We start from the raw sequence: 143020 nt of genomic DNA, 5'->3' as shown, positions 1-143020 counted from the left end.
TCTTCCACTGTTGCCTCTTTACAATTCAGTCTCCAAAGACCAAAGAGAGGAATCTTTTAAAATATAAATTTTATCCTGTAACTAATTGGCTTAAAACCCTTTAATAACATTTCACATTAGTTAGGAAGAAAATTAAACTCTTGTGAGTGATGTCACCAGAAATGGAGGAGCAGGGAAAGCCAGGGGTCTATCCTTCCACTAATGCAATGATTAAGCTGGCAAAAACTGTCAAAATCAACTTTTTTGAACTCTAAAATCTAATAAAAACTTTGAACAACCAGGATGGTGCTTGATGAAGAAAGAGTTTTAGTAAGATAGTGTTATGACATTTTTACCTACCTGCTTACCATCCTCCAATCAACAACTCAGTGACAACCAAGGAATGGCCAGCTTACTGGTGCCAAAGTGGGAAATGCAGAACTTGTTCTCAAAGAGTCGTGGTTTTGTGTTTTGACCTGCCTGATTGCTCACTAATGGATCAGCTAAGGGACTTGCCTTTGTTTTGCCATCCCCTGTCTCCAAACTCTCAGGACTGGAGTCTCCACTTGGGCAGCAATTTTTCCCCAATTAAAAAAAATTGTAGTAAAATATACATAACATAAGATATGCCATCTTAACCATTTTTAAGTGTACAGTTCAGTGGTATTAAGCACATTCATATTTTGGGGGCCATCACCATCCATCTCCAGAACTCTTTTCACCTTGCAAAACTGAAGCTCTATAAACAATAATTCCCCATTCCTCCCTCCAACCAACCCCTGGCAACCACCATTCTACTTTATATTTCTATGAATTTGATGACTCTAAGTACCTCATATAAGTGGAATAACACAGTATTTGCCTTTTTGTGACTGGCTTATTTCATTTAGCATAATGTCCTCAAGCTTCATCCATGTTCTGACATACATCAGAATTCCCTTCCTTTTTTAAGGCTGAATAATATTCCATTGTATGTGTATACCACATAATGCTTATGCATTCTTCCATCAATGGACATTTGCATCACTTCTACCTTTTAGCTATTGTGAATAAGGCTGCTATGAACATGAGTGTACAAATATCTCTTCAAGGCACAGCTTTAAATTTGGGGGTTATATTCCCAGAAGAAGAATTGCTGAATCATATGGTAATTCATTTCTAACTTTCTGAGGAACCAACAAACGGTTTTCCACAGTGGCTGTACCATTTTACATTCCCATCAACAGGGTACTAGTGTTCCAGTTTCTCCACTTCCTTGCCAAAACTTTTTTTTTTCTTTTTAAAAATATTTGTCAACTGGTGTAAGGTGGCATCTCATTGTGGTTTTTATCTTGAGTGGCAATTTAAAAAACATTTAAAAGCATATAGCAGCTGCAGCTACTTGAGGCAAGGTTGGGAAGAAGGTACAAGTTGGGGGGGGGCATAAGAACCTTGAAAGCTCCTACATATATTGAGGGATCTAGAAGACCATGCATGCTCAGGAATCAACACATGCTCAGAAAAGACTACAGAGACCCTAAGTTGTCACCTTTGGCTGATCTTTAGCCTCTGTGCAAAGGGGAAATAAAGACTAAGGCAGAGTTGTAAATGCCCTGGCTAAGCATTGAAGGAGTGCCTCAACTTAGAGTAAATCTACAAAGACCAAGACACTATTTTTATTTGCTTTGTTTTGCTTTTTTTGTTTCAGATATTTAAGAAAATCACTAAGCTAACAGAACAGAGACTTCAGTGACCACACACAACAAAGAACACAGTCATTATAAAAATAGCTTAGAAAATCACTAAGTAAACAACTAACACACAACAAATAACAACAAACTATGGGGAGGGAGGAGAATTTGTTCTTCAGGGCTGTAATGTTATACTTTTCAAAATATCCAGTTTTCCACAAAAATTATGAGATATGCAAAGAAACAAGAAAGTGTGGTCCACAGGAAAAAAAAAATAATGCAAACTTCCCCTGAGGAAGCCCAGAAATTGGACTTAGTAGTCAAAGACTTTAAAATACCAGTCTTAAATATGCTCAAAAAGCTAAGGAAAACCATGCACAAAGAAACAAAGGAAATAAGTAGAAAAATGTCTCACCAAATAGAGAATATCAATAAAGAGAAATTATAAAGAGAAACCAAACAAATTCTGGAGCTGAAAAGTACAATCACTAAAGGGGTTCAACAACACATATGAGCGGGCAGAAGAAAGATTCAGTAATCTTTAAGACATAATGGTTGAGGGACTTCCCTGGTGGTGTAATGGTTAAGAATCCTCCTGACAATGCAGGGGACATGGGTTCAATCCTTGGTCCGGGAAGATCCCACATGCCACGGAGCAACTAAGCTCATGTGCCACAACTACTGAGCCTGCACTCTAGAGCCCATGAGTCACAACTACTGAGCCCGCACACCACAACTACCGAAGCCCACGCACCCTAGAGCCTGTGTGCCACAACTACTAAGCCCACGTGCCGCAACTACTAAAGACCGCGCACCCTAGGGCCCATGTGCCGCAATTACTGAGCCCACGTGCTGCAACTACTGAAGCCCGTGTGCCTAGAGCCCATGTTCTGCAACAAGAGGAGACACTGCAATGAGAAACCTGTGCACCACAACGAAGAGTAGACCCAACTCACCGCAACTAGAGAAAGCCCATGTGCAGCAACAAAGACCCAATGCAGCAAAAAAAAAAAAAAGACATAATGGTTGAAAATATATAGTCTGAGGTACAGAAAGAATGGAGGAAAATGAACAGAGGTAGAAAAGTCTAGGTAGAAAAAAGGTCCTCTACCAAAAGGGAAGGATCTATTTTCAAATTTTGCCCTTGAGACTTGTAGTTAGAACTAAGCAGAATTATAACCACAACTCAATGCCAACCTAGCTCAGTTCCTAACTGGTTTGAGATGATTAGCTTCTTACTCATTTTCCTGACAAAGAAAAGAACTTACCCTCTCTGGGAGGAAAAAAACATTGGCAAAAGACTCTATGGTCACTTTAGGCACAATGTTGAGCATACAAAAAATTATGAGGCATACAAAGAAACAGGAAAATGTGACCCATATCAAGAGGAAGAACAGTCAATAGAAGTAGACCCACTGGTAATCCAGATGTTGGATACACTCATACATGCTACAGCATGGTTGTACCTCAAAACATTATGCTCAGTGAAAGAAGCCTGACACAAAAGGTCACATAGTGTTTGATTATACATACGTGAAGTACCCAGAATAGATAATACATAGAGACAGAAAGCATATTGTTGGTTGCTAGGGTCTAGGAGAAGGGGGGAATGGAGAGAGACTAATTCATGGGGTTTTATTTGGGGGTGATGAAAAAGTTTTGAAACTAAAGATAGTGGTCTCACAACATTGTGAGTGTACTAAATGCCACTGAACTATACACCTTAAAATTATTAATTTTATGTTTGTGTATATCATGTCAATTAAAATAATTCCTTGAATGGGTTTACTAGCACAGCAGTCCCCAACCTTTTTGGCACCAGGGACTGGTTTTGTGGAAGACAAATTTTCCATGGCCTGGGGAGGGGATGGTTTAGGCAGTAATGCGAGTGATGGGGGTGATGGTTCAGGCGGTAAGGCAAGCGATGGTTCAGGTGATAATGCAAGCAATGGGGAGCAATTGGGAGTGGCAGATTAAGCATCACTCACTCGCCTGCCACTCACCTCCTGCTGTGCAGCCCAGTTCCTAACAGGCAGCATACTGGTACCAGTCCACGGCCCGAGGGTTGGGGACCCCTGTACTAGCAGACTGAACATAGCAGATGAGAGGAATAGTGAACTCAAAAACAGTTCAATAGAAACAATGCAAACTGAAGCATAAAGAAAACATAATGGAAAGAAGAGAAAAAAGCATAATAAGTATGTGGGAGATTGTTGGTCAGTTTAATATACGTGTAAGTAGAATCCCAGAAGGAGAAGAGCAAGAGAATGAGGCAGAAAAAAAAAATATTTGAAAAGGTAATGTCTGATAATTTCCCCAAAATGATAACAGGCATCAACTCATAGATCCAAGAATCTCAGTAAACCCCAAGCAGTTTAAACACAACAAAACCATACCTAGGCACATCATAGTCCAACCTCTGAATCAAGGATAAAGGGAAAAACCTAAAAGCAGCCAGAGGATGGAAAAGGCAAGTTGTCTTCAAAGAAGTGAAAATAATACTAACAACATACCCCTCAATACAACACAATCCACGGATGCCAAGATATAGTGTAACCACATCTTTAAACTGCTATAAGAACTAGAGAAAGAAGAACAAAAAAAGAAACCCCAAAGTTAGTAGAAGGAAAGAAATCATAAAGATCAGAGCAGAAATAAATGAAATAGAAACAAAGAAAACAATAGCAAAGATCAATAAAACTAAAAGCTGGTTATTTGAGAAGATAAACAAAACTGATAAACCATTAGCCAGACTCATCAAGAAAAAAAGGGAGAGAACGCAAATCAATAAAATTAGAAATGAAAAAGGAGAAATCACAACAGACACTGCAGAAATACAAAGGATTCTAAGAGACTACTACAAAAAACTATATGCCAATAAAATGGACAACCATGAAGAAGCGGACAAATTCTTAGAAAGGTATAATCTTCCAGGACTGAACCAGGAAGAAATAGAAAACATAAACAGACCAATCAAAAGTAATGAAATTGCAACTGTGATTAAAAATCTTCCAACAAACAAAAGTCCAGGACCAGATAGCTTCACAGGTGAATTCTATCAAACATTTAGAGAAAAGCTAATGCCTATCCTTCTCAAACTCTTCCCAAAAATTGCAGAGGAAGGAACACTCCCAAACTCATTCTACGAGGCCACCACCACCCTGATACCAAAACCAGACAAAGATACTACAAAAAAAGAAAATTACAGACCAATATCATTCATGAATATAGATGCAAAGATCCTCAACAAAATACTAGCAAACAGAATGCAACGACGCATTAAAAGGATCATACACCATGATCAAGTGGGATTTATCCCAGGTATGCAAGGATTCTTCAATATACTCAAATCAATCAATGTGATACACCATATTAACAAATTGAAGAAGAAAAACCATATGATCATCTCAATAGATGCAGAAAAAGCTTTGGACAAAATTCAACACCCATTTATGATAAAAACTCTCCAGAAAGTGGGCATAGAGGGAACCTACCTCAACATAATAAAGGCCACATACAACAAACCCACAGCAAACATCGTTCTCAATGGTGAAAAACTGAAACCATTTCCACTAAGATCAGGAACAAGACCAGGTTGCCTACTCTTACCACTATTATTCAACATAGTTTTGTAAGTTTTAGCCACAGCAATCTGAGAAGAAAAAGAAAGAAAAGGAATCCAAATCGGAAAAGAAGAAGTAAAACTGTCACTGTTTGCAGATGACATGATACTATATATAGAGAATCCTAAAGATACTACCAGAAAACTACTAGAGCTAATCAATGAATTTGGTAAAGTAGCAGGATACAAAATTAATGCACAGAAATCTCTTGCATTCTTATACACTAATGATGAAAAATCTGAAAGAGAAATTAATGAAACACTCCCATTTACCATTGCAACAAAAAGAATAAAATACCTAGGAATAAACCTACCTAAGGAGACAAAAGACCTGTATGCAGAAAACTATAAGACACTGATGAAAGAAATTAAAGATGATACAAACAGATGGAGAGATATACCATGTTCTTGGATTGGAAGAATCAGTATTGTGAAAATGACTATACTACCCAAAGCAATCTACAGATTCAATGCAATCCCTATCAAACTACCACTGGCATTTTCCACAGAACTAGAACAAAAAAATTTCACAATTTGTATGGAAACGCAAAAGACCCCAAATAGCCAAAGCAATCTTGAGAAAGTAAAACGGAGCTGGAGGAATCAGGCTCCCAGACTTCAGACTATACTACAAAGCTACAGTAATCAAGACAGTACGGTACTGGCACAAAAACAGAAATATAGATCAATGGAACAGCATAGAAAACCCAGAGATAAACCCACGCACATATGGTCAACTAATCTATGACAAAGGAGGCAGGATATACAATGGAGAAAAGACAGTCTCTTCAATAAGTGGTGCTGGGAAAACTGGACAGACACATGTAAAAGAATGAAATTAGAACACTCCCTAGCACCATACACAAAAATAAACTCCAAATGGATTAAAGACCTAAGTGTAAGACTGGACACTATAAAACTCTTAGAGGAAAACATAGGAAGAACACTCTTTGGCATGAATCACAGCAAGATCTTTTTTGACCCACCTACTGGAGTAATGGAAGTAAAAACAAATGAGACCTAATGAAACTTATAAGCTTTTGCACAGCAAAGGAAACCATAAAGAAGGTGAAAAGACAACCCTCAGAATGGGAGAAAATATTTGCAAACGAATCAATGGACAAAGGATTAATCTCCAAAACATACAAAAAGCTCATGCAGTTCAATATCAAAAAACCAAAACACCCAGTCAAGAAATGGGCAGAAGGGGCTTCCCTGGTGGCGCAGTGGTTAAGAATCCACCTGCCAATGCAGGAGACATGGGTTCGAGCCCTGGTCCAGGAAGATCCCACATGCCGTGGAGCAACTAAGCCTGTGCACCACAACTACTGAGCCTGCGCTGTAGGGCCTGTGAGCCACAACTACTGAGCCTGTGTGCCACAATTACTGAGCCTGTGCTCTAGAGCCCATGCTCTGCAACAAGAGAAGCCATCGCAATGAGAATCCCACGCACTGCAAAGAAGAGTAGCCCCCTCTCTCCGCAACTAGAGAAAGCCCGTGTGCAGCAACGAAGACCCAGCGCAGCCAAAAATTAATTAATTAATTAATTAATTTTTAAAAAAATGGGCAGAAGACCTAAATAGACATTTCTCCAAAGAAGACATATAGATGGCCAAAAGGCACATGAAAAGATGCTCAACATCATTAATTATTAGAAAAATGCAAATCAAAACTACAATGAGGTATCACCTCACACTGGTCAGAATGGCCATCATCAGAAAACCTACAAATGATAAATGCTGGAGAGGGTGTGGAGAAAAGGGAACCCTCTTGCACTGTTGGTGGGAATGTAAATTGATACAGCCACTATGGAGAACAGTATGGAGGTTCCTTAAAAAACTAAAAATAGAACTACCATATGACCCAGCAATCCCACTACTGGGCATATACCCTGAGAAAATCATAATTCAAAAGCACACAGGTACCACAATGTTCATTGCAGCACTATTTACAATAGCCAGGACATGGAATCAACCTAAATGTCCCATGACAGATGAATGGATAAAGATGTGGTACATATATACAATGGAATATTACTCAGCCATAAAAAGGAACGAGGGCTTCCCTGGTGGAGCAGTGGTTTAGAATCTGCCTGCCAATGCAGGGGACGCAGGTTCAAGCCCTGGTCTGGGAAGATCCCACATGCCACAGAGCAACTAAGCCCGTGAGCCACAACTACCGAGCCTGCACTCTAGAGCCCGCGAGCCACAACTATTGAAGCCTGCGTGCATAGAGCCTGCACTCCACAAGAGAATCCACCGCAATGAGAAGCCCACGCACTGCAATTAAGAGTAGCCCCTGCTCACCACAACTAGAGAAAGCCCACGTGCAGCAACGAAGACCCAACGCAGCCAAAAATAAATTAAAAAAAAAGAAGGAATGAAATTGGGTCCTTTGTAGAGATGTGGATGGACCTAGAGACTGTCATACAGAGTGAAGTAAGTCAGAAAGAGAAAAATAAATATTGTATATTAACGCATATAGGTGGAATCTAGAAAAATGGTACAAATGAACCTATTTGCAAGGCAGAAATAGAGACACAGATGTACAGGACAAGCGTATGGACACTAGAGGGAAAGGGAGGGTGGGATGAATTGGGAGATTGGGATTGACATATATACACTAATATACACTAATATGTATAAAATAGATAACTAATGAGGACCTGCTGTATAGCACAGAGAACTCCACTTTGCTGTATGGTAGAAACTAACACAATATTGTAAAACAACTATACCCCAATTTAAAAAAATAAAAAAATAAAAGCTTGTTCTAACCAATCCTAAATCTTTATTGCCTTTGGGAGTTATGTAGCTTAGCCATTACAAGCCTCCTCCTTTCCTTCCCAGTGTTTGAAAAGCAGAAAAGGGTTTGGTGCTCTAACCTGAACACATAGCACCCAACACCATTTTGGGGATGTTTGTTAGGAGCAGCCTGAGAGGGTCCCCTGCATGTTTTGACTTTTGTATGTGTAATAGATTTATTAAAAATACATGTATTAAAACCCACAATTTTAAAAGTAAATTAAAATGTTAAATATTTTGGTAATAAATGAAGGAAACAAGTAAAAAAAAAACTGCGATAAAACTACCACTCTATAATTCTATGTCCAGTGAAATATCCTTCAAAAGTGAAAGTGAAATAAAGATGTTTTTGCCTCATACCAGTCAAAATGACTATCATCAAAAAATCCCCAAACAATAAATCTTGGAAAGGGTGGTGGAGAGAAGGGAACACTCCTACACTACTGGTGGGAATGTACATTGGTATATAGCCACTATGGAGACCAGTATGGAGGTCCCTTAAAAAACTAAAAATAGAGCTACCATATGATCCTGCAATCCCACTCCTGGGCATATATCTGGAGAAAAACATGGTCTGAAAAGATATATACACCCCAGCATTCATTGCAGCACTGTTTACAGTAGCCAAGACATGGAAGCAACCTCAATGTCCATCGACAGAGGAATGGATAAAGAAGATGTGGCACATATATACAATGGAATATTATTCAGCCATTAAAAAGAATGAAATAATGCCATTTGCAGCAGTATGGACGGACCTAGAGATTGTCATACTGAGTGAAGTAAGTCAGACAAAGGGAAATATTGTATGATATTGCTTATATGCAGAATCTAAAAAGAAATGATATAATGAACTTATTTACAAAACAGAAACAGACTCACAGACTTAGAGAACGAACTTATGGTTACCAGTGGGGAAGGGATAGTTACAGAGTTTGGGATTGACATATACACACTGCTATATTTAAAATGGATAACCAACAAGGACCTACTGTATAGCACAGGGAACTCTGCTCAATATTATGTAACAACCTAAATGGGAAAAGAATTTGAAAAAGAATAGATACATGTATATGTATAACTGAATCACTTTGCTGTACACCTGAAACTATCACAACTTTGTTCATCAACTATACTCCAATATAAAATAAAGGGTTAAAAAAATAAAAAATAAAATAAAAATTTTTTAAAAGATGTTTTTGGACAAACAAAAGTTGTGAGAATTCATTGATAGCAGAGCTGCACTATAAAAAATACTAATTCTTTCAGGCTAAAGAAAATTATACTATTACTTTGAAGAACAGAACTACAGAAAAGAATGAAGGGCAGAAGGGGTATATATGTGGGTAAATATACAGATGGTCCCCAACTTAGGATGGTTTGACTTAACGACTTTTTGACTTTATGGTGGTGTGAAAGTGATAAGCATTCAGTAGAAGTCATACTCTAAATTTTGAATTTTGATCATTCCCAATGATCAAATGACTTAGCGATGTTTGATATGATACTCTCTCCTGAAGCTGAACAGTGGCAGCAAGCTCCACCTACAACCATTCTGTTTTTCACTTTCAGTACAGTTTTCAATATATTACATGAGATATTCAACACTATTATATAATAGGCTTTGTGTTAGATGATTTTGCTCAAATGTAGGCTAATATAAGAGTTCTGAGCACGTTAAAGGTAGGCTAGGCCAAGCTGTGGTGTTCGGTAGATTACGTGTATTAAATTCATTTTTGACTTATGATATTTTCAACTTGTGATGTGCTTATCTGTATGGAACCCCATTATAAGTTGAGGAAGATCTGTAAAACTTTATTATTTAAAGTAGCAATAATATCAGTGTCTTGCGGTAGAATGTATGTAGAAGTGAAATATATGATAAGAGCACAAAGGATGGGAGCAGATAAATGGGTCTCTACTGTTGTATAATTTTTGCATTTGTCATAAAGTTGCAATGTGCTAATTTAAGGTAAACTGTAATAAATTACAGATGCATGATGTAGTCTCTAACCCTCTGTAGCAAGATTTCTCAGCCTTGTCACTCTTCGATAGCTCTTTGTTGTGGGAGGCTCTCTTGTGTATTGCGAGAGTTTTAACAGTATTCCTGGCCTCTACCCAGTAGATGCCACTAGCACCCGCCACCAAGTGTGACAACCAGAAATATCTCCAGACATTGCCAAATGTCCTCTGGGAGCAAAATCACCCCTGGATGAGAAATACTGCCCTAGAATAACCACTAAAAACATTAGAAAATGGTATAAGCAAAATAGCATAATAATAATGAGAAACTTGATTAATCCCAAGTAAGGCAGGATAAGAGGAACAAAGAAACAATGGACAGAGGAGACAAATAGAAAACAATAATAATGCAACTATATTATTAATTACATTAATATAAACAAACGAAATGCTATTTACAAGAGACATTTTACATATAAGGATACAGATAGATTGAAAGTAAAAGGATGGAAAATATACCATGCAAACACCACCACCACCAACAAAGCTATCATGGTTATATTAATGTCAGACAAAGTAGTCTTTAAGGCAAGAATTATTCCTGGAGATAAAGAGGCACATTTTGTAATGACAAAAATGTCAATTCAAAAGGAAGACAATAGTCCTCATACTCTGAGGTAGATACTATTTTTTTTATTATTCCAGTTTTTACAGATGAAGAATCTAAATCATAGAAACATTATGAGACCTACACAAATAGTAAATAATGGATCGAGAACAAGCTTATGCTTTTAAATGCTATACAGTATTCTTTGGCAAAAACAAAAACAAAATGAAACAAAACCAAAAAACAAATCATTTCTTTTTGTGATTGAAATTAAAAGATCGCAGTACCCAAGGAACAATGCCACTTTTCTATATTCCTTTAGGGAAGCAGAGCGATTTCCCCACAAAGGCATTAATTACTTAAATTTAAACTTCAACCAGAATGAGGCCTTGGGCTCTCATTTCAGTTGTGAAAGTAACAGAAAAACGTTCTATGATACCATACCCTAAGTGTAAAAGCGCATTCGGCGCAGCTGTGGTCTAGGATCCTCACAGAACACTTCAAGCTACTTCCAAAAATCAAGTTCAAATCATCACTTTTTAGATTGCTGTAAAACAAAGTGGAAACTTTCTTTTTCCATTACTACTCAAACTGCTTCAACAAAGCAAGTCCTATATTCCTGAGGGAAGCATAGAAAGGATATGAGTGAAATTTAATTTTGTCAGAAAAGTAAATAAAAAATAAATTTCCAGTAAGTCATATTCCTCTGTTCTCTGGGAAATAACATATTCAGTGTCTGAATCTCCTGAAAAAGGCTCTGGACAGGTTGGGAAGCCACTAATCTGCAGGGAGCCATTTGGTCCTTGGCATAATTTTTTCTACATTTGAAAATGTATTATTAGTTATTTTATTATAAAACTTATACATACCTGGGAAGGGAAAAACAAACTTTAATGTGGAGAACCTTGGGAAACACCATCTTAAGCAAGAAATCAATGTTTTTTTGTTTTGTTATTTATTTATTTATTTATTTATTTATTTTCGGCTGTGTTGGGTCTTTGTTGCTGTGCGTGGGCTTTCTCTAGTTGCAGCGAATAGGGGCTGTTCTTTGTTGTAGTGCACGGGCTTTCTCATTGCGGTGGCTTCTCTTGTAGAGCACAGGCTCTAGGTGCACAGGCTTCAGCAGTTGCAGCACACGGGCTCAGTAGTTGTCGTGCATGGGCTCTAGGGAGCGCGGGCTTCAGTAGTTGTGGTGCGCAGGCTCAGTAGTTGTGGTGCACGGGCTTGGTTGCTCCGGGGCATGTGGGATCTTCCCAGACCAGGGATCGAACCCGTGTCCCCTGCATTGGCAGGTGGATTCTTAACCACTGAGCCACCAGGGAAGTCCCAAGAGATCAATGTTAACATTAGCAGTGATAAATCATGTTGAATATCATGTACTCTCAATATAATGCAATGGGACATATCACTTCTATGGTATTTTTTTCCAAAAACTCATAACTCTAGTCTAATTAGGATAAAATATCAGATAAACACAAATAGAGGGTTATTCTACAAAATACCTGACCAGTACTTCTCAAAACTGTCAAGGTCATGAAAAACAAGGAAAGAAACTGTCACAGACCAGAGCCAACTAAGGAGACATGGCAACTAAATGCAATGTGGTATACTGGATTGGATCCTGGAAATGAAACATGGAATTAGTAGAAAAACTGGTAAAATATTATTTAAGTCTGGAATTTAGTTAATAATGACCAGTGTTGTTTTCCTAATTTTGACAAATATGCCATGGTAATATAAAATGATCACATTAAGAGAAACTGAAACTGTATACTATTTTGCAACTTTTCTGTAAATCTAAAATTATTCCAAAATAAAAAAGCTTATTTAGAAATGTACTACATGATTGTGGTGGAAAGAAAAAAATGAAAGAAAGAATAAAGAAGGGAAAGAAAGAAGTGGAAGATAGGAAGGAGGGAAGGAAGGAAGGAAGGAAGGAAGGCAGGAAGGAAGGTGGAAAAGAACAAAACAATAATAAATGTAAAGAGTAAAGAATTTTTTTAAATCCTCTAGAGGCAAACTATTATTAAAAAGTTTTTGTGTATAATTGCAGACTTTTTTCCATGCATCTAGGCATATTCAAATATATATGATTTTTTATACAGAGAAAGGATATTATGCATGTCTTATAACTTGATTTTTCACTTAATATATAATGACTATATTTCCATTAATTCATACATTCAGTCAGCATATATACAGTGACTGGTAATTATTCAAAAGGAAAGAGTATGTGAATATGGCTTTTAGCACTTCCTGAAGGTATTATTCTGCAAGTCGTGAGAGGTATCAGAAAAGGAAAGGAAAAGAGTTGAGTACATGGCAAGTAATTTTTAAGAGTGAATCTTTGACTAAGGATTCAGAAGGGGGGGGGCAGATGTTACTTGATATGCCCAGATTCCTTGGGTATGAAGACACTTCTACAGCCCAAAGCCTAGTCATTTCACATGCAAATTTAGACCTGTTCTTGGGACAGTTGGTGGGGAAAACAATTTAGTCTCTTGTGGATCATGAGGGATGAAGAACTGAGGATTATAGCTATTGCCATTATAAGTCTGCCTGAAGGTGAAACTCAATTTCTTATTCGCAAAATAGAATACTGGACTTTAAAATGGGCTCTTACAGAGAGTATGTTTATGTTGTGCCTTTTCAGATGTACTGCTGATCTAGGTACTTACCAATGCTAAGCTAAGTGCTATCAGCAGTAGCACTAATAAAACAATTTTATTATTCAATACAGTATTTTCTATAAATCTGGGCTCAAGATTAAGATGTTGATGCTGTCTCTTATAACACATACCAACAGATTATTTAAACTATCTCCGATGAAAGGTTCAGGACAATCTATAGCTCTCAAAGTGCAGGACACTTGAGTGAAAAATCACCAAAAGCTTGGGGCTGCCTTCAGAGACTGGGTCTATGGTGGTGATCAACTCTGTGGTCACGGCAGCTTGTCAATGTTCCAACTAGGAGGTAAGGACAATGGACAAAATGCAAGCTAAAATGGCGAGTTAAAGGAAAAACCAAAGGTTTCCTAGAAAAAACCTATATAAGCTATCTCCAGACGAATAAATACTTTGCTTGAAGGATAGCATAAATGAGTACTGGTTAATGGTATATTACATGATACCCTGTGCAAGGGCAATGGAAAAAATTGGTTATACCTCAAGAATGCTATTCCCATGGTTGTGAGAGTTTCTCATGATGGCATTAGCCATTTGGGGAAGGAAAGAACTGTAGACATAGGATCTAGCTTGAGGCTGAAAATGACTAGGGGCACCAGGGTCAAATGTGAAAATTCTCCCTGCATTCAATGAAAAATGTTGCCACCTCTTCTTACATGGGAGGATACAAGAGGAAGCCTGCAACCCAGAAGAGGGCCCCCTCACTCTACCATGCTGGCACCTTGATTGGGACTCCCAGCCTCCAGAACTTTTGGGAGGTCAGAAATCTGAAATTTGTTTCACTGCACTAAAGTCAAAGCATAGACAGGACAAGGATCTCAGTCCTATAGCTGCAAGGAACTGAATTCTGGCAGCGGTGAGCTTGGAAGAGAATTATGAGCCTCAGATGAGATAGCAGCCCAGACTGACATGTTGATTGCAGCCTTGTGGGACCCTGAACTGAGGACTCAGTCGAACTGTGCCTGACTAAAGACCCATGGAAATTGTGAGTTAATAAACTGGTAAAAAAAATTTTTTTTTAATGTTGCCAACACAGCAGCTTCCCTGGAAGCCATTCAAAGCCAAATACTCTTAGAGTTGGTAAGTGTTGCTTACTGTGCCCTGAATTCCAAAACAGAGCACAATAAAATGCGTTCCCAAAGAGACAAATCTTACTCTTAGCCAATCAGCCACATGCTCAGAATCCAGAAGAATGTGCAGGAGAGTGTTCCCCTTGCGGGAGAACTGGAAGTAGCTTTTCCACACTCTGCAGCTCGTCTTGTCTGCTCCACTACAAGTGTGTTGAATCCTGTCCTGATTCTTAGATCCACTCATATAGTCACCTTTCTCCTAGGGAACCTCTTCCTTTTTTGGAGTATTATCTCTACCTTCATTCCTCCACAGACCCCTCCTGCTCTTAAACCTCTGTGCTTTCCTCTTCTGAGCTCCTACATTTTGTTTGCTTTAGACTTTGACCCAGGTTGTTTGCCATTTGTTCCATCTAGTTTTTTCATGGAAGATGGAAAGATCTTTAAATCTGTGTAGAAGGAAGATAGGGTGAAGGAAGCCATCCCCATCAATCTGGCATTTGAACATAACTTCTGTGAGTTATCATGTTAAAAGAATCCCAGTCGGGGCTTCCCTGGTGGCGCAGTGGTTGAGAATCTGCCTGCCAATGCAGGGGACACGGGTTCGAGCCCTGGTCTGGGAAGATCCCACATGCCGCGGAGCAACTGGGCCCGTGAGCCACAACTACTGAGCCTGCGCGTCTGCAGCCTGTGCTCCGCAACAAGAGAGGCCGCGACGGTGAGAGGCCCGCGCACCGCGATGAAGAGTGGCCCCCGCTTGCCACAACTAGAGAAAGCCCTCACACAGAAACGAAGACCCAACACAGCCAAAAATATAAATAAATAAATAAATAAATAAATAATATTAAAAAAAAAAAAAGAAATCCCAGTCTCTTTAGTCTATTTACAGTTGCATTTAAAATAGTCTTCTTCTTGGGACTTCCCTGGTGGTGCAGTGGTTAAGAATCTGCTTGCCAACGCCGGGGACATGGGTTCGATCCCTGGTCCGGGAAGATCCCACATGCTGTGGAGCAACTAAGCCCATGCGCCACAACTACTGAGCCTGCGCTCCAGAGCCCGTGAGCCACAACTACGGAAGCCCACACTCCTAGAGCCCGTGCTCTGCAACAAGAGAAGCCACCACGATGGGAAGCCCACGCACCACAACAAAGAGTAGCCCCCGCTCGCCACAACTAGAGAAAGCCCATGCACCGCAATGAAAACCCAATGCAGCCAAAAATAAAAATAAATAAATAAAATAAAATAGCCCTCTTCCATTATCCTACTTCCTGTGTATTTGTACCCACATTCCTCCACCCCCAACACACACACCATTCTAAGAAGGGACAAGTAAATCAAAAGACTGTAGATTTTACTGTTGTGAAATTATAATGGAAAATTTATGTTGGCTGCAGTTAGTATAGTATAATGAGCTCCCTGTCCACCCTCCATTTTGCACAATCCAGTGTCCATTTGCCTACATTCATAAACTAGGAGAGGGTTTTGTTTTGTTTTAATTATGGGGAGAGGACCAAAAGAGATGAAGAAAGAGGATAAAGGTGATGATATAGAATGTGTCCCCAACCCTGTGGACTGAGTGACCTCTTGTGGTTAGAGAGGATGAGAAAGCTAGAAGTTGCAGGGAACATTCAAGAAAGGCTCTGGGGAATTCCCTGGTGGTCCAGTGATTAGGACTTGGCGCTTTCACTGCCGGGCCCAGGTTCCATCCCTGGTAGAGAACTAAGATTCTACAAGCTGCGCGGGCAGGCGTGGCCAGAAAGAAAGGCTCTGAAACTCGGGGTACAAGCAAGTTGGCTTTAGAACCCAGACAACACAGTGTAACACAGAGTAGGGAGGCCCTTTACCTCTTCATGGGACCATGTACAGGTCTGATACACCAAAGACTGGGCATCTTAGAAGCATCTAGAGACAGCCTACTTGACACTATAGGTGGTGTCAGTGGTGATGCTTTTCTGAGTAGCTTTACAGGCAGCAAATGTAGACAAAGGGGATCCAAAAAAGGAGGAAAGAACAGAGTGCCTGCTGAGTGGAAATCAAAGCTGATAGATTAGTCACATGTGAGGCATCCCCTTGCTGCAGTCTCACAGCAGATATTTGAATTATATACATATACACATACACATATTTATGAAAATGTATTAACTGCATTAATGTGTATGTAGAAACACAAAAGAATCTATAGATAAATATAATTCATAAGTGAATTTTGCAAATTCAATGGGTAAAGTCAATGTGCGGGACTTCCTTGGTGGCACGGTGGTTAAGAATCCGCCTGCCGATGCAGGGGACATGGGTTCGATCCCTGGTCTGGGAAGATCCCACATGCCACGGAGCAACTAAGCCGGTGTGCCACAACTACTGAGCCTGCGTGACTAGAGCCCATGCTCCACAACAAGAGAAGCCACTGCAATGAGAAGCCCATGCACCGCAATGAAGAGTAGCCCCCACTCGCTGCAACTAGAGAAAGCCCACGCAAAGCAAAGAAGACCCAACGCAGCCAAAAATAAATAAATAAAATAAATAAATTTATTTTAAAAATTCAGTGTGCAAAAATCAGTTTTATTTCAATATACTACCAAAAAGCAATTGTAAATAAAAAATTGAAAAAGATACCATTTACAATAACATAAACTACCTAGGAATTAATCAAACAAGACTTCTACCCAGGAAACTACAAAGTATTATTGAAAAACGTTGAAACAGAAGAAAGCAAATGGAGGAATTTGCTAAGTTCATGGACTGGAGGATTCAATATTTTAAAGATGTCAGTTCTCTCCAAATTGATTTATAGATTGCAATCCAACCAATCAAAATCTCTGTACATTCTCCTCCTTCTCCTTTTCCTTCTCCTTCTCCTTCACCTTCTCCTTCTCCTCCTCCTCCTCCTCCTCCTCCTCCTTCTTCTTCTTCTTCCTCTTCTTCTTCTTCTCCTTCTTCTCCTTCTTCTCCTTCTTCTCCTCCTTCTCCTCCTTCTCCTCCTCCTCCTCCTCCTTCCTCTTCTTCCTCTTCTTCCTCTTCTTCCTCTTCTTCCTCTTCTTCCTCTTCCTCTTCCTCTTCCTCTTCTTCTTCTTCTTCTTCTTCTTCTTCTTCTTCTTCTTCTTCTTCTTCTTCTTCTTCTTCTTCTTCTTCTTCTTCTTCTTCTTCTCCTTCTTCTCCTTCTTCTCCTTCTTCTCCTTCTTCTCCTTCTCCTCCTTCTCCTCCTTCTCCTCCTTCTCCTCCTTCTCCTCCTTCTTCTTCTTCTCTTGTGGAAATTGACAGGCTGACTCTACAAAGCAGTGCAAAGAGCCAAGAACAGCCAAGACAATCCTAAAGAAGAACAAAGAGGATTGATGCCATCAGATAGTGAGACTTATAAAAGTACATTAATAGATAGTTTGGTCTTTTCAAAAGGGTAGACAAATAGAGCAATAGAACAGAGTCCAGAAATAAGCCCACACATATATGGACATTTGATTTATGACAAAGGTGACACTGCAGAGTAATAAGAAGTATTTTTTTAAATTAATCCTTCTGGGTCAATGGAATATCCATAAAGGACAAAATGAATCTTGACCTCAACCTCACATTTATACAAAAATAATTTCAAGGTGGATTGTAGATCTAAATGTGAAAGGTAAAACAGTAAAGCTTCTAGAATATAACATAGTAGAATATATTCATGAAATTGGAATAACAAAGATTTCTCAAATAGGACAAATAACACTAACCATTAAATGAAAAGATTGATAGATTGGAATACATTCAAATTTAGAACTCTGACCATCAAATTATATCATTAAGAGAGTGAAAAGGTAAGCCAAAGAGTAGGATACGTTTGCAAAATTTTTAACTGACAAAGGACTCATATACAAAATCCACGAAGAACCACTAAATATCAGTAAAAGAGAAAACCCTATAGATAAAATAGGCAAAACACTTGAATAAGCACTTAATAAAAGAAAACATTAATGAAGAATAAACATATTTAAAGGTGTGCAGCATCATTAGTCATCAGGGAAGTTTAAATAAAAACCACAATGATGTACCACTACACATTCACTAGAATGTCAGAATTAAAGGGTGATGATAAAAAATGATGAGGATGTGGAGCAACAGAAACTCTCATATATTGCTGGTAAAAATGTAAATTGTTGCAACCACTTTGGAAAGTCGTCTGGCATTCTCTACTAAATCTGAACATGTAATATTATACATGTATATAAAAGGCCTAGCACTGCAGTAACATTTCAATAAAATGATGTGTAAGATATATAGGAATCATTTTTCTTGGATAAAGTACTTTGAAAAGCCAGTAGGGTGAGGGAAAGATTCTCATGGGGGCATGGATTTTTAACAAGAGTAGATTGTTGCTTTTTGACTTAACCACTAGTCTTTTATTTAGCTAAGTGGGGCACCAAGATGAGGATGAGTTGGGTATCTAAGGATAATTGCGGTAGTATTGAAAAATAATTTCTGTGAAGAAGGAGAAGAAAGGATTGATAACATGAGAAGAATTCTTCATTGAAAAACAGAGTGTTTGACAACTATCTGAAATTTCATAAAGGTGCATGATATAAACTCTTTCCCTGGTTCCCCCAATATATTTGATAAAAAATCTATAGCCTCGTTTTATGAAACAGCATTTGGGAAGGTATAAGGAAGGTCATTACCAGAAATCAGATTTTGCTGCTAGCCAGTCACTCTAGCACAGAGTCAAGGGGATGTGACGAACCTGGCTTTATTTTTCCCCATCAAATCATCAATGAGTCCAAAATTCTCCTTCAATGGGCATTAGGGAGTCCCACCTTTCTCTCCTATCATCTCCTCCACTTCCAGGAGATCTTCTTAAGTCTTGCTCCTACCCCCTACATTTCCACTCTTGAATTCCCCACCTGAGAAGATTTTATATAGATGTTTTGGATTCTTAGAGGTCTGTGAAATAAACAGACCCTTCGCTGATATTGCCGACAGTTTGCTGGTATGTTGATGTGCTACCTGTCTCAAGCCCATATGAAGAGGAGAGGAAGAGAAGGTAGGGGAAGAAGACTCTTCCCTACCAGAAATGCAAATTTATTAAAGATGTGTGGGCTTGCGTTTATTTAGGGGATGCGCTGGTGGAACTGAAATAAGAGGAAGGGCTACCGGGGGATCCTGGTATTGGTGGCTATTGTTGTTATTCCAACCATATTTAGAAAGCAATATAACCCTGTCATTATCGAAAGAAATGAACCTACAGCTTGGAAGTGGCCCTTTCTTCTTAGAGGCTTCAGCCTTGAAGTTGTCCTGGAAGATGTCATAGTATCTGTCCTTCCAGCCTTCAGCTGGTGGACATGAACGCAGATTTTGAGGATCCAAGAAATTCAGCAGTGCTACAAGATCAGGAGAATCACTTTCAAAGGATCAGAAAGAATGTACTGCTCAGGGAGGTGCAGAGGCTATAAATTCAATGAAGGAGGGTTTTAATTACAAGATTGATGATAAAACCAACTGGCATTAAGCACATGGCAAAGGAAGTAGAAAGAAGAAACCAAGACCGTTTGACGACAGCAGTTCACTGTGTGCTTGGAAAGTAGCCAAGAGGAGCTTAAGGGGGACAATTCTGGGTCCAAGGTTGTTGTAAGGTGTTACTATTACATAGTGCAATTGTGGAAAGATTAGAGGAAGGTTACAGAGTAAGAAAGTGGAGAAAGGGAGAGTGCAAAGTCAGAAAAGAACCATGTCTATTGGGGAAAGAAAAACGTACCTTATAAATAACATGTATTATTGGGCTCCATTCTCCTGCTGTAGGAAACAGCAAAAACAACTCTGAAAATTTGCTGGTAAGGTACACCCAAATAACTATGACTGATTGTACTTGAAATTATACACACTATAAAATGTGGTATAGCAGTGTTTTAAGTGCCAACTTATTCCCAAGGAACACCAGGCTCGTTAGGGGAAACAACTTTTCAAGACCCAAATATGATCTCTGTCACTTAACTATCTGTTTGCCTGTGATTTCCATTTCTTTTTTTTTTTTTTTTTTAATTTTATAGCTACTTTATTTATTTCTTTCTTTATTTTTGGCTGTGTTGGGTCTTCGGTTCGTGCGAGGGCTTTCTCTAGTTGCGGCAAGCGGGGGCCACTCTTCATCGCGGTGCAGGGACCGCTCTTCATCGCGGTGCGCGGGCCTTTCTCTATCGCGGCCCCTCCCGTTGCGGGGCACAGGCTCCAGACGCGCAGGCTCAGTAGTTGTGGCTCACGGGCCCAGCTGCTCCGTGGCATGTGGGATCTTCCCAGACCAGGGGTCGAACCCGTGTCCCCTGCATTGGCAGGCAGATTCTCAACCACTGCGCCACCAGGGAAGCCCTGTGATTTCCATTTCTAAATAATCATTGTACATGGATGGACAGGGTAAACATTGAATCTATACGATAAGTTGCCTGTCTTATAAACCAGAAAAGAGAATATTTATTTCACTTTGATATTTAAGATTCTCTGGTGGTTAGAAAAAAATGACTTAACTGAAATTCCAATAGTTTAAAAATATAAGCATACATGTATCTATTCCAGGCCAGATATCTTAGTCAGTTTCTACTGACTACTTATAGGTAAATCATAGAAGGAAAGCCCCCCAGACATTGTGCACAGCCAGGTTAAGAAAAAGAATGGTTCATTCTCAGTGGTAAAACTTAGAAACTGGTGGTCTCTCCCTGCAAAATTCAGCCTTTCCAACCAGGGTTTAGTTTGAAAGAGATGCATTAAGCTAACTTTTGTGCCGAAAGAGAATAGTCCCTGTGGTGCTTAAGTACTCTGTGTGTCTTCCTGCAGAATATTCTTCAAAAAGACCTGGATCAAGTATGACTAATCTCTAACATTTTGGTGAGAGTAAGTTATTCCTGGTCACCTCCCCTTACAAATATCTGAGAGTAAGAGATCCCTGCTTCTTACCACATTGTGTAAGTCCAATTCAATGGCAGGTGTACATATATGTGTCGAGGCAGATACCCCCTCATGTACTAGTCATGATGTATTTTGATATTTTCTGCAGGTGTCTCTAGATGACATATTTAGATATTTTATGAATCATATTCTAAGGAGCAGTACTTTGAGATATCACCACCTGATTAGAGTAATTTATTTATAGGCTCTTCATTATTTGGCAATTTGATCGAATCTACATATTTGCAATGATAAACACGTATGTGTTCCAAAGAAAATGCTCACCAAGTATAAGTTATTTTTGGTTATTTGTGGTAGGCTTGTACTAAGATAGATGTTGTAGAAATCAGCCCATTTCTGACTAATGAGGGCAAAATCTCTCCAAGTGAAGAGAACAGTGTCATCAGACACTTAAAAACAATTAAGTTCATTTAATTGAGTTTTAAGTTAAAAGCAATTGAGTTCATGGAGCAATAACATGTTGTTTTTTTAAAAATATTCAATTGAAGTTTTTTCATTACTTTTAACTCAGTGTTTCTCCACACCAAACACAATTGAAAATATGTGTAAATTTTTCTCAAGAGAGAACAAAATCAATTTTGTCCTTTTTAATCCCTGAATTTATATGAAGTAGGGTAGGTCACATTAGCCAATTTGCAAATGGGACATTTCTTTAAGGTGGGCCTTAATATTCACATACTACTTCTCCTATTGAGTAATTCCATGATCCTCCTCACTGCAATTGATTAGACTCCAAGTATTATTGTTGATCTATGCTTCCTCCTTCAGCATAAGCAGTGCTTGAATTATCTATTAGGTCCTTGGGGGGACTCCTAGATTTATAGCAGGGTTGGGAGAAACCCATATGGGAGTCAAAGCAATACACAGATGAAAGGACTCCCTCCCTACAAGGGGATATGTTGTTCTGTTCCACCCAGAAGGAAGGGGAAAATAGGTCTGGTTGGAGTTTTCACAGTAATAAGGGAGGGACCATTCAGAAATCTGCTGCTGTATTAACATAAATAATTCCTCTGTTGCTATGGCTTTATAATTTATCCAACAAACATCTAGAAAGATATCAGCATGTTCCAAAAAAGCTTAGAGAAGTTTTTTAAAGTTTTATATTTATTCATAAGGGAGATTTTGTTGCATTACATATGCCAATGTTTTATATTATCTTAATGCCTTCAGAGACTCTGCTTAGAGTTAGCAAGCCTTCTGATATAGTTTTAATTCAAGTTCCAATACAAGTGGTTTCCCCTTTTCTGTGATCATGACTGAAGCCAGTGAAGAATGATGGATGCACGCACACACACACACACACACACACACACACACTCACACAAGTGAGTCAAGGGAACGTGATTCTCCACTTTGATAATACCTAGGAGTTCTGCCAGCTTTGAGATTTTCTCATTTGGCTCTTAGGGAGGTTTTCCAACCACCGGGGTATACTTCAAAAGGCTCAGACAGTAACATACATGTAAATAGGTGGGGCCTATTAAGTAAGGTAGTTGGACAGCTCCTTCCAAGTGTAATTTCAGAGGGCATTTCATTCATTCATTGATTCATTCAAAGGAACAGAATTATGTAAAACCCGACGAGGTGCTGGAGACAATAATGGTCAATAATATGGACCTAGGCCCCAAAAGTCACTCAGACTAGTTGGCGAGACAAAGTAAACACTCAATTTTAATGCAGTATGATAATTACTAAAATAGTGGTGAGAGGAATGATACTAGGAATCCTCTTAAGATTGCTTGAAGATGAGTTATTTGGGATCCTTCTCCCCTCAGTGAGAGGGACTGCACATGACCTCAACTTCCCCCAAGGCCTTTGGGTATTGAGAAGCTGGCATTACCAGCAACTCCTAGGAAAACTGACACCTAAGCGCAGGTCATTTGGTGTCAAATCTTGAGCTCTCTTTGCTCTTCTGACAAGGCTGCTCTCTCACTTGCTCTATAAAAAAGGGAGAGCAACAGGGGCCTGATTCCCTCTGCTAGAGCACAGACCCAATGTGCCCAGCTGCATCTGGCCCTTGCACAGCTCTCCCCAGGATTTCAGTAGAACAGAGAGCTGTGCATCTGCTCCTTGTGTCCACCTGAGCGCTGTGTATGACATTTGAGGATTCAGTGGAAGCAGTTAGGAGAAGTTCCCACCGTGTCTGGATCATGGATGCTTCTCAGAGGCAGTGATGTCTAACTTAAAGCCATCAAGCTGCAAAGTTAATTAGGTGAGGAGGAGGAAAAGCAAGGTGAGTACACCCCAGGCAGAAGGAACCCCAGGCTCGCAAACTTGAATATGAGCAAGTTAGTGTGTTAGGGAAAGTGACACTAGTTCAGCATGGCAGAACTATCTTGGGAGGAGAAAAATGAAGAAAGATGAGGCCTCAGAGGTTACCAAAGTATAAATATGAATGAAGTCATAGTAAAGACTTAGGATTATACCTTAAAAGCAATGAGGGTATGCTTGTAAGTTTTTTTTTTATTATTGGAGTAAAATTGCTTTACAATGTTGTGTTAGTTTCTGCTGTACAATGAAGTGAATCAGCTATATGTATACCTATATCCCCTCCTTCTTGGACCTCCCTCCCCCCCATCCCACCCCTCTAGGTCATCACAGAGCACCGAGCTGAGCTCCCTGTGCTATACAGCAGGTTCCCACTAGCTATCTATTTTACACATGGTAGTGTATTTATGTCAAACCTAATCTCCCAATTCTTCCCACCCTCCCCTTCCCTCCCTGTGTCCACATGTCTGTTCTCTATGTCTATGTCTCTATTTCTGCCCTACAAACAGGTTCATCTGTAGCATTTTCCTAGATTCCACATATATGTGTTAATATACGGTATTTGTTTTTCTCTTTCTGACTTACTTCACTCTGTATGACAGACTCTAGGTCCATCCACCTCACTACAAATAACTCAATTTCGTTTCTTTTTATGGCTGAGTAATATTCCATTGTATATATGTGCCACATCTTCTTCATGCACTCGTCTGTCGATGGACACTTAGGTTGCTTCCATGTCCTGGCTATTGTAAATAGTGCTGCAATGAACACTGTGGTATATGACTCTTTTTGAATTATGGTTTTCTCAGGGTATATGCCCAGTAGTGGGATTGCTGGGTCATATGGTAGTTATCTTTTTAGTTTTTTAAGGAACCTCCATACTGTTCTCCATAGCGGCTATATCAATTTACATTCCCACCAACAGTGCAAGAGGGTTACCTTTTCTCCACATCCTCTCCAGCATTTATTGTTTGTAGATTTTTTGATGATGGCCATTCTGACCAGTGTGAGGTGATACCTCATTGTAGTTTTGATTTGCATTTCTCTAATAATTAGTGATGTTGAGCACCTTTTCATGTGCCTCTCAGCATCTGTATGTCTTCCTTGGTGAAATGTCTATTTAGGTCTTCCACCCATTTTTTAATTGGGTTGTTTGTTTTTTTGATATTGAGCTCCATAAGCTGTTTGTATATTTTGGAGATTAATCCTTTGTCCATTGATTCGTTTGCAAATATTTTCTCCCATTCTGAGGGCTGTCTTTTTGTCTTGTTTATGGTTTCCTTTGCTGTGCAAAAGCTTTTAAGTTTCATTAGGTCCCATTTGTTTATTTTTGTTTTTATTTTCATTACTTTAGGAGGTGGGTCAAAAAAGATCTTGCTGTGGTTTATGTCAAAGGGTGTTTTTCCTATGTTTTCCTCTAAGAGTTTTATAGTGTCCAGTCTTACATTTAGGTCTTTAATCCATTTGGAGTTTATTTTTGTGTATGGTGTTAGGGAGTGTTCTAATTTCACTCTTTTACATGTAGCTATCCAGTTTTCCCAGCAGGAAATGATTGATCTAAATTATGCTTTAGATAGACCACTCTGGCTCAAATATGGTTTAAGGATTAAGAGGAACTAGATAGGAGATCTGATGGCTCATATAGTCATTCAGTAAATGTGTATTGAGCACCTGCTAGGTGCCAGACATTGTTCCAGACTCTGAAGATACAGAAGTGGAGAAGAGAGAGAACATCTTCGTATTCATGGAGCTTCTTGCATTCTAGAGTGGGTAGGCAGCAAACTATCAACAAATAAATGAAAAGGAAAAAATTTTCAAGTTGTGATAAGTGATAAATAATAAATGAAAATAAAGCAGTGTGGTTGAGACTAGGCTTAGAGCTGAGTGGCAGGAAGGAGTCAGCAACATGAAGATCAGGGTAAAAGCATTTCTTACAAGTATACCCTCATTGCTTTTAAGGTATAATCCTAATGAATGTGGAATCACTTAGAACAGTGACTGGTACATAGTAAACACCATTTAAGTATTATCCGTTACTATGATGATGAGGAGGAGGAGGAGGAGGAGGATTAAGCTTTTACTGAAGTATAACATGCATATGAAAACAAGCATAACTATTGTATGCCCAATCGACAACATGTCTGGTAACTGACAACCAGATGAGGAAACAGAACAACCCATACATAGAATCCTCCTTGTACTCTCTTCTGTCACTACCTGCCCCAAAGGTAACCACTATCCTGGCTTCTAACAATTCAGATGGGTTTTTCTTGTTTTTGTACTTTATCTAAGTGAAATAATACAGGTTGTGCTTTTTCGTGTCTGGCTTCTTCAACTCAATGTTGTTTCTAAGAGTCATCCATGTTTTGGATGTAGTTGTATGTTTTCCATTCCCATTACTATAAGGTATCTTATTGTGTAAATACACAACAATCTGTATATTTGCCCTACTATTTATTTTAATTTTATTTTAAAATTTATAAATTATCAAAATATCACTAGGAGAAGAAATGGCTAAAAGTGTGTATCTGGTTTTCATTTTAAACCTCTCTGTTTTATTAATTTTAAAAAATATGCATACATTACTTCTACATATTTATTCATAGTTGAGGAAGTAGCCACCACTCTACAATCCCAGCTCCACAACCTAGAGTTTTTATTTCCCTTTTTAGTTCTTCTGGTGTCTATTTTATAACTCTTAATTCTACAATTGACCCTTGAGTAATGCAGGGGTTAGGGGCACCGACCCTCCACACAGTTGAAAATCCACGTATAACTTATAGTTGTCCCTCCCTATACGTGGTTCCTTCGTATCTGTGGTTCCACATCTACAGATTCAACCAGCTGCGGATCGTATAGTACTGTAATATTTACTATTGAAAAAAATCGACGTGTAAGTGGACCTGTTCAGTTCAAACCCATGTTGTTCAAGGATCAACCATATATCTATTCTTCCATTTTAAAAATTTGTCAATTTTACATATCATAATTATGATATCATCGTGAGTCTATGAACCATGATGATTTCAGTCACTAACCCCATTCTTAATTTTAATGTTTTATTATTTTTGGTCTTTGTAAAGTAAATAATATACTTGAATTTTCCTGTCTCATTTTTTCTTAACAGTATCTACTATCTCCCACTCTTTGAAATGAAGATATTGGTACCCAGGCTCTTACCTCACCCCCACCTTCCTGCTACATACCAGCTTATCGTCTTGGCAAAATTAACATTGTATTCTGTTTTGTAACCAGATTAAGTCTTCCATGCTTTGTTTATGTGTTGATTCTAAATTTTAAAAACCAAAACCCAACATTACATTATGACGACTACCTAAATACTCACCACTTCTAGGTTAAGTGGTTTGCTGGGTTATAGTCTTATCTCTGCATGTCCAATGTCAGTCCCATGCCCAGTGCCTCCATTGCCTAAAATCATGCAATACACTTGGACACCTTTCTGGTTTTTCCTATAGTTTCTAGTTGCTTTACTCACTTGCAAAGAACCTGAAGAAAATCCAAGAAGAATTTTAGGGCCCTGGTCCTTAAATTCAGCTCAGTATATTCCACAGAAATCCCCTCTATATTTTTAGTTTTATAAATTCTCAGCCAAGTGCTGATTCCAGATAAATTCCGTAGAGACTGTTGATGTGAGTGTGGGTCCAAAATATATACCTTATCATTCCCACAGAGTTGCTGTGTGCCTTTGCATGTCTGACTTGATGACATGTCCTCAGTTCTTCGCTTGAAATTCACTTATTAATGGAGCCAACTTTATGACTCAGCAGTTTCCTAAGAGGCTCAGAGTCAGCCAGGTCTCAGCAATAGCCTGTGTCCTGGAGAAGGTTGCTGGCCTGCCTACTCCCTGTTCAAAATTGAGCTCTGGGGCTTCTCAGGCTGGTCATATTTGTCATCCCTTTCCTAGTGCTTCATGCCAGCTGAATAAAGGCTGTTATCTGTGGGCTTGTACCAGTAGGATTTACAGCATGAGATGAAGCTGAACTTATTACCAACCCTACAGTAAAAAGGGCTATGATACCAGGGGCATCTGCATCCTGAGAACAAAAGAACTTGATTTCTTTGACTTGTTCAGTCATCAAATCTTCTTCAGGCAGATGTGGACTGTTTTTATTTAACATGATGTGGGATGTCAGCAAAAAATGGAACCCCAGAATTTTGCCACTCCATAAAAACAATGATAAAATGCAAAAACCAACAGAGTAAACTTTTTAGGAAATCTTGAAACTGACCAAAGGCTTTCAGCAACATGGGGAGTATTTATTCAAGAAAAACCATGGATTCTCAGTAAGAATATCATATTTTGTGGTGTTTTAACTTGCTGTAGCCCTATCGCCACCCTCCCACTGAGGATAGCCTTGAAAATATCATCCCACATTCCCAATACCAGAGGGAGCAGAATGGACTACATTCACAAAGAATTAAATGTTATTCTTCACAGATAAAAAGTGAAAACAACCCAGATGTCCGTCAACTGATGAATGGATAAGCAAAATGTGGCACATTTGTACAATGGAATATTATTCAGCCACAAAAAGGAATGAGGTAATGATGCATGCTGCAACATGGCTTAAACCTTAAAATATTATGCTAAATGAAAGAACCCAGATACAAAAGGTCATATATTGTATTACTCTCTTTATATAAAATGTCCGGACTAGGCAAATCCGTAAGGATAGACAGGTTAATGGTTTCTAGAGAATGAGGGGAGAGGGAATTGGGAGTGAGGTAAGATGTTTCTTTTTGGAGTGATGGAAATGTTTTAGAATTGGATAGTAGTGGGAATTCCCTGGCAGTCCAGTGGTTAGGATTTGGCGCTTTCACTGCTGTGGCCCCAGGTTCAGGGAACTAAGATCCTGCAAGCCTCACGGTGTGGCCAAAAAAAAAAAAAGAATCAGATAGTAGTGATGATTGCACAACATTGTGAATATGCTAAAAAGTTTGTACACATTAAAATGATGAATTTTGTGTTATTTGAGTCTCAATTTAAAAATTGCTCTCTCTCAAAAAGTAAAAATAAAAAAATAAGTGCTCTCTCTCACACACAAAAAGCTTGAGGAGATCCACAACTTCCCTATGCCCCTACTAACTATAGCTTTATGATTTGATCAGCTTCAGAATTCCTATTAGAGTTGGAGAAATTAGGGGCATTGTCTGTAAAAGTGATGTTGGCATGTGGAAGGGTGGGTGCCCCACTACCTAGGAGAGCTGGCTTGGGTCACATACAAGCCATCATCACGGGCTGCTTTCGTTGGACTGGAGGTCAGTTTTAGGAGTTGTAAAGACCTTGGACACAGTCTTCCAAGAGGAATGGGAAAAGCCAGTTGGTGTCACACTTTGTTGAGGAACAGCTAACATCTTAAATTCCATGAAACCACAAGACCGAGACAAACAATGATGGAAAACAACCCATAATTTGTTGCATGTAAGTGATTGAATTCTAAGTAGATTCTTAATATGAATATGCAGTGGAAAGGAAGGAGAGGAAGTTTGCAGTCTTAATACGAAAGATGTCCTTCTTGTTTCATAGCCATAGTTGTGCATGGGTATAAGTGATACCCCACAGTTCTGGATACTTTTTATGTGCCAGACCCTGGGAAATGTGCTTTACCTGTTCATAGATATAGAAAGTATTACTATAATTCTTATTATACTTTTAGAATGAGTCTAAAAGAGGTCAAGAAGATCCAGGATTGGAACACAAAGCCCATGTTCCCAACCTCTTCCCCAAGCCATCCCCATGGGTGCCTGTCTGCTAACCAACTCAATCAGCCTCTCATGAACATCTTAGACTGAATTGCTAGTTTTTGTTGGCATTCAGACACTGAATAGAGACAGTTCCTCTGGGAACCAGGCTGCATTCCCTTCAGAGGTGTTGCACAGCTGTGTTGGCCTTTGGAGCAGAGCCAGTTCCCACATCGAGGTCAGTTCTTTTTGTGAACAGAAGGTAAACCTACACAGAGGCTCACAAAGGAGCGATGGGGTCAAATGAAAGACAGACTCTTAAGGAAGAGACGTAGGTTCAGACACAGCGGATGCTGGAAAGGAAGAGCAGATTTGGGTCTGTGAAAGTTATAGGGAACTCAAGAGCAGAATGTCTAGGCTCTATACTCCAGGCCTCACCCCAAAAGAATGGGATTTGAATCCTGACTCCGCATGTATCCTTATAGCCAGCCACTTTCCTTCCACAACCCACTTGATTGAGCCTCGTTTCCTTGGTTTTAATCCAATAAGACAGAGACAACATGCTCCGCATTGCAAATGTTGAGTGTTCTTCCGATCATACACCTCAAGGAATCCATTTACCCCTTAGAAACCCTTTTTCCAAAGGCACTCGTACTTCTGGCAAATAACAAGCGAATCCTAAACAGGATTTAAAATGCCACCCACCTGAATTACCAGTTTCAGAAATGGAATTTTCAAACCTTATTTCTCTTTTTCCTGAATCCACAGCCACTCATTATTTCTCACTCATCTTCCTTGGCCTCCCACGTAGGCCTGTCACAGAGTCAACCACTCAGGAATCGTCTCTATAATTTCTGTGTCAGATGAGATGGAATCCTGCATGACTATGTTTTTTGACCAAATAAAAGTTTGAGCACAAATTTCAATAATGCAGTTACTCCTGGCACTCAACTCAGTGAGTTTGGATATCAGTGACATACAGAAAAGAAAACACAGCTGAAATTAATGAACACATCCTGTCTATTGATTCATGTGTTTTTAAATGGGAAGCTGAAAGAGAAACCAGGATGAAAGATTCACAAAATAATCAAGTGGTCCAGGTTGGTATGATAGGGATGAGACAAGTGCTAGAAATGTGTCATTATAACTGGCATCTGGACATGACATTTACATCATGTCAATTAGGAATAAATGTTACTAGACCATTAGGTTTGGAGGTGATTTGCTGAAGACCTATATCTCCCTACTGATCAACAGAGTTAGTATGGCTTGCAGTAGATGGCTAGTGAGGAGTCCCCTTTTCTATCAGGAGCACTATGCATGCCCCCCAGAGCTACATACTTTGCTGGAAATATGTTTTGTCAAAATAAAAAGAGCCATTCTTCCCTAGAGAATCCCATATAGACTCCCAGAATTGAGACCCAAATATATTTGCTATAATACCTGCCATATTTGTGATACTCCCTTAATATATAAAAATTCTCCAATGGAATGAATCTCTGCTATACAAAGCTGAGATTATGGTATCATTACATCCTGTACTCCTCAGTATGGAAACACTTTGAGCACATTGAGAGAAGAACAGTGAATCTAGTCATAATAAGGTAGGATGAAAATACCTTATACTAATAGATTTCAGTCAGGAAGAAATCTGCACATTCACACTTGGGTAAGTTTAAAGAACAATTTAAGGCTATAACAGGCTTATTTTAAATAGGGAAGGCTTTTAATGTATGAGAGATAATAGGCATGCTAGTTAAGCATGTAGGATATCTGGAGTTAGAAGACTTGAGTGGAATCCCTTCCTCCAACTCTTCCCAGCTATGTGAACTTGAGCATAAGTTAACCTAAGTCTCAATTTTCTCATCTGGAAAATGCATTAGATTTTTCCTCTTGGATACTCCAATGGCATCTTGCACTGCTTTCATTTTAGAACTGATCACACTATGTTGTAATTACCTAGTGACTTGTCTGCATTACTCACTTTTTCACAGTGGCATCCCCTGTCTGTAATCTAGAGATTATATACACACTCCTACAAGTGTAATTACTGACCCTTAGGGAGTGCTAACCCCTGGAGGTGTAATTGCTGAGCCTTAGGGAATGCTTATCAGGAGTTTCTGAATGACTCTCTAAAGCGGTTGAACAAATTTACACTCCCACAAGAAGTGTGTGAGTTCCTACTTCCCAACATTGTCACCACACTTGATGTTATCAGACATTGATTTTTTTCAATGATGACTGTAAAATGAGCAATCGTTTTAATGTGCATTTACCTGATTACTAGCAAGGTTGAGTTTTTATATGCTTCTTGTCCAGTTGGGTGTTTTCTTTTTTTTTTTAATTTATTTATTATTTATTTATTATTTTATTTTTGGCTGTGTTGGGCTTCGTTTCTATGCGAGGACTTTCTCTAGTTGTGGCAAGCGGGGGCCACTCTTCATTGCGGTGCGCAGGCCTCTCACTATCACGGCCTCTCTTGTTGCGGAGCACAGGCTCCAGACGTGCAGGCTCAGTAGTAGTGGCTCAAGGGCCTAGTTGCTCCGCGGCATGTGGGATCTTCCCAGACCAGGGCTCGAACCTGTGTCCCCTGCATTGGCAGGCAGATTCTCAACCACTGCACCACCAGGGAAGCCCCAGTTGGGTGTTTTCTTCTATGAAGTACCAAATTACATCCTTGGATCATTTTCCTATTGGACTGTTTGTCATGTTGATTTGTTGCCACTCTTTATATACTCTGTGTGTAACCTTATTCTATGGTTTTAGAAACCGTTTGTGTGTGTGTGTTTTGCCTTTTAACTTTTTATAATGTCTTTTGAATCATTTACATCACTTGGCCTTTATTAAATCATTATTCTGTTTATCTGAACATTGATTCACAAGTATTTGAAATAAATAAATCATAATAGGTTTAAATGTAGGTTACAAGGAATTAATTAAAAGTTAGTAGCGTGGGATTCCCTGGTGGTGCAGTGGTTAAGAATCTGCCTGCCAATGCAGGGGACACGGGTTCGAGCCCTAGTCCGGGAAAATCCCACATGCCGTGGAGCAACTAAGCCCGTGCGCCACAACTACTGAGCCTGCATGCCTAGAGCCCGTGCTCCGCAACAAGAGAAACCACCGCAACGAGAACCCCGCACACTGCAACAAAAAGTAGCCCTGCTTGCCACAACTAGAGAAAGCCCATGCACATCAACGAAGACCCAACGCAGCCAAAAATTAATTAATTAATTAATTAATTGATTTTTTTAATAAAGTAGCACTAGGAGAGTTCTTATCTTTTCCTCCTTGAATGTTGGGAGACTGAGAATAACTTCAAAGCAAAAATGCAATTATCCTGAGGAATTTCCTTGACCTTCAAGATATAGCTAGCAGACGCTTATTTAAAAAAATAGAAAGACAACACCAAATACTGGCAAGTATGTAGAACAACAGTAACTCTCATTCATTGCTGTTGGGAATGCAAAATGGTGCAGCCAATTTGGAAGAGAGTTTGGTGGTTTCTTACAAAACTAGACACACTCGTACCAAATGATCCAGTAATCATGCTTTTTGGTATTTACCCAAATGAGTTGAAAACGTATGTGCACAAAAGAACTTGCACATGGATACTTATAGCAGCTTTATTCATAATTGTCAAAACTTAGAAGTAACCAGGAGGCCCTTCATTAAATAAATGGATAAACAAGTTGTGGTACATCCATACATGGAAAATTATTCGGTGATTAAAAAAATGAGCTATCAAGCTGTGAAAAATATGGAGGAACCTTAAATGCAGTTAAAAAGGTCAGTTTGTAAAGCTTACATACTGTATGATTCCAACTATATGACATTCTGGAAATAGAAAAAACTATACAGACAGTAAAAAGAACAGTGGTTGTCTGCAGTTCATAGGGAGTGGGGGAGGAATGAATAGGTGGAGTACAGGGACTTTTAGGACTGCATGTCTACTCTGTGTGATACTGTAATTATGAATAATGACATTATACTTTTGTCAAAACCTATAGAACTTTACAACGCAAAGGGTCAACCTGAATGTATGCAAACTTAAAAAATCACTTATGAGTTCAGGAAATCCCCAGAATAATGCAGACTGTGACAAGAAAATCTAACTGTATTACAACTGTATGAAACAACCTCTCTGAGGGGGTGGGAGGTGCTAACCTAAATAACTTTGGAACTTAATGGAGTCTGTAAGACTAAAGGCAAAATAAACTACACCTAAGTATTGTATTCTAGAAAATAAGTTGTTTCCCATCAGGAATGGGTTAACAATTCTGAAAGTGCTATACATGTATCTGAAAATGAACAATTAAGTAAATAGATGACAAATGGTGGGAACCAGATTTCTGACTGTTGGAGTGAAAATTTACAGATCATCAAGGGGACTATTCTAGAATGACCTATGTCATGTGGTAATGGAATTAGAGCCAGCAACATCAATAATAACTTATGTTTAACTTAATATAGCTACAGATGGTTACATATAAAAGTATTTATAGATATCGTGTGTACCATTATAAAGCCTGGCTATGTAAGAATCATCAGTGGATGCTAAATCTAGGGGGAAATTTCAAGAGAAACAGGACATATGCATGGTCTTAAAGGGTTTCTCTACAGAGTGCTTATCAGTTGCAAGGGGAGAAATAGTAACTAGGTAGCGTGGAAATCAGGCAACACTTAAACCAGGTGATCACAGTTAACATCACCTGTGAGTGTCAGATGAACACTGTGTTCCTCTAGATGCAGTACTCTGAACACATGTAGTATTCACTTATGTAGTATTCCGGTGGAGTATGCATAACCTGAACCTAATCATGAGGAAATATCTAACAAACCCCAAATAAGAAATGTTCTATTTTAAAAAGTGAGGAGGGAGAGATTATTCTCCAAAAAAATGAATGTCAAAAAAAAAAAAAAGAAAAGAAAAGCTATGAGAATGTTCCAGGTTGAAGGAGGCTAGAGACGTGACAAAGAAATACAACACCTGATCCTAGACCAGATCTTGTATGGGAGGGAAAGTATGGCTATAAAGATAAAGAACATTATTGTGTTAATTTACAAAATTGAAATTCAGATGGTAGATTAGATATTGTATCGATGTTAAATTTATCAAAGTTGATAACTGTACTGTAATTATGTCAGATAATAGTCCTGTTCTTGGGAAATAAACACGGAAGTATTTAGAGGTAAAGAGCCATGATGTATGCAACTCTCAGATAAGTGAGGGGAAAAAATCATATATGCCTTACTTTCTGACACATAACAAGGTATTCCACACTCATCTTGTATATTTCCTGCGCAAACCCTGAAATCAGCCATTTTTCCAAAGATCCCTGGTTCCCTGTAATGGGAAATTGTATTAGAGACAAAGACCAGGATGTTAGGTCTGCCCTTTGCAACTGGGGTGTCTTTGCTTCTAAATTCTTTCAGTGGTTAGTGGTAGGAAGTATTAATATGCATATACACAGGCACAAACACATATACATATATGCACATATGCATAGATGTATTTTAGAAATCATGCTGACTCCTTTAATTCCAATACATCCCCACAAGGTTCTTTTTTCTTGCCTATCTTATTCCATATTTGTAACTTCCCTTCTTCCTTAGTGAGAACCCTGGCTCCATATCACATCAACAACATTATAAGAATTAGAGCAGAAATCAATGAAGTTGAAAACAGGAAATCAATAGAGAAAGTCAATGAAACTAAAAGTTGGTCCTTTGAAAAGATCAGTAAAATCAATAAGCCTCAAGTGAGGCTAAATAAGAAAAAAAAAGAAAGGACACTCTTGAAGGAGAAGAACAAATTACTAATATCAGTAATGAAAGAGGGGACATTGCAACAGTCACTCATGGACATTAAAAGGATAATAAAGGAATACTATGAATAACCCTATGCTCAAAGTTAGATAATCTACATGAAATGAACCAATTCCTTGAAAGACACAAATTGCCAAAATTCACATAAGAAGGAATAGATGATCTGAATAGGCCTATATCTTATAAAGAAATTGAATCAGTAATTAATAACTTTCCAAAACAGCACCAGGCCCAGACGGTTCACTGGTGAATTCTACCAAATATTTAGGGAAGAAAGTATACCAATTTTGAACAATCTCTTTCAGGGGATAGAAGAAAAGGAAATACTTTGTAACTCATTGTATGAGGCCAGCATTTCCCTAAAACCAAAACCAGGCAAAGATATTATAAGAAAAGAAAATTACAGGCCAATATCTCTCACATACATAGATGAAAAAATCCTCAACAAAATATTAGTAAATCAAATCCAACAACATATAAAAAGAATTATACATCCACAATCAAGTGGGGTTTATCCCAGGTATGCAAGCCTGGTTCAAAATCAATTAATGTAAATCCATCACATTAACAGGCTAAAAAAAATCATATGATCATACCAATAGATGCAGGAAAAGCATCTGACAACATCCATTACTCATTCTTCATGAAAACTATTAGTAAACTAAGAATAAGGGGGAACTTTCTCAACCTGATAAAGAATGTCTACAAAAGATCACAGCTATTATCATACTTAATGGTGAGAAACTTGAAGTTTTCCCACTAAGATCAAGTAAAAGGCAAAGATGTCCCATCTCACCACTCCTTTTCAACATTGTACTGGGGTTCTAGCTAATGCAACAAGACAAGAAAAGGAAATAAAATGTAAACAGATTGGGGGGGGGAGAAATAAAACTGTCTTTTTTCACAGATGACATGGTCATGTATGTAGAAAATTCCAAAGAATCGGCCACCACCACAATAACAAATAATTGATAAAAAACAAAACACAAAAAAGCCCCACAGACCTCCTGGAACTAAAGAGCAATCATAGCAAAGTTGCAGAATATGAAATTAATATACAAAAGTCAAATGCTTTCCTATATAACAGCAATGAACAAGGTGAATATGAAATTTAAAAACAATACCGTTTACATTAGCACCCCTTAAAAAGAAATACTTAGGGCTTCCCTGGTGGCATAGTGGTTGAGAGTCTGCCTGCCAATGCAGGGGACACGGGTTCGAGCCCTGATCTGGGAGGATCCCACATGCCGCGGAGCAACTGGGCCCGTGAGCCACAATTACTGAGCCTGCGCGTCTGGAGCCTGTGCTCCGCAACAAGAGAGGCCGCGATAATGAGAGGCCCCGCGCACTGCGATGAAGAGTGGCCCCCACTTGCCACAACTAGAGAAAGCCCTTGCACAGAAACGAAGACCCAACACAGCCATAAATGAATAAAATAAATAAATAAAAATAGTATTAAAAAAAAAGAAATACTTAGTCTTATAAGTCTAACAAAATATGCACAAGATCTGTATGAGGAAGACTACAAAACTCTGATGAACAAAATCAAAGAAGCACAAAGTAAATGGAGAGATATTCCATGATAATGGACTGCAAGATGCAATATTGTCAAGATGCCCGTTCTTTCCAACTTGATTATAGATTCAATGCAATATCAATCAAAATTGCAACATGTTACATTACGGATATCGACAAACTGATTCTAAAGTTCATATTGAGAGACAAAAGACCCAGACTACCCAAAATAATATTGAAGGAGAAGAACAAAATCGGAGGACTGACACTACCTGAGTTCTAGACTTAGTATTAAAGGTACAGTAATTTAGACAGTGTGGTATTTGTGAGAGAACAGTGAAATAGATCACTGGAACTGAATAGAGAGCCCAGAAGTAGACCCACATAAATATAGTCAACTGATCTTTGACAAAGGAGCAAAGGCAATACAATGGAACAAAGACAGTCTTTTAACAAAAGGTCCTGGAACAACTGGACATGCAAAGAAAATGAAGATCTTACATCCTTCACAAAAATTAACACAAAATGGACCATAGACTTACATGGAAAGCAAAATGATAAAACACCTGGAGGATAACATAAGAGAATAGCTAGATGACCTTGGGTATGGAAGTAAAATTTTAGATAGAACACCAAAGGCATGATCCATGAAAGAAATAAGCTAAACTGAATTAAATTAAAGCCTTCTCTTCTGCAAAAGACAATATCAAGAGAATGAAACGATAGACCACAGACAGGGAGAAAATATTTACAAATGATACATCTAATAAAGGACTGTTATCCAAAATCACAAAGAACTCTTAAAAGTCAACAATAAGAAAACCAACAACCCAATCAAAAAATGGGCCAAAGACCTTAACAGACACCTCACTAAAGAAGACATACAGATGACAAATAAGCATGTGAAAAGGTGCTCTATCATATGTCATCAGGGAAATGCAAATTAAAATAACAATGAGATACCACTACACACTCCACACCTATTAGAATGGCCAAAACCTAGAACACTGATAACACCAAATGCTGATGAGGATGTGGAATATACAACACCAAGAGTGAATTGTAATGTAATCTATGGACTTTGGGTGATTATGATTTGTCAATGAGGGTTCATCAATCACAATAAATGTACTACTCTGATATGGGATGTTGATAATGTGGAAGGTTGTACAGGTGTAGGGGTATTTGGGAAATCTCTGTACTTTTCTCTCAATTTTGCTGTGAAACTAAAACTGCTCTAAAATTCTTTTCTAAATAAGTAAATAAAAGGAATTTCTCTTATGAGTTCAGTTGAACACATTTTAATATGTTTAAGTGGCATTTTAACCTCTTTTTATAAATGTCTTTTTTAACAATTTTTATAGAATTTCTGGTCTTCTATTTCTCTATCTAAAAATTCTTCATGTATTTGGAATATTAGCCTTTTATCTGATATAAATTTTGTATGAGTTTTCTCCCAGATTGTCTTTTTAAAAATTTTATAGGGACTTCCTTGGCGGTCCAGTGGTTAAGACTTTGTGCTTCTACTGCCGGAGGCACAAGTTTGATCCCTGGTCGGGGAACTAAGATCCTGCATGCCATGTGGTGTGGCCCAAAAAAACAAAACAAAACAAACAAACAAACAAAAAGTGTATAACCTTTTGTTATTATAGAAGCAGTACACATGCACTGCAGTAAAATTAGAAAATATAAAAAAGCAAAAATAAGAAAATTAAATTACATATTCTCACCATCTAGCGATTACCGCAGTTAATGTAAGAAGATTCTTTTGTGTTGATTATCTCAAATTTCTTGTGTAAATCCTTCTGGGTCATGATATAATGGTTTTGAATACATTCCTGGATTCATTTCATTAATCTTCTATTTATGATATATCTATTATCATTGGTAAAATTGCTCTATTGCAAGGTTCTTTTTCTCAGGTGCAGGATTAAATTTATTATCGTATTTGTTTGCACAGTTTTGAGAAAATACTGATTTACACAGAAAAATATTTATAAAATTGTGGTGGTTTAAAAAGATGTGTGCAAATTATTTCACATTTTTACCATTTGAGAGGCAGGGTCTATATCCCCTCTCCTTAAATCTGTGCTTAGTGACTCACTCATTTAAAACAGCTTACTCTGAAACAGCCTTATACTCTTCATTTAAGCTGATAGGAAAAGAAGCTTTATTCAAAGGTCTTTCCAAAAATGAGCTAACCTGGCAGCAGAATTTAATAAAAATCAGAGGTCTCTAACACTGTTGGCCTATGACACATAACTGTATCCGTGACTCTTATTAAGCTTTTAAAAGAAGCTTTTAAAAAATTAAGTCAAATAAAATGTTATGAACTGATGCACCTATAACTATACCTGTATTAGCTCAGATTGCCATAAAAAAATACCACAGACTGGGTGGCTTAAACAACAGCAATTTATTTTCTCACAGTTCTGGAGGCTTAGGAGTCCAAGATCAAGGTGCCGTCAGGGTTGGTTTCTGGTGAGAACTCTCTACCTAGTTTGTAGATGGCCCCATTCTCACCGTGTCCTCACATGACCTTTCATCTGTGTGCACTCTTGGAGGGAGGGAAGGAGGGAGGGAAAGAGAGACAGAGAGACAGAGAGACAGAGAAAGAGAGAGAGAGACCTGGTGTCTCTTCTTCTTATATGGATACCAGTTCTATTGAATTAAGGCCCCACCCTTATTACTTCATTCAACCTTTATTGCCTCTTTGTAGGCTCTATCTCCACATACAGTCACATGGAAGATTAAGGCCTCAAAAAATAGATCTGGAGGGCGGGGGGGACACAATTTAGTCCATAATGACATCCTAGAGTTCCCTGAAACATGTTGGAGAAAAAACTAATATAATCCATTCAGCCTGCTTTCTTTACCTATGAGGAAGTAGGCCCAGAAAAGTACTATGGCATTCCTGAGTTCATATGGCTGGACTGTAGCTGATGTCTCCCAACTATTTAGGGTTCTTCCTGCTACAACAAAAAATATGCTTTTCTTCCCTTTGTTCTTATCCATTTTGGTCTAAAAGCTTCCTCTCATTTCCCATAGGGCTCATTGCCTAGGGGCCATTTTCTACTGAACTGTTTGAAAACATCTATTTTTCCCAAGCAGTTAGCAGAGAACCAAGATCCAAATCCTAGCTCACTCTGGACTCAGCTGAACCCTGGCACTCTCCACTCCACAGCACACAGCTAACTCTGGCAAGTTACTGTCTCCTGGGCCTCAGCCCCACTGGTAAAGATGACTATACTTTACCTGCCAAGTGGCTGGGCTGATCCAGTGAAGCCACAAGACTCTACAGCTCTAGGATTAACAAAGAACTGACTAGAATCTACAATTCCGATAGGGTGTACTTCCCCTTTCCTTAGTGAGACCCTATACCTTACACTTTCATAATAGGTAATGATTAGCAGAAATACTTTCTGAAGGCTATCAGTTCTGCCCTGAGCCAGAATCTCTTTCCAATCTTGGGATGGTGGAGGTGGTATTGGTGGAAATTGGCATTACACTGGCAAAGTCAGTTGCAAGAAGGCCCTGGTATCTAAAGCCCTGTTTTTACTTACGGCATTCCAAGAAACCCTGCCCTTGTTGAGGGTTCTGCCCATGTAATTATTACTATTATTTTGTTGATTGAGATATAATTCACATACCATCACCACAATTTTAGAACATTTTCTTTGCCCCTCAAAGAAACCCCATACCAATTAGCATTCCCCTCCCCATTCCCTTTTCCATACCCCAACTCTAATCACCACTAACCTGCTTTCTGTCTCTATAGATTTCCCTGTTATGGACATTTTATATAAGTGGAATCATAAAATATGTGGTCTTTTGGTTTTGGCTTCTTTCACTTAGCATATTATTTTCTTTATCTTTGTTATCACATATATCAGAACTTCATTTCTTTTTAATAACTGAAAAATATTCCATTGGATGGCTGTAATATATTTTGTTTATTCACTCATTAGTGGATGGACATTTGGGTTGTTTCCACTTTGGGCTCTTATGAATAATGCTACTATGAACATTCATGCACAAGTTTTTGTATGGACAAAATGTTTTATTTCTCTTGGGTATATATACCTAGGATTGGAATTGCTGGATCATATGGTGTACTTGGTGTAACATCCTTTTCATACTTTCTTTTAGTTCTTTAAACATAGTTTGCTTTAGTTACTTCAATACATTTAAAATAGTCTAAAGTCTGTCTAGGAAATCCAATGCTTGGGCTTCCTCAAGGACTGCTTCTATTAACTGCTTTTTACTCTATATATGAACCATCCTTTTTTTGTATGCCTCATTTTTTTTGTGTTGAAAACTAGACATTTTAAATAATATAATGTGGCAACTCTGAAAATTAGATCCCTCCCTCCACAGGATTTGTTGTTTGTTTAGCGACTTTTCTGAGCTAATTCTGTAAAGTCTATATTCTTTGTTATGTGCGGCCACTGGAGTCTCTGCTCAGTTAGCTCAGTGGTCAGGTAGTGATCGGTGGATGATTTCCCTAAATGCCTGGAAGCAATACGTTTCCCAGCCTTTGCCATGGGGCTCTATGTGCATGTTGGGGCATACTTTTGATACCCAGCCAGGGCTTCACTTCCTGCTTATGCAGAGCCTCAAGGTCAGCCAGAGGTGAGAACTTACAGCCTTCTCAGGTCTTTCCTTGGGATTGCACAGCCCTGGACATGTACACGGCCCTACACATGTGCATGAATTTTTAGATTCCCAGGAATATAGATACTCTTCAAAGCTCCCTTATACATCTATTTCTCCAACTTTTCTTTTATTTTTAAATTTATTTATTTTTTATTTTTATTTATTTTTTGGCTGCGTTGGGTCTTTGTTGCTGTGTGCAGGCTTTCTCTAGTTGCGGCAAGCGGAGGCTACTCTTCCTTGTGGTGCACGGGCTTCTCATTGCGGTGGCTTCTCTTGTTGTGGAACACGGGCTCTAGGCGAGCAGGCTTCAGTAGTTGTAGCACGCGGGCTCAGTAGTTGTGGCTCGTGGGGTCTAGAGCGCAGGCTCAGTAGTTGTGGCGTATGGGCTTAGTTGCTCCGCAGCATGTGGGATCTTCCCGGACCAGGGATCAAACCCATGTCCCCTGCGTTGGCAGGCGGATTCTTAACCACTGTGCCACCAGGGAAGCCCTCCAACTTTTCTTTTTTAAGTTTTTGAACAGTTTGCCCCAACTCTTGTCGCTGCCTCAGGCAACTGTTATGTTGAACAATCACCACTGATGGCTTTTGACAAATGCTCCCAAGGAAAAGGCTTTTCATACTGGATGAGATCAGAGTCAGGTCAAGTAGAGAGAAGCCTTTTGAGGGCTTATAGCACAGGGAACTCTCAGACAGGGCAAATAATGACAGTTACCTGGGCATGCAGCTTTATAGGAGCTTCGACCCCATCAACCTGCTCCAGCTGGCCACTAGGCTGCTGATTTTCATTGAGATGGTGAGACTGTTGGTTTTGAAGGCTACCATGGTAATGAGGAAAGAGGGTTGGCAATGGGGCAGGATAAAATGCCACAAAGCTCATTGTTCTTAATGAAATTCAGCCATTTTTCATGAATAAGTGCTCCCTGGATTGTTTCAAGCATTTGACTAATTTCCAGAGTTATAAGAAAGTTTACCTTGACCATTTTTTATAGCATTCTCATTGTTTTTATGGAGGAGAGAATTTTCAGAGGTCCTTACTCTGCCATTTCTGCTCAGGTCACCATTCAGTTACTTTTATAATTACGACTTAGCAGCAAGCCCACAACTGGTATGGCAGATAGTGCAAGCTGAGCTGCAGCAATTGGTAATTGCTTAAATTTACTACATTTACATTATGTAAGTTGGTAGTTGAAACTATGTATTATAATATAAAGATTGGTTTACAACTAAAATGTATTATAATTTAAATAATTGTTTTTATAAATTGGTTCATATAAAAACTCATGTGGTATTGTAGAATTATATAGAGCTACTATTTCCATTAAAATTTTCTGAGTCATGTTTAAGAATGTAATTATTCTCTAATACTTTAAAAATTCAACATTAATATTTTGTGTTGTGATCCTCAATGTGAATATATTTTCTGAATTTAAAAAATGATTTTAAGACTTAATAAAATAGAGAGGTAATAATACCTATATCTGTTTAAATAATTATGAATTGTAGGATATAATACTAAAGATGCTTGGTGTAAAAAGTTGAAAGGAAAAGAATAAAAAGCCACCATACAAGCCCTGTGTGAATTCTATGTATTTTTGCCTAAATATAAACTACTTCAGCTTTTCTAAAGCTCAAAGTGAAATAATAAATAACTAATGTATTTTGACTATTATCTTAATGCTGTATTTTAATGACAGTAATGCTTTTCAAATTAATTTTTATACATTAACATAATTTAAGTGTTGGATTAACTACATATATTGATAGTATAGTATATTGAAGCTAATAAAATAACATTACATATGAGAGAAAAAGCATAATAAATCAGGAGAAATTGAAAAGATTTCTTAAAAGAATAAGAAAAATACTACTATATTTCCCAATTCTGTTCACTCTTCAATGTCTTTGTTTCTTTCATACCGTTTTCTTCTTCTCAAATCTTCAATACCTCCTCTCTCATCCTCAGTCCCAGCTGGTGACCTTGCTTTCTACTTCATTAATAAAACAGAAACATTAAGAAGAGAACTGTTATTTAAAAGAACATTTATGAAGCTATGACCCATATAAGGACCATCCTGGACAAGAAATAGAACCCCTTGGTAACCCTGACTCCCTCGCTTCTCCTGCCTCCCTGCCCCCCACCCCACTGATGCAATTCTTCCACCCATCCTAGAGGTAACTCCTATTCTGACCATTGTGATCATCATTTCTTTGCTTTTTTTATATGCTTATCTTACATATAAGCATTTCTAAACAGCACAGTTTTGTTTTACAGATGTTTGAACTTTATATACTTGCAATTGTCTGTATTATTTTGCGACTATCTTTTTTACTTCACATTGTTTGTGGGATTCAACCATGTTGTTGCAGATAGCTGCAGTTGGTACACTTTTATTGTTGTATAGTATATCATCATATGAATATATCACAATTTGTCCATTCTAACTTGATGGACATTCTGGCTGTTTCTAGTTTTTGGCTGTCACAAAACAGTGCTACCATGAATATTCTTATACATGTCTCCTAAGTATACATAAGCACTTGAATTCTGTCTGATTGATTACAGGACTGGTAGATCAATGGTTTCCTGGGGCCAATGTAACTGTGGGTTTTAGTTTGTATACAGAAGGTGAGATAGTGAATTTTCCATCTGACATTAGGGATGGGAGTGGGCAGTGAGGACAATGGTGGGGAGGGGCAAGGTGAGGCTGCTATGATTCTTCCTTTCCCTCCACCTTGACCTACCTTTCACCATAGCACAGTCTTGACACCCTAAGGACCTTCTTAATGAATGAGAAGTAAAATGCATACTGGTTAAGAGTGTGGAATAGCTGAAGTTAGAAAACTTGAATACAATTCTCTCCTCCAACTTTTTCCAGCTGTGTGTGTGACCTCGAGCACAACTTAGTTAACTTAGGTCTCAGTTTTCTCATCTGTAAAATGGGAATAACATTAATTATTTAAAGTGAGTTGTTGTGGGATTGGATGTGTTGGGACCGGTAATATGCCCAGCACAGCCCCTGGTTAATATGCTATTTTTACCTCTAACTTGGACTAAACAGAATATAATGAACTCATCAAAAAGTATTTTTGAGATCTTTGACTTTTAAGAACTTGTCTTTGATTACTTTGAAGAGTGCAGATTGACTGAAAAGTCATTCTGTTTGCTGTCTGCACTAACTGAAAATGATTCCTCCTTTTTTCAAGGCTCGTCTGGCTAGCTGTGATAAAATGGGTGGACGTGCACCTATGGGCCATAGTCAGAGTAATGTTCAGTTGGTTGAATATGGATTCTTTGCACTATTGTTTCAGTTATCAATTGCTACGTAACAAACAACCCCAAGATGTAGCGACAGAATGACCATTTATTTGCTCACCATGTTGAGGCTCAGAAATTCAGGCAGGGCTCAGGAGGCTGACTCTGCTCCACATGGTGTCAGCTGGGGCAGCTCAACTGAGGCTGGAGGACACAAGACGGCCCCACTCACATGCCTGGGATCTTGGTTCTGACTCTTGGGTGGCATGTCTTGGTTTTCTTTCGTGTAGCTTCTCTTTCCAGTAGGATAGCTCCCCAAAGGGCAACAATGGAAATTACTACTGCCTTTTTTAGGCCTAGTCTCAGAAATTGTACATGACTTCTGGCGCATTCTATTTGTCAGATCCAGTCACAGAGCCAGCCTAGATTCAAGGACAAAGAAAATAGACTCTTGTTTGGTGGGAGGAGCAGCAAATTCAGAAATGCGCCTGCAGGACTGGAGAGATTATCATGGTCATCTTTGAAAACAATGTACCATAGATAGCTTGTGAGCCTTTGGACTCAGAATGCAATTGCCTTCATTAGAGCCGGATATGGCTATGTCTGCATTTACTAGTCCCAGGTTACAAAGAAGCAGAATATCATCAAGTTTGCCTTGGGCAAGGGTGTGTGGGAAAGATGAAAGAACCAACAAAAGAGACTGAGAAGGTGCCTCCCAGGAGGTAAGAAGAGAACAAAGGGGTGTGGAGGCCTGGAAGCTAAGTGAATAAATGTTTTCAGGAGGAGGGGGCGATCACCTATAAGACAAACGGTGCTAAGGAGTTGAGTAAAATGAGTATTGTTTTTCTAGGAAGAACTATAAGAAACTGATAAAAAGTAGTCATCCCCAGGAAGAGGTGCTGGTGGAATGGAAGGGAAAGCTTCCAGTTTTCATAACCTACCTTGCTGTGTTTGAACTTTCTAACTTTGTATATGAGTTACTTTTTTTCCCCCCATACGAATTATCTGGGAGGTGACATTATGGACTTTTAAAAAAATCTTTTTATAAAGGGCCCCTTATCACCAACAACTTTCCTCACCTTCCCACGAAAGTTAGAACTTAATGTTCCTTGAGTCCTTTGCTACTTTTTCTCTTGGGTGTCATATATCATCTAAGATAAGGCAGGCAGAAATCTCTGACTTGGAAGTTCAATAATGTTTTCAGCTTTTAAATAAGGTTTTCAGGTCTCTGAAATAAAGTGAACACAGTGAAATCATCCACAGATGAATTGAGGGAAAGGGCTCATTGGGCTATTCGAATGTATAGATCTTGGAGCTACGATTATCCTCAGGTTGAAGTTGTTTTCCAGAGAGGGTGACTTTGCACCCCTGCTCAGCGTCCCACTGAAGTGAAATGTGGTTTGAGCCCTCAGTGTCATATCCAGTTTCATTAGCATTAGGTTCCAACTCCCAGGGTGCTATTCTGTGAGAGCTCTGTAGACCTTGGAAAGTGCTGCAGATGTGATTCTTGACCCCTCTGGGCCCTGGGCACTCTGCTGTTTCTCCCCTTCCCCACCATGCCCATCAGTGGAAGGTCCCAGGACAAGACCTGTTCCTGCACAAAAGGCTCTCACCAGCCTGTGACTTCCCCTTTTTCTGTCCGCAGCTCCTGACCTCCAAATGTTCTGTTCCTTGTCTTCTGCCCCCCGCTCAGCACTGCCTCAGCTAGGCCTGCCTGCCACGCTGAGAATCCTCCCCCAGCCTCCACGCCAGCGCTTCACCACCCACTCTGCAGCCCCGCTGACAGGGCTGCAGCCTAATCCAGCCCGGGATCCGCAGGGCCTGCAGCCTCTCGTCACCCTTCCACTCAGATCAGCCGAGGTGACCAGCTCTGATCAAGATACACATACACACACAAATATACACATTGACATATACACATACACACCATACAAACATATACACAAATACTAGCACACGTGCATAGCCCATGTATACATAGACACATACAGGCATGCACATACAGGGGCGCACAGACACACAAATACACACACAGGCAAACACAGAGACGTGCGCTTCATTTGGCGCTGTCGTCAGGCCCAGCACACATACATTCCTAAAAATACACATATATATACAGATACACACACACAAACATATACACACATACATATATATGCACACCTGGAGGGGCCACTGTCAGGCCCAGTGAGGGCACCAGCTAGCCACAGAGATTGTGTGGGGGTTTGATGTTATTGAGACATTAGAGGATTCTAAATTGCTCTCTTTACCATCAGAGAGGTCAAGTGGTCATTTTAAAGGACGTCTGGTCCATTTTGCCAGCTCCCATATAGTTCTACCACCCTCACTGCATGGACCTTTTCATCTTCCCTGTTTCCATTTCTGGAAAAGTTACTTTGTCCCAGGTACCTTGCCAAGTATTTTACCTATATCACCTCGTTTTATTCTCACAGTAACCCAATGATAGCAGCCATAAACACCATGCTATACAGCCTCGCTCCTTAACACAACACAGGTGGCCTTCCCTCCTTTTGGTTTCTAAAACACTTTCATATGCACTACTTTAAGTTGATTTTGAGTCTAGCAATAACACTGTGAAGTACGAAAGCTTGGCATTGTCATTCCCATTTTGCAGCTGAGACTCATATAGGTTAAGGAACTTTCTGAAGATTGTAACAACTAATATATATAAGCTAGATCCTAATCCTCCATCTGTTCCAGTCGTTTTGTATATTTATTCCTTTGTTTATTTAGCATACATTTATGCTCCCTACCCATTTCCAGAGACTGTACCAGGTACTATGAAAACAAAAACTGAATAAGACACAGTCTTGACTTCGAAATAGCTGGCATTCTAGAGGGGAAGAAAAACCAGTAGAGGGATATATCATGATGTCAGATGCCGGATGCTGTGATAGATACTTGGACAAACTGGGTAGAATAACTGGTTCTACTAAGGGAGCCAGCATCGAAAGGAGGCCACGTGTCACAGACAACTCAAAGGCCATACTTTGTCCATGCTTCTGGAACATCTGCTTTGTGTGTTCAGCAGATGATAGTGAGGCTAGTTGGCCTTTGAAAAATTAAGTCAGTCACATTCATCTACCTTTCCCTTCTGCAAGGTGTGAAAGGCAGTACTAATTAATCAAAGTACACTTTCTAAGCCAATGCAATATCAAGTCATCAATTATATAGGGACCAAAAGGATTCCTGTTTATCACAAATAGCTAAATTATTATAGGTGAGAAAGCACATAATCAAAATGTGCCCCCTTCAAACTGCTTATGTCGTTTCCTAGCTATTGTAGAAAGTGAGTTACAGATGAGAAAATTCCAAATTAAACAAGATTAAATGTTACCTTTTGCATAGGGGTCTTATGGTTTTTCTTTTTGTTTTTTACTTTTAATTATTAGATGTCTTTTAATATTCTCTATCTCTCCATTTCTCTCTCTCTGTATCTGTCTCTCTGTCTCTCTCTCTGTCTTCTCTCCTTTATTACGGAAATTTTCAAACATACCCAAGAATAGAGAGAATAATATAACCCATACCCGTCATCTAGTTTCAAGAATTATCAACATTTCACTAATCCTGTTTCATCTATTTTTTCACACAGCCAAACTTCTTTTTCTGGAGTATTTTAAAGCAACTGTGGTCTTATTTTTGAGAAGAACTTGAAGAGGTGTGAAATTAGAATGAGAAAATCTATGTCCTTCCAAACCTCATGGGTCTTTAGTCCTAATTAAATTGCCAGCATGATTTTTTAAAAACTGTTTTAGCAAAATCTCTTTTATGGCATTAGCTCAGCTAGCAACACACGGCTCAACTGGGCAAGGTGTCTTTTGGCCCTCCTCCCTTTGAAAGGGTTCTGCCAGAACAAACAGAATGGAAAAGTTTGTTGTTGTTGTTTTTTTTTTTTTTTGACTGAACACTTCAGATAAGAACAAAGCACAACGCAGAAATAGATACATAGGAGTTGTGGCTGAATACAAAGGATACCACTGTTGTCACTGTTAGGGAATTTCAGTATATTTGGGTTTTAAGATAACACATTTGTCCTTTCTGTCATTGGAACTATGATTTCATTTATTTCCTTGTCCCCTATTTTCAGGAGAGCTGCCTCTCAGCTGATGGGCTTAAGATATCCTAGAAGTCTCCGGGATGATTACAAGGTGAGAAGTTCTAAGTACCTTACTGGAGTATAGCAGTTAGGCAACACCTTCATCAGCATTAGAAATGGGCAATGGTTTCAAATTCAGACATACCTAGAGGTAAAATCTTCAATGTTACTTAAGATAGCAAAATAATAAAAACAACTTAAATGTTGAATAAAAGGGGAATAGTGGAGTAGATCAGAGCACATCTATATAAATGGAATCTTGTAAAAGTATGGTTTGTTGGAAATTGCTTATTTTATCACATTACATGATAAAAGCAGTATATGAAATTATATGCCCAGGATGGGCTCAAATACATGAAAAATTCACGGAAACAAAATTGGAAGGTAATATGCCAAAAGATTAACAGTGGTTGCCTCTGGGTGGTAGGGTTATGAGTGATTCTTGTTTCTTTTTATATTTTTCTGTCTTTTTCAAATTTTCTACAGTGAGCATGTAATTACTTGTATAATCAGAAAAACATTTTTTCTGAATAAAAGGGACAAGCAAGTCTCAAAATCTCAGTGCCTAGAAGCAGATCAGCAATCTGTTTTGAATGTTTCCAAGGCAGTGAACCAGGCAAAAGTAAGAAAGATGATTTCAGAGTCCCCAGGGGGGAGACTTGTGTAGTTAGTTCCTTGGAAACCAGAAGTTTTAGCCACTCAAAACACATGTAAGTGTTTTTGGTGTGAATCAAAACCTTCCATTAGACATAATTGCAACAGCAGCTGTTACACAACCTGTATAAACTATTTTTGGTGTGAACCAAAATTTTAACAACATAGAAACTCTGTTAACCATTTCATGATCACCTAGGTGTAAACCTCATCCACCACTGGCCAGGTTTAGCTGCCCTAATAGAGGGGAAATTCCTGATATTGTGGTGGAGCATGCAGAGAATGCTTAGCTAAGAATTAAGACAATTCTTCTGAATGCTTCTTTTTCTTCTTCACAGTATTCTCTCAAAAGATAACAAGGCAATTTGAAATGGCTTTAATATTTACTGGATTTCTTAAAACGTTATAATTAGTTAATACCCATTGCAATAAGAATGAAAAAGTATATAAAGACATAATTTCCTTATTTCTTCTAGCTCCTTCCACTGAAAAATGACATTAATCTGAGGTGTATCCTTATACACTTTTCTCTATGCTCATATAGTATGTACATACACACAAATAGAGACTTACTTCTCCCCTTATTTTCTTTACAAACATGGAGTGATATTTTACATCCAAATGAATCTTTAAGGCAGGGAAAGTACTCTGTATGATATACTACAAAGATGGTTACGTGTGAGAGTACAGAACCAAGAGTGAACCCTAATGTAAACCATGGACTTTGGGTGATGATGACGTATCAACATAGGTTCATCAACTATAACAAATGCACCACCCTGGTGGGGCTGTTGACAATGGGGGAGATTGTGCATATGTGGGAAGAAGACAGTATATGAGAAAAGTTTTTACCTTCTTCTCAATTTGCTGTGAAGTGTTAAACCTGCTCTAAAAAATAAAGTCTCAAAAAAATTTAAAAAAAAATGAATCTGATCATAGACTCGCTTTGTCTTTAAAATACAGATTCCTGGGCCCCACCCTAAGCTTACTGAATCTGAGCTTTCAAAGAAGTTTAATGAGTTCTATAATCAGAAGGGTTTGATAAATGCTGCTCTATATATTATTCTGCAACTTGCTTTTATCTCTTAACAATACGCCATGGTTACCCTTTCAGGTTAATGGCTATACATCAACGTCATTACCTTTTGGTAGGTGTAGGGACAGATTAACAGATTCAATTACAAAATGGAACTAAATTATTGGTTTTGCAAAAGACACTGTAAGCAAAGTTAAAAGGCAAAAGACAGACTAGGAGAAAATATCTGCAACACATGTAACAGGGTTAATATTCCTAATATACGAAGAGGTCTTACACACTGAGAAGTTTGAAAAGAAGGGCACTGTTGTGGTAGGAGGTGGACTCCGAGATGGTGTTGGTAAGCAGCATGTTAGTTAAGTAACCTTTGGATCAACACCTATGGAAGGGCGAAGCAGGAAGCAGGAGTGAGCAGAGCGAGGAGTACAGCTGAGCTGCAGGCCCAAAGATAGTCTCAACTAGAATGGCCCTTCAGAGTTATTCCTCATCACCTTCTTTCAAAGCCATCATGAGTGTGGCTGTCATTCATTTTCAGCTTAAACCCACGCGCCATAGCAATCCATCCATGAACCAAGTTCAGGCTTTTTCCTTTTCTGTCAGCTGGTCACAAGGGATATTCCCATATGTTATAAGTGTGAGCGTAGGAAGAGATGCTAGTGAAAGAGTGGTGGATGACATGGGAGTCTGGGCCACCTGCTCATAGAACTACTTGACTCCTCTGGTCCTACTTGTGCTGGATTTATCGCTTCCTTATAAGAGCTTCCTGTTAGGCCCATTTGCCCTCAGGATTTGGTGGGTCAGACAGAACCCAGCTCATGATGAGCAGCTGTGGCCACAAACTCTCCTGGTGTCCCATGATCAGCTTGCTCTGTTTCTACCAGGACCCAGCAGCACACTGGGAGTTGTTTTTCAAAGGCATATAATTCTCTGAAGATGGCATGGCCTTTCTCCAAAACTCCAGGAGTCTGCACTGTGATTATCTCATGAGATTTGCCATAAATCCCACATAGCAGCTTTTCCCACCATTACGACCTTTAATACCATAGGGTACTCTGGTCACAGGGCCAAGTAAAAGGGCTGCTTGCACTGTAGTGTAGACTGCTGCAGAGCACTTCCTGCTTTGACCTCCACTCAAAGTTGCCAGTCTTCACATCATCCAGCATATGTGGCAGAGCAGTATTCCCAAGTGAGAAACATACTGCCTCCAGAACCTGAAGAGGCCAAGCAGATAGTGCACTTTTCTTCTTTGTGGTGAGAGGTGCAAAGTGTCATAATTTGTCCTTTACCTTGGATGGGATTACTCAGTGGGCCCCTAACCTTAGTGGACACCTAAGAAATGTATTGATGTGACAAGCCCCTGGATCATCATAGCATTTATCTCCTGTGTTGTGACTGTCTATCACCAAGGCCACCAATGTGCAAGCCACTTTTTGCTCATCCAGACTGATTAGCATGATTTCTTTATGGATCAGTGTGATGTCCTGTGGGGTATCCAGATCCCTTCAGACTATTTTATGACAAAGGGCAAGAGAGTCAACGTAGCCCTGTAACAAAATCACAAATGTACATTGTGGTCTGTCCCATGTGAATCTGAGCATTTTTTGATCCTCTTTTCTGAATAGTGTAGAAAAGAACACATTCAGAAAATTAATGGCAGCATACCATGTGCCTGAGGCTGTGCTAATCTGCTCTACCGAATATCCTACATCTAGCACAGTGGCAGAGGTTAGGACCACTACTTGGTTGAATTTACAATAGCCTGTCGTTTTCCAAGATCTAGCTCTTTTTCCCTAAGGGTCAGATCGGTGAATTAAATATAGATGTGACAGAGTCTAACACCTCTGCATGCTTAGATCTTTAAGTATGACACTAACTTCCACACTTCCATGCCAAATACAACATTATTTTTCCCACTGTTCCATTATGGAAAATATTTCAAACTTACAAAAAGTTTAAAGTATGATACAGCTAACACTCACGTAGACACCAACTAGATTCTAAATTTTACATTTTATTATATTTGCTTTGTTGCATATTCATCCGTTCTTCTATCCATGTATCAAGCCATTTAATTTTTGGATGCATTTCAAAGTAAGCTGCAAACATCAGGACACATCTGCTGAAAAAATTCAGCATGCATAGCATTAAAGATCACTGTTTACAGTTCCTGTTTTAGGTAACATTTTCATACAGCGAAATGTACAAATCTTAAGTGTACCATTTGATGACTTTGACAAATGCATATAACCCTGTGTATCATACCATTTAAGTACCTCCCATCCGCAACACATACACACACACCTGGGACTAGCCCCACCTGGGTGAGCTAACAAGCTACTCATCTAGTCCTTTGCCCATAGGTTAGACAAGTGCCTTCTGCCCTCTGAACCCCACGTACCCAGGGACCACATCTCCTTGACTCACAGCTGACCAACTGGCACGGTGGTCACCTGGCACCGTGAGCTCTCCAGGGAGAGCCAGCTTCGGGTGCTAACGGCACACTCCTGCCTGGTCTGGAGAGCCGGCCCCCCGCCATACGTGCCCCCTTCCTGCCCCTCCAGGTAGCTGCAGCTTCCCTCTCCTTTCCCCTGGGATGCTCTGGGATTCTTGTCAGGTTGGAGCCAGGGGGCGTGCGGCCCAGGTTTGTCACGATGGGAAAATGGAAATCATGGAAATCACAATCACAGACACACGTGTGCTCTGTGCTGACCGAGGTACCAGTCCTGGGGCAGGTCTGCTCAGGCTTCTGACAAGACCCTGGGAAGAGAAAGGAGGAGAAAGATTTCACTTAGAAGCCAACGAAGCCCAGAAAGGAGAGTGCCTTCCTGTAGGAAGGGCTGATGCCTGGCATTGAGCTGGAGGAAAGCGGCCACGCTCCCCATAACTGGGAAAAGGGATGGAGCTGCACAGGCCTGGTGAGGGGGAGTCCTGGGGGCGCTGGGAGGGAGATCAGGAGGCCCATTTAGCACTTTGCTCCTGCCACCTCCCTCGGACTGGCAGGTACATTGGGGGGGTGCCGATTCCTCTCCCAGCAAGAAGTCTGTGGAGCCATCACTGTGGGAAGGGAAGTCCTTTAGTCCTCTGTGCCACTTGCCCGTAGGTCTGAGCCCCTGCTTTGCCCTCTGGGCTTCTCCCTCAGAGCCCCTTCCCGTCCCTGGTCTCTCCTATCCAGGCCCTCAGTCAACCCTGCTGTCCTCCAGCCCCCTCCTTCCACGGTGAGGGCTCCACAGTTTAATTATGCTCCAGCACTGCGTTTCCCTGTTCCCCTGGCTATAAAACTGCCTAATTTAGCTCTCTAGATCTATTTAGATCTCTAATTGATATGACAGTTGGAGCGTATATCTCCCCCATCTCTGCCCTTTATTTTCTTTATTTATTTTCTGAAATCTGTTTGCCTTTCTCAAGTCTTCACAACTGGAACTGAAATTAGAGCTGTAAAGCACATCATGCCAATGGCTGCAATGAAACTAAATCCCTGTTCAAAAATGCTTATTCATATTGTATTCCAAATGTTCTATTTCATGTGCCAATGCTTTTACCACTAGCAACAAGCCATTGGAGAAATAAGTACTAAATGTAAATCGAGTTAGACCAGCCATGGGTCGTATTTGAAACGACTGGTCAGAACAGATAAATTCAAAGAGTAAAGTGGAAAGGGAATTCCTTCTAATTAGGAAACAGGGTTTTGTATATCCTCTCTATCAATATGTTTTTGTCTCCCTTTTTATCTTCCGTGTAGTAAGGAAGAAAGAAGTAGCCAGAGAATGGGGCAGCTGAAAAAGCAAATGAAGTTAAACTAGTTTGCAAAGTCTAGGCCAGTGGTTCTCAAACTTGAACCTGAATCAAAATCACCTATGGGTCTGGGGCAGGGCATGAGGATTTTCATGCTAACATGTTCCCAGGCGGTACTAATGCTGTTGGTCTGGGGACCACACTTTGAGAACCACTGCTTTAGGGGCTGTGCTGAGTAGGCTTGAAGGTCAGGAGTCTCTGGTGCTGGGAAGACTTGCCCAGTGGCAGGGACTGCCCCGTGTGCCCTGCAGGAGGCTCTAGCTCAGCGGGCAGAGCTCAGCAACCCACTCCTGGGGAGCCTACAGTGGCCAAAGAGCACAGGTTACGCCCGGGACCTCCGGCTCCAGAGCTCCCCATGTTGTGTCTGCATCACAGTTCAACTTCCTCCTCTGCCCGCTCCTGCTCCCCAAGAATCCTCCTGCCTGCGAAGCTCTGTGTCACGCTCTATTTCCCTGGGAACACAGCCCGTGATGCTTCCCCAAGGTCACAGGCCAATTCAGTGGATTCGGGACAGGAGCCCATGTCTTCTGACTTTGGACATTTCTACCACACCTGGCTGACCTCCCACACTGATTCCTCTTAGGCTCTCTCTCTATAACATCCATCCAGGGATTTGGGACAAGTGACCTTAGAGGCTGGGTCAAAGGGTGCTAGGAGAAATGCCCCTCGTGCGCCAGGAGCGCCCTGCATGGTAATGAGTACATGCGTGCGTCGGACAATTAGAGCTGTTACAGGTTCATCCGCCAGGAGGAAATGCGAGGTGCCTTCCTGGCTCCTCCAGGCTCCTCCACCTGCCTGGGACAGTGCCTAGGGGAACTCAGCCTGCACCAGGCTGAAATAAAAGAGATCGTGTCAATGGCTCAGGGCTTGGAACCCAAGGCCCTGGACCAGGTGAGGCTGGCCTTGAGGACTAAAGCTCTGCCCCAAGACAGAGAGAGCGTGCTAGGGATTGTCAGAGGGCCCACCACACCCTGCTAATGCATTTCCTGCTCCTCATTTTGCAGCAAGACCCAGGGGTTCACAGCTGGCACCTAGGCTGTGCCCACCGGCAGGATCTGCTCACTGGAGTCCCCCCTCACCATGTGCCGGCTGCCACCGCAGCCTGTTTGGTGGGGAAGTATGTGGAGCCTCGCATTATGGCCTGTTTACAGCCCGGTGGAGTCACAGTGACGGAATTTGTAGGGGTTCCTTTGCTGCTTCTGTTTATCGCTGTACAGTGGCAGCGAGGCCCAAAGGAGACCAAACCCTAGACTTTCAACAGTTCCCTGGGCCCCTCCGGATCACCCCTCTGTCTTGGGCAGCTGGAGAGGGGCTGAGAGGAGGCCTCTGACCCCAGTTAACAATCAGGAGGCGAAGTACTTGGGAAGACACAAAGCTTTTAAGTATCAAATCCCCCGAGTAGTAAACAGGCCAATACTTAGTGCAGCGTTCACAATGCCCCACAGCAAGTGAGACAGACGGACCACAGGCCTTAAAAGAAGGCCAGGAAATGGGCATTTTTAGAAGTTCCAAGACTTGAGCCAAATAAGAGTGAGGGCCAAACAAGGCTTTCAAAAGTGTTGTGCTGGGCTGAGAGGGAGAAATGGCAGTGGGTCACTGTGCAAGGAAGATTATGGTTGCTCGGTCCGGACAGAAGGGTGCTGGTTAAAACCTCACCAGAATGGACATTTATTTATTTATTTTTAACACCTTTATTGGAGTATAATTGCTTTACAATGGTGTGTTAGTTTCTGCTTTATAACGAAGTGAATCAGCTATACATATACATATATCCCCATATCTCCTCCCTTTTGCATCTCCCTCCCACCCTCCCTATCCCACCCCTCTAGGTGGACACAAAGCACCTGATCTCCCTGTGCTATGCGACTGCTTCCCACTAGCTATCTATTTTACATTTGGTAGTGTCTATATGTCAATGCCACTCTCTCACTTTGTCCCAGCTTACCCTTCCCCCTCCCTGTGTCCTCAAGTCCATTCTCTAGTAGGTATGCGTCTTTATTCCTGTCCTGCCCCTAGGTTCTTCATTACCATTTTTTTTAGATTCCATATATATGTGTTAGCATATGGTATTTGTTTTTCTCTTTCTGACTTACTTCACTCTGTATGACAGACTCTAGGTCCATCCACCTCACTACAGATATCTCAATTTTGTTTCTTTTTATGGCTGAGTAATATTCCATTGTATATATGTGCCACATCTTCTTTATCCATTCATCCAATGATGGACACTTAGGTTGCTTCTATGTCGTGGCTATTGTAAACAGAGCTGCAATGAACATTGTGGTACATGACTCTTTTTAAATTATGGTTTTCTCAGGGCATATGCCCAGTACTGGGATTGCTGGGTCATATGGTAGTTTTATTTTTAGTTTTTTAAGGAACCTCCATACTGTTCTCCATACTGGCTGTATCAATTTACATTCCCACCAACAGTGCAAGAGGGTTCCCTTTTCTCCACACCCTCTCCAGCATTTATTGTTTGTAGATTTTTTGATGATGCCCACAGAATGGACATTTATTGTCCCTGCTCATTTACCCTTCCCCTAGGATGCCACGTCCTATTTACGGTTTCCATAACTGCCCTTCAGGCTCCTCGGGCTTCTGCACCAACTTCTCCACCAACCTCTCCGCCAACCTTGCACTCATTATGATAATTGCACCCTCCTGACTTCTGATGGTTACACTCAGCCATAGGGTCTCTGTCTTTTCAGAGCCCTACAATGTCCACTGCCATAGTGAGCCTACTGTAATGGCCTCTCCTCTGGACAGGCCGAACCTACAGAGGAGAACCACCACTGAATTTCTTAGTGGTGCCAGTAGCCCTCTCAGCAGCATGTTCCTCAGAGCCGTGGTAAATGGTGTATCCTGTGCCTTTCTGTTTGAGTTTTCCAGTCTTTTCAGTATGTCCGCTCCAATATGCTCACTTCTGAATCTTTTCATCCCTTATTCCACTATTTCCATAGCAATGCTGGCATTTCGACCTCACTTAGTGTGGATCATCATGTTTTCTATACCTCTAGGAGCTGTCCTAGTAGTGAGTTTGCACCAACTCTTGTGGTCCTGGCCAGGGTATTAAATCCTATTTTCCAGGGGAGTGTTCCTACATTGATAAACTCTCCTTTTCCAGCTTTATAGTCTAGCTCCCTTGTTCAAGCCATCTCAGAATCCAATTTTATGTGCACTCTTCTAGCTCCTGCCGATCTATGCCGGCTAGGCCATGCAGCTCCTTGGGGCACAGTTACTCTCCTCCCTTATCAAGCCTAGCATGTTCATGCTGTGCCTTAACCCTTGTTATAGGCCTAGTGGCCGGGAGGGGAAGTGAAGGTACATTTTGTCTTGTGGAGGAGAAGCTCTGCATCATCTCCAAGTAAGGGGTGGGGAGACTATTAGTAGGGAAGTCAGGCCAATTCTACAGGCTCAGAGGGTTCAGGGAAATCTGGGGATTCAGGATTTTGGTGGCATCCATCTAGATATCCCCAAACTGTATGTCAGGGTCCTATTCTTTCCCAGGAAGCATCCTGATTTTGGCACAGCAAACCTGTCTCCATTGGGAATTTAATCTTCTTTGGAGCTCGGTAACCACCAAATACTATTGGTCTTATAGCTACCCTTTCACCCTGTTTCTCAAATACTTGATATATCATACCAGATCATATGTTCCCCTTCTACCAGTATACCATCCCAATTCACCAGCCGGTGAAAGTCTTAACAATAATAGGACTGCCACCTTGTGGCAGGGGGCTCTCTGTGATCCACCTACCCCTCTGTGATGTGGTCCTCCTTGCCAACTGGGCAGTGAGTGATCTAGCTCCCAAATCCCATCTAAGTGCTGACTTCCCCGGATAACAATCAGTTTCAAGTGTCGTAATTTGAGTTCCCCAGGAAGCCAACTCTATGACAGAATGTAGCATGCAAGATGCTTATTAAGAGATGTCTTTCGGAATAACACCTGTGGAAGGAGCAGTCCTGGGCAGAGGGGAAAGTTGAGCTGCACTGTAGACCTAACAGCAGCCTCTGCCAACCCCACAGAGAGATCTGGAGTTACAATGACCCTTCCGAATTATCCCAAGTTGAGCTGAGATGGTCAAGCCTCTATAGCCTTTCTTTGGTCAGTCACTGTGCGCTGCCCCAGAAAACTTTGTGACCTTGAGTTGAGGCCACTCTCTGTACCTGAGACAATCCCTGAAGGGGCTAACAGAGGCAGCTTTCCAAAAGTGCTCTCTGCACCTCGGGCCAAAAGTCCTTTATTGGGCTTCCCTGGTGGCGCAGTGGTTGAGAATCCGCCTGCCAATGCAGGGGACACGGGTTCGAGCCCTGGTCTGGGAAGATCCCACATGCCGCGGAGCAACTGGGCCCGTGAGCCACAACTGCTGAGCCTGCGCGTCTGGAGCCTGTACTCTGCAACAAGAGAGGCCGCGATAGTGAGAGGCCCGCGCACCGCGATGAAGAGTGGCCCCCGCTCACCGCAACTGGAGAAAGCCCTCGCACAGAAACGAAGACCCAACACAGCCAAAAATAAATAATAAATAAATAAATTTTTTAAAAAAAGTCCTTTATTGAAATGGGAGATGGGCTGGCACATCACAGTATCCAACACAGGCACCAACTCTTTAAGAATTCTCAATTAAAAGTAAAGAATTAAGCATTTATCCTGTCCTTCCTATGTGAATTGTATTTCAGAGTAACCAAATAGCCATGGTTGATGAGGAGAAATTCTGTACAGAGGGATCCAGTTAATAAATTACAAGAAATGATGAGATTAGTTTATCATTGTTTTGCAGCCCTAATAAAATATTTTTTTCAGGCAATGAACATCAACTGATGAAACTACAAAGTAAAAGATCGATGGGAAACTTTATAATGGAACGTTCAAGCTGCCTGTGCTTGAACCCACTGATCAATCTGAACACCACTGACTGTTAGACAGTCTGTACTTTCTGATGTGTTGCAATAGGAAGTACACAGCACCATCTCTGAGCATTCCTGTTTTAAAAAACTTTGTAGTGGAATCTACTGAAGCCTTTAGAGCCAACTTCTGGTTTATAATTATGTCAACTTTATTTCTCTAATGAGAGGAGCAACCTAAGTAACAACAAAAATAAGTAAACAGACAAATGAGAATGTAGGACATTCAACAGTACAAGGGACTTGGTTTCTTCAACAGCTCAATAGAATGAAGAAAAAAAAAGAGGGAAGACTGTTTTAGATTAAAGTAGATTTAAGACACATAACCAAGTACAATGTGTGCCTCTTGTTTGGATCTAGATTTAAACAAACCAAATGTAAAAAGACATTTTTTGAGATAATTGAGGAAATCAGACTATGGCTGGGTATTAGAGAACATCAAAGAACTGTTATGAATTTTGTTTAGTGCAAAAGTGGCATTGTGGCTGTATATCTTAGAAATGTCCATATTTTTAGAGGACAATGAAGTATATAGGGGAAAATGACATGCTGTTTGAAATTTGCTCTAAAATACAGAAATAAAAAAATAAAAGAATATATAAAGCAGATATAGAAAAGCCCTGATAATTTTTAAAAATTTTTTTATTGAAATATAGTTGATTTACAATGTTGTGTTAGTTTCAGGTGTACAGTAAAGTGATTCAGTTTTTGAATCTGAGTAATAAGTACCTGGGAATTCATTTTGTCATTCTTTGTACTTTTGTGTATTTAAAAAAATTTTTAAGAAGCCAAAAAAAAAAAAAAAGACAAATTCAAAGGACCCAATGGGGGAAATAATGCTCAAAGGATATAAATATACAATAAACATTTGAGAAGATATTCAACTACACTGAAAGGGAAATGCAAATTAGAACAATAAGGAGATAGTATTTTTTATTCAAAAGATTGACAGAAAGATCAAAGCCATGTAGTGCTATGAATGGGTAAAATCGCTAACTGCTTCTGGGAGGGCAAGCCTCCATCTTACAGTATTCGTTAAGAGTAAATCACACACATGCTATTAGACACAACAATATTCTGTAGAAATAATTACACCAGAAATTCATGATCTGTACATGAGGATGTCTGAGGCAGCACTTTTTCCATTGGCCAAAAATAAATAAATGGAAAACAACATGAAATATCACAGAGGAATGGTCAAATAATGGTACCAGGGAACGTTATATTTTTTAAAAAAAATAAAAATCTCTTCTCTGTAATCAAAGTGTATGTTTAATAGTACAAAAACTAGAAAATACAAACAAGGGAAAAAATTCATAATTCCAGACCTGGAGATATCATCTTGAAATATATCATTTCAGGTGTTTCTCATTGTAGTGTGCGTGTGTGTGTGTGTGTGTGTGTGTGTGTGTGTGTGTATGCATATGTATGTATAAATGTACTTGTTTTTCCAATAAAAAAAGGTATCACGTTACACAATATGTGGTGACCTCCTGTTTCCTTAATTCCCTCATGAATATTTTCCACATGAATAAATTTTCATCCACAAATACGGCCTTTAAGAACTGCATAGTATTCCATTTTATGGATACTGCATAACCTAACCCATTCCCTACTTTGGGGTATTTAAGTGCATTCCAATTTCTCCTTTTATAAACAGCCTCCCTGCGCGCTTGCAAAGCTTTGAAGTTGATTTGCCAATTGCCTTCTGGAAAGTTCTGGCTGTTTCTGGAGGCATTTGAGGCAAAATAGTCCGAATGCTTTCCCATCACGCGAGCCTGCTATCTCCCCAGATAGCAAAACTATAGTCTTTAGAACTTGTAAGACTTGTCTTATCCTGCCCGTTAGTCATACCGCCTAACTGGGACTCTGTTCCAGAAATCCCTACACCCTCTCCCTCCCCTCGCCTCATTCCCGCCCCTCCCCACGCGTCCGCACCCTCCCCCCGCGCTTTCCCGCTCGGCGGCCTGGCCTATGGCAAACGCCAAGAATTAATTAGGGGCGGGGATCAAGGAGCGGCTGTCAGGAGGTCGCCATATTTCTGTACGGCCCCGCGGCCGGCCCGGCAGTCGGCGGGTCGGGAGAGGTGCTGACAGGGCGGGGCCACCGCGCGGCGCTGCCGGCCTCACCCCTCCCGCCCCGGACAGGTGGCTGGAGCGCGCCCCGCCTCCGCCAGCTGCGGGTGGGAGCGAGCGAGGGCCAGTCCCGGACGGCCGCCGCCAGCTGCGAGCGGGAGCGAGCGAGGGCCAGTCCGGGACGGCCGGGCGAGGAGTCCGGCGGCGGCAAACGAGTATCGTGGCGGCCAAAAAAATGCTCCTGTACCGAGGGGCCCTCGCGGGCCCTGGCGCGCCGGGCAGCGCGCTGGCCCGGCCGGGCGGCGGCCCGCAGGCCTTTGGGATCCGCCTGAGCACTGTAGGTCGGGGGCCCGAGGGGGCGGACGCGCGCGCGGGTCCCGGGGCTGCGGGGGGCGCGCGGGGAGGGCCCGGCGGGCCGAGGCCTCACGCGGGACGGGACCTTCTCTCGCCCCCAGATGAGCCCCCGCTACCTACAGAGCAACTCCAGCAGCCACACGCGACCCTTCAGTGCCATCGCGGAGCTGCTAGGTGAGTGGCGAGGGCGGGCCTGGCCGCGATCGCCCGAGGCAGCGGTGCCAACGTGGTGCCGCGGACGCGAGAGGAATGTGCGGAGCCGCGCGGGGCGGGCCGGGGCTGGGGTGGGGGCGTCGGGACCGGCCCCGGCTCCGCAGGCGGAGGAGGGGGTCGGCTCTGTCGCCAGGGACGAGGTTCCGCGGATTAAGCTGAAGAAACAAGGTGTGTCCTAAGAGTTAGGACTCCCGTGTGGTTTTTCTCTCTGGCTCGTGATGTTCCGGGCACTTTAGGATAGCTTAGTTAATAATCAAAAGGAGATGCATAAAAATATCGGGCCCTGAGGCAGCTGGGCTCCACGGGGGCCGGCGACAGACGGAGGACGCCAAGCTAGCAAAGGGGCATGAAGAAAGGTCTGGAAGACGGAGTTATTTAACTTTTGGGACCAGAGAGTCTGGGAATGATGGGACATCTCTTAAGAGATGACACGAGTGCATTTGGCTCCCTGCGACTGCAGAGGGCTGGGTCCGCGGTCCACGAGCGCCCTCACACCGCTGGAATGAATACTGAGCACTTAACCTCTCGCTCCACCGATGTTTGCTTTTAAAGCGTTTTCAGTTGATCCCTTGAAGCCAAGTACACCAGCTTTTGCAGCAGTGTGCTAAATACTGTGTGGAAAGCAAAGAAGAAACACATTCCTGGACAAAACGCAGCACATTGCAAATGTTTCAAAAGCTGAAATTAGGGAGAGATGTTTATGGGGCAAGGTAGCACAGAACAAAATCTTGAAAATGGTTTCAAAGCTCCCCAGATGAGCCCCAGTTACAACCTAAGCAATCGCTGTGGCCATGCAGTGTGGATTGCCTTGGGCGAGAAGTCAGTGGGCAGCAGGAGGAGATGGTCAGGAGAGTTATTTGGAAGGGTGATGGGGAGCTTTGATGATTAGTTTGACCATAACACAGAATGCTCACAATATGTATGTTCATTAGAAGGTGAAGGGGGAAAAGTGACATGGGCACGTTTTGAATCCTAGAGAACAGGGACTATATTTTTAAGGTTTTGCACCATGCCTTGAGGGAAACTCCCAGTGGAATGAGATCTAAGTGCATGTAACTTACAAAAAAGAAAAAAAGAGAGGAAAAAGTAACAATTTGCTTAGTGGGAAATGAGAGACAGAAATGTGTTGTTCCCTCACAGTGGCACTGTGCAAAACCATATGCACCTATGCTGTACTGTGTACTGAACTTTATGGGTGATTTAAAAAGTGTTCCATTTGTAATTTTGAATATATATGATTTTTGCCTTAAGTATTAACCTAATTCTAGCCCAAGCTGACCCGTATAAGTGCAAGTATACATGTGTATTATATATCAATATATACGCACACATCCCTGCACACATACATACAAACACACAGGTTTTAAAACCAAATCACAACTATTTGTGGTCATATTAATAATAGGGAAAAGGGAGAACAAAGTGTTAATAGGTAATCCAAAGCTTTCATTTCAGGTTTTCCTTCATAGTTTTCTCCTCCACTTATGCATTAATTTTCTAGTGAACTGTTCATTCGATAAATATTTATTGAGCACTCACTGTGGGCAAGGCCACTGTGGTGGGTACAAAAATGAATACAACATAGGTTCATCTTCTAGTAGGGGAGACAAAACATGTACAGAAGGTTTATTCTTTGTATAACTGCAAGATAGAAAGTGATATATCAGCAAAGATAGACACATTGGGTGCTGTGGGAGTTCAGAGGAAGGAGGGATGACTTCCAGCTTACCAGGAAGAGGAGGTTTAGGAAAGGCTTTGGAGAAGAGGTGACATTTGAGCTGAGATTTGAAGGATTGGGACATGTGGATATGGGTGTGGGGAGGGGAGGGCATTCCAGGCAAAAGGAACAACTGCATGAACAAAGGCATGAAGAATACTGAGTAGTTGAGTTTAATTGGAGCATGGAGTTCATGAATAGTCAAAGCTACAGGTCCTTAGAGAGTTTACATAGAGCTTTCATAAATACATTTTTAACTATACCTTTTGGGGTAGACAGCATCATCATCATTATTATTATTATCATCCTGCAGATAAGAATACAGAGGCTCAGAGAATTTAATTGACTTTTCCAAGATTATGTGTTTAGTAAGTGGCAGACCCAGGACTCAAACACAGATTTTTTTACTCCAAGTACCAAGCAGGGAATGAAGTTAGGAAGGTGGGCTGGGACCAAAATGTGACTGTGAGGCTTGGGTATTTGAGCTTTTAATCTGAAGTTTTCTGAGCAAGGGAATGTCATGATCAGAGCTGTGCTTCAGGAAAGTTAATCTTGCAACATTGTATAAGATGAACTGGAGAAAAGAGAGATGTGGCTTTGAAAGAGGAGGTAGGAGGTTATCAAAATAATCCGGATGAGAGGCAATAAACTCTGTAAACTAAGAAAGTGTCGATGGGAATAGTAATATTCAATAGCAAGGTGTAAGAGAGCCTAAGGATGTATAGGGTAAGAGAGAGGGAGGACAAAAAATGACTTTGAAATTTCAAACTTGTGGTCATTTGAATGCTGACACTGTGTGTGTGTGTGTTTGTGTGTGTGTGAGAGAGAGAGAAAGAAAGAGAGAGAGAGAGAGAAAACAGAGGAAGAAGAATAGCCTTACATCAGAAGATGATGACCTTAATTTTAGACAAGCACAGTTTTAGATACTTGCAGGATGTCTGCAGGGCTGCAGCTTGGCCCTGACAACCTTGCAGGATCCTCATAGGCCATTCCCCTGGAACAGGAGGGCATGGGAGGAAGCGCTGCGTCAAAGCCATCTCCCACTCGCCATCCTGTCTCTCCAAGGATTCTGTCATGGGACACTTTCTCATTGCTTTCCGGGTTATGATGAGCTATGAAGCTTCAGTTACAATGCTCTTTTAGAAGATCAGGGGTCAGATGGTTAGGGGATAAGATAGAGTCCCTGGGGTCTGGTTTCTCATGCTCTTGCCTAAGTGGTGGGTGAGGGACGTTAGAGATAGAGTCCTCCCACTGAGGGTAGCATGGGCCAGGTTACGAGAGATAAGACTACTGGGATCTGGTAGCACATGAGACTGTGTGGGCCAGGTTAGGGAATAAAGACGTCCCAGGATCTGGTAGTGTAGCTCTTGTTACCAAGTCCAAGCTCGCTCTGCTCGCCGCACAACAGGCCAGTGAATCAGGAGACAAGGTGTTGAGACAAGGAATATGACCTTATTCGGAAAGCCGGCAGACCGAGAAGATGGCGGACTAGGGTGTCAAAAGAACCATCTTATCAGAGTTTGGATGTCAGTATCTTTTATAGCACAGAGAAGGGGAAGAGATGAGGAGGTAAAGTAAAAAGGCCATAGGTTTTGCAAATATCTCCTGGAATGGCCAGCCTCAGCAAGGGATGTGTTAATTTCTTCTTTCTTGCAGCCATCCACAGGTGGACTGGGTCAGGATGCTTCCCTGAACAAAGGCACTTTGGTTTAACATTCAGGCAGAGAGGCAGGCTTCCCTGAGGCTGGCCATTGTGTATAGACACTATCCTTTTAGTGAACAAAAGCAGCGGAAAGCAAAGGTTAAAGTACAAGAAACAGATCCAACATGTAGTCAGATTTGGGTGTCCCTGTTACCCTCTCACCTAAGTGGTGGGCCAAGGGAGAGGAATAGGGGTTCTCTCACTGCCCTACCTGTTCACAGGCTAGATGGGCTGGGCCATGGGAGAAGATAGATTCCATAGGATTTGATAGCATATGCTACGTGTTGATAAATTTTTGGAAGGTTAAGCAGCAAGAGGTAAGATTGAAGCCAGCCACCAGATGGGTGCCGTATTATTATAAGTTCATTTATTGAGGCCAATCTGTTATTATTATAATTTCATTTGTTGAGGCCAAGTGAAAGGCCACTTAAAACTGAAAGTAAGTGCAAAGCTGTGCTTGCTGCTGCTGGCCTGTCTGCTGATCTCTCTTTCCCTGCTGCTTCAGCTGACCCTGGCCTCTGGCATGCCACCCCCGTGCTCCACCCGCTTCCAGCCAAGAAGATAAAATGTCTAGCTGCTCCTGGCAGTTACCTTGTAACTCCTGAAATGCCTGTATTAAAACTCTGTGGTATGTTTCTGTGAAAAAGTACCTAGTAAAGTTTGGGTGAAATTTACAGTAAAAAGGGAAAAAATAAAAGTGATTTTTTTGTGAGAGGCCTGCAAGCTGGTTCATTGAATGTACAGTTTTATAAATGCAGAATTGGAATTGATATGTATTATATGTTTGAATTGTGAATGTTCATAAAGTGTTAGAAGAAAATTCCTCTATGTCCAAAGTTTTCAAAATAGAAATGATGTCCTGTTGGTTGACAAGTTAAAGGTATCAGTCCCAATGGCCTTGGCTTTCTTCCAGTAGGAGTGATTGATAGGTTCTAAAACAATTCAGGGCCTGCTTGCCAAGTAGTTTCTTGGAACAATGTAGGCAGCTTCACAATGCTGAATCCTTCTGTCAGTTAAAGAAAAAAACCTGCTGCCTCTTATTACAAAGTAAAACACTGTATTTCTGATAAAGCCACTATCGCATGTCAGACTTAAAATTCCTGCCAAAAGTTGACCCACTCGATTTACCACGTGACACAAGGCTTGGCACCACCTAGTCCTTAAAGATTGACTATATCAGACCTTTTAACCCCCTTCTGGGACTATCGGTGATGCCTTTCTGCTGTTAAGACTTTTTGGGTTACAATCAGTGACAGCTTTATCAGTGACTCTGGCAACACCATTGTGGCCCTTGAAATTAATCTGTCTTGTTTTATTTGATGGACATTCCACACATTTAAGTGGTTGTAACTGATACTGTTAATCGTGTTATAAAAACTGATATTTTGAATATGTGCGATACTTCTCTTGCTTGTAAGGGATGTTCCCAGTAGAGAAATGCCATGATCCGAACGTTGATAGTGGGACGAGTATACATCCAGAACCCTACCTGGATCTCTCAGCCCAGCCACATGGTATCAGTAAATCAGTGTAGGATCCCAGGGAAAGGGAAACAGGTGGAAGGGAAGGTCTTTGTCTTGATTAAACAGCTAGTAAAGACAGGAGTGCTTAAGGAACCTATCCAAGAGATTGCACAAACTGCCCTCCCACTTGGGCCAGTGAGCCCTAATGAGACTTTTGTACCACATGTGTTAGTGACTGACAATTATGTAAACTGGCACCTGTGGCAAAAAGATGTGGCTATTAGACAGTGGCACCCCCTGGGGTTGTAGACATGGCACATATGTTAGAATATGGCTATATTGGATGTCTTTGGAGTCTTAAATAATTAACCCATTGTGAAGACCTAACTCAGAAAGAATCGTGAAACTTTCTGTATATATATTTCCTACTTTAGTTCTATGTTCTCCATTTAATGAGGGTTAAACAGCCTCACCTTCAAGACTATTACAGAGTGCCTAAGCAGAATCACTCCTCTAAGCATGCTTACTACAATCATTGGGATTTAGGCAGGGAGTTAGTGTTTTGGTTTTTAACCTGTAACTCTTTCAGTGCCTCTTAGGCTATAAACAAGGATGGTGATAATATCTGTGTTCTTCAATGGAGGAGGTGATGTAAAAAAAAAGTAAAAAATAAAATCTTCACAATAAACTCTAATGCGTGTGGTATGTATCTATTTGTACCAAAGTTGCAGATTCAGCTCTTCTCCATAATCACCCTTTACTGTATACGTTTGTGAGCAGTAAAGTGGCTAAAAAGACAAGAAGTGATAAGACGAAAATGGAGCAAAATGCTTGATATATGGAGGAGTTATTTTTCCCACAGTCTCTGAAGTTTGAAGAAAGAAAGCAGATTGCACATCAGTCATCATATGAAATCTAGAAATCAGCTTCATAAACCCATCTGCCATCATACCTATTTTTCCCTATACTATTAATGCTCCCTGCTCCCTTCTGGGACATTCACGTGAAGGGAATAAAGGACAGTTTCTATGCCTTAGGGGCACTGAACTAGAGATTTTAATAGAATATTAGAAAAAGAGATCTAATATCACAGATTTCTACCTTTTGCAGATAATGCTGTAGATCCAGATGTATCTGCCAGGACGGTCTTTATAGATGTTGAGGAGGTCAAGAATAAATCTTGTTTGACCTTTACTGATGATGGATGTGGGATGACACCTCATAAACTACACCGAATGCTCAGGTAAAGATGTCTTCATTCTTTTTCTCTTGTCTTGAGTTCATGAACTCTATTTAAGGCTTAATAATTTTCCTTTCCCTTTAGTCATTCAACAAGTATTTATTGAGCAGCTGTTATGTGCCAGGACACAGATTATGAAATAGTCACTCTTCTTGCCCTCACAGAACTCAGAGTCTAGCTGGCAATTCAAACAGTCAAGCAATAATCATAACAAAAAAATGATGGGTATAATGATAGAAAAGTATAGGATGCAATGAGATAACTCATCAGGAGAGCCCAATCTGATCCAGGAGGTCAGGCAAAGCCTCTTAGATGAAGTGATATTTAAGCTGAGATCTAAGGGGTGAGTAGTAGAATTCAATGAGGTAAAGAAACAGGGGGCAAGGGATGAGAGTCCAGGCAAAAAGAACAGCATGGGTAAAAACCTGGAGGTCTTCACTGGTCTGAGACCTTCGCAAACTTATATTAACTTAAATTCACTCTTAGGTCAGGAGTATTGGCGTTGGAACAATTTATGGATTGAACCATGAACATGCCTGGGTATAATCAAGCCCCACGAAAGATAAATAGAGGACATCATACACATAATCTTTGAAAGTTTTGCAGTAGAATTACAAGGTTAGGAAATTCTCTTTTCTAACTGCTGAAGCTGGTGATAACAGATTTCTCTTGCCACTGTTAGTTCATTTAATTACTTTAAAAGGTTTGTAGTTAAGAATGTAAGTTTGTACTTTATCATCTTCACATATCACTCAGTAAAAGATGAGTGTTTCCTCAACTCCTTCCTTCTCTCTTCCTTTTTTTTAGCAGATGAGGTTGATTACTCTCCATGAGGCTTCCTGAACTAGCGTGTGAAGCATGAGTACCAGTGGAGGGGTTCTGTGGAGGAGGGAAAGGGCTCCGAACTATAAAAACGGAAAAAATTCATTTGGTTGTAGTTCTCTTTGAAGGTATTCTAATTCTATAACCCTGTTTGTAGGGAAATCCCTTTGATCCATCAAAGAAAAGAAGTGAAATTTGGACATAACCAATTATAAATTTGGTTATGTTTTACCACTCAGCAATCTGTGTACCTTACGTCTCAGATCCTTATAATTAGAAGAATATCTGAGGAAAGCTTCTAGAAGTGAGATAAGAATGTTGCCAGTATATTGATGAAGGTATGGAGTTGGCCCTATTTTTAAACTTATAGCCTCACTTTTATCTCCTAAAATTAATATTTTATGTAAAGAAAAAGAGGATTTTAGATGGGATGGAACCAAAATATTTATGTGTCTAATTCTGTATGTAGTAGGTTTTTTTCTAAAATCACTTATCCTCTTATTGGTTCCTTCCCCCCACACCTTATCCCGGTGACATGGGTGTCAAATAGTGGGCCCGACAAATCTTACTACCTTCTATTTTGTCTGTGGAACTACATCTGTGAGACTTGGTGCTTACAATTACAAGGCAGGAGGAAGGAGGAGGCTGATTTCGAAATAATTGCAGCAACTTTTGTTCCAGATTCTTTCAACAAATTTTTACTGAGCACTTTTCTGAGAGTCACTGGAGATAAAGTGGTGAACCAGGCAGGCATGATCCTTATTGCCAAGGGGCTGGCAGTTTAATGAGAAAGATATAAAATAATTGACTAGTAATACAACTACATAGGTTATTCCACTAGTGGTAAGTGCTATGAAGGAAGAGTATAGTTTCTATGAGGGTATATAGCGGAGGGATCTAATCTAGTCTGTGGAATCAAAAAAGGCTACCATGCAGCTCGGTGCTTTGTGACCACCTAGAGGGGTGGGAGGGAGACGCAAGAGGGAGAAGATATGGGGATATAGGTATATGTATAGCTGATCCACTTCATTATAAAGCAGAAACTAACACACCACTGTAAAGCAATTATACTCCAATAAAGATGTTTAAAAAAAAAAGGCTATCATGAAGAAATGACATTTGAGTTCAGATATGAAGGATGTTTTGTTCCCAAAAATCAGGCAGGAACTACAGTAGCCATAGGATTTTTTGGCATTATCATGCCAAATACGTTTCCCACTAATTTAAGCTGGGCAGTTGTTCCTCATACTTGAAAATTAATTTCAGAGAATTTTTAAAAATTTTGTTGAAGTATAGTTGATTTATAATGTGTTAATTTCTGCTGTACAGCAGAGTGACTCAGTTATACATATATATATATTCTTTTTCATATTCTTTTCTATGATGGTTTATCACAGGATATTGAATATAGTTCCCTGTGCTATATAGTAGGACCTTGTCCATCCGTTGTATATATAATAGTTTGCATCTGCTAATCCCAAACTCCCAATACTTCCCTACCCCTCTCCCCCTTGGCAGCCACAAGTCTGTTCAATTTTAGAGAATTTTTTAAATGAGTCCTGGATTATGTATAGTTATATGTATTGGATTTTATTTCTGATCATATCTTAAAATAAACTTGAATCTGTTAGAAGGTCCCATTTATTTAAAAGAGATTATTTAGTCCAATTCTAACTTCCAGCCAGGGATTCCACTTACCACAATTTGTTTTAAAATAGTTGAACTTTAGAGGTAACTTTGAAAATTATTATTAAGTATATTAATTTTTCTGTTTGTGGTTTGGAGGCATATTATTTTTGTATTTGGAAAAAATAAGAGGTAACTATGCAAAATTATTAAGCCTACAGAAATTCTCTTTGACCTGTAACATTTGTTATAATCTTATTCACATTTTCTGACTTTTATGCTACTCTTATATTTTCAGGCTAATAAAAAAGTTATGTAACTGAAACAACAGTTTCTCCCATAAATGCAGAATCCCATGAAAATCAAGTTAAAAAGAAAAACCCTATCATTAAATTCCTTTAAGGTCCACAATTAATTCTCTTTCACTTATGGGGATAGTGTGTGAACCAACTAGTCTATATATTCAGCTGCCTTTTTCAGCAAGTTGGAAAACCTCTCTTAAAGGTCAAGGATTAAAAGCAGCCACAGACCCATGGATTGAAGGTATTTGCTACCTCTGATCAGAAGTGCATTTCCTAGTAGGTCTGTTCTTCTAAAACAACAGCCAGAGAATAACAGTGTGCTTAGCATTCTTTCATTATTTTATACGACATATTACATCACCAGTATATTTATAGGGAACAGCAGTACCTGCCCTTGTATGTCCATGAATTTGCTAAGGTTTTTTTTTCATTGATCAGAGTCCCAATTTAAATTTACCCCTCTAGATTCTAGAATCTTGACATTTTAAGGAACTCGGGAGCAAGCTGCTATTTTCCTGGATTCCACTCAAAGAGCCCGCTTGGTGTGTAAACACCGTTGTCTATTACACGAGAGGATAGAATAGGACTTACTTAATGAAGAGAAACCACCTGTCTAACCAAACTATATAAGATACATTCCTACAGTTCTGTTATTTATTGTGAAGGCTTTTATATTAGGTAGTTATTTGATTGGTATCTGGCATCTATTCTGCGATTTTCAGTTAAATAGAATACCTAATATGGGAATGCAAGTGGAATAAAAAAGAACACACGGGAAGAGTTAAGGGTAACATAACAACACCAACATACTGAGCTTGCAGCTCCTCTCATCTCATTATTCTCATCCTTTTCCATTTCTGGTTCTGGGCCTGCCCCACTACTTATCTTCTCAACCTTATATAGTCATTTAGTCTCCCCAAACCATAACACAATGAAAGTTTATAGTTACAAAGGAAAAAAGAGACGCTAGATGGCAGAACAGGCAGGAAAGGTAAGGAAATTAAGGGAGTAATATAGTCTCCCTGTTTTCACCACTTTCCCTTGAGCACCTAATTGAAGCTTTGGTGGCATTAGAGTAGGTTTAAGTCCAAATAACCTTATAGATCCATTTCACATGGTAGGTAACATTACTGTTTATGAAGAGCCCTGAGTTTTAGATATGACATTAGATCTCAAGTAGAGGTAGAGGATAGCACATGACAATTCTCAGAATGACTTCTAGAGTTAGTTTAAAATTAAAGTTTGAATACTACTTTATAAGTTATAATATATTTTACATACAGTGTATCATTTAACCCTCCTAACGACCCTATCGTTTTTAGGTAATTCTTCCACAGGAGGAAGAAGAATGCCTGAATCTTACCAACTTCTTTAAGTTTACTTCCTGGAATGCTAAGACCCATATAGGCTGCAGAAGCTCAATGCTCTTTTGGTATTTTCAAAGGAACTACTCTACTGTCCTAGAAATTACCTTTTTATGTGGTTGGGTTTATTTGTTGGATACACAAAGCTCCTATAAAGTGTCTACTCTAGAGGGACACAATGGTATTATCGTTTAACACTTTGAAATAGAAAATTAAAAAGTGGTCCCCCTTCCTCAGGAAGTGAACACAAACCCCGGCCTCCAGGAAGTAGAAATCAGGCACCTCAACCCAATTAAAAGAATAAGAGCCAAGGCCAAGCTGCTCAGCCATGGCAGGTAGAACATCTATTTTATTGATGTTGGAGAAGCATCTAATCTGTAATATACGAAATCCTTCCTTAGACTGTAAACCATGAGTGCAAGAACCATGTCTCTTACTAACAGTTGTGTCTCCAGTGCTTAGCATGATGCACAGCACATAGTAGGTACTCAGTAAATATTTATTGAATGAATGGTAGTGTACAACATTGTAAACTTAGTCCATCTAGAGAGAACTAATCCTTAAAAAATTAGTTTCATTTGTAATGAGAGAAGATACATGAAGATAATAATCATTTTCTAGATTTCATATCTTTAATTTTTTTTTTGGTTCGGTCATTTTGTTGTGTGTTTGAATGGAAAATATAAGAAAGGGAAAGGATCTGGCTCCCAGATTAAGCTGATCATAAGGGGCTACAGAGATTGTTGAGGTGGCTCGGTGAAAGGCCCTTAATAAAACAAGGGAGACTTTATACTGCAGCTGTTTGCTGATATTCAGAGGCAGAACTACCTATTTTTATCCCTTGGCCACATTCCAATGAACTGTCCCAGCAGATGGAGCAGAGGGTAAGAACTGGAAGTGTTATCCTTCGAGTGAATAGTTGAAATTGTCAAGATATATAACCTCTGACTTTCAGATTTCTAGAGAGTGCTATGACCAGGTTAGGGATGCCTAGCCTAGTACCTCTGACTAGTGCTAGTGCCAGTTATCTGGTACTCTTGTTACCCTCTCTAGGGTGTACTCTGAGATAACCACCCTTTTCATCTCCCCCTAACTTTACTATTAGCAATCACGGCTATTTTATCTCGACAAGAAAGGCAGCTGCCCCATGGCCTCCTCTAGCTCTCTCTGTGAGTGAAAAGAGGCCGCCTTTACAAAGTGTGACTCTAATGTAGCGGAAGCGTTTATGTACACACAGACCACACAGGAAGATCAGTCCCATTACCCCGTAGTTATTTCCTATGTTTTTAACTTAATAATTTTGCCCAGAAATACCAAAAGGAAGAAAAAAGGAAGGACTTTTTATAAGTGTTCTTCATGTGAAAGCCAGACATTCTGCCTACCTATCTTAGGATGCTTTTTACCTTTCTGATTTCTTTTTTCTTGTGTAATTACAGCTTTGGCTTTACAGATAAAGTAATAAAGAAGAGCCAGTGTCCCATCGGGGTCTTTGGTAATGGTTTCAAGTCAGGCTCCATGCGACTAGGAAAGGACGCTCTTGTCTTCACCAAGAATGGGGGTACTCTCACTGTTGGACTCCTATCACAGACCTATCTGGAATGTGTCCAGGCCCAAGCAGTTATTGTACCAATTGTTCCATTCAACCAGCAAAACAATATCCTTTCTGGAAATGGAAAATGTTAGTTAAAAATTAGTCTAATCTGACTATTCTGATAGAAACCTCTTTCTTCAGGTCGAATCCAACTATCAAAAGTTTTCATATTTAAAGAGGCATTCAGGTGTCTTAAATTTAACTGGAATTCCACCCTATTAAGTATTTTTTAAGTAAATGGATCATTGACAGAATCTTAGAATTATATTGCAGTTTTCACTGTTAGGCGATTTGATCTGTATACTATCTCCCCACTCCCACCACTCCTGTGGTAAAGTTCCCTAGGGCCTTCTCTTTTTTTTTCCCCTAAGGGTAGTTACATTTGCGTCACTCTCCTAGAAACATACTATTTATCAGCTTCTCTGACAGCTGAATAGCTCACTTTTCTATACCTGGACAAGCTATTATTTCTGTTAGACACCAGGTGTCTTTACGCAGGCAGTATAGCAATAAAGTTTGAACTCATTGCTTCCAAAGAGTAGAAAAATTCAGCCTTTGAACTATTTCTTAAGTATAGATAGGACTGTCTTAATTTACATTATATCTTTGAAGCTATATTCTGCAGGCGTAACTGATTTTGGTTTTTGTCTCTACAACCTTTCTGCATTTCCCCCCTTTCCTTTCTTCTGTAGCAGTAATGCCCATGCTTTATATGTCTATATTTTGTCTAAACGGGCAACCCAAAAGACAGATCTTCCTGACTGATAGCATCCTCTTAAGATATTAATTTTTCTTTGACTATACTTGGTTTTACAAAAAATGATTATTACTGAGGATTCCTTGCCCAGCCTAGAAGCCATCTTGAACTATTCAATTTTCAACAGTGAAAATGACCTGCTGTCCCAGTTTGATGCCATCCCAGGCAAAAAAGGCACTCGTGTTCTCATTTGGAACATCCGCAGGTATAGTATTCCAAGAGTGATAGATTCTAATAAGCAAAAGCAGTATGATGAAGCATATTTTAATAAATCGCTCTAGAGAAGCAGAGTAGATAAATTTTGATACATGTTTGTATATCATTGCACACCTATCCTTAACTTTCTTAGAACCACAGCTCTGTTTGAGACAGTGCTTCTTATTGGTAAAACGTGGAGCTTGATAAGGTGGAGACCTACATACATATCCTGAAGCTATTACCATCAAGACAGTTCAACATTATTCTAAGATCTTCAGAATCCATTATAAATATCTATTTTATATTCACGGACACTGTTTTGAGATAGGTCAATGATAGTTATTTTACCTATTTGACAGTGAAAATGAAGAAAGAGAAAGAAATTAGGGTAACAAAGCGCAACGCGATCTTTAAATAATAAGGACCTCTGTATTACTGTTTTCAGAGTAGCTGGATTAGAAGTGGAAAAATCTTCGAAGCAGATACATTTGAACTATAATGAAGCTGGCTTCAGGTCATGTATTTAGAGCTAATAAAATAACATAGAAATACTTTGGGATATGTCATTTGTTTAACTTTGTCATGTTAAATGCAACACAGTATCCACTGAAACCTAAAAATCTTTAATATGAAATAGAGGTGTTACTCTTATGTTTAATAGAACAGAGTATCAGATATATTCATTCTTCTTTTTTTTTCCATAGGTCAAGTATTTTGCCTCATTTCTTAGTTGGGTAAAACTTAGATAAAAACCATGCTGGTTTATATAGAAAGTACTTTCAATTAAAAAGAAAAAAAAGTAAGGTAATTTACATCTTCCTGTGTCCTCCTGCGAAAACCTCAAGTAATATAATTTATATTATAAAGGATCATTTTCATGAGCCATTTCCAGTGATTTAAACACAATAAGCAGACTTTTTCTTTGTATATTGTTTCTCAGTTATATGGTACTAGGTGTTATATAAATAAAGGGTTCTATGGTCCAATAACTTTGGAAAAAGCTGGCTTAAACAAAGCTTACCATGTTGCTTTATTGCAGGACTTCTCAGAGGCTTTAATATGCTAATGTTATTTCAAAATACATTGAAAACGTTTAAGAGAGCAATGCAGAATGCAGTGTTTCCCAATTTCAAAAAAAAATGTATCTCCAGACCTCCTTTCCTTGGGTGGTGAATGGCGAGCACCAGAGAGGACAGGGAACCTCCTCAGAGTATATGCGTTAGAGTGGGGTGCGGTAGCAAGAGTCAGGATTATCCTGCAAAATACGGGATATACTATTAGAGTGACATGAGCTTTATGCAGGATACGTATCATAGTGGCTCTGGTTCAGCCCTGAAGAAGGAGCTACATTTTCAACACAGCAGCTCTGAGCTTCTGGAACCTCCAGTGTGAGGGAGGTATCCCTAGAGCTTGAGGTGGCTCTGGGAGCCAGGAATTGTTTCTCAATTTTATTTGATTATACAGGCTTTATTTATCTCTTTATTTCTTATTTAAGAGTATCTTGGGGGACTGCTGTTCCACAGAACAAATTTGGGGGACCATTGGTTCTGATATGTATTTTGTCTCTGTAGCCCATCATTTGTTTTGCATTTTTTCCAGTAACAAAGATGGGTCTTGCCTTTTTTCCCTGGCAGTTCTTAGTGATGTAGCCCAGGGTCTTGGAATGGACCGTATTTAAGTGACCCAAAGGGATTATGAGAAGAAGAAATGGTCCTAAGGAAAACAATATGAGTACTATTATATTTAAATGATAATTCTAGAAGACTAACAAGTATATGCTGTTTCTGTCACAACCTTTCTTTTTCCTTCTAGGAAATAGAATTAGATCTGGGGAAATCTTAGTAGTCCTTATACTATTGCTAAAGTTAGAAAGAGTAGGTTTTGATTCATCTATCTATTCATTTGGGGGAAATGATGTTGAATGACCTACCCAACGATACCCAGAAAGTTGGGATCTGTTTTAAGATCCTGCCTCGAGGATAGCTGGCATCCATTTGATTTATCAGATCACAGACATTCCCACCTTCCTTGTTTTTCTTTCCTTCTGTGCTTGGTATCACACCTCTATGAAACTTAGTAGATTTGTTTAGGCTGGAAAGGCCCTTAAATATTGTGTGATCTTCAAAGCAAGTAATGTGTAGTTCCTTTGAATTGGTAGTCAGGGAAAGAAATAGGTATCTGAGTTTTGGCTCATGTTGTTTCTTTTCTCTTGGGTTCCTAGTGCATTTTTGTCCTTTGGAGCCAGTTTTTGTTAGATTGGTACTTGTCTCTTTTACCCAGAAATAAAGATGGAAAGTCTGAGTTGGACTTTGATACAGATCAGTATGATATCCTGGTATCAGACTTTGGCACAGAAGAAAAAGAGACTGGTGGCATTACCTCTGAGCTGCCAGAAACAGAGTATTCTTTACGGGTGAGTAAGAGTGGTTTTTCTTCAACGATGAGAGGTAAGATATCCTGTAACATGAAAATATTATAAAACAAGATCTCACTTTAGTTATATAAAGTTGACAACCTTTTGACCCTATGCTAAGATTCCTTTTCACTGTCTCCACTGAAACAGTGTAGCTAATATAGTCAGCAGCACTTAGTGTGGTAGTTGATTTAGAATAACAAGGTATAGAAACTGAGTCAAATATTTGCCCAGATTAGATCTCAGTTGCTAGCAGAGTCAGTAGATGGTAGCAACAGGGATGTCAGTAGAATTGGCAATATTGTGTAATAACTTTCCCTTCACTGTTCCATAGGCATTTTGTGGCATTCTATATATGAAGCCACGAATGAAAATTTTTCTGCGTCAAAAGAAGGTGACTACCCAGATGATTGCCAAGAGCCTGGCCAATGTAGGATATGATATATATAAACCTACCTTCACAGTATCCTTACAACTACATGAAGCTGACCTCTTTGTTTCAGGATTAGATTTCCAAGTTGGCACAGAAAAACAGAAACCTTTCCTTTTCCAATTCAAAAATGCGTGTTATAGTACAAACCCTATTTTAGGTATCTAAGGAAGTATTTCTTGAATGCCAATCTGTGTGCCAATTTAATCAGAAATCAACTGGAAATTATTAAAATAATACAGCATCCTGAGACTTTAGAGATTCTGGTTCAGTAGATTCTGAAATCTCTTTTTTTAATAAGAAATATTTATTTATTTAAATGAATAGCCAGGTTTGAGAATCTCTGCTATAAGGAATGATTCACACTGTTTGGTTTGTACTGGAATTTTGTTATATATATACTACATTGATTGAAATAAGCAAAATGTTGACTAGAACTTGTTCATCTTGTGGACATACTATGATTTTTGCTGTAACAAGTCCAGACTTATGTTGATAAAAGTTAGGAGATTGGAAATTAAAAGTTGATTTTCTAGGGTGAGATAAATCTTCAACAGATTTGACATGGATTTCTTGGTACTTCTCATATTGACAGCCACTCAGAGAAGTAATTACTCATTTTCACTTCTACCCTCCACCCTGCCCCATTGCCCTGGGAATGGATTTCAGACACTTGAGGAAATCTTAAGATGAGCTTTGGAAATTAGGTCCATCTTTGTTGATGGATTTTGGGGTCAAAAAAGTCTTTGAAAGGGTGAGAGTTCATAAGCAGTTATGAAGAATTGCTCTTGTAATTTATTTTCTAGTAATAAGCTCAGCTCTTGGCCCAAGAAACATGTTCACACTCTATTTGCTTTATCAAAGTCATTATCTAGCTTACTTTGTCTTTATTCCCCTGACCAAAAATTAGAAAATGCCGTTCCCTTTTTAAATAGCCATATGGTTGTTACTCATAAGCAGATTGATTTTCTCCTTTTGAAGAACACAACCCTTGTCTACTGTGAAAGTTTTTTTTAAAGCCCTAAACAAACCCAACTTAACAAAGCCAGAGCTAACATTGTTAGCATCTGTAGGTAAATTAGTTATAATATCACTGTATGTAGCTAGGATCTTAGTGCCATAGGTTTAACAGAGCCAGTCTAAAGAAGTGCCTTTCAACTACTGTTTCAGGATATACCACATTTCTACCTCCAGCTTCTTTCTTCTGTGGGTTTCTATCAGGGTACCTCCTATGGATGCATTCTGTACGTACCTGAGCTCTTCTCAACCTCCCTTCCCATTAAACTGGTTACCTTTCCCTATTAGAATTTGGGCTAAACGAATTCACTATAGGCATGAGTAAAATGAAACTTCTAATAAAATTTCCCCTAAAGTCACTGAGGGAAAAGATTACAGATGCTGACTTATTTATTCCTCAGTTCAGTTATCAAAGGCTTCTTCTCTCCTCTTGTCCTTTCTCCTTATCCTAATTTGGGGAATCTCCTACCCCAGTGTACTTCCACCCCATAATTTAGAATTTAAAAGTACACAACAGAAAGAATTTGACTATCTTTATCTTTAAAATGTTAATTTTATGGTGTAGAATTTTGGTTTTTTGTTTGGGGCAGTTTTGCCCTGTTTTGTTTTTTCATTGGAATAGGGTCTTATTTGAGATTTGATTTGAGCTTCTGGAGCCCAGAACATTATACGTTCTGAGCCAAGCATTACTGTTATGTACCCACTCGTATCATGTCTTCATATCATACCTGACCCACTTGTCACACAGATTTGATGCAAGTAGCTTGTTACTTAGAGGGGGTAATGGAGATCAGTTTTTGAAAAAGTAACATAAATAAGTTTTCATTTAACTCATTTGGGCATGAAGATTTCTTAGTATTTGTTTTAATGAAAATCTCAGTTTCTCTATCTCCTTTATCTTTCTCACTCTATTACCTTGGTTTTTAAATCAAATAGGAGTTGCTAAAAACTCATAAATTATTCATGTTTTATGTATAATACTTAGTTCTCTTTATTTCATTTATCCAAGCTTGTTAACTTCTTCCCATGAAATATATTACAACAGGACTATTTATTGTCCTTTACCTTTAAAAGTGGTTTTGTTCTTCATGGTTTTGCTTTCATTGTGTTTTGTATGATTAGCCGGACTTACCTTATTGCATGTAATTGTGTGAATTTGTGTTGTACCATGTATCTTACCTAACAGCAAATTAAGCAATTAGCAATAAGAAACGTTTTGTGATTTATGAATTTTTAGATCACTGATGGTATTTTGATATATTTTCTTATAGTCTTTTCTATGTATACATTTATAGTATATATTTTTAGATGATACTTGTTGTTCTGAACATTTCCTAATGTTCCCAAATACTTTTCAAAGACATAATTTTAAGAGCTGCATAACAGACCATGTGGATACACCAACATTTATTTAGTCATTCCCTTGTTGTCAGACATCTAAATTATTTATGTTTTTTTAGCCATTATAAATCACTGATAAATTTCTGTAACTCATAAACCTTTATGGTCTTCTCTGACTGTTTCTGTGGGATAAATTCCTGAAAGAGAATTACTTGTTCAAAGGTTAAGAATATTTTTAAAGCTATTGCTACCGATTTTTAAAATGCCTTCTAGAAAGGTTATACCGGTTTACATACAATGGTGTTTGATGTTTTTTGCTGTAATATAGTGCAAAATTTTGTGTGCTAAAGCTCCTGGTGTTTGTCTCCTTAATGATTTTCTTCTCAGAATAAGCAGGTGAAAATAACTTTTGGGTTCTCTTGCAAGAATAATAACCAGTTTGGAGTACTGATGTATCATAACAACCGCCTCATAAAGTCTTTTGAGAAGGTGGGATGCCAGGTGAAGGTGAGTAGTTAATGTTTCTTTGTCATAGAAGGCTGAAAAGAGTAGGAAGAGGATTTAAATTTTGCAAAAGGGATAGACTAATGAATGGCTTTTTACTCATCTTGAGATAGTTGTTAAATCTGATCCTGGAATTCTATGCTACCACTGAGCTGTCTTGTGTTCAAAAGCTCTTTCTACTTCTCATTCTTCATAGATGTCAATCAACCCAGGAGTTTTACTGAATGCATTTTCTAGGTAGCTGTTAATAAGAGGTAGAATTAGAGCACCAGCAACTCTGCCATGCGTATAAGTTTATTAATGTTTGAGGTAGCTCTTTCCATTTTCTTGGGGAGACAGTAAGGCATCGTGGAAGATGTATAAAATGTAGTGGTTGATGACCAGGTTTTGAGGCCTGGCTTTTCCACCTAAAAGCCATGTAATCTTGGCTACATTGTTGAATTTCTCTGAGGCTCAATTTCCTTACCTGTAAAATGGAAACAACGATAGTAATTTTACTTGCTCTGCCTATCTTACAATTTGCAGGGTTGAGAGATTTAAATGGGATAAATTATGCAAAAGTACTCTATAACTGAACTATACAAATATTACCATCATCTTAAAATTTTGATGACAACTTAAAGTAGTAATATCCGCAAGTATCCCATTCATTCCTGTTTTACAGATAAGATTGCTAAAGCACAAAGAATGATAAACTGCTTTATATTACACAGTAGGACAAAGTTACATATGACCCAGGAGAGCTAGTTTTCAGCCTATATTGCTTTTCATTGTTATATCATCTTTATACAACTTGTTTGTTTGCCAGTCTAATTACACTCTGACTCAGTTCCTTCCATTAAAGTATACAAAAATGATTATAAATCCAAAAATCTCTTGTATCAACTTGTAATTAATAGTACTGCAAGTCTGACTCTCTTTAGCAGTTGTTTGGTGGCATACATATATAAAAATGGTTTATTTTAATGGAGTGTGATTTATATAGCATCCTTAAATTTTTTTCAGATGGAGTTTGGTTTTAGTTCCCTAGAACAGAAGTATATAACCTTGATTTTTTTTTAGCATTGTCATTCTTTGTTCAAGTGAAATCTTATGGCAGTCCCATAATATAAAACAGATGAAAGTGGAGGTAGTGTGGGTGAAGTAGAGATGGCTATTAATCCCTGGAAAATCCTAGGAAATCTATGGATCACAGTTTGAAAATCTCTGCCCTGTAATTTGCCAGAGGTTCCAGTTCATTGTAATACTTGCAGTCTATTGGAGTACATTCTCAGTGTTTCTCTAGATATTACTGGCCTCTCCTTGCCCGTGAACGTTATGTAACCTTTCTATTATTGTTTAGAATCAAAAGGAAGTGCCTCCAGGCAGTCAACAGTAATGTAAGTGTTGAAATTAATATTTTTCTTGTAAGCCAACTCATGGAGAAGGTGTGGGAGTAATTGGAGTCATTGAGTGCAATTTCTTAAAACCTGCCTACAACAAACAAGACTTTGAGTACACCAAGGAGTACCGGTGAGTCACTCCCAACCTGAGGTGTTTCTGATGGTTTGTTCAGATACGATTCTGTTCTCTGAAACCTCTAAAATCATCTCTAAAAACCAGCCAGATAAGTTAACTGAGAATCCTTTCAAATCTATTTTCCAAGATAAGAGATAAAAGGATTTGATTTTTAAATTAAAAGCTTACTGATACATGATGTATGGAGCCCAACTGAAATAAACCTTAACTTTAAAAATTAGGGAAAGAGCATAGGGGTTGTTTAGTAAAATACTTTGGTGAAACAAAGAGCCTTGGAATTGATCTTAATGAAAGGAGATGAGTGGATCTGAAGTTATTGAATATGTTGTGGGGAAAGCAGCAGTTTGAAGTTTGTTCCAAAAGATTTCCTTGAAGCCAATGAACAGATTGAGAGGAAAGTATTGGAGCAGCAGGAAAAACGTGTGTTTTCCCGGAAGCATCTAGATTTAATAGGTAAGACCAATAAAGAATCAGAAAGGAACTTGACATTGAGGCTGAACCAGCAAGGATATTTTTAGGAGACAAAGAAGGGAGTTGCTAAAGCCAGGATATAATAGTTTGTTTTAAAACTTGTGGGGAGGGATGGCTCATACATTCCTTCGTTCATCGAGTATTGTGAGATATCTCCTCTGTGCCAGGTATTAGGGACATAAGAACAAAAGTTAAGAATCCTTGATGCCAGGCTTCCCTGGTGGCGCAGTGGTTGAAAGTCTGCCTGCCAGGGCAGGGGACACGGGTTCGAGCCCTGGTCTGGGAGGATCCCACATGCCGCGGAGCAACTAGGCCCGTGAGCCACAACTACTGAGCCTGCGCGTCTGGAGCCTGTGCTCCGCAACAAGAGAGGCCGCAATAGTGAGAGGCCCGCACACCGTGATGAAGAGTGGCCCCCGCTTGCCGCAACTAGAGAAAGCCCTCGCACAGAAACGAAGACCCAACACAGCCATAAATAAATAAATAAATAAATAAATAAATAAATAAATAAATAAATAAAAAAGAGTCCTTGATGCCTATGAACAAATGGGATGAGATATATGTAAATAAGAAACTTAAATGCCTATAGAATAATTGCTTTAATGGGGGATGTATGCCAAATGGGAAGAAGCTTTAAATATGCCTAAAGGAATTCACAGAGCAGAATATGTTTGAGCTTAAACTTCAAGGAAAAATTGGAGTTTGCTAGGTGGATGAAGAGGGGGAGGACATTCTAAGCACAGGGAAGTATTTGAAAGGGCAAAGGGTGTTCTGGGAGGATGGAGAAAGAAGGCATGAGGACATTTGGTGTCATTTTTCTAGAAATCTCAGTAGCAAATCTTTTCTTAGAGTAGGGGAAAAGTATTTCCCCAAATCTCTTTTGTTTTGTGTCCAAAACTGTAATAAAATTAGTTAAATGTTGTACCTTAATTTATATGAAACCATAAGACTTTTAGGTTTAGTATTTGACAGGGAACTATTTGGATGACAACCCCAGATTAATTTCAAGGTAATTGGTTCTTGGTCACTTGGACTACTCAATGATTATAATAACTGCCTGCCCTTAGTTTAAGTAAAATGGTCTTTTAAATATGAGTCTGGCACATAATGGAGATCTTTGACTAGGACTTGACTCACAAGAGTGAAAGTTTAGAAATGACATCAGTTTGACAAAAGTCTCAGAGCCAAGTCATTCTATTTGTCTTGAGTGAAAGGAATAGAGAATTTCTGGTGATTAACCGAATAGTTAAGATGTGTGAAATCCAAATGTTAGATATTAAAAATTATGTAACATCCTCTTAAGCCATCTCTGCCGCCCCCCAATCCAGCTTTTAAATTTTAGAGGTATTAGATGCTTGGTTTGTGATGTTTCGTTTCAGTATGATGGGTTTGAGGTGATGGCAGGGGAAACCAAATGGAGGTATTCTATAGAGAGTAGGTTTATTCAGCTAAACATATGGGACTTCCAGCTTAAGTAGCTTAATATCTGCCACACATTTTATTAAAAACAGAAAACTAGTATACTATCCTGCATGCAGAGTCTTCTGAGGGTAATAAATTTGCATAACTCATCCCAATTCTGGCATCATTTCCCTTTTTACTCAATTTATTTTATGTTAAATGAAAAAAGTCTTTAGTTAAAATATAAGGGAATTTGAGAGGGTGATTAGAGAAGGTTGTCTGCTATCACAAACCCATCCTAAGAGTATTTATTATACATTTCAAAACCGCTATAAGAGATACCAGCCATCATACTGCTGGAATGTCTACAAATAAATCATTTGTAATATCACTTTTAATAGTTGTAGATATCACATTTCAGCTACAACTATCAGGGCTCAAACTTATAACATTTTTAGAGTGAATTTCAGCTAAAGAAATGCAGTCAACGCATACTAAGTGAACACACCTCACTGGTACGTGGCACAGTGGCTAGATTTTGTGGAGTTTTCCAGAGAAATTCGAGACATGCTTGCTGTCTTTGAGGAGCTCACAGTGTAATTGTCATGACGGATCGTCACAGACACGAAACAGTTTAGAGAGCAATAAACTTGCTGTTTGATCAATCAAAACTAAGTGGTATGGTATAGGAAACATTCCCTGATAGAACAGATAGGGAAGGTTTTAGGTAGAAGGTATGACTTGAGATTTGCCTAAAGGATACAGGTTTAGAAAAGGGAGGGAAAGGAATTCCAGGATGGAATTATAGCGTGAGCTAAGTGACAGCAACTCAGAGTGGGAAGAATATGGGGAGTGGGGATAAGGGGATGTAAGTAGAGTGAAGGGGAGTGAAGTCAGATGGATGGAGTATGGCCCTGTCCTAGGGCAGGGGTTGGCAAATTTTTCTGTGAAGGGGCAGGAAATAAATATTTTAAGCTTTGTGGGCTGTATGGTCTCTGTCACTACTACTCAGTTCTGCTGTAGTAGGAAAGCAGCCGTAGACAATAAGTAAAGGAATGAACGGTGTCTGTGTCCAATACAATTTTGTTCACGAAAACACGCGGTGGCCCGGATTTGCCCCACAGGCTGTAATTTGCTGACCCCTGTCCTGGAGCCACAGGTCCCAAACTGTGTGCCAAGGTGCCCATAATGAACTCACAGAGGAGCCACAGGATGTTTACAATTTTCGAGGGGATACAGTGATATTGACTCTTGCCTATATGCAAGAGAAATTGTTTTTTGTTGCTCTCGTAACAAATTACCACAAACTTAGTGCCTTAAGACAACACTGGTATATTGTCTTAGAGTTCTGTAGGTTAGAAGTCCATCATAGATCTCACTGGGCTAAGATCAAGGTGTTGGCAAGGCTGCATTTATTTCTGGAGGCTCTAAGGGAGAATCCGTTTCCTTGGCTTTTCCAACTTTTAGAGGCTGCCAGTATTCCTTGGCCCATGGCCCCCTTCCTCCATCCATATTCAAAGCCATCAGTGGTGGGTTGGGTCATCACATCATAACACTCTGATGACCTTGCGTCTGTCATCACTCTCCTTCTCTGATTCTGACTCTTCTGCCTCACTCTTCCACTTTTAAGGACCCTTAATGATTATGTTGGTAATTCAAGGTAATCTCCCTATCTTAAGGTCAGCTGATGAGTAGCCTTAATTCCATTTGCAACCTGATTTCCCCCTTGACATGTAATCTAATATATTCACAGGTTTCAGGGATTAGGACATAGACATCTTTGGAGGACCATTATTCTGCTACTACAGTCTGCCCTCTGGCCCCTTAAGATCCACTTACATCACACATGCCAAATACATTTACCCCATCCCAACATCCCCAAAAGTCTCAACTCTTACAGCAGCTCAGTCTAAACTCTTAACGTCATCAGCTCAAAATTCCCAAATCTCCTCATCGAAATCAGGTATGGATGATACTCTGAGTCTGATGCATCTTGGAGTAAAATTCCTCTCCATCTGCAGATGTGTGTCTTTTTTTTTTTTTGTATTTACTCCCAAAATATAATGGTGGGACAGGCATAGGATACCAGTTATAGATGTTCCAGTTCAAACAGGGAGAAAAAATGAAGGAAAAAGGAATCACAGATTCCAAGCAATTTCCAAGCTAACTCCACTAAATTTCAAGGCCTGGGAATACTCTTCTGGGGCTTTCAGCTCCACCCTCTGGATTTAAGGCTCTGTTCTCTGTCCTCATGGCTCCACCCACAGACTCATTTTTCCTTTTTCTTGAAGGGTAGCATGTATTTGTAGCTGAGTAGTTTCATCAGCCTGTTTCTTAACTGTAGAGTTTTGGGGGTCTAACTGCCTTCTTTCATTTATACTCTCTCTGTCCCTTTCAGTCCAACATAGCAGTTTTGTCCTTGTATACCATTCTCGAGAACCTTGTGGGTTTCAAGTATATATCATGGATATTCACTCCGTCAGACAAGAGACTCTTGACAGGTCTTTCCTAGATAATCCTATTTCTATTCTTGGCGTCTGCTGAGATGGTGGTGGAGATCTGATTCACGTGTTTAATCTTTTCGGAGAGCTTTTTGTGTGACTGAATACGTTGACCTTTTGATCTTCCTGAGATATTAGCAAAAGGTTGTCCAGCCACTGCCTTGGCTTTTTCTCTAGAGCATCTTTCTAAATTTTAGCATCTTTTGCAGTCTGGATAAACTGAGAATTTCCAAAATCATTAAGTCCTGGTTCCTTTTTGTTCGACAGTTCTTCCCTCAATTTATTTCTTTCCTCTCACATTTTATATAAGCAGCAAGCAGCCACCAGGCCACACTTTCAACAGCCTGTTTGGAAGTCTCCTCAGCTAAACGTCCAATTTTATCATTTACAAGTTCTGCTTTCCACATAACTGTGGGACATAATTCTGCTAAGCTTTCTGTCACTATGTGACGGGGATCACCTTCCCTCAAGTTTTCCAATAACATGTTCCTCATTTCCTTCTGAGCCTTCACCAGCAACAATTTTAACATCCATAATTCTACTAACAGTCCGTTCACAATGATTTAGATATACTCTGAGGGAATTTGTGTTTTCTCGACCATGCTCTGCCCTTCTGAGCCCTCACCAGTGGGGTGTTTAACATCCATATTTGTACTAACAGTCTATTCAAGGCAATCCAGGCAATTTCTGTAATGCTCCTCCAATTCTTCCACCCTCTGCCCACTGTCCAATTCTAAAGCCACTTCCACATTTTTAGGTATTTGTTATGGTAGCACCCCACTTTCAGGTACAAAAATGTTCACATTCCTCTTGATTATATCATATCTTTGTGAATCTGGGTTTTTTGTGATTGCTGTGATAAAAAGCAAGTAATACCAAAAATCAATGTTGAATAAGGAATGAGGGAAGTTGTGTCCAGTTTGACTCCAAGGTTTGAGTAGTTGTACAATACCCAACAGGCATACCCATTCCATTATAAGTAATTGTGGCTATTTAAGATTGAAACAGAAATATTAAAAAAAAAAATATATATATATATATATTTTCAAATGGGCACTAAATTTTAGTACATAAATACTTATTCAGTTGTTTGGACATAACCATTTAATAGTAATTGGAACCAGTACATATTTCTTTAGACCTAAGGGTGCCATGAAAAACTTGGGACACTAAAGGTACCATGAACCGAGATAGTCTGAGAACTTCTGTCTTAGAGGGACATTGGATAGAGTAGTTGATGCTTTAGGCAATGAGAATTCGTTGTGTATTCTTGAGTAGAGGGGTGACTTGGAACAATTCTATCTTAAGAATATAGTACATTACACTTATATACTGCTTTATGGCTTATAAAGTGCTCTATATGAATTATATCAGTTGATAAATCTGGAAACGGTGCAGGATAGATTGAAAGAAGGATTATATGCTATTTGAGTAATCTAGGTGTGGGGTGAAGGTGTGAAATAAGAGTAGCTGTGAGAAAGGAAGTATGTGACAGATACTGAAAAAAAGATCAAAAAATTTGGTGTTAAATTAATAATGGGATAAGGGAAATAAAGGAGAGGAAAGAATCAAAGATCACTTCAAAGCCTCAAATTTAGTAGACTGGCATATTGACAGGATCGTTGATAGAATAATGAGGTTGGGGGAAGGAACAGTTTTGTGTAGTGGCAATGGTGGAAACTAGATTGCACGAGATTAAGACAGGAGAATGAAGAGGAGATAGTGGGTATAGACCACATACCAGGATTGGGGAAGTAAAAGGAAAGAGATTACTAGAACAGTGGAGTCAAGCCAGGTTTTTGCAAGAAGGAATGGGGTTTCAAAATACATGAGAATGGTGTCTCGATTGAGGTGGTGGTTACATGACTGTATGCATTTGTTAAAACCGATAGAACTACATGTTAAAAAGATAAATTTTACTCTATGTAAATTTCGCCTCAATATTTGTTGCCTGAGTACATGAGAACAGAGGTTTATTTTTATTTTTTAAATTGAGATATAATTCACATGCCATAAATGTCACCATTTAAAAATGTATACTTTAGTGATTTTAGTATATTCACAAAGTTGTACAACCATCACCACTATCTAATTCCAAAACATTTTCTTCACCTCAAAAAGAAACACCTTGTCCTTAGAAGTCACTCCCCATTTCCCCTCCTCTCCAACCCCTGGTAACCACATAATCTGCTTCCTTTATTTTTCAATTTTTTTTGTGGTAAAATACACATAACATAAAATTTACCATCTTAACCATTTTTAAGTGTACAGTTCGGTGATACTAAGTACATTCATATTGTTATGCAACCATCACCACCATCCAACTCCAGAACTCTTTTCATCTAGCAAAACTGAAATTCTATACCTATTAAACAATAACTCCTCATTCCCACCTCCTCCTAGCCCCTGGCAACCACCATTCTACTTTCTGTCTCTATGAATTTGACTACTCTAAGTACCTCATATAAGTGAAATTATACAGTATTTGTCTTTTTGTGACTGGCTTATTTCACTTAATGTAATGTCCTCAAGTTTCATCTATGATGTACATATGTCAGAATATCCTTCCTTTTTTAAGGCTGAATAATATTCTATTGTATGTATATACTACAGTTTGCTTATCCATTCATTTATCAGTGAACACTTGGATTGCTTCACCATTTTAGCTCCTGTGATTTATAGTCTATTTTGTCTGATATTTGTATAGCTACCCTTGCTCTCTTTTGGTTACTGTTTACATGGAATATCCTTTTCCATCCTTTCACTTTCACCCTATTTGTGTCTTTGTATCTAAAGTTAGTCTCCTGTAGACAGCATATATTTAGGTCATTTTTTTATTTTACCCATCTCTCTGTGTCTTTTGGTTGGAGAGTTTAATCCATTTACATTTAAAGCAATTACTGATAAGAAAGGACTACTGTCATTTTGCTATTTGTTTTCTATATGCCTTATAGATATTTTGTCCTTCATTTCCTGTATTACTATGGTCTTTTATGTTTAGCTGATTTTTTGTAGTGAAACATTTAAATTCTTCTCATTTCCTTTTGTGTATATTTTATAGCTCTTTCCCTTGTGGTTACCATGGGATTACATTATCCTGTGATCAGGAGCAGCAAACAGAGATCAGAGCACAGATCCCCAATATTTGGAGGACAAGGTCTTTTTTGCCTACCCTGGCTCCTGCAAGCTGGTCTTGAAATGTGTGCACAGCTGCCTGTCACAGGGCTGGGGTAGGAGATGGGTAGTTAAGAGCTGAAATTTGCCAATCTATCATCCAAGCATTCCCCTGGAAATTACAAGTCTTCAGTAGACTCCAGAGTTCCAAATAGTTACATTAGACAGATTCTGCCAGTGTAATTGTTGTCTAGATGGGAGGCAGATTCCTGGTGCTTCCTACTCTACCACCTTTCCAGAATCCCATGTAATCTTTTTTAAAAAGTAGATTTAAAGTAAAATTTTAAGAGAAAACAAGAAATAGTTCTTCATCTGTGACTTTAGGGAAGGATATAAACATAGAGGTAGGAACATTGGTAGGTTGGAGGGGAATAAGAGTTTATAGAGGAACTCATATATGATTTAATCTTCTCTGTGTAGTCAGAATCTAATTTAATATGAGTAAGGTGGAGTTAAGGAAGAATTCCTCTTAAGGAGAGAAGAGGTCTACAAAACCTTTGGGGAATTATCCGGGGAGTCAAGAGATCTAAAAACTAAATTTGTAGTGTTTCAGGTGTATACAGCTCTACATTAAGTTGTAATCCTGGGTTGTAGAATTAAATAGGAATTAGTCACTAGAAATTGGCAGTTTTTAAAAGTAAAATTCAGGTTTTCTACACATTATATTGTTTAACCCTGGGTCTGCTGTTGTTCATTTGGGAAGAGAGATAAAGGAGAATGGGCAAGAGCCATAATTGGGGCATAGCCTCCACTAACAGCTATATAGTAGAAGGTTGAAGGGGACTTTGTTGCCTGTTGCTGCTATAACTGCTGTGATCAGCATTTAGATAAAGAAGAACTATATAGACATTTTTAAGTTAGTGTTTGATTTGTAATAGATAGGGTACAGTATTTTATCCTCTGCCTTTCAACTTGGTCCTCAATTGTTTACCTGTAGTCATCTGACAATTGAATAACTCCCCAACAACTTATCTGCAATTTAGTCTTCTATCATTGTCTCTAATGTCAGCTCCCCTCACCGTGATTCTAAAATTTGGAGAACACAGTACTTTTTAGGACTTGTGACCATCTTACCTTTTCAACTGACTTTTTGTCATTTTGACATGTAAGTTACAAAGGCAGTACATTCCCATCCTAGTTTCTGAAAGTGTAGATGTTCAGACCTATGCTGAATATTCTAAATTGCTGGTTTCTGTTAAATGGGAGCATCTTAAAGATTGCAAAATTATTCAACAAATTCTCAACATTGACATGTTTCTTTCTTTTTCTTTCAGGTTGACAATAAATGCCCTTGCCCAGAAGCTCAATGCTTATTGGAAGGAAAAGACCTCCCAAGAGAATTTTGAGACCTCAGCCATAGTCAGGCCAATACCGTGAGTAGTAAATTTAGAATATAAAAGTATTAGGGGTAATGTCTATGGAGCAAATGGAAGGAATGGGATAAGATGGTGCTTTTCACATAAGGAAGTTTAATTAACTAAAAATAAGAAATCACAGGTACTAATTTCATCATTCTCTAGACCTCTTCATTCTGGTTTAACACTTCTGTGATTTGGATCATAAATATGAAGAGTTTAGTACTGTCAGTTTATCCTGCAGGCAGCATGATATAGTAGAAGATGATGACCATTTAAATCAGCCACTCCTGGGTTGAAAATCTAGATCTGCTTCTTCTTTTTTTTTTAATAAACAACTTGAAACTTTTATTGTATCAATGTTCTATCTAATGTATTACAATTGCTTTCAGGTCATAAGTTCTATAAAAATTATGAATATTACTGAAAAACCTAAATAAATCACTAGTGTATTCTCTACTTTCAAATAATTAGGCAAAAATCATGAAATTAAATCATGGATAAATGTCTATTAGTCTTTGTTTGTTTTTAGATTTTATTGAAGTATAGTTGATTTAAAATGTTGTGTTAATCTCTTCTGTACAGCAAAGTAACTGAGTTATACATATGTATATTCTTTTTCATATTCTTTTCCATTATGGTTTGTCACAAGACATTGAATATAGTTCCCTGTGCTATACAGTAGGACCTTGTTGTTTATCCATCCTATATATAGTAGTTTGCCTCTGATAATCCCAAACTCCCATTCTTTCCCTCCCCTACCCACTCCCCCTTGGCAACCACAAGTCTATTAGATCTTCTTCTTAATAGTTGGTTGAGCTTAGGTTAAGTAAGTCACTTCACCTCTCTGAGTATATTAAGTTAGATGACATAACCTTTTTTGCACAGTACCTGGCATATAGTAGGCATTTAGACATTCAGAAATATTAGCCAACTTCCCTTCTCTTTATTACTAGCGAACATTGTTGGAACTGTACCAAGAAATTTGAGACTAGAAGTAGAGAACCCAGCATGTCAGAAAAAAATGTAGAATTTATTGAATCTAAGACAGGAAATTACACACAGAATGGTGGATCAGGATGAAATGCCTTAGTAGGCCAGGAAAGGAGCATAATATAGAGGATAGGATGTGTAACAACATGTATACAGTCAATTATACCATCAAGACAAAGATTAGAGGTTCATTTTGGGGTAGGCACCCATGTTTTTTTAAAAATGGAAATCATCAGACAAATGTTTGATATAAAATTTTGTTTTAAATGCAACATGATTGCTGTATGAATATCACTATATCTTATTCTAAAGATCTCTACTCCTGTCCAACATCCATGGTTTTCAAAGAAATGAAAATTGAGATGCCTTTTTTTGCCTTTTAAATAAGCAGTGATTAATGCAATGAAACAGATGTTCGTATATTGCTGGAGTGTGTTTATGTATGTTATACAACTTTTTCTGGAGGCAGAATGATGATTATCTATTGAGTACTTACATGCCGGACACTGGTCTAAGTTCTTTACATGTATTTATTTAATCATCACAACAACCCTATGAGATAGACAGATGATATTATTACTTCTTTACAAATGTAGGCACTGATACACTGAGAGCTTAAGTAACTTGTTCAAGATTGGATAAGTAGAAAGTGGTAGATCCACTTATGTTCAAATATAGGCAGTCAGGCCCCCAAACCCAGGTTCTCAACCACGACACTCTTCTGGAAGGATGCAATGAGAATATGGTATAGACCCTTCAACTACCTACTTATTGCAAGCACAAGCTAAAAGTCTCTCCTATCTGCCTGGATGGGAGGATCTACTATGGTCTGCATGTAACCTGAGGCAGGGAGTTACTGTCTCTAATGCTTGTCCCCAAGAGAGTAATATTGGCACGCTTCTGCATGAAACTCTTCTGTGTGTGTGCATGTAAAACCAAAGCTAATATGACCTTTCCTCTCCCCTTCCACTACGGCTGAAACTCCTTTCTCTGGCTCTAAATAAAACAGTGACTGTACAGAAATATTTAGACACCAGAGGTCAGGCCTGAGCTTAGAGTTTAGAGGTTGCAAGGCTGGAGCAGCCTGTAGCTAGGAGATAGGAAGCTATATATCCAAGAATGTGTATGAATACTCTTTGTTAAAACAGAGTTTTGAACAAGAAGAGGGCATTGTATTTGAGTGGTAGACTTATGGGCACCTTTTACTTTCTTTTTTATATCTTTCTGTATTTTCTATATGAGCTTATATTGCTTTTATAACTAGAAAAAAAGCACCATTTAAAAAGATAAGAAAAATATTGAACTAAGACATACAAGAATCATACCACTCTATTGAAATGTCTAGTATAAGAGCAGTGTAAATGTAACATACACAAAATCTTTTAGTGTAAATTACATGTTTTTCAAATTGGCCCTAGGTGTCTCTACCCTCTTTCTGTCTTTTCTCCAGCCTTCCCCCTTCCCACTCTGGTCTGACTTTCACATATTGGATGCTGACTACTTCTATTATATAATGATCATCTCCTCTTACAGAGAAACAAATTTACTCTAAGGTGTAGGTGACTGGGTTACACTTCCTAGAGGAGATGGGAATGGGCATGTGTTTTAAGAGTAGAACCATTTCTAGTTATGAAATTTAATCAAATTTATGTTACTTTTTAAGGTTAACTTTGGGAATATCAACCTAATATTGATTTTGATTTAAGTATAAACAAAGACTTCTTGAAAGGAAAAAAAAGGGAGGACTAGGGAGCCTGCAGGGAAATGGGGGAGTCATTTTAATGATGGTGCTTCAATGACTCTCACAAATGCATTTCAAATCTATCACAGGATTGGATAGAAGCAAATAAAATGATTCTATCGGTCTTATTTTTTAGTAATATTGTAATATATATAAAACTTTTTGCTGATTAATAAATTTTAAAGTTATCCTTTTGTTTGCTTAAGGATAAGATTCCAAGGTAAGTACTATTGACCTCTGTAATATGGTAGCTCACCATGTTAAAACTTGCTACTATTTTTCATATCCATATCTGGTCTAGTCCTATCATTATTTTATCTGTGAAGTTCAAGATATATACATTTTAGACACCTGGATGATAACATTTCTAACACATTTCATATATAAAATCATGCTCTTTCACTTTTAGGGTATACCTTTCTAATGTAAGACAGAGTACAGAGCTAGGATATACACAGTCATACTTCCGTTTTCCTTCATTCAGGAAGATTCCTGACCAGACATGGGTACAGTGTGATGAGTGTCTTAAATGGAGGAAGCTTCCTGGCAAGGTTGATCCATCTACATTACCTGCAAGATGGTTTTGTTACTATAATTCCCATCCAAAGTACAGGTAAGGTTAAGACTCAGTATTATGTCAGAGAGTACTCCTGATTTGTCTCTGTGTCCTAAAACACTTTTCATCTCAAGTCCACACTCTTCACCCTGGCGTTCAAGCCCCTATGCTAACTGGTCCCACCCTACCTATTCATTGTATCTTAACACAAACCTGCTTTAGCAGGCCTGTGGCTTCACTCTTCCCCACACATGCCATACGTATTCCCTTCTCCATGACTTGATACTGTCATTCCACTTGCTTACAGTGACTTTCTGTATTCCATCTGCCTATCTAAATCATATCCGTCTGGTAAGCTTAAGTATTTTGTGTGATACTTCTCCAGTTGACAGTAGTTTACAGTTATTTTACTCTGGCTTCCTGTGGTATTTAATTCTTCACATTTGTTCACGTACTGTTTGAATTTTTTGGATGTTTTTCATATATATATACTTGGGCTCTTCAAGAGATTATAAATTACTTGAGAACAAGGGATTTACATTTCAGGTTGAGTTGACAGTTTTCTTCATATGCTTCCTATACTTGCATCTGTTGTAGTACCTATTGTACACTCAATGCAGGTTGTTTACACGTTTGTCTTTCTAATATACCATGTGTTTCTTGAAGCAGCTAACATCTAGATAGTGCCTGTCATATCCATGGGTATTCATTTCAATTTGACAGATATTTTTTATATGACTTAGTCACATAGGTTGATAGTAATAACTCAGTTTGCTTCAATTCAGCTGTGACTTTCTTAACTTTTTTCTGCAGAATAAATGCTGATAGAAAAAAGGTACTAAACCAGAGTATGCTTTTTAGAAAAAAATATTTAAAATGGAGGAAATTAAATAAATGAAGTCCAGATCTGTAATGAGCAAGCGTTTCCCCGTAGTCTCCAGATGTGCCTAAGTATCTCTTAGGGTTGTGTGATTAAAATGTAGGACTGAGTGCTTAGAAGTCTCATTTTTGAATCCTGTATATGCTATCAGTTTATACTTAGTCCAGGAGACATAGCCTTCCAGGACACTTTGTGCCCTAATAAAATGGGTGTAACATAGGGTTTCCAATTATTATTAATTTTTGTTTATTTCTAGGATTGCTTTTGTCCACTGAATACATTTTCTAGTACTCCTTTCAGCTTTTACTCCTAAAATTCTCTTCCTCGTGCTTTACATCTAGTCTTTTCATTTATAGAATTCTTTTTCTCCTCTTTGCTAGTCTCTGTTCTGTTCCTTTTACAATGTCAGCTCCTAGTCTCTTCTTGCTGCTCTCTATCATAGCCTCTGATTTTCCTCTTCAGGCGTCATCACATAATCTAGGGATGCTCCTGCTTCTAGACGGCACCTTGGGAATTACTTTCTTAGTACATGAGGCAAAAGACCTCGGTTCTAGTCCCAGCAATATTCTCTTTGTATGGAACCTCAAGCAAGTCTCTCTTGTGCTTGAACTTCACTGTGTAAAACTAGAAAATTATGCTTTAGTACTTTGAGTGTCTTGGGAGAATGGTGATATATACACCAAAAATAATGATATGATATGCCTTGAAAAGAGAATCGCTACATGTTATCCTGCACACAGGTTTTATAATGTGGGTGGAATCTGAACTCTGTAATGTTAGAGGGTGGTTAACCTGCCTTGTCATAGTCGTGAGGAAAGTAAAGGGTAACAGTGAAGGGCACATTTTGTTTCTGAAAGATGATTTCTTCTCTGTACTGCAGGAGGTGCTCTGTTCCAGAGGAACAAGAACTCATTGATGAAGACCTGTACTTGAGCAAAGCTAAGAAACAGTTGAGTATACCCGAGGTGGTGCTCTATATCATACAGTAGAGGAGCCTGACCCTTCCTAATAGGACAGGGGAATTTTGAGAAGAGAGATGATTTTTTAAAAATGATTTCCCTATTCACCTCTCTGGTCTTCCAGTTCTTTATTCTTCCTAATCATCTCCTGAATGTCTCAACTAGTGATTGACTTTAACCTCTCTCCCTCTTCCCCCCACCTTTTGATAGGGCATTTGAAATCTCTCTTCAGTAGCAGAGTTCAGGAAGGAACACTTAGTTACTCAACAAGGCTCACACTATTTCTAGTTTAGAAGGAACATTATAACCTAAGTCTATAATTGGTAATCCATTTCAGACTGAGAAATTTCATGAGTGAACTAAATAGCCCTTTTATCTTCTCCTAGAGATCAAACTGTTGAGAAGAAGAAGGTACCAGTGGAAAGTGAGAGCCACCAGGTGAGAGACAGTCCACCCTCTTGCTTTTCTTACACAAAATTTTCCCCAACAGAGGACATAGGTTGAAGGAAGCAGCACTCTTGAAAGCTGCATAGAAATAACAAGCCAGTTGTTCTGGTGGTCTTTTTTTTCACTGAATCTTTTGATTTTGCTTTGATCTGCTGTTACTGATGTTCAGATCACCAAAAATAGAAAAGCCAAATCATTTATTGCCCAGATTTGGATTCAGTACTGATTCTGGACAGTGTGAATGTCACATTCAGTGTCACAGAATATTCAGGGTTATGTTCCATCCTCATACAGGCTGCTCCTGTTGAGTGTCTGGTTTTCCTTAGTCTCCTTTCTTCCAGGATTCAGGGGTGATTCCTTTCTCCTTCCTCTTGGGAAGAAGGGGTGGTTCTTTGTGCCCCTCCCCATCCCTGCTTTCAGGCTGGCTGGCTTTATAAAGACTCTGCTGTTTTGAATTTTCAGGAGCACTGTCTCTCGGACATGGTTGCCCAGCTCCGGACGCTGAAGGGTGCAATAAGGTTGGCCGTCCTTTCAGGGACACTCCTTTCCTGACAGCCACCATAGCACCCATATATCTTCCCCACCCAACCTTGCCTTTCTGCATGATTTTCCTCTTGACCCTCTTTCCCAGAGATATCTGCTAGTAGCATGTTAGATTCACCTTCCACCCACTCAGTCAGGGTAGGTCAGACTGGTGAGGATAGAGGCAATTAAATACTAATTCTTCCTCTGATATCCTACCAAGACCCAGGTGTATTGATAAACAGGTTGCATACCCTCATGTCTTGGCTTAATAGTCTGATCTAGAGATTGGGAGATTTCCTGGGACCGCCCTGTCCTCATTCAGTTTACCTCCCCTTTATACTCCTTCACCTTCATCATTCATACTATCTTCATAAGCTGGCTCTCCCACAAGATCCCAGATGCATGTCTCTGTGTGTGTGCAATACGAATATATATTAGTCTCTCGCATGCATTTCTCCAAGACCAGCACAGACCCTTGCTGCAGTGCTTATTCCCTCCATCCCTTCCCTCATCACAGAGCTCATAGGAGTGAAAACCCAGCCTTAAACTGGGTCACAAGAGAGAATTAGACAGTGACTAGGGGGCCTGGGTTTGTGTTGCGGGTGGGATGACTCTAGGAGCCAATAAGTGAGTTGGGGAGGTCTGTTGGTGTCCAGTTGATAAGGTTATAACTGAACGTGCCCGGGGTCAGTGTTCTAGTGTACATTACTGCGCGCTGTTTGTTTTGTGTAGGAAACAGTTCGTTTTTATTTGGCCAAGTGTTCTTTCCTAGCATCAGAAGGATTGACTCATCCTTTGGTATTTAGTTTGAAATTGGGATTTTTTATGAGTTATTTCTTTCTTTGCTAGGTATTCACTAATCCACTCAAGATCCCTTCTATTCAAGATATGGATGACTTGAATAATAAGACGATTGAATATGAGGGAATTGATAGCCCTAGCCGGCTTTCATCTGTTGGAGAAGAAAGCAGAACACCTTCTCTTCAGCTTAAGCCTCTGGATTCCAGTGTTTTTCAGTTTTCCAGGTGGGTAAAAAAACATAGACTCTCTTCAGTAATAAGCCTCAGGGTTTGTTTTCCTGTAAAATAAATTAGTATGGTTATAATGTTTTTGTTTTTCCTAAGGCCTGGCATGGAATTCAGAAGGAGAAACACCATTTTGGGTTGATAGAATTGTATGTTGCATGTATCTCCCATTTTTCAGCATTATAACTGTCACGTCAAGTCTGTCGATCTTTTTTTTTTTTTTACTTTTTTGAGGTGATCATCTGACAAATGCTTTTTTATGGATTATATATTCACATTATGTTGGGAATTGTGTAAGTGAAATAACAGACATGAAAACTCTTTGAAAAGCATAATGTACTATACAAATGTAAGGTAACATTACATAGATAAGCATTGTTTCTTTCCTTAAGTTTAGGAATATTGAAATCCTGTGCAGCCCCATAGGCCTAGCACATGTTGGCCACATATAAAAATAAGTATTAGAAGTTTGTGCCATTAGGTAAGCCTTCTAGTTCATTGTTTCCTAGGGTAAATTTTTAGTATAAGTTTAGTCTTGGGATTTACTTGTTCATCTTCTAGCACCTTATCAATATTATTTTGTTAGTCTTTACAACAGAAATTTTCTTAAATATCGGGAATATTTGAAGCACTAAAAGGTATGACTGCCCCTATGCTGCCATGAGACTGGAACTCAGGACTGCTATTTATGACTTGCTTTCTCCTCGTCACTGTGCTTCTCACTTCGGGCAGGGCCAAGCCATAGGGAAGGTACAGAGTTGTTCTCTAACAGTAGAAACTTCTATAGTCCTCAATAATATGACTGTTAAATAGTAGGTTGTGAAGTTTTCATTAACCCTTTTCAGTTTGGATATTTTCTTAACATACTGTAGGAAAAAAGCAATGGAATATATAATAGGGTAAAAATGATTCCTGCCCCCGCCCCTGCCAACGTTACTGATTCCTTTCCTTCTTTCTTGCTTCTTAGGTGGGTCTTTTCAGCTTCTTACCTAGACAAACATCTCTTTATGTGCGCACGTCCCCTCTTCAGTGATTCTTCCACAGTTAAGCCCTGTAGATACTGAAAGAACCCCATGTCACCCCGAGCATGAACAAAAAGTCTCAAGGAGAAGTAAACTGTTGTTAGGAGAAAAACTAGTAGAACTCTAAAGGAATTAAGTGAGAATCTGTATGAAAGCATCAAGAATAGTGCCTTGGAAGAGAGTAGGTACTCAGTAACTAATGGTTGAATCGAGTCATATTGAAGGAGCTATTTCTGAGATAGAACTATGCAGCAAGGGAGTAAGAAATATAGCCTAGTCGGTCTCAGGGATTTGAGTCTAATTCTACTGTTTCCATCCACAGTTTTCCAACTCCCCTTTTCAGTTGGGAGGGGTGTACAGTAAAGTGCTGTGTTTTTTCGAAGCACATTGTTACCTCTCTACCTCGATCTCCTTGAGATGGTCATGTATCAGAATTGCCACTGGAGCATCAGGGTGTCATTGCTTTTGAAGGCTGTCCTTTCCCTTCTGTGACCACTTTTCCTTTCTCTTCAGTGTTTCTTTTGGTACTGTCTAGTGAATTTTGGTAACCTGGAGGAGATAACAAATGCTAACCTATGTATGTGTGTATTTTATGATTGCAGTATGGCAGTACATCCATTGGGTGGCATACTTCATCAGTCTTAATTAGGATTTCTATATGGGTCTTTATAGAACTGCTGTATCCAGAGTTGGGTTTTGGCTCTGGAGGACAGGCAAAGTACTTTGACTATTTACGTGTAATTTTAATTCAAGAATAGTGTTCTTTCAAGAGATATGTGATAATCGATGATGCTAATGTCATATGTTTTATGTAAGGTCAGTAAATGATATGTCCTTTCAAGCTACACATATAGGGGGATTCAAATTTTATAGAGGAAAATTAAGGTGCCCAAGAGTTTAATACAATATACAAGGTTTTCTGTTAAAACCATGTTAAGGAAATAATAAGTTGTCAAGGGTTGCAAAAGTCTCCTTCGTTATCGAAACCTGAAGCTGATAAGGGTCCTTGGGTCATGTAGTACAGCTCTTTAACTCTAGATAAAATAAAGCCTACACTATCCAAGTGTGTTTTAAAAATTTCTAGTGGAGTAGGTTATAAGACCTAGAAGGTGTTCCAGAGGTGTCATTGGAAACAGCTCTGTGAGTCTCACGAATCTAGCAAGGGGAGGGGAAGACCTGCAATAAAGAGTAAGTTTAGCTAGTATGTAAGCAAGCATAACCTTTGAGGGGAAGACAGCTTATATCTGTTAAAGGAAATAGTCCCCTTTCTGTTTATTCATTCTTCATACATTTGAGTGCTTACTATATGAAAGCAGTGTTCTAAGGCAGTGATGGAATCAAAGATGAAGGAGCTTATGGTACTCAGAGTTATATATGTAAACATCCCTGGTACATGCTAGGTTTCATATGAGTGATATAAACTGAGGTCTAAAGTAGCCATAAGCATACAGACAAAGGTGAGAATTAGTGGCTGTAATTTATTTAGATATTTAGAGAACCTTTGAGTAAGCTATATGTCAAAGGCTAATTATTTCATGTTTTAAAAGGATAACCAAAAAAAATCCAAATTACATCGTAATGGTGGAAGGAGAGGAGGAAGACATTCTAATATAGTTAAAGGAATATTTGAAACAACAAACATGAGGTAGAAATAGAAAAACAGTTTTGCAAATGAATAAGATTGATTCAAGAGCCAGTATTAACATTTTAAAATATGATCTTTGAGAAGGACTTCCAGAATGGCAAAATGAGTAGTGTGATGAACTCTTTCATCAACAAGTACCCATTTAACTGGAAAAAATTATTAAACAAAACAAAGCAATCATTCCTAGTTCCTAGAAATTGTCCTAGGGGCATACAGCAAGTACAGAAACATTCATTCAAGAAAATCTATTAAATCTCAGAAAGAACAGCAAGAGTCTTTGGCATTCACCTGCTCTCATCCCCCTCCAAGCTATGTAACTACTCAAGAAGCTGTAATCCAGGTAGGTGTGGTCAAGAAGTTGGGGGCTCCCTCTCTTCCTAGCTCCTTGTCTAGAGCTATGGTTTCACCTGGGAGGTTAGGCCTCTGACATTTCTCATATCCCCCAGGTCTGTCTTGTGGGAGCTCTATTCCAAGCAGACTCAGGAGGACTGGGTCTCTCTTCCCCCACCCAGCCCCCACTCAAAGGGTGGAAACACTCACCTAGGGACAGCATGCTGACAATCCTGCACTCCTATTGCTCCAGCCCTAGCTTACTTATAGGGCAGAGGTTCATGCCAGAAGGAGCAAGCCAAAAACCATCCCAGCACCCATTTGTAAAGAAAAGGTTTCCCTCTTAGAGAGTGGACCACTGAATGTCCCTGCCATTGGCTCTTGCACAGTGGCATAGAGGTTCTGCTTAGGGAGAACTGACTTTGTGTGGAACAGATCATGAAGAATTCCATTCCTAAGGGCATTGTCACAAACAATGGAAATCTTAGTGGCGAACAATTAAGAGGGCACTCATAGCTCCTTGATGCAAGTTACAACAAGCAAAATGGCTGCATAATCATAAGTTTGGTAACAGAGAGAACCAAGCAAAAAGATAGCCAAGAAGAGCACTCCTGGGATCATAGTCAACCCTGGCGTTTAGGAAGGCTGTGCATAAGCACAAGACCGCACTCATTCAGGACACAAGGTGGACTTGAATGCAGTCCCCAAGCTTCACACAGATCAAACAACAGAGAGCAGGAGCCTCACTGGTACTAGGGACTTAAGCACAGCCTCTAATCAACCACTGGATGAACAGTAAGCTACTCTGACCCAGGGGTCAGAGGTGATTGGAGAGGGAAAATCCAAGCTACTGCTACCTGGCTGAATGTGGGGTAGAAACATGAATTCCTTGAACTGTGATAGCAGCCTCCAAGCCACACATATATCCAGCGGTAAAGGGTAAAAATCTAACTGGCTAAGAGGGCTTAATTATAACCTTTGGCCTATGCTGACTCAGGGTAACTCCTAGATTGCCAGGTAAAAGATAAAAATCAAGAATAAATCTGAGCAGAATACTCAGCATACTACAGGGGAAACAAATTTCATAGAGTCACTTCAGCCAAGTCACTAAAAAAACAACCCAGCAAACAATGGCAACAACCACTCAGGGAAGTGGGAGTTGCTATACTGTTATTATCTAAAATATCAATTGTCAACAAAAAATTATGAGACATGCAAAGAAACAGGAAAGTGTGACCTGTACATAGGGGTAGGGGGAAAGCAGGTAATAGAAACTGCTCCTAAAGAGACCCAGATGTTGGATTTAGCCAACAAAGACTTCAAAGCAGCCATTATAAATATGTTCAGAGAACTAAAGGAGACCATGTTTCATCAAGTGCAGAATATTAATAAAGGGACAGAATTTATTTTTTGAAAGAACCAAATGGAAATTCTTGAGGTGAAACGTGCAATTAACTAATGTGAACATTTCACTAAAGGGACTCAGCAGCACATTAGGGTTGGCAGGAGAATCAGCAAACTTGAAGATATAGCAATTATAGATTATGCTGTCTGAAGAATAGGGAGAAAAAAGAATGAAGAAAAATGAAAAGAGCCTCAGAAAAATGTAGGACATCATTAAGTACACCAACATATGCAGATTAGGAGTACAAGAAGAAGAGGAGAGGGAGGAAAAGAGGTATAAAAAATATTCAAAGAAATAATGGCTGAAAACTTTCCAAATTTGATGAAAAACATTAATTTACACATCCAAGAAGCTCAAGTAACTCAAAATAGGATAAATTCGAAGAGATTTACAGCTATGCAGTGAAAATATTGAAAGCCAAAGGCAAAGAGAATATCTTGAAAGCAGGAAGAGAAAAATATTCATCATGTAAAAGAGAACCCCAGTAAGATTAACATCTGGCTTCTCATCAGAAACAATGGAAACCAGGAGGCAGTGGGATAACATATTCATAGTACTTAAAGAAAGACTTTTAACCGGGAATCATAAATCCAGTAAAACTATTTTTAGAAAATGAAGGTGAGTCCCTCTCCTGCCTCCCAAGATGGCTGCGCTGCTGCCGGGCCCGGAACCGTGGAACCGCGTGAGGATCCCTAAGGCGGGGAGCCGCAGCGCAGTGATCGTACAGGACCCCGGCGCGGCGCTGGCTGTAATTAAAGAATGCTGTCTCGTTACACTGTCACTGAAGAGCCAAATCTTAGATGCAGAAACAGATGTATTATGTGCAGTCCTTTACAGCAATCACAACAGAATGGGCCGCCACAAGCCCCATTTGGCCCTCAAACAGGTTGAACAATGTTTAAAACGCTTGAAAAACATGAATTTGGAAGGTTCAATTCAAGATCTCTCTGAGTCATTTTCTTCTAATGAAAATCAACCTGTAAATACCAAAGCGTGTGTCATCCCTAGCCAACCAGTGGTGGAACTGGTGTTGATGAAGATTTTGGGAGCCTGCAAGTTGCTACTTCGCTTGTTGGACTGTTGCTGCAAGACATTTATCTTGACTGTGAAACATCTAGGTTTGCAAGAATTCATTATTTTAAACCTTGTGATGGTTGGGCTGGTGAGCAGGTTATGGGTTCTCTATAAAGATGTTTTAAAAAGGCTGGTTTCTTTATATGAGCCATTGTTTGGATTACTTCAAGAGGTCTCCAGGATTCAACCATTGCCTTACTTCAAAGGTTTTACCTTTCCTTCTGATATTGCTGAATTTTTAGGAGAGCCCTACTTTGAAATCTTTAAGAAAAAAATGCCTACAGCTTTTGCAGCTAAAGGAGTAACTAAACTGCTAAATAAACTATTTTTAACAAAAGAGCGATCACAGAGGTCCAGTGAAGAACCATTACTTGGAATTTCCAAAAAAGCTAAACAAATGAAGATCAATATTCAGAATAATGTGGATCTTGGACAGCCAGTAAAGAATAAGAAAATCTTAAAAGAAAAGTCATCAGAATTTGACGTGAGGGCTTTCTGCAAACAGCTGAAACACAAAGCTATTCAGTTTGCCAAAGAAACTAGAGTGCATAAAAACATCAATTTGCAACTGCCTTCTTCATGGCTCAGGTAGCAAAACTTTGAAGGATCATCTGAGACAAAGAAGATCACAGAATAAATTTTCATTGAAACGAAGGAAACCACAGAGAAAGTTGCAGTCGACTCTTTTAAAGGAAACCCAGCAGCCCCCTCAAGGGACTCAGAGTGCTACCGATATCATTAAAGGGAGACTCTCACACCCTACAGTTCGTACACCTGATCTCTACCCTAACAATAAGCAAGTGTTGAGTAGAAGAGTTTCAAGTCCTGTCATACAAACTAAGGAGAAACAAATTCATGAAAATCTTATAGAAAGCAATGAAAATGAAACTGATTCTTGGACAATGATGCAAATAAATAAACATAATACATCAGGAATCACTAAGGGGACAGACGACATTGATGATATTTTTGCTTTAATGGGAGTTTAGATGCTCATATGTGAGACTTTTAACTGGTTAACCAACTGCTCCAGTGTTCTAAGTAGAACAGCTGAGATCTGGAAGTACCATTTGGACTCAGAGGAGCTGCTTAAGTGCAACATTGTAGAGCAGTTCATTTTAGTTCAGTAAACACTTGTCATCGCTTTGTGTCATTTAACTGACAAATATTTGACTAACAGTCAATTTTTGACTTAATTAGGACCTGAATAATTAGGTTTGCAAAACCTACACTGTGCCTTAGGTAAATGGGGAGCAGGGGTGGGGAGTAGCAAGGAATCACCAAAAAGGTCACTTTAGCCTTCATGGCTCCATTGTAGGTAAGTGCTCTTCTGAACACCAAGGTTTGTAGCTTTTAACAGTTGTGCCGTTTTCTGTATGTTAGAATTATCATCGAGGTTTTGCCACTATTACCAGGGAGTGGTCACAACCATTATTTCACTTCATTTGTTAACCTTACCGCATAGGAGGGCATATTAAAATGCTTTTGGAGTTCTACAAAGTTTGTGGGGGCTTTGGTTTATTTATTTATTTGGGTGCTAGCGACTGAGTACAAATAAAATTTTTTCCAAAAAGGATGTAAAATGACTTATGGTTATACACAAAGTAGAAGTAGGTGAGAAAGTTAGATGAAAAGATAAAGCTAAGGAGACACAAAATCAACCAACCCAATGAGGCTAAAAATAAATTCATAATTTGGTGCTGAAAAAAAAAAAAAAAAAAAAAAAAAGAAAGAAAATGAAGGTGAAATAAGTACATTCTTATGTAAACAAAAGCTGATGGAATGTGTTTCTAGCAAAGCTGCATACAAGAAATACTAAAAAGAGTTCTTCACCTTGAAAGCAAGTGACACCAAATAGTAATTCAAATTTGCATGAAAAAACAGAGTACTGGCAGTGGTAACTGTAATTAATTATAAAAGACAATACAGTGGCATATTTCTTCCTCTTTCTATTCTTAACTGATTTAAAGAATAATTGCATAAACAATTATATATATATTTAATTATACATATATATGTGTATATATTTGTATATAATTTTATATATGAATATAATTTTATTGTTGGGCTTGTCTATAGATGTAAAATATTTGCCGATAACAGCATAAAAGAAGTGGGTGGGAGCAAAGCTGTATTAGAGTAAGGAAATAACACCAGATGGTAACTCAGATCCACAGTAAGAAGTGAAGAAAATTAAAAATGGAAAAAGAAGGTTGATTTAACAAACTCTATAAATATTATAAATATGTCCTTGCTCCACTTTCTTCTCTTAGCTTCCTCAAAAGGCATAACATTACATAAAGTAATAATTGTAGTAATGTATTGTTAGATTCATAAATGTTAAACTAGAAAATATGCACATAACATGAAAAGAGGAAAAGTAGAGGAAGAAAGAAACAAAGAAGGCATGACACATACAGAAAACAGAAAGCTAAATAGTGGACGTCAATTCTGACATAACAGTAATATCATTAAATGTGACCAGATTAAACAATCCAATCAAAAGATGGAGATTATCCAATTGGATTTTTTTAACATATACAAATATAATATCTATACACTTTATATTCAGAGGTACAAATAGGTTGAAAATAAAAAGATGAAAAAAGACATACCATGTAAATAGCAACCATAAGAGAGCTAGAGTGGCTATACTAATATCAGAAAGAATAATAGACTTTAAACAGAAAATGTTACTAGATATAAAGAGGCACATTTCATATTGATAAAGTCCATTAGGAAGATATAAAAATTATACCCATATATGGACCTAACAACAGAACCCCCAAAATGCATGAAGCAAAAGCAGACAGAATTGAAGGGAGAAACAGATAATTTAACAATAATAGTTGGAAACTTTAATATCCCACTTTCACCATAATTCGAAAAGAGACATGTACCACAATGTTCATTGCAGCACTATTTACAATAGCCAGGACATGGAAGCAACCTAAGTGTCCATCGACAGATGAATGGATAAAGAAGATGCGGCACATATATACAATGGAATATTACTCAGCCACAAAAAGAAACGAAACTGAGTTATTTGTAGTGAGGTGGATGGACCTAGAGTCTGTCATACAGAGTGAAGTAAGTCAGAAGGAGAAAAACAAATACCATATGCCAACACATATGTATGGAATCTAAAAAACAAAAGGTTCTGATGAACTGAGGGGTGGGACAGGAATAAAGACGCAGATGTAGAGAATGGACTTGAGGACACGGGGAAAGGGGAAGGGGAAGCTGGGACGAAGTGAGAGTAGCATTGACATATATACACTACCAAATGTAAAATAGATAGCTAGTGGGAAGCAGCTGCATAGCACAGGGAGATCAGCTCGGTGCTTTGTGACCACCTTAGAGGGGTGGGATAGGGAGGGTGGGAGGGAGATGCAAGAAGGAGGAGATATGGGGATATATGTATATGTGTAGCTGATTCACTTTGTTATACAGCATAAACTAACACACCATTGTAAAGCAATTATACTCCAATAAAGATGTAAAAAAAAATATCTCACTTTCAGTAATGGGTAGAAGATCAACAAGGAAGTAAAACAGTTGAAGAATGCTATAAACCAACTGGACCTGACAGTTATGTGCAGAACACTTCACCCCCAAACAGCATAATACATATTCTTCTCAAGTGCATATGGAATATTCTCCAGGATAGACCATATGTTAGACCATAAAACAAGACTCAACAAATTTAAAAGGATTGACATCATACAAAGGATGTTCTCCAACCACAGTGGAATTAAATTAGAAATCAACAACAGAAGGAAATTTGGGAAATTCACAAATACGTAGAAATTAAATAACACTCCAAAATAACAAATGAGTAAAAGAAGAAGTCACAAGGGAAATTAGAAAATATCTTAAGATGAAAATGAAAATAAAATATACAAAAAATTATGGATTGAAGCTAATGAGGTATTCAGAGGGAAAATTATATTTGTAAATGCTTATATTAAAGTTGAAGAAATATCTCAAATTGGTAACAAACTTCCACCTTAAGAAACTACAAAAATGAGAGCAAGCTAAACCCAAATCAAGGAGAAAGAAGGAAATAAAGATCAGAATGGAAATGAAATAGAGAATAGAAAAACAATAGGGAAAATCAGTGAAACCAAAAGTTGGCTCTTTGAAAGGAACAACAAAAATTAAAACAATTAATAAAATAATTCTATTTATAGTAGGTTCAAAAATAGAATCTCTGGGAACAAATTTAACAGAAATTAAAGCTAGACTTGTATACTGAAAACTACAAAATATTGTTAAACGAGATTAAAGAAGACCTAAACAAATGGAAAGACATTTCATGTTTGTGTATCAGCAGATTTAATGTTGTTAAGATGGCAGTACTCCCCAAATTGAGTACTCAATGCAATCCCTATCAAAATATCAGCTGACTTCTCTGCAGACAGCCAATGGAGGAATATGACTGAAAGAAAAAAGAAAATGAGAAGAAACTATGTAGTTGGAAAATAATTCCTGCTATGTAAACCCTAAATTAATCTCTACTGAATCAGTGAATACAGGTCTGGAATAAGATTTGATTCCTAGAGGGAAGAACCAGGAGTATTTACAGAACCAGTAAGTAAAATCCACACATTGTCTTTCATTAACATAATAGTTCCTTTTTTGATTGCCTCTTATTTGCAAAATTTTGTTCCCTCATCTCCATGTAGCAAGTTAGTTAAACTACCTTCTGTTAAGGAGTTTATACTTTAGTGGGAAACCTGCAATACACACACACACACACACACACACACACACAGTAGAAAGTAATATATATTATATAGAGAGTGCTAAAGTGCTATAGGAATTCAGAAGTGGCATTTGAACTGGACTTAAGACCTGCAGTGTTGAGGAGGAGAAGTGTATTCCGATCAAAAGAAGCAGCCTGAGAATTTGTGGGGCATTCTGTTTGGCTGGTATCTTTGAAGGGAAGTAGTGAGAAGTAAAGCTAGGGCCAAATTATATCCCAGCTCTGTCACTCACTAGCTACATGACCTTCGGAAAGTTATTTAATCTCTCTAGGCCTGAGCATCCTCTTTTTAAAATGAAGATTAAAATACCTCCTCCCTCAGGGTTATTGGGAGAATTGGGTGAGACCATACACATTAAGAGCTGTCTGGCACAGAGTAAGTGCTCAGTAAATGGTTCCTGTGTTTTGGAAGGGAAAAGCTTGAATACCAAGCTAAGACATCTGAACCTTTATGTTGTGGGGAACAATAACTAAAGATTGCAAATAGGGAGGTGACATAATCAGAGCAATGCCTTAGGAAGATTAACTTGGCAGTGGGTGATCTGGAGGTGTGACAAGGGGAGACTGGAGGAGGCCATTGCAAGAGTCCAGGAGAGGTAATGGGAACTTGAACTTGGGTATTGATAGTGGTAGAACTATATAAAATTACTGAGAGTTTGGTGGTGTAATAACACAAATAGGAAACGTGGGAGAGGGAGCAGGTTTGAAGGTGAAGGTGAAAGGTCAGTTTTATATGTACCGAGTGAGATACCAGTGAGACCTCCAGAAAGAAATGTGTAACAGGCAGTTTGAAATTCAGTACTGGAGATCAAGGCTGGGAAAATGACTTGGAAGATATCTTCCAGAAGTTAGAGCCAAAAGATTGTATGAGATTACCAAAGGAAAGAAATGTAGGGGGACTTCCCTGGTGGTCCAGCGGTTAAGACTCCGCGCTCCCAATGCAGGGGGCCCGGGTTTGATCCCTGGTCAGGGAACTAGATCCCACATGCATGCCGCAACTACAAGTTCGCATCATGCCACAACGAAGACCCGGCACAGCCAAATGAATGAATGATTAAATAATTAAATAGTTAAATAATTAAATAAATAAAAAGAAATGCAGGGAGAGAAGAGAGGATAATTAAAGACAGAATCCTTAGAGGTGGGAAAATGAAGAGAAGGCAGATAATTTGACTTTAATTGCCTTTCATAAAACTTTGTTGTTGCTATCTAGTATCATGTACCCTTCCTTTATACCTGCAAACTGCTTGTTTTACTATCATCCTCATTACCACCGCTAAATGGACCGCCTAGAGTGGCCCTACGCATGTTTAAAGATGGATACATTCATTCTTACATAGCCCCTAAGTCCTTTTGCTTTCCCCCTAAGGCTGACACAACAAGATCTATTAAGATGACAGACCAGTTTTATTTCTGGGTGAACACTAGTTTTGAAGAACATTCAGGGCATTCTAAGAAGCTAAGGTTTGAGATGTCTTAACAGATGTTCTCAGAAATTGCAGAGAAATACAAGCAGCCTTGAGATATGGTGGCCAGTAACATGCCTGGCTCTTTCTCATTGGAAAAAAAATTTTTTTAATTAATTAATTTATTTATTTTTGGCTGCGTTGGGTCTTCGTTGCTGCGTGCGGGCTTTCTCTAATCGTGGCGAGCGGGGGCTACTCTTCATTGTGGTGCGTGGGCTTCTCATTGCGGTGGCTTCTCTTGTTGCGGAGCACGGGCTCTAGGCGCGTGGGCTCAGTAGTTGTGGCACGCGGGCTCTAGAGCGCAGGCTCAGTAGCTGTGGCGCACGGGCTTAGTTGCTCCGTGGCATGTGGGATCTTCCCAGACCAGGGCTCGAACCCGTGTCCCCTGCATTGGCAGGCGGATTCTTAACCACTGCAACACCAGGGAAGCCCTCTCACTGAGAATTTGAAAGTTAATTTTCACCTTGAAATTTCTTGGTTTTCTGGAGAGAGAGCACAAGAGTTACAAGGATAAAAATGGGGGCCCCATGGTGCTGCATGATATAAACTTGCACGTGGATTTCGTTGGCATCAGTTTTCTTGTTAGTTCCTTCAACCGTTAGTATATATAGCAGCCACAAATGGAAGGTGATTTGAGGTCACTGTCCTGGGCTTTCCTGAAGAACTGAGGGAGTGCCTGTTTGCCCTGACAAAGGGGAATTCTTTTGCCCTAAGTGGGGAATGACTTGAATTGGCCAATTCAGTTTCTTTGTTTCTGACGAGGGCCCTGTGTTTTAATTAACTTTTACAAGTGGATAATGGGCAATAGCCACAATCCAGTTGGCTGGCAAAGGCATTGTGTGTTGTTCCATAGCAGTATAAAAAATGTGCATAAGTCATTGATACTGGAAGGTTTTTGTGACACTTTAAAGTTAACGAGCTGGCTCGGTCTCCTCCGCTTACTCCACTAGGCTTTTTATGACCTTTTTTTCCATTCTCGTGTTAGGGGATTTTGAATGTGTATTTTTTTGTTTTTCTTCCTTTACTTGCCTTTCGGAAGCTTCTAAGTCAGGTTAGCTTCAATCCTATTTTCAGAAATCTTACCAAGGTCAGCCTGGCGCTGTTATATCCAGATGCTGACTCTTCATACCTTCCGATTTACTCTCTCTCTTAAGACACATTGCTGTCTCAGCAAATTGCATAAGTGAAGGGTTTGGGGTTTGGGGGTAAAGATGTATTCCTAATCTGAAATGATCTGTGAATAACAGCTAGAGTCAGTTTTAATATGGGAAATTTGAAGAGGGTCTCCATAGGATAAGAATATACTTAGCTTGTATTGTGACAGCTTAAAATTTAATTTTCTCTTCTTGCAGTAAGTACAAATGGATCCTAGGTGAGGAACCTGTGGAGAAACGAAGAAGGCTCCAGAATGAGATGACAACACCTCCTCTAGATTATTCCATGCCTGGCCCTTACAGGAGGGTAGAGGCAGCAGTTGCCTACCCAGAAGGGGAGAACAGCCATGATAAATCGAGTTCTGAGAGAAGCACACCACCATACCTTTCCCCAGAATACCCAGAAGCAATCAAGAATACCAGCCAGAGTAGGGAGGTCTCAGTTCTGTATGCAGGGGCCCAAGACCAACACCAGGGCTCCCTGCTCCCTGAAGAATTAGAAGATCAGATGCCAAGATTGGTGGCAGAAGAATCTAACAGAGGCAGCACACACCTAAACAAGGAGGAAGTAAGCAAGGGACCTTTTGTAGCTGTTGTCGGTGTTGCAAAAGGTGTTAGAGATTCAGGAGCTCCCATTCAGCTGATCCCTTTTAACAGAGAGGAGCTTGCTGAGAGGAGGAAAGCAGTTGAATCCTGGAACCCGGTGCCTTACTCTTCTGTGGCCTCTGCTGCAACTCCTGCTGCAGCTGTTGTGGAGAAAGGAAGAGGCTCTGAGGAGAGTGGAGGTCGTCATACACCAAAGATGAAGAACCAAAGAGAGCTAGAAGAACTGAAGAGAACCACGGAAAAGTTGGAACGTGTTTTGGCAGAAAGGAATATGTTCCAGCAAAAGGTTAGAGTAACACCTTACCACTAGGAATGAGAGGCCATTGTAACCAAGGAACCAGAGAGATGGAACTCCAATGATCTCATGTTCTGTGGCCTTTAAACAGAATAAGCCATTGAATGATCCTGTGGTATATCTCAGATGGAGTGAACCCTAATGGGCTTCCCTCCTATATTTGGGGTTTGAAAAGGTCCATAAGTAGAATATGTTTAGAGAAATCACAGGGTGAATATATTCAGGAAAATTTGGGGCGCTCTCTTTAGCTTTCAGTAGTATGTGGGGTCATTGAAATTCTGTTTCTTGGACTGCAGGTGGAGGAGCTGGAACAGGAGAGGAATCACTGGCATTCTGAATTCAAGAAAGTCCAACATGAATTGGTGACCTATAGTACCCAGGAGACGGAAGGCTTGTACTGGAGCAAGAAACACATGGGCTATCGCCAAGCTGAGTTCCAGATTCTGAAAGCTGAACTGGAAAGAACCAAAGAGGAAAAGCAGGAACTAAAAGAGAAACTGAAGGAGACAGAGACACACCTGGAAGTGCTGCAGAAGGCTCAGGTCTCCTACCGGACCCCAGAGGGAGATGACCTAGAAAGGTTAATTACTAGGGTTTAGTAATCAGCTTGTGAGTGCTAATGGGAAGCCTCCCTTAGGACCCCTCCCCCCCCACCCCCATTACTGGTCATAGATAAGGGAAGAAGCCTTAATTAATTCCTAGGCCACCAAGGATTGAGCAATTGCTTCTTAGAGAGCTGCAGCCAACCTCCCGGTGCTTGGTGGCATTGTGCTTTCTTCTTTCTTTCTAGCTAATGGAAACGTAATTGTTGAGAAATGTAGGCCCGTTTTGAAGGAGCTTCATTTTGTTCTGTTGGCTAACGACTTCATGTCATCTCTTCTCCTGTCCCTCACTCCATCATACAGGGCTTTGGCAAAGCTTACGCGGCTGCGTATCCACGTCAGCTATCTCCTTACCTCTGTCCTCCCTCACTTGGAGCTTCGTGAGATCGGGTTTGACTCAGAACAAGTGGATGGGATCCTGTATACGGTGCTGGAGGCAAATCACATACTGGATTGAGCACCAGATACTCTATATCCCCTTCTCTACCCTCTTCTTTCCTCCCTCCCTCTGAACACCTCTCTCTCTCTGTCTCTCTCTCTCAGTCTCTCTCTCACCCTTTTGCCTTACGTGGAGAATCTTTGAGTAAATCCTGGCTCTTAATCAGTCTGCTTCTTATTCAGTCTTGGTGTGGAGAAAGAGGCTAGTTAAATAGGCTTTCAAGAGTTCCAGGAATGGAAAAGCAGTAGTCACCAAACCAGGTGACCAGAAAGCTTTAACTTTCATGACTCAGATACTTGGCCTATTTCATATCCTTTCTGAAATGATTTGTATTCATTTAGGTTAAATCAGTCAGCAAATATTGGGTCCAATGTACCAGGTGTTTGGGGACAAGTGAAGAAGTATAACTCATGGTTTCAGCCGTCAAGGATCTAACAATCTAGCTGGAAACACAAGACACACACCAGGTTAACTGACTTGTACAGTGAGTGGTACAAACATGATAGAGAAGTTCTGGGGGAGGAAGGTCAAGGAAGGCACCACATCAGTAATGGGAGCTAAACTAAGGTTTGTTTAAAGAATGGGCATAACAACACAGTTAACAACGGTTGTTCTTTACATGGTAGGACTATGGTTGATATTTTTTTCTTCTTCCTATCTTCCTGCCTTTCCAAATTTTCTATAATAAACCTGTTATTCTTCTTACATTGGAAAAATAAATCATTTTTTTAAAAAATGAGTAGGCTTGGATTTAGATATCAAATGAAAGACTGTGTGAAAATATAAGGTAATTTTTGTATTTATAATTTATGTTGTATTTAGCATTACCTCTGGAAGAATAACATGAAAGAAAGCATGGAAAAAGCTGGAATGTAAAAAATGTGTCTGGTAGGAGTGATGGGTTAATGTAAAGGGAACTAAGGTTAAATCATGACCCACCTACCCACCCCCCTCTGTGGTATTTGCATTTTAATAAGGAATTCTTGAAAAAGAAATCTTCAAGGCTCAAATTTTTAAAATGTGTATCAGCACAACTGTGGGATTTAAGGTAGTGGGGGGGAGGTATTTTAGAGCAGCGAGATCTATTTGATATCCCTCAGAATACACCTCCTACCTACTCTTCAGGCTAGTGCTGAGTGAGGGTAGATCTCACATTATCAGAAATAGTAAAACTTACACTCTTTTAAAAGTAGCCATTTTATTTATTCATTTCTTTATTGTATTTATATAGTGCATACTCTCCGGAGAGTTCAAGATACTCTTCGAAAGACTTTGACCAATGAACACATAAAAATATACCATCAGTGAAAAATAGGAAGTAATGGAGAAAAAGGAGGTGGGATCAAGCAGTCGCAAAAGGATTAGCTAGTCCGGAGGGATGTTTTGGGTGGTCATTTTATTTCTCCTCTGCAGAGTTACTTCAGAAGACTCTCCCAAACTTACTTGAACTTTTTAAAAAGGAGGCCCATCATAGATATTCCAGTGGGACTGCAAGGGAGTAGGGGGAGGCTTAGAGCCACGCTTCACCAGTAGAATGAGTGCTGAGAGATAGCCCCGCCCCCTTCCCTCGCCTCACTGCTGGCTCTTGCCTGCCATGCGTTGAACTCTCATGTCGGACAGAGCATGATATGGAAGGCCCTGGTTGTCTAAATATAAGTTTACTGAGAAGGCGGGTAGCACATTCAGCCATTCTCTCAGGGATACTTGTTCTCCAGATGAGGGCTTTGAAACGGTGGGACTTTGCACAGATAGGGACAATGTGGAGGGGAGGGTGGTGCAGGGGGAAATTCAGAGCATTGGAGAGTCAGCCTGAGAGAGATGATGTGGGCGGGGCTGGTGCCGGGTCAGCGGTGGAGCAGAGTAGGAAGGAGGTCAGGCAGTTGGGCTTTAAAATGAACAAAGGGGAAACAGTTTAACTCAACTCCACTTGTGCTTACTCGCAGCCCATTTCCTAGTCTGTGGCCTCAACCCCAAAATGCTCCTTCCAGTGAGAGTTACCTGTGCAAGTTCATTCCCGGCAGTACCAGAGCTGCTTCTCTGTTACCTGTTTACAATGAAACCTTACCAGCGTGAGGTCCCTTTAAGCAAAGTTAAATGCAGCAGTGGAGCGATTGAAAAGTGTCACCCAGCCTTAGCAGAGGTTATGACCTAGCGTGGAGGCAAAAGAAAAAAGAAGTGGGCGCCTCGTCCTGGCTATCCTGTTAGGTTAACATAATCATAATTCTCCTTCAGTTTTTCATTTCCACAGTCAACATTTAGGTCCTTACTACCTCATGCCTTCCTAACTGACAGATTCTTAGCTGGCCTCCCTTGTCTCCAATTCTCATTCATTCAGTCTACTCTACTCGCTGTCACTAAATTGCTTTTAATGACCTCATCAAGTCAGGCCTCTGCTCAACGACTTGCGAGCGCTTTCAGTTGCCCGCCGAGTGCGGTACCAATTCCCATCTGGCTTCAACCCTGCTCTCTAGACTCTTCCAACATTCCAAACGCGAACCGTGTTCCATCCGAACTCAACTAGTTTTCAGTTTCTGAACCTGCCTTGAGATTTTCTCCTTTTCCATCTTTGCCGTGTTCCATCCCCTTTGCCTGGAATATTTTCCTTCATTATCCTTCCTTTGGCTCTAAAATCACCTATTTTCCTGAAAATTCCTCCGATTAACCTAGCCAGGTACGACATTTTCTTTGAACATGCAAGTTTTGTGTCACTTAGGCTCTTATCACGAGTGTCCTTATCCTGTGTTCCCCATTAGAAAGCCCCACGTTCAAATAAATTCAACTGCCTACTTGACATTTACACTTCTAGGTCTCACAGACATTTCAAATAAAACATGTTAAAAATAAACAGTGACACACACACCCTGGAACTGTTCCTTCCCCCAATTTTACTCATTTTAGAAAATGGCACCTCCACCCACCCAGTTGCTTAAGCTGGAAACCTGGAAGTCATCCTTAATTTTCCTCCTCTAGTCCCACACAGCCAGTCTGTCAGAAAGTCGGTCAATTCTGTCTTCACAGTGTATCTTGACTCCGCTCATTTTGACCACATCTCCCTTAGTCCACACTACCATCATCTCCCATAGGTAATTGCAACTCCTAACTGGTTCCTTGCTTCCACTCTTGTTCCCACAATTGTCTTATCACTACAGCCAGAGTGATTTTTTTTTAAGAAGAACAAATCAGAGCATGTGACTCCCTGCTTAACGCCCTTCCATTACTTCTCATTGCACTTAGAATAAAATCCACACTCCTTACTATGTCCTACAAGAGCCCTGCCTGCTTCTTCTACTTAGTCTTCTGCAACTCTTCTTCATATCTCACTTTTCCCCTTGCTCACTGTGCTTTTCCCACAGAAATAGTTCAGGCTCTTACTTAAATAGAGCCTTTCCCCATACTGCTTCCTCTCTTGGAATGCTGTGTCTGCAGTCTTGGCATGGTGGACTCTTCCTCATCCTTCAGGCCTTAGCGTGTCAACTTTCTCAGACAGGCCTTCCCCAGCAGCCATTTTTCTCTATCTACCCAATCCTATCACTTTTTCCTGTTTTGTGGAATCCATAGCACTTCTCACAATTTGCAGTCACATATTTGGCCGTTTAATTTCGTGTATTCAACAGATATTTATTGGGTACCTACTGTGTGCTGTGTGATATACAGTGGAGAACACAACACGCAGTTTCTGTCTTCCCTCACTTCCATGAGGGGAAGGGCCACGCCTGTTATTGCCAATCACTGTACCCCAGAGCTTATCATGGTACCTGGTATACAGTAGATGATCGATGGTTGTTACTGAACGAGTTAATGATGGAAACTGTCTTTTGTTCATATCTGCATCTCCCTCAAAAGCCTGAAACAGTGCCTCGTTTGTAGAAGGGGTTGGATAAATACAGTATGAGTGAGGTAGATAACAATCCTGGGTATTAAATTCTGAAAATGAAAGCTGGAGACAATAAGTGCTACAGGTTATGGGAGGCCTAATGTTTCTCTTTAGCTGATCTTTGATTTGGATAATTAGGCTATCAAGGAGAAAGGGAATATGGGTGTCCTTTACCACAAATATTTGAATATTATCACAAGGAGGCTCCCTAGATTTCAATTTTAACATACTGAAAATTACAGAATGTAATCAGAAGAAGTTTATAGAGACCAGATCTTGAGAATGAGAACTCAAAGGGAAAAAAATTCTGAGGAATCTTCTGCTCATTTTCCCAAGAGCAGTGATAGTTTATTTCAAGGGAAGAAAGAGGAGCTATCCTCTTTCAAAGGACAGACAGAACACACCTCAAGGAAATACAGTCATACCTCGTTACCTCGTTTTATTGCGCTTTGCAGATGTTGCGATTTTTTTTTTCTTACAAATTGAAGGTTTGTGGCAACCCTGTGTGGAGCAAGTCTATCAGTGTCATTTTTCCAACAGCATTTGCTCACATCATGTCTCTGTGTCACATTTTGGTAGTTCTCATGACATTTCAAACTTTTTCACTGTTATTGTATTTGTTACGGTGATCTGTGATCAACAATCTTTGCTGTTCCTCACTGAAGGCTAAGATGATGGTTAGCATTTCTTATCAATAAAGTATTTTTAATTAAGGTATGTACATTGTTTTGTTAGACATAATGCTATTGCACACTTAATAGACTACAGTATAGTGGAAACATAAGTCTATATGCCCTGGGAAACCAAAAATTCCTGTGACTCTCTTTATTGAGATATTTACTTTATTGCGGTGATCTGGAATTGAACCTGAAATATCTATGAGGTATACCTGTAAGTTCCCCGCACAAGTTAGCAAATCAGTACAAGTACAGTCAACCCACCAAATCTGTGAGTTCTGCATCCACGAATTCAACCAACCATAGATTAAAAATAGATTTTTTTAAAAATCCAGAAATTTCCAACAAGCAAAACTTCAATTTGCCTCATTCAGGCAACTGTTTACATAGCATTTACAACTATTTACATAGCATTTACATTGAATTAGGTATTATAAACTGGAGATGATTTAAAGTATACGGGAGGATGTATATAGATTTTATGCAAATTGAACACCATTTTATCTAAGGGACTTGAGCATCCTTGGATTTTGGTGTCCGATGGGGATCCTGGAACCCATCCACCACAGATACAAAGGGACAACTGTATGTACATGCTTGTTGGATGAACACATGGGCACCTACCAGAGGACTAGTTCAGAGACTTTGAGGCCCCAAGGGACAGGAAGATTTGCTTGCCCAAGTCCAGTGACTGCAAATAATCTGGGGTAACAATTTAGAGAGAGGGGCTTAATTGGCAGGCTCTCAGTTCCCAAGAGTAATCTCCAGATAGAACATGTTTCAGAGTTCTGTACTATGCATTAAAACCTCTTTCTGTAGTACTGTGTTAGGAGTAAAGCACTGGGGTATGCTCAGGAAAGCTAGGGGTGAGCTCAAGCTAAGTCAAGTGTAATTTCCCCAAAAGAATAACTTGTGCTTGGTGACAAGGACATCCTTAACTCATAAATTATCTTAGGCAGAGAAGAAATTCAGGAACCATACTTTCTGATTCCAAAGTCAGGGCACGTGGTAGGATAATAAACTACGCAACTGGAAAGAATTGACTTAGATACTCTTGGGTATGTTAAAGCTTTAGTCATTAAGTGAGACATAAAGAGCATTCATTTTCTAATGGAAAATAAAATCTGCAAGAGAAATGTGTTTTGTTACTTGCCTCTATATCTAAACCCAAAGTTTTGATGTGAATCTCCAGAAATCCCCAACCCACTTTTAGATAGTAGTTCAAATGTTTGGGTGCCACATTCCATACATTTGCCAGTTGAGTCCTCAGGGACAGGCAAGATGACTTTAGGCAGAGGCTCAGGAAGGTGTTCACAAAGGCCTGATCTTCCAGATGGGCTATGGAAACCTGTAAGGATTGGAAAGGTGGAGGTGTGTGGGGAGGGTTTTCCAGGTGTAGGGAATAGTATAAGTAAAGTCACGAGACTGGGTGTGGGGTGAATAAGGGAACGCCCAAGAAGGTTTGAGGAATAGTGAATTATTCGATTTGGAGCATAAGGAACAGAATGGACCAAGGGCTTGGAATGCCAGCAAGAGCGGGGGCTGCTCTAAATCTGTTTAACAATGGAGCCTTCGTAGGATATGAATTAGGAAAGTGGCTAATGAAATCTCCCCACTTGTTGCTGAGTTTGGGAGATTAAGCCTAGTTTGCAGTTCCCCTGGACTAAGCTTTTCTCTAGCGGTGGGACGTGATGGGTTATGATTCTGTTCCACCTCAGATTTTTACAAATCTGGATGAAGGTCAAAGAGCCATCACCACCTTTTCCTCTCCAACTTCTCAAGTCTCTTTTGCCCCTGGCTTCTGTTAATGGAATCTGATGAGTAGAAGCCTATTCAAAATCTTCAAGGTATTCACTCAGACTTTGGGGAAGAATCTTAAGAAGTTTTGTCCTGGGAAGGAATATCCCCTTGCTAATGCAGATTCTGATCTGTGGTAGAAAATATACTTTGTCTGCCTCCTTTCCCCAAAGACACACACATTTTAGTGTGACTTTGGCATGACTTTTTAGGTCACCTATGCTTAGAATACAGTTCACCATTTGTTGAGGACCTACTATATGCCATGACCACACTGAGAGGCAGGTATAATCCCCATTTTACAGATGAGGAAACTAAAGCGTAAAGAATTGAAGTGACTCTCCAAAGACTACACAGCTAGAGTGTGTGGCTAACGAGCCTCCGGGCTCTTTTCCCACTACACCATACTATCTTGAAAACGATCAGTCTCGTCTTCTACCTCTTGATAAGAAAATGCTACAGCCAGCCCACACTAATAGGAATTTCCAAGGAAGAAAATGCCACAATCCCACACAATGTTTAACTGCCCTCATGATCAGGAAATCGTTCACTCTGTAATGAATATCCCTCTAAACAACGTGGAAATTCATTTCCTCTTGACTGGGTTTTCACTCAGGGCTGTCACTTGGCAGCTTTCCTGATATCAAAACAGCCACCGAGATCCTATTCTTACACTCCAGGAGGTCTTGGACTTGTTGGCCTCTGCCTTTGAGTGTTCTCACTGGCTCCTTTGCACCACCCCCTCAGACAGTGCTGAGTTGGGCAAATCTCTTCGGGAGTGAGAAAGTGACACTTGAGAACATATTGGTTTATTATTACACATGGAAGAGTAAAATTAACCACACGAGGTGCCTCTGGTGCCTTCCTCTTGAGTCCTACCTCATCTCCATTCTTAAAGCTGTTGAACCATTTAGTTGAAGGGTGTGTGTGTTACTCAGAGAAGTCCCCTGGTCCCCCAAATTCCAGTGTCCGTAGTCTCTGAATTAGTGTTCTATTTTTTTTTTTTTAACTCATTAGACTCATCTTCTCACTCTGGCTCCTTCAAGGGCTAAACTGAGAAACTAGTGCAAATTCTGGCGTTAATGGTCAATCTGTGGCTGAATGTATGTTTCTTCCCAGAAAATATACTTGCTTTTTAATCAGGGCGTTCAGTGCCTTTGAAACCAAGGGAGCAGGGTCTTCACAGTGTCATCAGATACCCTTTGTGGGGCTGCCGATCCGTCTTCTTGCATCCAGTTGGGTAATTCCAGAGACAAATTCAAGTCAAGAGCATCTTCTCTTTGTACTTTTGGTGTGACTGGCCTTTCTCCTGAGCAACGCAAACAGAACTTTGTCAAATATCACAGACTCTGAAGGTGCTATTGGAGAAAAGGAATTAACCACTGAAACGCTGGGTTGCCTGCCACACTACTCACACTCATTTGGCATCTAGTTTCACATCCCGTTACACTCCCTAATATCTGTTTGAAAGCACGTGAGTTTTCTCAGTGTTTTCTCCACGAGGCCATGCCTGCGAAGAGAAACTTCTTCAAAGCCCTCCTAGGAAGTGACTTGTGAAGCGGTGAGAGGGCGCTCTTCTGGAGGAATGGGACATCCAGGATGACAGACAAGCAGCACCTGATGATTTGCCCTTTTGTATGGTGACTTCCTGCTTCATCAAACCCTAAGAGACTCCTGCTTGTCTTGTGGAGAAGTGAGGCCTAGAGCAGGGAACTGTAGGCAAGTTTTAACTAGGAAACCCTGAGCTGCAATTCTCAGGAAGGTAGTAGGTTGTGTGAGGTGGAGGGGTAATCAGGTGACAGCTTCTGTATTGCTGTGCCTGATAACAGCCTGTTAATATTTTATCAGTGATCACATCACAGCGTGTGGGGAGCCATCACTTAGGGCCAAAGAGAGAGATAACCTGCTGGACTTCCTGTTCGAGGTCTCCCCCGCCTCCTTCCCGTTGAGATAACATAACTTCTCATCAAAGCTGGGAGCCGCTCGCCCAGGCAGCGAGACCAGGCTAGGCGAAGGCCAGGCCTCAGCCAGTTGAGGAGGAGCCCATGGCCTTCCCAGCCCGGGGCCTGCATGTCCCGGAGTGGGCAGCTGCAGGCACGAAAGAATACCCCGTCCGCGAGCCTAGGGCTGAGTGGGAGAGAACAGTTGACCCTGCGAGGCCTCATTTGGCTTCCTTTAGCACTGGGCCCCTCCTCTCTCCTCTCTCCCTTCTCCCACGTCTGTGTTTGTCCTCTGTTCCAGAGCCAAAAGGCCTCAGGTTACCTGGATGGGCACAGCCTCTGCTGCCCCCAGCAGTTTCCGGGAGCCCTGCCCAGGAGAAGGAGATGAGGGGGGAGGGGCTGAGCCCCAGTGTCACTCTTGCCGTTAGAGCCACTTAGGGTGTCCCGTGAGGGAAAACTCAAGGAGCTCCTAGGTTCGCTGTGCAGTGCAGCCCTGTTTCCACCTTAGCACTGCCCTCTCCCCTATTTCTCTATTTCCCATGGTCCTTCAGCTGGAGGAAGCAGTTTCTTTTGATCGTCCTTCCCCCAGAAGCTCAAGCAGTGCCAGACCCTCATTTGCTATGGGCTGGGATTTGAAGGGATTCACAAACCGTTTTTAACTAGCCCCTGACGCACCCCATCTTACGGCACTTTTTCCTTATCTCTCACAGGACAGACCATATCGCGCCTGGTACCACAGGTAGGTGTGCATGTCTTATGTCTCCCTTAGATCAACTGCCACCTCCTACGAGGCACAGATTTTACCTTGTTCACCCTTGTCACCCTCAAAGCCTTCAGCACATTGCCTGCCACCAGATGAGAGCGCAGTTAGTGTGGGCCGGCTGGTAGCTCGCCGGCTAGAGAGCTGGCCGAATGTTTGACTGGCTGAATGCAGGTCTCGCAGAAAGCTGGAGTTTGTCTTTCCACCAAGAAGCCAGTTTCGGCCTCCTCTTCCCCTATTAATGATCACATTGCAGTGGGTCACTAGGGCCCCCAGGGGGAGAAAATATGAGTCACGCCATTATCAGAGGAATGAGGGAGGGCAGAAACATCTCTCCTTGTGCAAGGGTCAGAACCATGAGGCCAGGGAATAAACACAATGGCCTTCACTATCCCCTGGGTCTGTGGCTAATCTAAATTACTTTATGATGGAAGGCGATGGGGTGAACTGAAAGCTGTTCAACTTGGACCCTGACTCTGGGAAACTATCTAGAGCGAGGCTTTTCTTGCTCAACCAGCCAAAGAGAACAGTTGATCTTTATCAGGTCTGCCTTAGTTTTTCTAGTTGAGGATGAACTTCTAACTCCTTCCCTAGAATCCTCCCAGATTAAAAGGAAGGAGGACCTCTCAGCCAGCCTCAACCTAAGAGGAAGGGAAGCTCTGTGCCCTATTTTCCTCAAAAGCCCCTACACTGCGGTGACAGACAGGGGCAGGAGGGCAGCAGGAATCTGAAGAGCAATGGGCCCTCTTACACCTTCTGAGACAAAATCCCAGACCCGTGTTGCTGTGCGAAGAGTTTCCAAGCTTATGTTCAGACTCTGACACTCTGTGGCTTCAGGAAATTTACTCACCTGTCCGGACTTCCGTTTTGTCTCCTGTAAAAGACCTGCTTCACTGGGGGTATTTGGAGGATGCAGTGAAATCGTGGATCTGAACGCGCTTTGGCTGCCAGGTGGTGGGTCATCAGAGCCCATATCAGACTGCTGCCCACTCAGCACAGCAGAGTCAGGAAGGCAAATCCATTTTCCAACCTCCGCGGCCCCCAGTCAAGGACTCCAGGTTTCCTGGTACCAGAGCAGAGGCATGACCTCTTATTAAACTTCTGACCAAAGAGCCCTTTCTCTCCACCCTCACTCCTACCTGCCACTATTCCCTCTAAATGGGCTTGGATGCTGCAGTCCTAGCGTCTGCAACAAAAAAGGCCCACCTCAGGAATGCAAGCATAGTGCCTCTTATAACAGGCTCCTGTGCGTTGAGGCCCGCTAGGTCTGGGGACTGGGGAAGCTGAGACTTGTAGGGCTTCATTCTTGTCAGTGTAGCCACAGTTAACATGTTTAAGAATCAAGCTTGGTTAATTCCCAGTGAGGTTAGAACAGGGCCAAATCACTGGCCTCCCAAACTCCTACACCTCCAGAGGTAGAGGAATTGGAGCTAAGGTGTCATGTCTTATTCAAATGTAAGCTTGGCACCCCTGGGATGGGACAGCTAGCTGGGCCCAGGCTGGCCCAGTGGCCAGCGCAGCAGGAGGGGCAGTTCCAAGTGGTTCACTCGGTGAATTGGGCCTGTTCTCCCAGATTCCCCTCACGGGAGACCAGGAGAGCATATGTGTCCCCGATGTTACCTTGCTGGCCACACACATTGTTTTCCTCAGACAACTTGGGACCTCTGGCAGACTCTTCGTTTTGGCTGTGAATACTGGTGGATCGGCAATGTCCTGTTTTGGGAGTCAGGAGACTGGGGCACTAACACCAGCGGTGTGGCCCTGGGAAAATCTCTTTACTGATGTGGGCCTTAGTTTCCCCATCCGCCAAATGAAGATTTGCTGATCTATTTCACCTTCCTCATAATGGTGGCTCAGAGGTGAACGGAATAAACACATAGCCATTTAACAAATAAATGAAACAACTGTTGTGAGACGGGAGGATCCCTGGATGTTATGAAAGGTTAATGTTTCCCTGGGGAGAGGAAGGGTGTCCTGCTTTCTTTCTTTTTATTTTTTTTAATTTTAATTTTAATTTTAATTTTTTTTTTATTTACTTATTTTTGGCTGCACTGGGTCTTTGTTGCTGCGCTTGGGCTTTCTCTAGTTGTGGCGAACGGGGGCTACTCTTCGTTGCAGTGCGCAGGCTTCTCATTGCGGTGGCTTCTCTTGTTGTGGAGCACGGGCTCTAGGCACACGGGCTTCAGTAATTGTGGCTCGTGGGCTCTAGAGCTCAGGCTCAGTAGTTGTGGCACATGGGCTTAGTCGCTCCGCGCATGTGGGATCTTCCCGGACCAGGGATCGAACCCGTGTCCCCTGCATTGGCAGGCGGATTCTTATCCACTGCGCCACCTGGGAAGCCCCGTGTCATGCTTTCTTAACGTCTCCAGTAAAGTCTGAATTTTCTATCTACCCAGTGGGGAGAAAGGCCAATTTCCATTCTACCCTCCCCTTCACCCAATTCCCTCAGTCACACCTGCCCTGTCTGAATTAATTTGTATTAATAAAACAGTTACTCAATCAACAAGTGTTTATTGATCACCTACTGTGTACCCAGCACTCTTACAGATAGTCTGGGAAATATAGACAAGTCTAAGATATGGCCCCTACCCTCCAAGAGTTTACAATGTACTTGTGAAATCAGTTACGTGCACATGGAAAGATAAGTATCCATCAAAAATTGTGAATGATAAGCATCAAAGAGTGATTTTTACACTGAGGGTTGGAGGACGGAGGGGTAGGATAGGGACGGAGTGGTCAGAGGAGGCTCAGTGAAGGAGGTGGTGCCGAGCAACTTCTCCAAGCATGAGGAAGACTTGGCTAAGGGGAGAGGGCCTTCCCGCTTAGGGGAGGAACTTAAATATAGGCAAGAAGGTAGAACTGTGAAAGGCATGTCACAGACAGTCACTGGGCCCCTCCTGCTGGCACTGAGGTTTGGGGAGGTGTACTGGAGTTTGTCAGAAGCTGGTCATGCTCAAACTTTCCGTTTGTTCGTGACTCCCACCCCGACCCGCCCCCCAGGGGAAATGGGGCATTTTTAGACCTTGGAGCTGGAACCGGCTGCCTGGGTATCATTCTCGACTCTTCCATCTCAACTGAAATCCCAGGCAGCAGCTCAGCTATCACTCAGATGAGGGCCACGGCACCTTGGGCGTGATTATTCCATGCTGGAGCCCTTGGATGCCTTCTAGCAGCTCTACCATATCTGGTAAAGGATGGTGGAGAGAATATGAAGGTGGCTGACAGGGGGCCCAGCTGGGGCTGTGGTCTTTCAGAGGCTCTGCAGTGCTCTGTGGGAAGACCCCGGGGGCCTGATCTCAGCCTTTGGGCTGATTCTCTGTTAGGCCTGAAGACTCTCTGGGGGCTGCCTCTCTGGCCCAATAGAAATACCCACTGAGGTTCCCACACATGTCCACCCAGCTTCTTAGATACCCAAGTTCTTGTTCTCTCTCGGGAAGCATCAAGGAGTGGTGCCTTCCTGAGTCCCCAGCTGCTCCCATGCTGTCATCCCCCAGCCAAGGGCCATCTCTACAAAAACCAGTATCCCGTTCCTAAAGAAACCACTGTGCAAGCCCTTTAGCCTCGTTGTTAGCCAGGTCAAAGGGAGGCAGGGGCTTCAGTGAACGTTGGAGCTGGAGCTTCTGAGGGAGTTCCTCAGTAGAGTCAGAGCCTGCTGCCGCCTTGAGCGTTCCACCACAGTTTCTTGCCTTGTGCTTTCCTCTAGCCGGGGGCTAGAGCCCTGGGCCATGATTCTGCTCTTTTTTTTTTTTGGTCCTCGGCTTCTTATCCGAGGCTGTCCTCTCCCTCTCATCCTACACCCAGTTGCTACACCCTCTCCCTCTCATTCTACACCCAGCTGCTCTCTGTTCCTTCCGTACTGTGGGATGGCTTTATTTCAGTTCATACACCAACCAGTCTAGACACTGTGGAGTCATAACAAGAGTGGGATGGAGGAGGCTCCAGGGCCCATTACTGGCCAATCAGTTTCTTTGCAGGGAGGCTTGAGAAGGAGGTTAGCGCCATGCCCACGGAAGCCGCCACTTCTTCCCACCCACCCCCATCCCCCAGCAATGAGCTAAGAGCCAACCTCAGCAAGAGGAAGGGTCTTTGATCACAGAGAGGGTCAGTCAGTGGCATGTGATTCGTGGGTTTGGGGATGGATTCCCAGGTAAAGCAGAAGGTAAAGGGGAGACTCTGGGGCCTGGCCTCGGGGGGGAGGGGAGTGGAGTTGAGGGTTGGGAACTCAGGGTGGGAGATGGGGAGCCAAGATGAAGGAAACAGAAAGTCTGGCTTGACAAGCATCTTGACAGTTCAGCCTGCACGCTGTCACACCAGCTCCCGTTCCTGCCTTTGCTCGATCCAGTGGCCAAAGTCAGTCTATCCTCAGCAGCACCTTCTGACACGATCCAGTGGCAACGTCCCTCACCTGTGGCCCTGGGGGAGGCTGTCTACTGGTTTTCACAGACCCAGCCACCCCCGAGCTCTGGCCCCTGGTCCTTCACACATACCCTGTCAGGCTGTAGGAGTTAAACTCACTCTTGCCTTTGGGTGGTTGACCAGGCCTTGGAGAGCTCCTAGTGGCCAGGGGCTGGGCCTGGTAGGCATCGTAGTAGTTGGACCGATTTCCCTGGGGCGAGCAGGAAAAGCAGAGGATGATTCCAGCTACCAGGGAGAACAGGGAGGAAATAATGCCCAAGTAAAGAGCCTCTCCGATCTCAAATTTCATGCTGTCAGGCACCAGTGGGGAGTAGAAGTCCCGCAAGATCCCGTGAAGATTCCAGGCAACAGGGATGAAGCCCAGGAGGCCTCCAAGGATGAAGAAGACTCCTCCCACCACCGCCACTCTGTCTTTGGCTCGGGACTCTTGGCAGAAGACTGTGCATCTCATGCCCACCACAGAGACAATGCAGGCCAAGGAGGAGATTGCACTGGATGTCACCATCATGGCCTGGGCAGCCTGGATGTCAGCAGGCAGGCCCAGCATGGTGCTGTAGATGTCACACTGGGTGATGCCTGTGCTGTGTGTGGCACACTCCATCCAGAGGCCCTTGGAGAAGCCGACTGCGGTCACGATGCTGGCACCGACGTAAGAGCTTGTTCGCCAGCTGGGGAGCAGCATGGCAACCAGGGTGCCCAACAGCCCCAGCAGGCCCAGGATGTAGCCCACAAGTTGGAGGCCAAGAGAGGCCATGGCAGACCTCTCAGTAGATGCGTCTTCAGGGGCCTGCTCCCTCGTCTTCTGGCTGTAGCTCTTGCTCCTTAGATCCCGGCCTCTAATCCCTCATTTCAGAGTGTCTGTGCCAGGCCGACTTCTCTCCTCCTTACAAGTGTCTGTGGGTGGCCACAAGCAGGCTCAAGAAGGCATCTAGAAGACCTAAAAAAATCCATAAACCAGATTAAATATTGACCAGAAGCTTATGAGAAACCAGAAAATGCTGGATGCCTTTTGACCTTTGTTATCTTTAGAAATAACACATGAGAAAGAAAAAAAAAAACTTTGAAAGTGGAGCCAAAATGTCATCGGCTCCTGCGTAGGTACATGCTTTAGATTGGCAGCCGGACAAAGCCAGGGGCCAGACAGGTGGCTGCTTTCCGAGAAGGTGGTGATGCCATTGTCGGTTGTGGTGACTGTGTTAACTCCAGGTCAGGCTGTAGGCTGGTTCCGTCTCCAAGGCCTGCTGTTTAACGCATTACCTGGCAACAGTGCCACGGGGCCCCTCAATTGCACACCGGTGCCAAACTGCAGGAGACCGGAGTAGGAGGAACAGGCCCTAAGGTATAGCCTTGGTCTCTAGGTTCTTAGAGGCCTCTTGAATATCCAGCAGCCTAGAGAGCAATGTTCTAGCCCTGGGTCATCCTGCCCATGGTGAAAGTTGACTCCAGGGCCGGTTGAGGCAGGCAACGAAGCATCTGTCTACACTCTCAGAGTTCAAGTCCTCCCAGCCCTGCCCAAATCCCCCTCCACAGGCTAGCCTGAGGCCTCCCGTGTGTATAACACACCCAGACATTTCCTGTCTGCTCTCCTAATAGTTGCGCCACCGTCCCTAGGCCTCTCAGGTGATGTGGGAGGATTCAGGATTCAGGAAAGGTTGTTCCAGGGCCCGGAGGGAGCCCTGACATTCCCTAGGCTATTTGTTAGGGGCACTGAGACAAAGGAAAAGGTAGCTTCTCTACCTTATTCAGGGGACTTGGTAGGAGGCAGACATCTGAGTCAATCCTTTAGAATCTCAGAGCTGTTCAGGATTTTGCAGTGTTCAATGAGTGTCCCCCCCTCACCGCCCCCGACTCTTATCAAGGTTCAAGACACTAAGGGTCAAGGGTACATCCTTCTCTCCATCCACTACAAGACCCTCCAACCCACTAGTTTTTCAACCCACCACAAGCTGGCTATTCCATTTTAGCCTTCTTCAAGATTTCTCGTTCTGTAATCATCTCTTAAATGTGAGTATTCCTCAGAAGTCCATCCTTCGCTCAATGTAAATGTACACTCTGTCACTGAGCAAACGTATCCACCCCCATGACATAACCTCCTACCCATCCACTGGCACTCCCAAATCTGCATAGACCTTCCTCCTGAGCTTCAAGACTTCCAGAGCAATCACCTATTTAAAATGTCCACCTGGGGGCTTCCCTGGTGGCGCAGTGGTTGAGAATCCACCTGCCAATGCAGGAGACACGGGTTCGAGCCCTGGTCCAGGAAGATCCCACATGCCGCGGAGCAACTAAGCCCGTGTGCCACGACTACTGAGCCTGCACTCTAGAGCCCGCGAGCCACAACTATTGAGCCCGCGTGCCGCAACTACTGAAGCCCACATGCCTAGAGCCCGTGCTCCGCAACAAGAGAAGCCACAGCAATGAGAAGCCCGCGCACCGCAACGAAGAGTAACCCCCGCTCGCCACAACTAGAGAAAGCCTGCGCAGCAATGAAGACCCAACACAGCCAAAATAAATAAATAAATAAATAAAATGCATTTTAAAAAATAAAATAAAATAAAATGTCCACCTGGAAATTTCACAGGCATCTCAAATTGGACATGTTCAAAAGAAGACTCATCACCTCTCCCATTGTACCCCTCCCCAAACAGTTCTTCCGTGGGTTCCCTGTGGTCACTGAGTGATACCTCTATTTATCTCCTTGCACCAGACCCAAATCCTGGAAGTGATTCTTGACACCTCTCTCACACTTACCGCTCACCTTCTACTGTCACAGTCTCACCAATTCTTGAAGATACCTCAAATTGATGGCATCCTTCTCTCCATCCCCACTGCTACCTCCACAGTCCAGGGCTTCATCATCCTCTCTCCTCTGGACTATAGCAACAGTTTTTTAACTGGTCTTATTTCCAGTCTTGCCTCCTCCAATCCGTTCTCCATGCTGTTGTTAAGGTGATCTTTCAGCACTAATCTAATCAAGTTTCTGCTCTACATACAACAATCCAGTTGGCTCCCCATCGGCTAAAGGATAAAGTCCAAACGTGTCTGGACTCTATGACCTGTCAAACTTCATCTCTTGCCATTGCCCTCCACATGTTCTATGCTCTTGCTGAACTAAGTTACTTTGAGTTCCTCAATCATGTCCTGTTGCCTTTTGCTTCCAAACCTGACCACAGGTTGCTCCTACTATGCGGAATGCCTGGCATTTTTTTTCTCTCTGTTTAGCACCTTCTCATCCTTTAGGGCTCAGATGTCTTTTACTCTAGCCTGGGTCAAGTTCCCATCCTCTGTGTTCTTATGGTATCTTGTCTTTACTTACCTCCATCATAGTAATGCTACTACTACTAATACTACTAATAAAATAGCAACACTAACATAGTGTGTCCTATGTGACCATTATAAGCACTTTATACATGTTAATTCAATCATCACAACAACGTCTTGTGGTAGGTACTAATCCCTATTGTATAAATAAGAAAACTGAGATACAGATAGTACTTATTTCACTATGTTGCACTCTCCTCTTTATATCCTTATTCTTCCCCACTAGTCTGTGAGCTGCTTGAGGGCAAGGACTGTTATCTTATTCACCTCTGTATCTCCAGTGCCTTGCACAGTGCATTACCCACCCATTACACACCCAAAGCCAGTGTTCAAAAATGTCCTCTTAATGAGTAAATAAAAGTGATAAAGAGGTTTCAGGGACTGTAAGATATAGACTTTCTAAATGAGTCAATGACACTTCAGTGTAAGGGACCAGGGCTGCACAATATTGGGAAAGAAGATTGAGAGAGAGGATCAGAGGAAAAGAAGGGAAATGAAGAGGGAGTGGGGAACACAGGAGAGAAAGAGAGAGAGGGAAAGAGAGAGAGAGAGGGAGAGAGAGAGACGGAGTTTCACCATTTTATAGGTTTGTGCATATGTTGACTATCTTGTCTCTTCAACCAAATTCTAAACAATTTGAGGGAAGAAATCATATATGAAACCTCTGTTGTGCCTCCACAGCATTGGGCACGTGGTTGATAGTCAATACTACTCATCAGTGATGGATATGACAATGCCAATGTGGATGCCAAGCGGTGCAGAGCAGAGGCAAGAAAACATTTGACGGGAGGTATGGAGGGAAATCTACCTGAATCTCATGTCTGTCACTCATCAGTGGGGACACTGCGCAAGTCTTTTCCAGCCATTGGTTTTCTTACTGCTAAAATGGGCACAATTCTACCTGATCATGATTGTGCATCTCTGTGGGGCTTTCAGAGCTGCTTGGAAGTCCTTCTCCTTGTCCCTGGTGAGCATCTGCTGGTGACCACTTCAAATGCCTACCACTCTCTTCGAGCTTCCTACTCTACCTACGCGGCTATCACCCTCTCCTCATCATTCTCTTTGAAGCCAAGGTTCTTAAACAAGCCATTTAATACTGATATCTCTACTTCTTCCCCCTCCCACTCACTGCTCAACCCTCTGAAGGCAAGTTGCTGCCATTAGCCCTCCACTGAAAATGTTCTCACTAGGGTTACCAACAATTTCCTTGCCCCAAATCCAGTGGTCCTATCACTGTCATCTCACCTTGTCCCTCTCCTTCATAAAACTGTCTTCTCGTTTTCTGTAACATCCCTCCCAGTTTTCCCTGCTCCTCAAAATGATTCCTCTAGGGTCTCCTCTATAACTTCCTCCTTTTCTACCCACTCTATAAATCTGACTATTCCCCCACCCCAGGGTTTCAGCTAGACTTCTCTTCTTATTCTTTACATCCTCCATGGGTGACCTCATCCACTCCATCTCTATGCCAATGACTCCTGAATCCATATAACTGGCACAGATCTCTCTCCTGAACTCAAGATGTGTGTATGCAACTGCCTTTGGAATGAGCCCATCTGAACGGTTTAATGGCACCTCAGACTCAACATTTTGCAAAGTTGAAATCATATTCACTCTTCTCTCTCCACTCCCAAACTATTCCTCACACAGTGTTCCCTATCTCAATGGGACTATCACTCATCCAGCAACCCAAGCCAGTCATCCTTGGTTCCTAACCTCTTCTTGACCTATAACCAGTTATGAAGTCCTATCAGATCTACCTTCAAAATACATCCTGAATGCATCCACTTCTTTCCATCTGCACTGCCTAGACTTTGGTTCAAACCCTGTATTATCTCTTGTCCAGTTGGAAATCTCATAGGCACCTCAAATTGGTCTCTCTAATTCTACTTCTGCCCACCCCTGCAATCAGTTATCCATCCAGCAGACAAAGATCTTTCTAAAATGGAAATCGAATCATTAGTATCACCCCATCTCTTTGTCATGCTTAAAAAATTTCAGGACCTCTTCATTGCTTTCATGATGAAGTTCAAACTCTCTAGCCCTGGAAACCAGGAAAGTCCTCCAATGTCTGACTCCTGCTTTTTGTTCCAGGCTCATCTCACACCAATAACCTCCACCCTCATGTTTTATGCTCCAATGTGCATGCGCGCACACACACACACACACACACACACACACAATCTAACCATACCTGAACGTGTGTCCTTATCTGAAGTTGCCTTTCTCTGTGTCTCCAAACCCTTAAGCATGCTATTCAACTATCCAACATTTGCGTGGGTAATTGCTAGTCATCCTTCAGGACTCATCCTCTCCTTGAAACCTTCCTTTAACCACTCTTCCCACCCAAGCTGGCTTAAATACTTTCCCTTTGTACTCCCTATCCATATCTGAGCTTTCAGTGAGGGTTGGTGAGCTGCCTTGAGGATTTGGGATGGTGACGGAAGAGCCCGGCTTAGGTTTCCCATGGGAGTCGACAGTGGCCCCAAGAGGAGAGCCTCTCCCCAGAGCCAGTCCTGACTCGGTAGGAGGAAGTAGGAAGGTGGTTTGGGGCAGGGGGAAGGCAGAATTCTAAAAATGCCATCACTGAGGCTTGGAATCTCTAAAGAGTCTGACGTGGCAGAGCTGAACAGGAGGAAGAACAAGTTTTTGGAGCTTATTCAACTGGGAGAAATGGCCCAATGGGGTCAGCTTTCAGCCAGGGTCAGGAAGGCAGGGGTGGACGAAATAGCTAGTGAGTGAGTGCTGAGCCAGTCTACATTCTGCTTTGATTTGTGTGATGAGGCAGTAGGGGGTTTAGAGAACCAGTCCTGGCCTGAGAACCAAGACTAACTTCTCATTTCGGTTCTGCTGGGGACCTGTTGTGGAAGTCCCCTCACTTCTCCAGGCCCTAGTTTTGATGAGAAAAATGTCTCCAAAGTTTTGAGTCTCAACTAAGGTAATGGGGACAAGAAGCCACTTTGATAAATCTAGAAGACTGAACAGTTGTTGTTAGAAGCAGGCAGCTTTGAAGGAAACTCCTCTCTCTGAGGGGTCGTCCTAGAAGTCAAGCCCTGGTGTCTCTGGAGGGACAGAGAACTCTAGGCCTGGCCAGCTGAACTTGTCTTCTGGGCATGAGGCCAACACACTCCATGGCCCAGGGGTTGGGCAAGAAGGCTTCATTTAGGATTCTTACTTAATCTTCCTTAGGGGAGGGGCTGGAACTGCAGGAGAGGATTAGGAGGGTCAAGACTGACAGCAGCTCCTGAATTAACCCCTCCTTGCCCTGCCATTCCCCACTTCTTGCTCCAAGAGTCTTGTGCATGGTACACTTTCTTTGAGGGTACCTTTCATATGACTCTGTGGGATCAGATAGGTGGGGTTCTCAGGCACAAGGAAGGATCTGATGTGCTGCTCTGGGGGTGACAGAGGCCACCACAGCTCTCTTCTGTCAGCCAGTCTCATTGCTCCACCCCTTGGTCTCACAGCCCCTCACAGACATCTGAGATACTTGCTTTCCTCTCCACACCTCACCCCCAGCTCCCAAGGGCTCTAGTAGGTGGCAAAGCCATTCCTTTGAAGCCCTACTTTCTGCAAAGCTTGTCCCTGGAGCAGTTCACCTCTCCTTCTGCATCAGTTGGTTGATGACAGCTCAGGGAACTACAGCTGGATTGAGAGATATTCTAATTGCTTTAAAAAGAAGTTTCTTTTTGTCCTGATCATCAAAGTAAAGCACTCTCACGTTAGAATGCTGGAGAACACAGAAAGGCAGAACTTAGAAAACAGACATCACCTACAACCTCTCCAGCTATAAGTGCTGGTAACGTTTATGGTTCCAACTCCATTTTCAAAGAGGCCACTTGAAGAGAATAATGTCTCAGTCCAAAAAGAGGAATTTCTTTTTTCTTTACTGAGATGTAATGGACATATAACATTGTATTCATTTTAGGTGTATGGCATAATGATTTGATTATATGCATATACTGCAAACTGATCACACAATAAGTTTAATTAACATCCACCACCACACAGAGCTACAAATTTTTTTTCTTTTTTCTTCTGATGAGAACTTCCGTCATCCACTCTCTTAGCAACTTTCAAATATACAGTACAGCATTGTTAGCTATAGTCACCATGCTGTACCTTATATCCCCGAGATTTATTTATCTTATAACTGCAAGTTTGCACCTTTTGACCCCCTTCACCCATCTTACCCACCAATCCCCATCCCCACTTCTGATAACCATCAATCTGTTCTCTGTATCTATGAGCTCTTTTTTTTTTTTTAGATTCCACATATAAGTGAGATCCTACAGCATTTGTCTTTCTCTGTCACTTATTTCACTTAGCATAATGCCCTCAAGGTCCATCCACGTTGTCACAAATAGCAGGATTTTCTTCAAAGAAGGAATTTCTAATAACAGACTTAGAGACCAGTGGGAGAGAGATATTTAAGGGCTTAAGGGGGAGACTTTATGACTTCACTCAGAAATCCATCTTCTGCTGATTCCCTGAGCCTTCATGCCAAGGAAGGCACTGGAACTGGCTGTGAGAGAGCACCCTTCCCGTCCTTCTCAGCTCTCCCACCACCACAGTTAAGCAGAGGGGTAAACTGTAGCTCTTTTCCTCCCATCCCTTTGTCTCAGTCCTTTTGCCCTCAAAAGCTCCATCCAGAAATTATCATCTGACTTGGAGAGTGCTTCCTCTGGCCCTGCAGTTTCAAAGACTGGAAACTTCGTGGTAGCCTTGAGGAAACAAATACTACCAACCCAAGTGCCTCCTGAATTTTCCCTCCGGTACCCTCCCCTCAGAAACCCAAGGTGGCCCAGCCTGGCTTCACCATGGGCCAAATCGATAACAACTAGGAAGCAAGAGCCCACCTAGGTGAAGTTAAAAACAAATCAGAATCGAGACACTTACGAAGCAGTTCTTTTGCAGAGCCTTGGAGGAGATGTATGGCCCTGGAGAGAAAGGAAGAGATCCTGAGGGAGGGAAGTAAGGTGCAAGGGGCCCCAGGCTGAGGTGATAAAGGATTTCTAATTGTTAGCTGCAGCTTTGCAAAATCCATGTGCAAATCTCAGCCTTGGGTCAGAGACTTATTACAGATCAGAATTAAACCCCTGGAGGCTGTGGAAGATTGAGGTACTTTAAAAAAAAAAAAAAACCTTTGGTGAGTTTTGTGTTTTTCCTGTCAAAAACTCCAGCTGAGCTTTTGTGAAGTGACCTCTGTGAGCCCAGGAGAGATCTTGGGGGGAGAGGGGTTTGGCCCAAGGAGGAATTCGGAACATTCCAGCTTTGGGGTGGGGAGAGGAGGGGGCTCTGTTAACCCCCATTAAGTGTTCCTGGCTAGCGGCCCTGAGGCCCAGCAGGAAGTAAGCCTCACAAACACGGCCCTGGTGAGCTAGTACCTCAGCAGCCCTGCAGACTCGTCCACCCAGCTTCTTCTCCAGCGAACCCCCAGCCCTACCCCACCCCTAAGATTGAGTCCCAGGGCAGACATGTGTACTGTAGGGTCAGACTCTGGTGGCTTCAAAGCGCAGGACCTGGTCCCTACAAGGTGGGAGTGAGGCAGCCATGATAATGGTGGGCGTCCCCTTTGTACCACACACAGCAGTACCACACAGACCACAGTCTATGTCACTTGAGTGTCTCCAAAGTTCTGTGGAGTGGATTGCGGCAATTGGATTTCCTCTCCAAATGGAAAAAAAAAAAGCTTTCCTGTTTTTTTTTTTTTTCTGATTAGAAACATACTAGATGCAATTGCAAAGAATTCAGAAAATTATAAAGTATAAAGAGGAAAATGGAGGTCCCCGTAATACCACAAGCAAGAGGTATAGTTTTAATCATTGTTAACATTTTGATGTACTGTTGAAGACATGAATAGAACATTTTTTTTATAAAATTGAATCACATTATTCCCTACCATTCTATAACCTTTTATCATTTCTAAATAATATAATGATAGGACATTGACAGGGTCCATTGACATGACCCTGTTTTCATGTCAATTAAAAAAATAGATCTGCATCATTCTCTTATGGATGTGCTGGATTCTATCGTATGGAAATATAATTTAACCATTAGCTATTAGACATTTTTGTGATTTCCATTGTTTTCACTATTATAACCTAGCATCTTTGCACATAACACTGACAAATTCCGAGGATTAGAATTGCTACGTCAAAGATTGTGAATGCTTTAAAAGCTAATACAACATATTACAGAAGTAGGGCAGCTATTACTATTTCCAGATGAGAAAGCCTGGGCCCACTGAGATGAAATGAATGACTCACCCAGCGTTTCAAGTTGAGCAGGAATAGTTAGACCTGGAATCTAGGCCTCTAGATGTCTGGTTCAGTAAGCTTGCCAGTATACCACACTGACTCCCTCCCAAGAATTCCTCATTGCAAATGATAAGGCCAGTGGCCGCTATTCATTGAACACTTTCTAGGTGTCAGGCACTGTGCTTGAGTGTTTCATGTACATTGTGTACTGAGCTACTGCAGAGCAGAATCATGCTCTACTCCATTTTGGAAGCAATATCAAAGCAAACAGTCCGATTTGTTGCCTAGTGTGAATCCAGTGAAGCAAATCAGAAGTCATCCTCCTTCCCAAGGTGGTCTATAACTGTCTTGCAGGTGTGAATGGGGTACTGACCCCCGGGCAGTGCTCCTGAACCAGGGTCTCTCCAGGGGGCTACCCCGTGGCTGGCTGGGACAAGCTAAAAGGGCAGCCGTGCCTGAGCTCGGGCCTGGGGAGTCTGTGGGCATGAAAACAAGCAACACTGAAGGGGTGGAAGGAACAGCGGGCTAATCCTCTACCCAGCTGTGTGACCTGGGGCAAGTCTTCCTATCTTCTTTCTCCAGACTTCACCCAGCTGACTTCCCAAGCCTGGGCTAACGTAGAGGAACACATTTTGATAAGTAGAAAATGCTGGTTGAAGCGAGATAGAATTTGTAGTAGAGGGGGCGCCTTATCAGCTCACAGTGATTCTGTGTAATTGAGGAGAGGAAAAGGCAGAATCTTAGGGGAAGGTGCCAGGGTGGATGAGGGCAGGATGTGGTTACCAGATTGGCAATCACTGAAGGACTAGGTTCTAACGCTGCATTGCCCCAGGTCGGCACTGTCCGTTCCTGGTGGAATCATGCCAAAGACTGTGACTCCTCAGCGTTAAGCCTAGGAGGCTATTTAGTAATCTGCTAAGACTCCTGATGAGATCCAGAGAGCCTAGATAGGTGGGGGAATGGAGAAGAGTGTGAAAGAAGATAAGAAAGAAGAGAGTCTGAGAAAAGCAGTATGTGGTGAAGGAGAAGAGTCAGTGGTGAGAGAATAAAGGCAGGAAAATGAGATCTGGGAAGAGATGGCTTAGGGAAGACAGCAGAAGAGGTAGGAGCGGGGTCTTTGAGGAGGAAAATCTAAGAGAGATCTGTATAAAGCGAGGTCTTGAGGGAGAGGGAAGAGATGGTGCTATGAATAGAGGAGTCTAGAAGGAGGAATAAGAAAGATTCTAGGGGCAAAGGGGCAGCGATGAGTGTGGGAGAAGGAGTCAGGCTCAGGGCAGAGAGGATTAGACACAGTCCAACCCCACTATTCCACCAAACCAAGAAGTTCTCATCAAGGTCACGAATAACCCCTGACTCATCAAATCCAATGGCCACGTCTCAGTCCTTAACTTCCTCAACTTCTATGCAGTATTCAACATCCGCAGTGACTTTGCCCTTCTTGAAATGTTTTCTTATCTTGGCCTCTGTGATACAGCTCTCCCCTGATATTCCTCCTATCTCTCTGGCTACTACTTCATTGACTTCTCCTCCTCTGCTAGATCTTTAAATATGAGTGTTTCTCAGGAGCCTGACCTAGGACTTCTTCCCTTCTCACTCTGCATTTCCATTCTTGGAAGTCTCATTTATCTCTTATGGTTGCAATTACCCTCTATAGTCTGATGAGTTCCAAATCATCACTTTCAGCCCAGACTTCTCTGAAATCCAGACCCCTACATACTGACATCTCCATTTGAATATCTCAAAAGCATCTCAAACTCAACATGTCCAGAATTGTATCCTTGATTCCCTTTGAACTAAAACCAATCCTCTAACAAACAAGGACCTACTGTATAGCACAGGGAACTCTGCTCAATGCTATGTGGCAGCCTGGCTGGGAGGGGAGTCTGGGGGAGAATGGATACATGTATATGTATGACTGAGTCGCTTTGCTGTGCACCTGAAACTATCACAACATAGTTAATCAGCTACACTCCAATATAAAATAAAAAGTTTTTAAAAAGAAAAAAAAAAGAAAACCAATCCTCCCTCCATCTTCTCCATTTGAGAAAGCCAGCTGTTTAAGTCAGAAACTGCAGAGTTAGACTTAATTTCACTCTTTTCTCTTTCTCTGACCCTTTACACCCCCATCACATCTGATCTGTAAATCCTTCTAATCCTATCTCCAATGCATGGCTCTTTCATCCGTCTACTGGTTTCCCATATAAAAATGATATGTCCATTACCATCCATTACCATCACCTCTCTCTCAAAATTTGTGGTCTCAGGACCACTTTATACTTTTAAAAACTATTCAGGGAACAACCCAATGTCCTTCAGCTACTGAATGGATAAATAAACTATGGCACATCTGTACAACGGAATACTACTCAGCCATAAAAAGGAATGTGCTACTGATACAGGCAACCACATGGATGAGGCTCAAATGTATTATGCTGAGTGAAAGAAGCCAGATTCAAAAGACTTCTTATTGTGTGATTCCACTTATATGACATTCTTGAAATCACAAAGCTATAGGGATGGAGAACAGATTAGGGGTTGCCTGGGGCTGGGGATGGGGGAAGCGGTTGACTAAAATGATGCGGCATAGGGAATTATTTTGGGTGTTGGAACTGTAAACGTTGTTGTGTAACTCTGCACTCATGGAGCTATATACCCAAAAGAGTGAATTTTATGTATCTTTTCACATTTTGTCACACAGAATATAAAAAGACATGTATGTCAATTTTAAAATAAATAAATAAAAAGTACTAGTTAAAAAATTATTAAAGACTCCAAAACGGCTCCTTTTTATGGGTTCTCTCTATCGTTATTTAACATATTAGAAATTAAAACGGATAAATTTTTAAACTATTTTTTAATTTAAAATCACAATGATAAACCCATTGCATGTTAAGATAACATATATGGGCTTCCCTGGTGGCGCAGTGGTTGAGAATCTGCCTGCCAATGCAGGGGACACGGGTTCGAGCCCTGGTCTGGGAAGATCCCACATGCCGCGGAGCAACTAAGCCCGTGCACCACAACTACTGAGCCTGCGCTCTAGAGCCTGTGAGCCACAACTACTGAGCCCGCGTGCCACAACTACTGAAGCCCACGCGCCTAGAGCCCGTGCTCCGCAACAAGAGAAGACACCACAATGAGCAGGCTGCACACTGCAACGAAGAGTAGCCCCTGCTCGCCGCAACTAGAGAAAGCCCACACGCAGCAATGAAGACCCAACGCAGCCAAAAATAAATGAATAATTTTTTTTAAAAAATAACATATATTTATGAAAAATTACTATTTTCCAGAACAAAAAAATTAGCAAGAAAACCGGCATTGTATTACATTTTTGCAAATCTCTTTAATATCTGGCGGAATAAAAAGCAACTGGATTCTCATACCTGCTCTTGCATTCAATCTGCTGCAATACGTTGTTTTGGTTAAAAGCATTGATGTATGAAGAAAATCTAGCTTAACAAAGATATGTAGTTAGAAAAGGGGGTTATTTAATAGCTTTTCAGGCAGAATTCTAAGAATGATCCCCCAAATGACCCTCACCTGTGTATAAATTTCCTCTCCTTTGAGAGTGGGTGTTTATGATGTTTATCATTCCCATTATTATATTAGTTATTTGACAAGGAGAGATTCTCCAGGTGGGCTAATCTAATCATATGAGTCCTTTCAAAGCAGATTGCTTTCTCTGGCTAGTGACAGAAAAGGAAGTCAGAGAGACTGGAAGCATGAGAAGTACTTGACATGCCATTGATAGTTTGAACATGGAAGGGACCACATGAGAAAAAAGATGGGCAGCCTCTAGGAGCAGAGACTGGCCTTTGGATGACAGCCAGCAAGGCAACAGGGACCTCAGACCTACAACCTGAAGTAACTAAATTTTTCTAACATTCTGAATGAGCTTGGAAGCAGATCTTTTCCCCCCAGGGCCTCCAGATAACAGCCCAGCCCAGCCCAGCCCAGCCAACAACTTGACTAAGCAGAGAACTCAGGTGAAACCCCCTGGACTGTGAAATAATAAATAGGTGTCATATTAAGTTGTTAAGTTTGTGGTAATTTGTTATGGCAGCAATAGAAAACTAATACACTGTGGATATTCTTCTTTGATACTACACCTAAACTTCACAAGTGGTAATTTCTTAATGTTTATTGGCAATGTTGAATCTAAAACCACATCAGTGAACCTTTTGTACTTGGTTACATTAAAATCCATTGGCTTAACATGCACTTTGAATGGATCTATTATCCATGATTTTGTAACATCATGTGTTAGTCATTTGGAAAATATTGGTCCACCCAGTTATGCAGATCTTCCAATTGTTGACTCATTTCATGATTATACAATATAAAAACCCACATTCATTTATATCACTACTAATCTTATCAGAAATGTCCTTAGGGTATTGAGAAATTCTCAAGCTTACAGTAATAGATACAGGTTTTCCAAAATTCTACTTCTTACTTGAAAGCTTAGAGTTTATCACTGACAACAGATACTATCAATTGTTTTCCTTGCGATGACAGGTTCACTTGATTCATTTTCAACAAAATGCTGGCCAATACCCAAGTCTGACTAACCATAGTTTTTCTGTCAGTTGTTCTTCCAAGTTAAAAAAAAAAAAGTTCCATAAAAAACTGGCTAGTTTAGCTTGCAATTCAATCGAACAAGTGCTTTTCCTCATGCCAACATCATACTTCAGTATGCAGTAGAAGTGCTTTATATATCCTTCCTATTTGTCACACAGACCATTAAAAATAACATGTACTCAAAGGGTTGAGATTTATTAAAAATGAATCATCTTTACTGTTCAGTCAAGACATTCTTAAGTGAAACTGATATTTCTTCTACCAGAATACATCGATGATGAAGAGTAACGTGAATATGGTTTGGTGCCACCACGTTGATCCATGCTTAGGTGCTTTGACCCACTGTTGCTTTCGCTCCATCAGTGCAAATGTCAACACAGTGAAAACTTCAAGTAATGTCTCAATATTATCATGCAAGTAGCTATGACTGAACCCCCTGATCGAATCTGAGGGACCCCCATGGGTCTTTGGATCATACTTTTAGGGCTGCTGGTCTAGGCCAAGGCTGGAAGGAGAGGGAAAGGAGGGTGGAGATGAAACTTTAAACATGCTTAGAAATGTTCTGTCAAATAGAGCAGACAGCTGGGAATAAAGAGGAGAGAATTTCTGGATTCCAGGTAATTTCTAGCTTCCCCCTGCCCAAGGACCTCTGCTATGCTGCTCCTTACTAATAACCTGCCTTGCTCCTGAGCTGTCCCAGCCAAGTCAACAGCTACCCTCTAAAACTCTCCCATCCTGGGATCTTGGGTACTCTGTCTTACAATACTGACAGAGAAACGCATCCTGGCCCGTGCACCTGTCACGGCTATTTGTCACCCTACCCTAGAGCCCCAAGGCTCTGCTAGACTGAATCTGTTAGTCTTCTCAGACCAATTACCCTGTGTCAAGTGGCATTCCATTCACATGGAATGAGTGCCTGCTGTGTACCCAGTCCTGTGCCAGGAGCTGATGGGAGGGAGGAGAGATGACAAAGCCATGGCCCCTCCCCTGATCACCTCAATAGGGTGCCTTGCTTCACATCTGAGAGGGGAACTCAGATGATAAGGCCACGGAAGTAGGCAGATATTAGGATTTTTTGGAGGCTTCCTGGAGTAAGTGTGGGTTCAAGGAGGACCTGGAAGGGAGAGGTAGAATTTGAGACATGGGGGAGACAGAGGCATTCCAGACCTAGGCAGGGGTAGAGATGATCATGTGCAGGGCCAATGTAGTAACAAGCCTGCTGGAAGTGAGAGGGGGAGCTGGGTGGAGTCAGAAGTGAGGCTGAAGTTATAGGGAAAACTGTGAATGCCTGGCTTATTCTGTCAGTCATGGGTTGCCAGTGCAGGTGTGTGAGCAGGATAGAAGCTGTGCTTTAGGAAGCTGAATCTGGCCAAGTATGCAGAGAACACCTGAAAGTGTGTGGGACAAAAAGAATTAATACCAATTTACCTACAGTATTTCATTCCATCCTCACCCCAGCCCTGTGAGATGGATACTATTGTTTTCATCTCCAGGAAATTGAGGCTCAGAGAGGTGGGTTAACTTACCCAAGGCCACCTGGATGGTAAACTATACAGGAGGGATTCCAACCCAGGCCTGCTTCCAAAGCCTATGCTCTGAATAACCACAGTGGTAGAGGGGAAAAACAGAATAATTACAATAATGATAACGGCCAACATATATTAAGTCCTAAATATGTGTCAGGCTGAACAATCTATACACTCTTTCCTTCAATCTTCACTACAACTCTGTGAGGTAGGCGCCATTACTATCTCATTTCACAGATGGGGAAATTGAGACATGAGAGGCTAAGTTATTTGCCCCAGGTCACACAGCTAAGTGCTAGAGCTGGAGCAGACTCCCAAGTCCATCTAACTCTGAAGCCCAAGCTTTTCCACTTTAAGGTCTACTGCAAAAATATAGACGTTAGATGATAAGCACCTGAGCTAGAGTGGGACTCGGCCTGATCTGTCCATGGAACCACCTCTCGACTACCAAATAGGGACAACCGGAAGTTCTGTCCGTGCTTCCTTCGTGACAGCTCTGGACTCAGCCCTCACTAGTCATTGCTACAGAATGGTTTGGCTTGTGGCGCCAGTCACCCGCTTTCATTGGCCCCCCTCTGCCACCCGCCTAACTCTATAGCAGCACACGGGCCTTGAAGTGGGGCACCCGGGGCAATTGCTAAATGGACCGCACTCTCCACACAGCTGGATTCTAAAATCTCAGAGAGCGCTGAAACAAAACAGACTTGAATCCCAATCTCAGATCTGTTCCTCACTAGCTATTTGGTTAAGTCACTTAATCTTGCTGTGCTTCAGTTTCCAGCGTGCCTTTAAATGGGAGGAATCATAGTACCTACCTCATAGGGTTTCCACAAGGAGTAAATGAAAGAATAAAGCAATAAAGCGCTTAGCACAGCGCCTGGCACATCGTAAGGGCTCAATGCATGTTAACTATTTTTGTTGCGGTGCTGGGTATTCTTACTAGTGTGTCAGGATCCACCTCCCAAGAAGACATCTGGAGCTAGTTACCGGTATCTCTTGTTTACTTACGCAGGATCTGCAGGACGCCAAGACTAAAAAGAAAAGAGAAGAGAATGCACTACTGAGAACTCAGCATCGCTGCATCTTCCTCAGGCCTCAGGCCAGGCTGGGAAAGGAAGCTGGCTCAGAGAAGAGGCTGGAGAGTCTGGCCAGAGGAGCCAGGGATGGGGCTGGATGGATTTAATGGAGGAGGGTGTGACCTTCCCAGGCACCCTCCCTCCCACGCCTCCTGCCTCCTCAGCGCTCTGTTTTTCTACGCCCCTGCCGTCCAAATGAGGAGCAAATGGGGAGCTGCGAGGGGCTGTGTCCAGAGACCCAGCACCACATGGGCCACAGGCCCGGCTCAA

At 40.9% G+C, this 143020-nt stretch overlaps 3 protein-coding genes and 1 long non-coding RNA gene across 7 annotated transcripts; 3 read left to right on the top strand and 1 right to left on the bottom strand.

The window, feature by feature from the left end:
• Window positions 1-23282: 23282 nt before the first annotated feature.
• Window positions 23283-48701, top strand: LOC130706466 (uncharacterized). Its single transcript, XR_009006707.1, has 3 exons — window positions 23283-23549; window positions 28044-28147; window positions 48646-48701. It is a non-coding gene; the product is annotated as an uncharacterized LOC130706466 (long non-coding RNA).
• Window positions 48702-61064: 12363 nt separating this feature from the next.
• Window positions 61065-112684, top strand: MORC4 (MORC family CW-type zinc finger 4). 3 transcript variants are annotated; one of them, XM_057537620.1, is made up of 17 exons: window positions 61065-61453; window positions 61572-61644; window positions 67676-67808; window positions 73356-73574; window positions 74326-74472; window positions 76746-76878; window positions 77213-77341; window positions 80054-80173; window positions 81582-81682; window positions 90510-90608; window positions 93809-93937; window positions 95641-95709; window positions 96106-96157; window positions 97541-97716; window positions 110779-111472; window positions 111778-112023; window positions 112387-112684. In XM_057537620.1, the coding sequence occupies exons 1-17, from the start codon at window positions 61352-61354 to the stop codon at window positions 112465-112467; spliced, it is 2703 nt and encodes a 900-aa protein (XP_057393603.1). In that variant the 5' UTR covers window positions 61065-61351; the 3' UTR covers window positions 112468-112684. The 3 variants fall into 3 exon arrangements, with proteins under 3 accessions (XP_057393603.1, XP_057393602.1, XP_057393604.1); XM_057537619.1 differs by having other exon boundaries at window positions 111778-112061; XM_057537621.1 differs by lacking the exons at window positions 73356-73574; window positions 74326-74472 and having other exon boundaries at window positions 111778-112061.
• On the top strand, window positions 102746-104692 carry LOC130706241 (nucleolus and neural progenitor protein-like). Its single transcript, XM_057537622.1, is given in 2 exon segments — window positions 102746-103712; window positions 103714-104692. Coding segments are annotated over 2 exon segments (1419 nt in total). The 5' UTR covers window positions 102746-102761; the 3' UTR covers window positions 104182-104692.
• Window positions 112685-124061: 11377 nt separating the features above from the next.
• CLDN2 (claudin 2) lies at window positions 124062-128933 on the bottom strand. Of its 2 annotated transcripts, none has more exons than XM_007178336.3 (2): window positions 128738-128933; window positions 124062-126923 (listed from the first exon to the last, which is right to left on the bottom strand). In XM_007178336.3, the coding sequence occupies exon 2, from the start codon at window positions 126738-126740 to the stop codon at window positions 126048-126050; it is 693 nt and encodes a 230-aa protein (XP_007178398.1). In that variant the 5' UTR covers window positions 126741-126923; window positions 128738-128933; the 3' UTR covers window positions 124062-126047. The 2 variants fall into 2 exon arrangements, with proteins under 2 accessions (XP_007178398.1, XP_007178397.1); XM_007178335.3 differs by having other exon boundaries at window positions 128745-128933.
• Window positions 128934-143020: the final 14087 nt, after the last annotated feature.

Source organism: Balaenoptera acutorostrata, chromosome X, assembly GCF_949987535.1.
Source record: "Balaenoptera acutorostrata chromosome X, mBalAcu1.1, whole genome shotgun sequence".
Lineage (NCBI taxonomy): Eukaryota > Metazoa > Chordata > Mammalia > Artiodactyla > Balaenopteridae > Balaenoptera > Balaenoptera acutorostrata.
Note: the sequence above shows the minus strand (reverse complement) of the source record. Positions and strands in the feature narration are given on the sequence as shown.

Coding starts and splice junctions, on each gene's coding strand:
- MORC4 (XM_057537619.1), top strand. CDS start 61,352: ATGCTCCTGTACCGAGGGGCCCTCGCGGGCCCTGGCGCGCCGGGCAGC. Junction 61,645..67,675: donor TGCCATCGCGGAGCTGCTAG/GTGAGTGGCGAG, acceptor TACCTTTTGCAG/ATAATGCTGTAGATCCAGAT. Junction 111,473..111,777: donor GGAATATGTTCCAGCAAAAG/GTTAGAGTAACA, acceptor CTTGGACTGCAG/GTGGAGGAGCTGGAACAGGA.
- CLDN2 (XM_007178336.3), bottom strand. CDS start 126,740: ATGGCCTCTCTTGGCCTCCAACTTGTGGGCTACATCCTGGGCCTGCTG.